This window comes from Lutjanus erythropterus, chromosome 11, assembly GCF_056507025.1.
Source record: "Lutjanus erythropterus isolate fLutEry1 chromosome 11, fLutEry1.hap2, whole genome shotgun sequence".
Classification (NCBI taxonomy): Eukaryota; Metazoa; Chordata; class Actinopteri; order Lutjaniformes; family Lutjanidae; genus Lutjanus; species Lutjanus erythropterus.
This window is the reverse complement of record NC_139327.1, coordinates 40,912,639-41,056,347: the sequence shown is the minus strand read 5'-3', so window position 1 is coordinate 41,056,347 and position 143,709 is coordinate 40,912,639. Positions and strand designations below refer to the sequence as shown.

The following is a 143,709-nucleotide window of genomic DNA, read 5'->3' as shown; positions in this document are numbered from 1 at the left end:
GGATAGAGGTACAGAGGAGAGGATACAAGGGGAACTGCAGTCACTGACCTGTCTTTGTCCTTTTCACTGCTGTATTCACTTCTCTCTGCTTCATCTTTGTCTGTACGTTCTCGTTTTCTCGTTCCAGAGCTGTGGTAGTGAAGGTTAAAAAAATGTGAGAAGGGGAAGAAGCAATGGGGAGCTCAGTCCCCATGAAAGCCTTGCTTTTGAGGTACAGGTTTGCAGCCCCCGATGAGGGGTGGCCGACAATACGGATCCCTAGACGTAACGCGATTGGTCCTTGGAAGATAAATCAATGCAGAAAAATCAATAATCAAAATCTTAAAACCCAATGATTGGCATTATGATCGCCTGGAGCCATTTAGCAAAATATGGAAACAATCGGATGGAGATATGAGACAGATGTAAACGTGTGTGGGCAGAATCTCAGTCTGTTAAAAGTGTATCAATAAAGAAATCTTTCAGATCATAACCCCAATCAAGTCAAAGTGCTTGTTCCCAATTTTCACCCTCAAGGACTGGTATCTGTTATTGTTGGGACAGTCTTTGAACTGAGGAGAAAATCTGAGTTTGGGATCATCAGAGGGAGATAGAAAGGAAGATGATTCAACTGAAGACAAGGTCATTTACCTGTCTGTGTACTCTTCCTTGCGGCGTGTAATTTTTCGTTCCCAGTCTTCCGTTGTTTTACTGTCTTTGTCCTTTTTACTGCGGTCTTTAATTCTTCCTTCCTTTTCTTTGCGCAGATCATCTTCTTCTGTTCTTCTGTATCTGTGGAGAGGAGGTTAGAAAGACTGTGAGATGGGGGAAAAGCTATTAACCCTGAAAGTACTGTTTCCAAACGATGGGTTTACAGCATCTTTTTAGGGGTGAAAGAAAGACCTTGAATGTTAGATGCATGGCGATTCTTTCTTGGAAACTGGGCCTGTTTGATTGAGCAGGTCAGACTTGAAGTGTGTTAATAATATAAAAACTAAAGATATCTCTGAAATTATGACCACACAAACAAATTATTTGCTACTGGTGTTGACTTCCCATGGTTATATGAGGTCTGTCATTCTCCATATATTTTTTAAATCGGAGAGGACCTGAGTTTGGGCACATAGGATAGAGGTACAGAGGAGAGGATACAAGGGGAACTGCAGTCACTGACCTGTCTTTGTCCTTTTCACTGCTGTATTCACTTCTCTCTGCTTCATCTTTGTCTGTACGTTCTCGTTTTCTCGTTCCAGAGCTGTGGTAGTGAAGGTTAAAAAAATGTGAGAAGGGGAAGAAGCAATGGGGAGCTCAGTCCCCATGAAAGCCTTGCTTTTGAGGTACAGGTTTGCAGCCCCCGATGAGGGGTGGCCGACAATACGGATCCCTAGACGTAACGCGATTGGTCCTTGGAAGATAAATCAATGCAGAAAAATCAATAATCAAAATCTTAAAACCCAATGATTGGCATTATGATCGCCTGGAGCCATTTAGCAAAATATGGAAACAATCGGATGGAGATATGAGACAGATGTAAACGTGTGTGGGCAGAATCTCAGTCTGTTAAAAGTGTATCAATAAAGAAATCTTTCAGATCATAACCCCAATCAAGTCAAAGTGCTTGTTCCCAATTTTCACCCCCAAGGACTGGTATCTGTTATTGTTGGGACAGTCTTTGAACTGAGGAGAAAATCTGAGTTTGGGATCATCAGAGGGAGATAGAAAGGAAGATGATTCAACTGAAGACAAGGTCATTTACCTGTCTGTGTACTCTTCCTTGCGGCGTGTAATTTTTCGTTCCCAGTCTTCCGTTGTTTTACTGTCTTTGTCCTTTTTACTGCGGTCTTTAATTCTTCCTTCCTTTTCTTTGCGCAGATCATCTTCTTCTGTTCTTCTGTATCTGTGGAGAGGAGGTTAGAAAGACTGTGAGATGGGGGAAAAGCTATTAACCCTGAAAGTACTGTTTCCAAACGATGGGTTTACAGCATCTTTTTAGGGGTGAAAGAAAGACCTTGAATGTTAGATGCATGGCGATTCTTTCTTGGAAACTGGGCCTGTTTGATTGAGCAGGTCAGACTTGAAGTGTGTTAATAATATAAAAACTAAAGATATCTCTGAAATTATGACCACACAAACAAATTATTTGCTACTGGTGTTGACTTCCCATGGTTATATGAGGTCTGTCATTCTCCATATATTTTTTAAATCGGAGAGGACCTGAGTTTGGGCACATAGGATAGAGGTACAGAGGAGAGGATACAAGGGGAACTGCAGTCACTGACCTGTCTTTGTCCTTTTCACTGCTGTATTCAGTTCTCTCTGCTTCATCTTTGTCTGTACGTTCTCGTTTTCTTGTTCCAGAGCTGTGGAAGTGAAGGTTAAAAAAATGTGAGAAGGGGACGAAGCAATGGGGAGCTCAGCCCCATGAAAGCCTTGCTTTTGAGGTACAGGTTTGCAGCCCCCGATGAGGGGTGGCCGACAATATGGATCCCTAGACGTAACGCGATTGGTCCTTGGAAGATAAATCAATGCAGAAAAATCAATAATCAAAATGTTAAAACCCAATGATTGGCATTATGATCGCCTGGAGCCGTTTAGCAAAATATGGAAACAATCGGATGGAGATATGAGACAGATGTAAACGTGTGTGGGCAGAATCTCAGTCTGGTAAAAGTGTATTCATAAAGAAATCTTTCAGATCATAACCCCAATCAAGTCAAAGTGCTTGTTCCCGATTTTCACCCCTAAGGACTGGTATGATGTCTGTTAATTTTGGGACAGTCTTTGAACTGAGGAGAAAATCTGAGTTTGGGATCATCAGAGGGAGATAGAAAGGAAGATGATTCAACTGAAGACAAGGTCATTTACCTGTCTGTGTACTCTTCCTTGCGGCGTGTAATTTTTCGTTCCCACTCTTCCGTTGTTTTACTGTCTTTGTCCTTTTTACTGCGGTCTTTAATTCTTCCTTCCTTTTCTTTGCGCAGATCATCTTCTTCTGTTCTTCTGTATCTGTGGAGAGGAGGTTAGAAAGACTGTGAGATGGGGGAAAAGCTATTAACCCTGAAAGTACTGTTTCCAAACGATGGGTTTACAGCATCTTTTTAGGGGTGAAAGAAAGACCTTGAATGTTAGATGCATGGCGATTCTTTCTTGGAAACTGGGCCTGTTTGATTGAGCAGGTCAGACTTGAAGTGTGTTAATAATATAAAAACTAAAGATATCTCTGAAATTATGACCACACAAACAAATTATTTGCTACTGGTGTTGACTTCCCATGGTTATATGAGGTCTGTCATTCTCCATATATTTTTTAAATCGGAGAGGACCTGAGTTTGGGCACATAGGATAGAGGTACAGAGGAGAGGATACAAGGGGAACTGCAGTCACTGACCTGTCTTTGTCCTTTTCACTGCTGTATTCAGTTCTCTCTGCTTCATCTTTGTCTGTACGTTCTCGTTTTCTTGTTCCAGAGCTGTGGAAGTGAAGGTTAAAAAAATGTGAGAAGGGGAAGAAGCAATGGGGAGCTCAGCCCCATGAAAGCCTTGCTTTTGAGGTACAGGTTTGCAGCCCCCGATGAGGGGTGGCCGACAATATGGATCCCTAGACGTAACGCGATTGGTACTTGGAAGATAAATCAATGCAGAAAAATCAATAATCAAAATGTTAAAACCCAATGATTGGCATTATGATCGCCTGGAGCCGTTTAGCAAAATATGGAAACAATCGGATGGAGATATGAGACAGATGTAAACGTGTGTGGGCAGAATCTCAGTCTGGTAAAAGTGTATTCATAAAGAAATCTTTCAGATCATAACCCCAATCAAGTCAAAGTGCTTGTTCCCGATTTTCACCCCTAAGGACTGGTATGACGTCTGTTATTGTTGGGACAGTCTTTGAACTGAGGAGAAAATCTGAGTTTGGGATCATCAGAGGGAGATAGAAAGGAAGATGATTCAACTGAAGACAAGGTCATTTACCTGTCTGTGTACTCTTCCTTGCGGCGTGTAATTTTTCGTTCCCACTCTTCCGTTGTTTTACTGTCTTTGTCCTTTTTACTGCGGTCTTTAATTCTTCCTTCCTTTTCTTTGCGCAGATCATCTTCTTCTGTTCTTCTGTATCTGTGGAGAGGAGGTTAGAAAGACTGTGAGATGGGGGAAAAGCTATTAACCCTGAAAGTACTGTTTCCAAACGATGGGTTTACAGCATCTTTTTAGGGGTGAAAGAAAGACCTTGAATGTTAGATGCATGGCGATTCTTTCTTGGAAACTGGGCCTGTTTGATTGAGCAGGTCAGACTTGAAGTGTGTTAATAATATAAAAACTAAAGATATCTCTGAAATTATGACCACACAAACAAATTATTTGCTACTGGTGTTGACTTCCCATGGTTATATGAGGTCTGTCATTCTCTATATTTTTTAAATCGGAGAGGACCTGAGTTCGGGCACATAGGATAGAGGTACAGAGGAGAGGATACAAGGGGAACTGCAGTCACTGACCTGTCTTTGTCCTTTTCACTGCTGTATTCAGTTCTCTTTGCTTCATCTTTGTCTGTACGTTCTCGTTTTCTCGTTCCAGAGCTGTGGAAGTGAAGGTTAAAAAAATGTGAGAAGGGGAAGAAGCAATGGGGAGCTCAGTCCCCATGAAAGCCTTGCTTTTGAGTTACAGGTTTGCAGCCCCCGATGAGGGGTGGCCGACAATACGGATCCCTAGACGTAACGCGGTTGGTACTTGGAAGATAAATCAATGCAGAAAAATCAATAATCAAAATGTTAAAACCCAATGATTGGCATTATGATCGCCTGGAGCCGTTTAGCAAAATATGGAAACAATTGGATGGAGATATGAGACAGATGTAAACGTGTGTGGGCAGAATCTCAGTCTGGTAAAAGTGTATTCATAAAGAAATCTTTCAGATCATAACCCCAATCAAGTCAAAGTGCTTGTTCCCGATTTTCACCCCTAAGGACTGGTATGACGTCTGTTATTGTTGGGACAGTCTTTGAACTGAGGAGAAAATCTGAGTTTGGGATCATCAGAGGGAGATAGAAAGGAAGATGATTCAACTGAAGACAAGGTCATTTACCTGTCTGTGTACTCTTCCTTGCGGCGTGTAATTTTTCGTTCCCACTCTTCCGTTGTTTTACTGTCTTTGTCCTTTTTACTGCGGTCTTTAATTCTTCCTTCCTTTTCTTTGCGCAGATCATCTTCTTCTGTTCTTCTGTATCTGTGGAGAGGAGGTTAGAAAGACTGTGAGATGGGGGAAAAGCTATTAACCCTGAAAGTACTGTTTCCAAACGATGGGTTTACAGCATCTTTTTAGGGGTGAAAGAAAGACCTTGAATGTTAGATGCATGGCGATTCTTTCTTGGAAACTGGGCCTGTTTGATTGAGCAGGTCAGACTTGAAGTGTGTTAATAATATAAAAACTAAAGATATCTCTGAAATTATGACCACACAAACAAATTATTTGCTACTGGTGTTGACTTCCCATGGTTATATGAGGTCTGTCATTCTCTATATTTTTTAAATCGGAGAGGACCTGAGTTCGGGCACATAGGATAGAGGTACAGAGGAGAGGATACAAGGGGAACTGCAGTTACTGACCTGTCTTTGTCCTTTTCACTGCTGTATTCAGTTCTCTTTGCTTCATCTTTGTCTGTACGTTCTCGTTTTCTTGTTCCAGAGCTGTGGAAGTGAAGGTTAAAAAAATGTGAGAAGGGGAAGAAGCAATGGGGAGCTCAGTCCCCATGAAAGCCTTGCTTTTGAGTTACAGGTTTGCAGCCCCCGATGAGGGGTGGCCGACAATACGGATCCCTAGACGTAACGCGGTTGGTACTTGGAAGATAAATCAATGCAGAAAAATCAATAATCAAAATGTTAAAACCCAATGATTGGCATTATGATCGCCTGGAGCCGTTTAGCAAAATATGGAAACAATTGGATGGAGATATGAGACAGATGTAAACGTGTGTGGGCAGAATCTCAGTCTGGTAAAAGTGTATTCATAAAGAAATCTTTCAGATCATAACCCCAATCAAGTCAAAGTGCTTGTTCCCGATTTTCACCCCTAAGTACTGGTATGACGTCTGTTATTGTTGGGACAGTCTTTGAACTGAGGAGAAAATCTGAGTTTGGGATCATCAGAGGGAGATAGAAAGGAAGATGATTCAACTGAAGACAAGGTCATTTACCTGTCTATGTACTCTTCCTTGCGGCGTGTAATTTTTCGTTCCCAGTCTTCCGTTGTTTTACTGTCTTTGTCCTTTTTACTGCGGTCTTTAATTCTTCCTTCCTTTTCTTTGCGCAGATCATCTTCTTCTGTTCTTCTGTATCTGTGGAGAGGAGGTTAGAAAGACTGTGAGATGGGGGAAAAGCTATTAACCCTGAAAGTACTGTTTCCAAACGATGGGTTTACAGCATCTTTTTAGGGGTGAAAGAAAGACCTTGAATGTTAGATGCATGGCGATTCTTTCTTGGAAACTGGGCCTGTTTGATTGAGCAGGTCAGACTTGAAGTGTGTTAATAATATAAAAACTAAAGATATCTCTGAAATTATGACCACACAAACAAATTATTTGCTACTGGTGTTGACTTCCCATGGTTATATGAGGTCTGTCATTCTCCATATATTTTTTAAATCGGAGAGGACCTGAGTTTGGGCACATAGGATAGAGGTACAGAGGAGAGGATACAAGGGGAACTGCAGTCACTGACCTGTCTTTGTCCTTTTCACTGCTGTATTCACTTCTCTCTGCTTCATCTTTGTCTGTACGTTCTCGTTTTCTCGTTCCAGAGCTGTGGTAGTGAAGGTTAAAAAAATGTGAGAAGGGGAAGAAGCAATGGGGAGCTCAGTCCCCATGAAAGCCTTGCTTTTGAGGTACAGGTTTGCAGCCCCCGATGAGGGGTGGCCGACAATACGGATCCCTAGACGTAACGCGATTGGTCCTTGGAAGATAAATCAATGCAGAAAAATCAATAATCAAAATCTTAAAACCCAATGATTGGCATTATGATCGCCTGGAGCCATTTAGCAAAATATGGAAACAATCGGATGGAGATATGAGACAGATGTAAACGTGTGTGGGCAGAATCTCAGTCTGTTAAAAGTGTATCAATAAAGAAATCTTTCAGATCATAACCCCAATCAAGTCAAAGTGCTTGTTCCCAATTTTCACCCCCAAGGACTGGTATCTGTTATTGTTGGGACAGTCTTTGAACTGAGGAGAAAATCTGAGTTTGGGATCATCAGAGGGAGATAGAAAGGAAGATGATTCAACTGAAGACAAGGTCATTTACCTGTCTGTGTACTCTTCCTTGCGGCGTGTAATTTTTCGTTCCCAGTCTTCCGTTGTTTTACTGTCTTTGTCCTTTTTACTGCGGTCTTTAATTCTTCCTTCCTTTTCTTTGCGCAGATCATCTTCTTCTGTTCTTCTGTATCTGTGGAGAGGAGGTTAGAAAGACTGTGAGATGGGGGAAAGGCTATTAACCCTGAAAGTACTGTTTCCAAACGATGGGTTTACAGCATCTTTTTAGGGGTGAAAGAAAGACCTTGAATGTTAGATGCATGGCGATTCTTTCTTGGAAACTGGGCCTGTTTGATTGAGCAGGTCAGACTTGAAGTGTGTTAATAATATAAAAACTAAAGATATCTCTGAAATTATGACCACACAAACAAATTATTTGCTACTGGTGTTGACTTCCCATGGTTATATGAGGTCTGTCATTCTCCATATATTTTTTAAATCGGAGAGGACCTGAGTTTGGGCACATAGGATAGAGGTACAGAGGAGAGGATACAAGGGGAACTGCAGTCACTGACCTGTCTTTGTCCTTTTCACTGCTGTATTCACTTCTCTCTGCTTCATCTTTGTCTGTACGTTCTCGTTTTCTCGTTCCAGAGCTGTGGTAGTGAAGGTTAAAAAAATGTGAGAAGGGGAAGAAGCAATGGGGAGCTCAGTCCCCATGAAAGCCTTGCTTTTGAGGTACAGGTTTGCAGCCCCCGATGAGGGGTGGCCGACAATACGGATCCCTAGACGTAACGCGATTGGTCCTTGGAAGATAAATCAATGCAGAAAAATCAATAATCAAAATCTTAAAACCCAATGATTGGCATTATGATCGCCTGGAGCCATTTAGCAAAATATGGAAACAATCGGATGGAGATATGAGACAGATGTAAACGTGTGTGGGCAGAATCTCAGTCTGTTAAAAGTGTATCAATAAAGAAATCTTTCAGATCATAACCCCAATCAAGTCAAAGTGCTTGTTCCCAATTTTCACCCCCAAGGACTGGTATCTGTTATTGTTGGGACAGTCTTTGAACTGAGGAGAAAATCTGAGTTTGGGATCATCAGAGGGAGATAGAAAGGAAGATGATTCAACTGAAGACAAGGTCATTTACCTGTCTGTGTACTCTTCCTTGCGGCGTGTAATTTTTCGTTCCCAGTCTTCCGTTGTTTTACTGTCTTTGTCCTTTTTACTGCGGTCTTTAATTCTTCCTTCCTTTTCTTTGCGCAGATCATCTTCTTCTGTTCTTCTGTATCTGTGGAGAGGAGGTTAGAAAGACTGTGAGATGGGGGAAAGGCTATTAACCCTGAAAGTACTGTTTCCAAACGATGGGTTTACAGCATCTTTTTAGGGGTGAAAGAAAGACCTTGAATGTTAGATGCATGGCGATTCTTTCTTGGAAACTGGGCCTGTTTGATTGAGCAGGTCAGACTTGAAGTGTGTTAATAATATAAAAACTAAAGATATCTCTGAAATTATGACCACACAAACAAATTATTTGCTACTGGTGTTGACTTCCCATGGTTATATGAGGTCTGTCATTCTCCATATATTTTTTAAATCGGAGAGGACCTGAGTTTGGGCACATAGGATAGAGGTACAGAGGAGAGGATACAAGGGGAACTGCAGTCACTGACCTGTCTTTGTCCTTTTCACTGCTGTATTCACTTCTCTCTGCTTCATCTTTGTCTGTACGTTCTCGTTTTCTCGTTCCAGAGCTGTGGTAGTGAAGGTTAAAAAAATGTGAGAAGGGGAAGAAGCAATGGGGAGCTCAGTCCCCATGAAAGCCTTGCTTTTGAGGTACAGGTTTGCAGCCCCCGATGAGGGGTGGCCGACAATACGGATCCCTAGACGTAACGCGATTGGTCCTTGGAAGATAAATCAATGCAGAAAAATCAATAATCAAAATCTTAAAACCCAATGATTGGCATTATGATCGCCTGGAGCCATTTAGCAAAATATGGAAACAATCGGATGGAGATATGAGACAGATGTAAACGTGTGTGGGCAGAATCTCAGTCTGTTAAAAGTGTATCAATAAAGAAATCTTTCAGATCATAACCCCAATCAAGTCAAAGTGCTTGTTCCCAATTTTCACCCCCAAGGACTGGTATCTGTTATTGTTGGGACAGTCTTTGAACTGAGGAGAAAATCTGAGTTTGGGATCATCAGAGGGAGATAGAAAGGAAGATGATTCAACTGAAGACAAGGTCATTTACCTGTCTGTGTACTCTTCCTTGCGGCGTGTAATTTTTCGTTCCCAGTCTTCCGTTGTTTTACTGTCTTTGTCCTTTTTACTGCGGTCTTTAATTCTTCCTTCCTTTTCTTTGCGCAGATCATCTTCTTCTGTTCTTCTGTATCTGTGGAGAGGAGGTTAGAAAGACTGTGAGATGGGGGAAAAGCTATTAACCCTGAAAGTACTGTTTCCAAACGATGGGTTTACAGCATCTTTTTAGGGGTGAAAGAAAGACCTTGAATGTTAGATGCATGGCGATTCTTTCTTGGAAACTGGGCCTGTTTGATTGAGCAGGTCAGACTTGAAGTGTGTTAATAATATAAAAACTAAAGATATCTCTGAAATTATGACCACACAAACAAATTATTTGCTACTGGTGTTGACTTCCCATGGTTATATGAGGTCTGTCATTCTCCATATATTTTTTAAATCGGAGAGGACCTGAGTTTGGGCACATAGGATAGAGGTACAGAGGAGAGGATACAAGGGGAACTGCAGTCACTGACCTGTCTTTGTCCTTTTCACTGCTGTATTCAGTTCTCTCTGCTTCATCTTTGTCTGTACGTTCTCGTTTTCTTGTTCCAGAGCTGTGGAAGTGAAGGTTAAAAAAATGTGAGAAGGGGACGAAGCAATGGGGAGCTCAGCCCCATGAAAGCCTTGCTTTTGAGGTACAGGTTTGCAGCCCCCGATGAGGGGTGGCCGACAATATGGATCCCTAGACGTAACGCGATTGGTCCTTGGAAGATAAATCAATGCAGAAAAATCAATAATCAAAATGTTAAAACCCAATGATTGGCATTATGATCGCCTGGAGCCGTTTAGCAAAATATGGAAACAATCGGATGGAGATATGAGACAGATGTAAACGTGTGTGGGCAGAATCTCAGTCTGGTAAAAGTGTATTCATAAAGAAATCTTTCAGATCATAACCCCAATCAAGTCAAAGTGCTTGTTCCCGATTTTCACCCCTAAGGACTGGTATGATGTCTGTTAATTTTGGGACAGTCTTTGAACTGAGGAGAAAATCTGAGTTTGGGATCATCAGAGGGAGATAGAAAGGAAGATGATTCAACTGAAGACAAGGTCATTTACCTGTCTGTGTACTCTTCCTTGCGGCGTGTAATTTTTCGTTCCCACTCTTCCGTTGTTTTACTGTCTTTGTCCTTTTTACTGCGGTCTTTAATTCTTCCTTCCTTTTCTTTGCGCAGATCATCTTCTTCTGTTCTTCTGTATCTGTGGAGAGGAGGTTAGAAAGACTGTGAGATGGGGGAAAAGCTATTAACCCTGAAAGTACTGTTTCCAAACGATGGGTTTACAGCATCTTTTTAGGGGTGAAAGAAAGACCTTGAATGTTAGATGCATGGCGATTCTTTCTTGGAAACTGGGCCTGTTTGATTGAGCAGGTCAGACTTGAAGTGTGTTAATAATATAAAAACTAAAGATATCTCTGAAATTATGACCACACAAACAAATTATTTGCTACTGGTGTTGACTTCCCATGGTTATATGAGGTCTGTCATTCTCCATATATTTTTTAAATCGGAGAGGACCTGAGTTTGGGCACATAGGATAGAGGTACAGAGGAGAGGATACAAGGGGAACTGCAGTCACTGACCTGTCTTTGTCCTTTTCACTGCTGTATTCAGTTCTCTCTGCTTCATCTTTGTCTGTACGTTCTCGTTTTCTTGTTCCAGAGCTGTGGAAGTGAAGGTTAAAAAAATGTGAGAAGGGGAAGAAGCAATGGGGAGCTCAGCCCCATGAAAGCCTTGCTTTTGAGGTACAGGTTTGCAGCCCCCGATGAGGGGTGGCCGACAATATGGATCCCTAGACGTAACGCGATTGGTACTTGGAAGATAAATCAATGCAGAAAAATCAATAATCAAAATGTTAAAACCCAATGATTGGCATTATGATCGCCTGGAGCCGTTTAGCAAAATATGGAAACAATCGGATGGAGATATGAGACAGATGTAAACGTGTGTGGGCAGAATCTCAGTCTGGTAAAAGTGTATTCATAAAGAAATCTTTCAGATCATAACCCCAATCAAGTCAAAGTGCTTGTTCCCGATTTTCACCCCTAAGGACTGGTATGATGTCTGTTATTGTTGGGACAGTCTTTGAACTGAGGAGAAAATCTGAGTTTGGGATCATCAGAGGGAGATAGAAAGGAAGATGATTCAACTGAAGACAAGGTCATTTACCTGTCTGTGTACTCTTCCTTGCGGCGTGTAATTTTTCGTTCCCACTCTTCCGTTGTTTTACTGTCTTTGTCCTTTTTACTGCGGTCTTTAATTCTTCCTTCCTTTTCTTTGCGCAGATCATCTTCTTCTGTTCTTCTGTATCTGTGGAGAGGAGGTTAGAAAGACTGTGAGATGGGGGAAAAGCTATTAACCCTGAAAGTACTGTTTCCAAACGATGGGTTTACAGCATCTTTTTAGGGGTGAAAGAAAGACCTTGAATGTTAGATGCATGGCGATTCTTTCTTGGAAACTGGGCCTGTTTGATTGAGCAGGTCAGACTTGAAGTGTGTTAATAATATAAAAACTAAAGATATCTCTGAAATTATGACCACACAAACAAATTATTTGCTACTGGTGTTGACTTCCCATGGTTATATGAGGTCTGTCATTCTCTATATTTTTTAAATCGGAGAGGACCTGAGTTCGGGCACATAGGATAGAGGTACAGAGGAGAGGATACAAGGGGAACTGCAGTCACTGACCTGTCTTTGTCCTTTTCACTGCTGTATTCAGTTCTCTTTGCTTCATCTTTGTCTGTACGTTCTCGTTTTCTCGTTCCAGAGCTGTGGAAGTGAAGGTTAAAAAAATGTGAGAAGGGGAAGAAGCAATGGGGAGCTCAGTCCCCATGAAAGCCTTGCTTTTGAGTTACAGGTTTGCAGCCCCCGATGAGGGGTGGCCGACAATACGGATCCCTAGACGTAACGCGGTTGGTACTTGGAAGATAAATCAATGCAGAAAAATCAATAATCAAAATGTTAAAACCCAATGATTGGCATTATGATCGCCTGGAGCCGTTTAGCAAAATATGGAAACAATTGGATGGAGATATGAGACAGATGTAAACGTGTGTGGGCAGAATCTCAGTCTGGTAAAAGTGTATTCATAAAGAAATCTTTCAGATCATAACCCCAATCAAGTCAAAGTGCTTGTTCCCGATTTTCACCCCTAAGTACTGGTATGACGTCTGTTATTGTTGGGACAGTCTTTGAACTGAGGAGAAAATCTGAGTTTGGGATCATCAGAGGGAGATAGAAAGGAAGATGATTCAACTGAAGACAAGGTCATTTACCTGTCTGTGTACTCTTCCTTGCGGCGTGTAATTTTTCGTTCCCAGTCTTCCGTTGTTTTACTGTCTTTGTCCTTTTTACTGCGGTCTTTAATTCTTCCTTCCTTTTCTTTGCGCAGATCATCTTCTTCTGTTCTTCTGTATCTGTGGAGAGGAGGTTAGAAAGACTGTGAGATGGGGGAAAAGCTATTAACCCTGAAAGTACTGTTTCCAAACGATGGGTTTACAGCATCTTTTTAGGGGTGAAAGAAAGACCTTGAATGTTAGATGCATGGCGATTCTTTCTTGGAAACTGGGCCTGTTTGATTGAGCAGGTCAGACTTGAAGTGTGTTAATAATATAAAAACTAAAGATATCTCTGAAATTATGACCACACAAACAAATTATTTGCTACTGGTGTTGACTTCCCATGGTTATATGAGGTCTGTCATTCTCCATATATTTTTTAAATCGGAGAGGACCTGAGTTTGGGCACATAGGATAGAGGTACAGAGGAGAGGATACAAGGGGAACTGCAGTCACTGACCTGTCTTTGTCCTTTTCACTGCTGTATTCACTTCTCTCTGCTTCATCTTTGTCTGTACGTTCTCGTTTTCTCGTTCCAGAGCTGTGGTAGTGAAGGTTAAAAAAATGTGAGAAGGGGAAGAAGCAATGGGGAGCTCAGTCCCCATGAAAGCCTTGCTTTTGAGGTACAGGTTTGCAGCCCCCGATGAGGGGTGGCCGACAATACGGATCCCTAGACGTAACGCGATTGGTCCTTGGAAGATAAATCAATGCAGAAAAATCAATAATCAAAATCTTAAAACCCAATGATTGGCATTATGATCGCCTGGAGCCATTTAGCAAAATATGGAAACAATCGGATGGAGATATGAGACAGATGTAAACGTGTGTGGGCAGAATCTCAGTCTGTTAAAAGTGTATCAATAAAGAAATCTTTCAGATCATAACCCCAATCAAGTCAAAGTGCTTGTTCCCAATTTTCACCCCCAAGGACTGGTATCTGTTATTGTTGGGACAGTCTTTGAACTGAGGAGAAAATCTGAGTTTGGGATCATCAGAGGGAGATAGAAAGGAAGATGATTCAACTGAAGACAAGGTCATTTACCTGTCTGTGTACTCTTCCTTGCGGCGTGTAATTTTTCGTTCCCACTCTTCCGTTGTTTTACTGTCTTTGTCCTTTTTACTGCGGTCTTTAATTCTTCCTTCCTTTTCTTTGCGCAGATCATCTTCTTCTGTTCTTCTGTATCTGTGGAGAGGAGGTTAGAAAGACTGTGAGATGGGGGAAAAGCTATTAACCCTGAAAGTACTGTTTCCAAACGATGGGTTTACAGCATCTTTTTAGGGGTGAAAGAAAGACCTTGAATGTTAGATGCATGGCGATTCTTTCTTGGAAACTGGGCCTGTTTGATTGAGCAGGTCAGACTTGAAGTGTGTTAATAATATAAAAACTAAAGATATCTCTGAAATTATGACCACACAAACAAATTATTTGCTACTGGTGTTGACTTCCCATGGTTATATGAGGTCTGTCATTCTCCATATATTTTTTAAATCGGAGAGGACCTGAGTTTGGGCACATAGGATAGAGGTACAGAGGAGAGGATACAAGGGGAACTGCAGTCACTGACCTGTCTTTGTCCTTTTCACTGCTGTATTCAGTTCTCTCTGCTTCATCTTTGTCTGTACGTTCTCGTTTTCTTGTTCCAGAGCTGTGGAAGTGAAGGTTAAAAAAATGTGAGAAGGGGAAGAAGCAATGGGGAGCTCAGTCCCCATGAAAGCCTTGCTTTTGAGTTACAGGTTTGCAGCCCCCGATGAGGGGTGGCCGACAATACGGATCCCTAGACGTAACGCGGTTGGTACTTGGAAGATAAATCAATGCAGAAAAATCAATAATCAAAATGTTAAAACCCAATGATTGGCATTATGATCGCCTGGAGCCGTTTAGCAAAATATGGAAACAATTGGATGGAGATATGAGACAGATGTAAACGTGTGTGGGCAGAATCTCAGTCTGGTAAAAGTGTATTCATAAAGAAATCTTTCAGATCATAACCCCAATCAAGTCAAAGTGCTTGTTCCCGATTTTCACCCCTAAGGACTGGTATGACGTCTGTTATTGTTGGGACAGTCTTTGAACTGAGGAGAAAATCTGAGTTTGGGATCATCAGAGGGAGATAGAAAGGAAGATGATTCAACTGAAGACAAGGTCATTTACCTGTCTATGTACTCTTCCTTGCGGCGTGTAATTTTTCGTTCCCAGTCTTCCGTTGTTTTACTGTCTTTGTCCTTTTTACTGCGGTCTTTAATTCTTCCTTCCTTTTCTTTGCGCAGATCATCTTCTTCTGTTCTTCTGTATCTGTGGAGAGGAGGTTAGAAAGACTGTGAGATGGGGGAAAAGCTATTAACCCTGAAAGTACTGTTTCCAAACGATGGGTTTACAGCATCTTTTTAGGGGTGAAAGAAAGACCTTGAATGTTAGATGCATGGCGATTCTTTCTTGGAAACTGGGCCTGTTTGATTGAGCAGGTCAGACTTGAAGTGTGTTAATAATATAAAAACTAAAGATATCTCTGAAATTATGACCACACAAACAAATTATTTGCTACTGGTGTTGACTTCCCATGGTTATATGAGGTCTGTCATTCTCCATATATTTTTTAAATGGGAGAGGACCTGAGTTTGGGCACATAGGATAGAGGTACAGAGGAGAGGATACAAGGGGAACTGCAGTCACTGACCTGTCTTTGTCCTTTTCACTGCTGTATTCAGTTCTCTCTGCTTCATCTTTGTCTGTACGTTCTCGTTTTCTCGTTCCAGAGCTGTGGTAGTGAAGGTTAAAAAAATGTGAGAAGGGGAAGAAGCAATGGGGAGCTCAGTCCCCATGAAAGCCTTGCTTTTGAGGTACAGGTTTGCAGCCCCCGATGAGGGGTGGCCGACAATACGGATCCCTAGACGTAACGCGATTGGTCCTTGGAAGATAAATCAATGCAGAAAAATCAATAATCAAAATCTTAAAACCCAATGATTGGCATTATGATCGCCTGGAGCCATTTAGCAAAATATGGAAACAATCGGATGGAGATATGAGACAGATGTAAACGTGTGTGGGCAGAATCTCAGTCTGTTAAAAGTGTATCAATAAAGAAATCTTTCAGATCATAACCCCAATCAAGTCAAAGTGCTTGTTCCCAATTTTCACCCCCAAGGACTGGTATCTGTTATTGTTGGGACAGTCTTTGAACTGAGGAGAAAATCTGAGTTTGGGATCATCAGAGGGAGATAGAAAGGAAGATGATTCAACTGAAGACAAGGTCATTTACCTGTCTGTGTACTCTTCCTTGCGGCGTGTAATTTTTCGTTCCCACTCTTCCGTTGTTTTACTGTCTTTGTCCTTTTTACTGCGGTCTTTAATTCTTCCTTCCTTTTCTTTGCGCAGATCATCTTCTTCTGTTCTTCTGTATCTGTGGAGAGGAGGTTAGAAAGACTGTGAGATGGGGGAAAAGCTATTAACCCTGAAAGTACTGTTTCCAAACGATGGGTTTACAGCATCTTTTTAGGGGTGAAAGAAAGACCTTGAATGTTAGATGCATGGCGATTCTTTCTTGGAAACTGGGCCTGTTTGATTGAGCAGGTCAGACTTGGAAGTGTGTTAATAATATAAAAACTAAAGATATCTATGAAATTATGACCACACAAACAAATTATTTGCTACTGGTGTTGACTTCCCATGGTTATATGAGGTCTGTCATTCTCTATATTTTTTAAATCGGAGACGACCTGAGTTTGGGCACATAGGATAGAGGTACAGAGGAGAGGATACAAGGGGAACTGCAGTCACTGACCTGTCTTTGTCCTTTTCACTGCTGTATTCAGTTCTCTCTGCTTCATCTTTGTCTGTACGTTCTCGTTTTCTTGTTCCAGAGCTGTGGAAGTGAAGGTTAAAAAAATGTGAGAAGGGGAAGAAGCAATGGGGAGCTCAGCCCCATGAAAGCCTTGCTTTTGAGGTACAGGTTTGCAGCCCCCGATGAGGGGTGGCCGACAATACGGATTCCTAGACGTAACGCGATTGGTCCTTGGAAGATAAATCAATGCAGAAAAATCAATAATCAAAATGTTAAAACCCAATGATTGGCATTATGATCGCCTGGAGCCGTTTAGCAAAATATGGAAACAATCGGATGGAGATATGAGACAGATGTAAACGTGTGTGGGCAGAATCTCAGTCTGGTAAAAGTGTATTCATAAAGAAATCTTTCAGATCATAACCCCAATCAAGTCAAAGTGCTTGTTCCCGATTTTCACCCCTAAGGACTGGTATGATGTCTGTTAATTTTGGGACAGTCTTTGAACTGAGGAGAAAATCTGAGTTTGGGATCATCAGAGGGAGATAGAAAGGAAGATGATTCAACTGAAGACAAGGTCATTTACCTGTCTATGTACTCTTCCTTGCGGCGTGTAATTTTTCGTTCCCAGTCTTCCGTTGTTTTACTGTCTTTGTCCTTTTTACTGCGGTCTTTAATTCTTCCTTCCTTTTCTTTGCGCAGATCATCTTCTTCTGTTCTTCTGTATCTGTGGAGAGGAGGTTAGAAAGACTGTGAGATGGGGGAAAAGCTATTAACCCTGAAAGTACTGTTTCCAAACGATGGGTTTACAGCATCTTTTTAGGGGTGAAAGAAAGACCTTGAATGTTAGATGCATGGCGATTCTTTCTTGGAAACTGGGCCTGTTTGATTGAGCAGGTCAGACTTGAAGTGTGTTAATAATATAAAAACTAAAGATATCTCTGAAATTATGACCACACAAACAAATTATTTGCTACTGGTGTTGACTTCCCATGGTTATATGAGGTCTGTCATTCTCTATATTTTTTAAATCGGAGAGGACCTGAGTTCGGGCACATAGGATAGAGGTACAGAGGAGAGGATACAAGGGGAACTGCAGTTACTGACCTGTCTTTGTCCTTTTCACTGCTGTATTCAGTTCTCTTTGCTTCATCTTTGTCTGTACGTTCTCGTTTTCTTGTTCCAGAGCTGTGGAAGTGAAGGTTAAAAAAATGTGAGAAGGGGAAGAAGCAATGGGGAGCTCAGTCCCCATGAAAGCCTTGCTTTTGAGGTACAGGTTTGCAGCCCCCGATGAGGGGTGGCCGACAATACGGATCCCTAGACGTAACGCGGTTGGTACTTGGAAGATAAATCAATGCAGAAAAATCAATAATCAAAATGTTAAAACCCAATGATTGGCATTATGATCGCCTGGAGCCGTTTAGCAAAATATGGAAACAATTGGATGGAGATATGAGACAGATGTAAACGTGTGTGGGCAGAATCTCAGTCTGGTAAAAGTGTATTCATAAAGAAATCTTTCAGATCATAACCCCAATCAAGTCAAAGTGCTTGTTCCCGATTTTCACCCCTAAGTACTGGTATGACGTCTGTTATTGTTGGGACAGTCTTTGAACTGAGGAGAAAATCTGAGTTTGGGATCATCAGAGGGAGATAGAAAGGAAGATGATTCAACTGAAGACAAGGTCATTTACCTGTCTGTGTACTCTTCCTTGCGGCGTGTAATTTTTCGTTCCCACTCTTCCGTTGTTTTACTGTCTTTGTCCTTTTTACTGCGGTCTTTAATTCTTCCTTCCTTTTCTTTGCGCAGATCATCTTCTTCTGTTCTTCTGTATCTGTGGAGAGGAGGTTAGAAAGACTGTGAGATGGGGGAAAAGCTATTAACCCTGAAAGTACTGTTTCCAAACGATGGGTTTACAGCATCTTTTTAGGGGTGAAAGAAAGACCTTGAATGTTAGATGCATGGCGATTCTTTCTTGGAAACTGGGCCTGTTTGATTGAGCAGGTCAGACTTGAAGTGTGTTAATAATATAAAAACTAAAGATATCTCTGAAATTATGACCACACAAACAAATTATTTGCTACTGGTGTTGACTTCCCATGGTTATATGAGGTCTGTCATTCTCCATATATTTTTTAAATCGGAGAGGACCTGAGTTTGGGCACATAGGATAGAGGTACAGAGGAGAGGATACAAGGGGAACTGCAGTCACTGACCTGTCTTTGTCCTTTTCACTGCTGTATTCAGTTCTCTCTGCTTCATCTTTGTCTGTACGTTCTCGTTTTCTCGTTCCAGAGCTGTGGTAGTGAAGGTTAAAAAAATGTGAGAAGGGGAAGAAGCAATGGGGAGCTCAGTCCCCATGAAAGCCTTGCTTTTGAGGTACAGGTTTGCAGCCCCCGATGAGGGGTGGCCGACAATACGGATCCCTAGACGTAACGCGATTGGTCCTTGGAAGATAAATCAATGCAGAAAAATCAATAATCAAAATCTTAAAACCCAATGATTGGCATTATGATCGCCTGGAGCCATTTAGCAAAATATGGAAACAATCGGATGGAGATATGAGACAGATGTAAACGTGTGTGGGCAGAATCTCAGTCTGTTAAAAGTGTATCAATAAAGAAATCTTTCAGATCATAACCCCAATCAAGTCAAAGTGCTTGTTCCCAATTTTCACCCCCAAGGACTGGTATCTGTTATTGTTGGGACAGTCTTTGAACTGAGGAGAAAATCTGAGTTTGGGATCATCAGAGGGAGATAGAAAGGAAGATGATTCAACTGAAGACAAGGTCATTTACCTGTCTGTGTACTCTTCCTTGCGGCGTGTAATTTTTCGTTCCCACTCTTCCGTTGTTTTACTGTCTTTGTCCTTTTTACTGCGGTCTTTAATTCTTCCTTCCTTTTCTTTGCGCAGATCATCTTCTTCTGTTCTTCTGTATCTGTGGAGAGGAGGTTAGAAAGACTGTGAGATGGGGGAAAAGCTATTAACCCTGAAAGTACTGTTTCCAAACGATGGGTTTACAGCATCTTTTTAGGGGTGAAAGAAAGACCTTGAATGTTAGATGCATGGCGATTCTTTCTTGGAAACTGGGCCTGTTTGATTGAGCAGGTCAGACTTGGAAGTGTGTTAATAATATAAAAACTAAAGATATCTATGAAATTATGACCACACAAACAAATTATTTGCTACTGGTGTTGACTTCCCATGGTTATATGAGGTCTGTCATTCTCTATATTTTTTAAATCGGAGACGACCTGAGTTTGGGCACATAGGATAGAGGTACAGAGGAGAGGATACAAGGGGAACTGCAGTCACTGACCTGTCTTTGTCCTTTTCACTGCTGTATTCAGTTCTCTCTGCTTCATCTTTGTCTGTACGTTCTCGTTTTCTTGTTCCAGAGCTGTGGAAGTGAAGGTTAAAAAAATGTGAGAAGGGGAAGAAGCAATGGGGAGCTCAGCCCCATGAAAGCCTTGCTTTTGAGGTACAGGTTTGCAGCCCCCGATGAGGGGTGGCCGACAATACGGATTCCTAGACGTAACGCGATTGGTCCTTGGAAGATAAATCAATGCAGAAAAATCAATAATCAAAATGTTAAAACCCAATGATTGGCATTATGATCGCCTGGAGCCGTTTAGCAAAATATGGAAACAATCGGATGGAGATATGAGACAGATGTAAACGTGTGTGGGCAGAATCTCAGTCTGGTAAAAGTGTATTCATAAAGAAATCTTTCAGATCATAACCCCAATCAAGTCAAAGTGCTTGTTCCCGATTTTCACCCCTAAGGACTGGTATGATGTCTGTTAATTTTGGGACAGTCTTTGAACTGAGGAGAAAATCTGAGTTTGGGATCATCAGAGGGAGATAGAAAGGAAGATGATTCAACTGAAGACAAGGTCATTTACCTGTCTATGTACTCTTCCTTGCGGCGTGTAATTTTTCGTTCCCAGTCTTCCGTTGTTTTACTGTCTTTGTCCTTTTTACTGCGGTCTTTAATTCTTCCTTCCTTTTCTTTGCGCAGATCATCTTCTTCTGTTCTTCTGTATCTGTGGAGAGGAGGTTAGAAAGACTGTGAGATGGGGGAAAAGCTATTAACCCTGAAAGTACTGTTTCCAAACGATGGGTTTACAGCATCTTTTTAGGGGTGAAAGAAAGACCTTGAATGTTAGATGCATGGCGATTCTTTCTTGGAAACTGGGCCTGTTTGATTGAGCAGGTCAGACTTGAAGTGTGTTAATAATATAAAAACTAAAGATATCTCTGAAATTATGACCACACAAACAAATTATTTGCTACTGGTGTTGACTTCCCATGGTTATATGAGGTCTGTCATTCTCTATATTTTTTAAATCGGAGAGGACCTGAGTTCGGGCACATAGGATAGAGGTACAGAGGAGAGGATACAAGGGGAACTGCAGTTACTGACCTGTCTTTGTCCTTTTCACTGCTGTATTCAGTTCTCTTTGCTTCATCTTTGTCTGTACGTTCTCGTTTTCTTGTTCCAGAGCTGTGGAAGTGAAGGTTAAAAAAATGTGAGAAGGGGAAGAAGCAATGGGGAGCTCAGTCCCCATGAAAGCCTTGCTTTTGAGGTACAGGTTTGCAGCCCCCGATGAGGGGTGGCCGACAATACGGATCCCTAGACGTAACGCGGTTGGTACTTGGAAGATAAATCAATGCAGAAAAATCAATAATCAAAATGTTAAAACCCAATGATTGGCATTATGATCGCCTGGAGCCGTTTAGCAAAATATGGAAACAATTGGATGGAGATATGAGACAGATGTAAACGTGTGTGGGCAGAATCTCAGTCTGGTAAAAGTGTATTCATAAAGAAATCTTTCAGATCATAACCCCAATCAAGTCAAAGTGCTTGTTCCCGATTTTCACCCCTAAGTACTGGTATGACGTCTGTTATTGTTGGGACAGTCTTTGAACTGAGGAGAAAATCTGAGTTTGGGATCATCAGAGGGAGATAGAAAGGAAGATGATTCAACTGAAGACAAGGTCATTTACCTGTCTGTGTACTCTTCCTTGCGGCGTGTAATTTTTCGTTCCCACTCTTCCGTTGTTTTACTGTCTTTGTCCTTTTTACTGCGGTCTTTAATTCTTCCTTCCTTTTCTTTGCGCAGATCATCTTCTTCTGTTCTTCTGTATCTGTGGAGAGGAGGTTAGAAAGACTGTGAGATGGGGGAAAAGCTATTAACCCTGAAAGTACTGTTTCCAAACGATGGGTTTACAGCATCTTTTTAGGGGTGAAAGAAAGACCTTGAATGTTAGATGCATGGCGATTCTTTCTTGGAAACTGGGCCTGTTTGATTGAGCAGGTCAGACTTGAAGTGTGTTAATAATATAAAAACTAAAGATATCTCTGAAATTATGACCACACAAACAAATTATTTGCTACTGGTGTTGACTTCCCATGGTTATATGAGGTCTGTCATTCTCCATATATTTTTTAAATCGGAGAGGACCTGAGTTTGGGCACATAGGATAGAGGTACAGAGGAGAGGATACAAGGGGAACTGCAGTCACTGACCTGTCTTTGTCCTTTTCACTGCTGTATTCAGTTCTCTCTGCTTCATCTTTGTCTGTACGTTCTCGTTTTCTCGTTCCAGAGCTGTGGTAGTGAAGGTTAAAAAAATGTGAGAAGGGGAAGAAGCAATGGGGAGCTCAGTCCCCATGAAAGCCTTGCTTTTGAGGTACAGGTTTGCAGCCCCCGATGAGGGGTGGCCGACAATACGGATCCCTAGACGTAACGCGATTGGTCCTTGGAAGATAAATCAATGCAGAAAAATCAATAATCAAAATCTTAAAACCCAATGATTGGCATTATGATCGCCTGGAGCCATTTAGCAAAATATGGAAACAATCGGATGGAGATATGAGACAGATGTAAACGTGTGTGGGCAGAATCTCAGTCTGTTAAAAGTGTATCAATAAAGAAATCTTTCAGATCATAACCCCAATCAAGTCAAAGTGCTTGTTCCCAATTTTCACCCCCAAGGACTGGTATCTGTTATTGTTGGGACAGTCTTTGAACTGAGGAGAAAATCTGAGTTTGGGATCATCAGAGGGAGATAGAAAGGAAGATGATTCAACTGAAGACAAGGTCATTTACCTGTCTGTGTACTCTTCCTTGCGGCGTGTAATTTTTCGTTCCCACTCTTCCGTTGTTTTACTGTCTTTGTCCTTTTTACTGCGGTCTTTAATTCTTCCTTCCTTTTCTTTGCGCAGATCATCTTCTTCTGTTCTTCTGTATCTGTGGAGAGGAGGTTAGAAAGACTGTGAGATGGGGGAAAAGCTATTAACCCTGAAAGTACTGTTTCCAAACGATGGGTTTACAGCATCTTTTTAGGGGTGAAAGAAAGACCTTGAATGTTAGATGCATGGCGATTCTTTCTTGGAAACTGGGCCTGTTTGATTGAGCAGGTCAGACTTGAAGTGTGTTAATAATATAAAAACTAAAGATATCTCTGAAATTATGACCACACAAACAAATTATTTGCTACTGGTGTTGACTTCCCATGGTTATATGAGGTCTGTCATTCTCTATATTTTTTAAATCGGAGAGGACCTGAGTTCGGGCACATAGGATAGAGGTACAGAGGAGAGGATACAAGGGGAACTGCAGTTACTGACCTGTCTTTGTCCTTTTCACTGCTGTATTCAGTTCTCTTTGCTTCATCTTTGTCTGTACGTTCTCGTTTTCTTGTTCCAGAGCTGTGGAAGTGAAGGTTAAAAAAATGTGAGAAGGGGAAGAAGCAATGGGGAGCTCAGTCCCCATGAAAGCCTTGCTTTTGAGGTACAGGTTTGCAGCCCCCGATGAGGGGTGGCCGACAATACGGATCCCTAGACGTAACGCGGTTGGTACTTGGAAGATAAATCAATGCAGAAAAATCAATAATCAAAATGTTAAAACCCAATGATTGGCATTATGATCGCCTGGAGCCGTTTAGCAAAATATGGAAACAATTGGATGGAGATATGAGACAGATGTAAACGTGTGTGGGCAGAATCTCAGTCTGGTAAAAGTGTATTCATAAAGAAATCTTTCAGATCATAACCCCAATCAAGTCAAAGTGCTTGTTCCCGATTTTCACCCCTAAGGACTGGTATGACGTCTGTTATTGTTGGGACAGTCTTTGAACTGAGGAGAAAATCTGAGTTTGGGATCATCAGAGGGAGATAGAAAGGAAGATGATTCAACTGAAGACAAGGTCATTTACCTGTCTGTGTACTCTTCCTTGCGGCGTGTAATTTTTCGTTCCCACTCTTCCGTTGTTTTACTGTCTTTGTCCTTTTTACTGCGGTCTTTAATTCTTCCTTCCTTTTCTTTGCGCAGATCATCTTCTTCTGTTCTTCTGTATCTGTGGAGAGGAGGTTAGAAAGACTGTGAGATGGGGGAAAAGCTATTAACCCTGAAAGTACTGTTTCCAAACGATGGGTTTACAGCATCTTTTTAGGGGTGAAAGAAAGACCTTGAATGTTAGATGCATGGCGATTCTTTCTTGGAAACTGGGCCTGTTTGATTGAGCAGGTCAGACTTGAAGTGTGTTAATAATATAAAAACTAAAGATATCTCTGAAATTATGACCACACAAACAAATTATTTGCTACTGGTGTTGACTTCCCATGGTTATATGAGGTCTGTCATTCTCCATATATTTTTTAAATCGGAGAGGACCTGAGTTTGGGCACATAGGATAGAGGTACAGAGGAGAGGATACAAGGGGAACTGCAGTCACTGACCTGTCTTTGTCCTTTTCACTGCTGTATTCAGTTCTCTCTGCTTCATCTTTGTCTGTACGTTCTCGTTTTCTCGTTCCAGAGCTGTGGTAGTGAAGGTTAAAAAAATGTGAGAAGGGGAAGAAGCAATGGGGAGCTCAGTCCCCATGAAAGCCTTGCTTTTGAGGTACAGGTTTGCAGCCCCCGATGAGGGGTGGCCGACAATACGGATCCCTAGACGTAACGCGATTGGTCCTTGGAAGATAAATCAATGCAGAAAAATCAATAATCAAAATCTTAAAACCCAATGATTGGCATTATGATCGCCTGGAGCCATTTAGCAAAATATGGAAACAATCGGATGGAGATATGAGACAGATGTAAACGTGTGTGGGCAGAATCTCAGTCTGTTAAAAGTGTATCAATAAAGAAATCTTTCAGATCATAACCCCAATCAAGTCAAAGTGCTTGTTCCCAATTTTCACCCCCAAGGACTGGTATCTGTTATTGTTGGGACAGTCTTTGAACTGAGGAGAAAATCTGAGTTTGGGATCATCAGAGGGAGATAGAAAGGAAGATGATTCAACTGAAGACAAGGTCATTTACCTGTCTGTGTACTCTTCCTTGCGGCGTGTAATTTTTCGTTCCCACTCTTCCGTTGTTTTACTGTCTTTGTCCTTTTTACTGCGGTCTTTAATTCTTCCTTCCTTTTCTTTGCGCAGATCATCTTCTTCTGTTCTTCTGTATCTGTGGAGAGGAGGTTAGAAAGACTGTGAGATGGGGGAAAAGCTATTAACCCTGAAAGTACTGTTTCCAAACGATGGGTTTACAGCATCTTTTTAGGGGTGAAAGAAAGACCTTGAATGTTAGATGCATGGCGATTCTTTCTTGGAAACTGGGCCTGTTTGATTGAGCAGGTCAGACTTGGAAGTGTGTTAATAATATAAAAACTAAAGATATCTATGAAATTATGACCACACAAACAAATTATTTGCTACTGGTGTTGACTTCCCATGGTTATATGAGGTCTGTCATTCTCTATATTTTTTAAATCGGAGACGACCTGAGTTTGGGCACATAGGATAGAGGTACAGAGGAGAGGATACAAGGGGAACTGCAGTCACTGACCTGTCTTTGTCCTTTTCACTGCTGTATTCAGTTCTCTCTGCTTCATCTTTGTCTGTACGTTCTCGTTTTCTTGTTCCAGAGCTGTGGAAGTGAAGGTTAAAAAAATGTGAGAAGGGGAAGAAGCAATGGGGAGCTCAGTCCCCATGAAAGCCTTGCTTTTGAGGTACAGGTTTGCAGCCCCCGATGAGGGGTGGCCGACAATACGGATTCCTAGACGTAACGCGATTGGTCCTTGGAAGATAAATCAATGCAGAAAAATCAATAATCAAAATGTTAAAACCCAATGATTGGCATTATGATCGCCTGGAGCCGTTTAGCAAAATATGGAAACAATCGGATGGAGATATGAGACAGATGTAAACGTGTGTGGGCAGAATCTCAGTCTGGTAAAAGTGTATTCATAAAGAAATCTTTCAGATCATAACCCCAATCAAGTCAAAGTGCTTGTTCCCGATTTTCACCCCTAAGGACTGGTATGATGTCTGTTAATTTTGGGACAGTCTTTGAACTGAGGAGAAAATCTGAGTTTGGGATCATCAGAGGGAGATAGAAAGGAAGATGATTCAACTGAAGACAAGGTCATTTACCTGTCTATGTACTCTTCCTTGCGGCGTGTAATTTTTCGTTCCCAGTCTTCCGTTGTTTTACTGTCTTTGTCCTTTTTACTGCGGTCTTTAATTCTTCCTTCCTTTTCTTTGCGCAGATCATCTTCTTCTGTTCTTCTGTATCTGTGGAGAGGAGGTTAGAAAGACTGTGAGATGGGGGAAAAGCTATTAACCCTGAAAGTACTGTTTCCAAACGATGGGTTTACAGCATCTTTTTAGGGGTGAAAGAAAGACCTTGAATGTTAGATGCATGGCGATTCTTTCTTGGAAACTGGGCCTGTTTGATTGAGCAGGTCAGACTTGAAGTGTGTTAATAATATAAAAACTAAAGATATCTCTGAAATTATGACCACACAAACAAATTATTTGCTACTGGTGTTGACTTCCCATGGTTATATGAGGTCTGTCATTCTCTATATTTTTTAAATCGGAGAGGACCTGAGTTCGGGCACATAGGATAGAGGTACAGAGGAGAGGATACAAGGGGAACTGCAGTTACTGACCTGTCTTTGTCCTTTTCACTGCTGTATTCAGTTCTCTTTGCTTCATCTTTGTCTGTACGTTCTCGTTTTCTTGTTCCAGAGCTGTGGAAGTGAAGGTTAAAAAAATGTGAGAAGGGGAAGAAGCAATGGGGAGCTCAGTCCCCATGAAAGCCTTGCTTTTGAGTTACAGGTTTGCAGCCCCCGATGAGGGGTGGCCGACAATACGGATCCCTAGACGTAACGCGGTTGGTACTTGGAAGATAAATCAATGCAGAAAAATCAATAATCAAAATGTTAAAACCCAATGATTGGCATTATGATCGCCTGGAGCCGTTTAGCAAAATATGGAAACAATCGGATGGAGATATGAGACAGATGTAAACGTGTGTGGGCAGAATCTCAGTCTGGTAAAAGTGTATTCATAAAGAAATCTTTCAGATCATAACCCCAATCAAGTCAAAGTGCTTGTTCCCGATTTTCACCCCTAAGGACTGGTATGATGTCTGTTAATTTTGGGACAGTCTTTGAACTGAGGAGAAAATCTGAGTTTGGGATCATCAGAGGGAGATAGAAAGGAAGATGATTCAACTGAAGACAAGGTCATTTACCTGTCTGTGTACTCTTCCTTGCGGCGTGTAATTTTTCGTTCCCACTCTTCCGTTGTTTTACTGTCTTTGTCCTTTTTACTGCGGTCTTTAATTCTTCCTTCCTTTTCTTTGCGCAGATCATCTTCTTCTGTTCTTCTGTATCTGTGGAGAGGAGGTTAGAAAGACTGTGAGATGGGGGAAAAGCTATTAACCCTGAAAGTACTGTTTCCAAACGATGGGTTTACAGCATCTTTTTAGGGGTGAAAGAAAGACCTTGAATGTTAGATGCATGGCGATTCTTTCTTGGAAACTGGGCCTGTTTGATTGAGCAGGTCAGACTTGAAGTGTGTTAATAATATAAAAACTAAAGATATCTCTGAAATTATGACCACACAAACAAATTATTTGCTACTGGTGTTGACTTCCCATGGTTATATGAGGTCTGTCATTCTCTATATTTTTTAAATCGGAGAGGACCTGAGTTCGGGCACATAGGATAGAGGTACAGAGGAGAGGATACAAGGGGAACTGCAGTTACTGACCTGTCTTTGTCCTTTTCACTGCTGTATTCAGTTCTCTTTGCTTCATCTTTGTCTGTACGTTCTCGTTTTCTTGTTCCAGAGCTGTGGAAGTGAAGGTTAAAAAAATGTGAGAAGGGGAAGAAGCAATGGGGAGCTCAGTCCCCATGAAAGCCTTGCTTTTGAGGTACAGGTTTGCAGCCCCCGATGAGGGGTGGCCGACAATACGGATCCCTAGACGTAACGCGGTTGGTACTTGGAAGATAAATCAATGCAGAAAAATCAATAATCAAAATGTTAAAACCCAATGATTGGCATTATGATCGCCTGGAGCCGTTTAGCAAAATATGGAAACAATTGGATGGAGATATGAGACAGATGTAAACGTGTGTGGGCAGAATCTCAGTCTGGTAAAAGTGTATTCATAAAGAAATCTTTCAGATCATAACCCCAATCAAGTCAAAGTGCTTGTTCCCGATTTTCACCCCTAAGTACTGGTATGACGTCTGTTATTGTTGGGACAGTCTTTGAACTGAGGAGAAAATCTGAGTTTGGGATCATCAGAGGGAGATAGAAAGGAAGATGATTCAACTGAAGACAAGGTCATTTACCTGTCTGTGTACTCTTCCTTGCGGCGTGTAATTTTTCGTTCCCACTCTTCCGTTGTTTTACTGTCTTTGTCCTTTTTACTGCGGTCTTTAATTCTTCCTTCCTTTTCTTTGCGCAGATCATCTTCTTCTGTTCTTCTGTATCTGTGGAGAGGAGGTTAGAAAGACTGTGAGATGGGGGAAAAGCTATTAACCCTGAAAGTACTGTTTCCAAACGATGGGTTTACAGCATCTTTTTAGGGGTGAAAGAAAGACCTTGAATGTTAGATGCATGGCGATTCTTTCTTGGAAACTGGGCCTGTTTGATTGAGCAGGTCAGACTTGAAGTGTGTTAATAATATAAAAACTAAAGATATCTCTGAAATTATGACCACACAAACAAATTATTTGCTACTGGTGTTGACTTCCCATGGTTATATGAGGTCTGTCATTCTCCATATATTTTTTAAATCGGAGAGGACCTGAGTTTGGGCACATAGGATAGAGGTACAGAGGAGAGGATACAAGGGGAACTGCAGTCACTGACCTGTCTTTGTCCTTTTCACTGCTGTATTCAGTTCTCTCTGCTTCATCTTTGTCTGTACGTTCTCGTTTTCTCGTTCCAGAGCTGTGGTAGTGAAGGTTAAAAAAATGTGAGAAGGGGAAGAAGCAATGGGGAGCTCAGTCCCCATGAAAGCCTTGCTTTTGAGGTACAGGTTTGCAGCCCCCGATGAGGGGTGGCCGACAATACGGATCCCTAGACGTAACGCGATTGGTCCTTGGAAGATAAATCAATGCAGAAAAATCAATAATCAAAATCTTAAAACCCAATGATTGGCATTATGATCGCCTGGAGCCATTTAGCAAAATATGGAAACAATCGGATGGAGATATGAGACAGATGTAAACGTGTGTGGGCAGAATCTCAGTCTGTTAAAAGTGTATCAATAAAGAAATCTTTCAGATCATAACCCCACTCAAGTCAAAGTGCTTGTTCCCAATTTTCACCCCCAAGGACTGGTATCTGTTATTGTTGGGACAGTCTTTGAACTGAGGAGAAAATCTGAGTTTGGGATCATCAGAGGGAGATAGAAAGGAAGATGATTCAACTGAAGACAAGGTCATTTACCTGTCTGTGTACTCTTCCTTGCGGCGTGTAATTTTTCGTTCCCACTCTTCCGTTGTTTTACTGTCTTTGTCCTTTTTACTGCGGTCTTTAATTCTTCCTTCCTTTGCTTTGCGCAGATCATCTTCTTCTGTTCTTCTGTATCTGTGGAGAGGAGGTTAGAAAGACTGTGAGATGGGGGAAAAGCTATTAACCCTGAAAGTACTGTTTCCAAACGATGGGTTTACAGCATCTTTTTAGGGGTGAAAGAAAGACCTTGAATGTTAGATGCATGGCGATTCTTTCTTGGAAACTGGGCCTGTTTGATTGAGCAGGTCAGACTTGAAGTGTGTTAATAATATAAAAACTAAAGATATCTCTGAAATTATGACCACACAAACAAATTATTTGCTACTGGTGTTGACTTCCCATGGTTATATGAGGTCTGTCATTCTCTATATTTTTTAAATCGGAGAGGACCTGAGTTTGGGCACATAGGATAGAGGTACAGAGGAGAGGATACAAGGGGAACTGCAGTCACTGACCTGTCTTTGTCCTTTTCACTGCTGTATTCAGTTCTCTCTGCTTCATCTTTGTCTGTACGTTCTCGTTTTCTTGTTCCAGAGCTGTGGAAGTGAAGGTTAAAAAAATGTGAGAAGGGGAAGAAGCAATGGGGAGCTCAGTCCCCATGAAAGCCTTGCTTTTGAGTTACAGGTTTGCATCCCCCGATGAGGGGTGGCCGACAATACGGATCCCTAGACGTAACGCGGTTGGTCCTTGGAAGATAAATCAATGCAGAAAAATCAATAATCAAAATCTTAAAACCCAATGATTGGCATTATGATCGCCTGGAGCCGTTTAGCAAAATATGGAAACAATCGGATGGAGATATGAGACAGATGTAAACGTGTGTGGGCAGAATCTCAGTCTGGTAAAAGTGTATTCATAAAGAAATCTTTCAGATCATAACCCCAATCAAGTCAAAGTGCTTGTTCCCGATTTTCACCCCTAAGGACTGGTATGACGTCTGTTATTGTTGGGACAGTCTTTGAACTGAGGAGAAAATCTGAGTTTGGGATCATCAGAGGGAGATAGAAAGGAAGATGATTCAACTGAAGACAAGGTCATTTACCTGTCTGTGTACTCTTCCTTGCGGCGTGTAATTTTTCGTTCCCACTCTTCCGTTGTTTTACTGTCTTTGTCCTTTTTACTGCGGTCTTTAATTCTTCCTTCCTTTTCTTTGCGCAGATCATCTTCTTCTGTTCTTCTGTATCTGTGGAGAGGAGGTTAGAAAGACTGTGAGATGGGGGAAAAGCTATTAACCCTGAAAGTACTGTTTCCAAACGATGGGTTTACAGCATCTTTTTAGGGGTGAAAGAAAGACCTTGAATGTTAGATGCATGGCGATTCTTTCTTGGAAACTGGGCCTGTTTGATTGAGCAGGTCAGACTTGGAAGTGTGTTAATAATATAAAAACTAAAGATATCTATGAAATTATGACCACACAAACAAATTATTTGCTACTGGTGTTGACTTCCCATGGTTATATGAGGTCTGTCATTCTCTATATTTTTTAAATCGGAGACGACCTGAGTTTGGGCACATAGGATAGAGGTACAGAGGAGAGGATACAAGGGGAACTGCAGTCACTGACCTGTCTTTGTCCTTTTCACTGCTGTATTCACTTCTCTCTGCTTCATCTTTGTCTGTACGTTCTCGTTTTCTTGTTCCAGAGCTGTGGAAGTGAAGGTTAAAAAAATGTGAGAAGGGGAAGAAGCAATGGGGAGCTCAGCCCCATGAAAGCCTTGCTTTTGAGGTACAGGTTTGCAGCCCCCGATGAGGGGTGGCCGACAATACGGATTCCTAGACGTAACGCGATTGGTCCTTGGAAGATAAATCAATGCAGAAAAATCAATAATCAAAATGTTAAAACCCAATGATTGGCATTATGATCGCCTGGAGCCGTTTAGCAAAATATGGAAACAATCGGATGGAGATATGAGACAGATGTAAACGTGTGTGGGCAGAATCTCAGTCTGGTAAAAGTGTATTCATAAAGAAATCTTTCAGATCATAACCCCAATCAAGTCAAAGTGCTTGTTCCCGATTTTCACCCCTAAGGACTGGTATGATGTCTGTTAATTTTGGGACAGTCTTTGAACTGAGGAGAAAATCTGAGTTTGGGATCATCAGAGGGAGATAGAAAGGAAGATGATTCAACTGAAGACAAGGTCATTTACCTGTCTATGTACTCTTCCTTGCGGCGTGTAATTTTTCGTTCCCAGTCTTCCGTTGTTTTACTGTCTTTGTCCTTTTTACTGCGGTCTTTAATTCTTCCTTCCTTTTCTTTGCGCAGATCATCTTCTTCTGTTCTTCTGTATCTGTGGAGAGGAGGTTAGAAAGACTGTGAGATGGGGGAAAAGCTATTAACCCTGAAAGTACTGTTTCCAAACGATGGGTTTACAGCATCTTTTTAGGGGTGAAAGAAAGACCTTGAATGTTAGATGCATGGCGATTCTTTCTTGGAAACTGGGCCTGTTTGATTGAGCAGGTCAGACTTGAAGTGTGTTAATAATATAAAAACTAAAGATATCTCTGAAATTATGACCACACAAACAAATTATTTGCTACTGGTGTTGACTTCCCATGGTTATATGAGGTCTGTCATTCTCCATATATTTTTTAAATCGGAGAGGACCTGAGTTTGGGCACATAGGATAGAGGTACAGAGGAGAGGATACAAGGGGAACTGCAGTCACTGACCTGTCTTTGTCCTTTTCACTGCTGTATTCAGTTCTCTCTGCTTCATCTTTGTCTGTACGTTCTCGTTTTCTCGTTCCAGAGCTGTGGTAGTGAAGGTTAAAAAAATGTGAGAAGGGGAAGAAGCAATGGGGAGCTCAGTCCCCATGAAAGCCTTGCTTTTGAGGTACAGGTTTGCAGCCCCCGATGAGGGGTGGCCGACAATACGGATCCCTAGACGTAACGCGATTGGTCCTTGGAAGATAAATCAATGCAGAAAAATCAATAATCAAAATCTTAAAACCCAATGATTGGCATTATGATCGCCTGGAGCCATTTAGCAAAATATGGAAACAATCGGATGGAGATATGAGACAGATGTAAACGTGTGTGGGCAGAATCTCAGTCTGTTAAAAGTGTATCAATAAAGAAATCTTTCAGATCATAACCCCAATCAAGTCAAAGTGCTTGTTCCCAATTTTCACCCCCAAGGACTGGTATCTGTTATTGTTGGGACAGTCTTTGAACTGAGGAGAAAATCTGAGTTTGGGATCATCAGAGGGAGATAGAAAGGAAGATGATTCAACTGAAGACAAGGTCATTTACCTGTCTGTGTACTCTTCCTTGCGGCGTGTAATTTTTCGTTCCCACTCTTCCGTTGTTTTACTGTCTTTGTCCTTTTTACTGCGGTCTTTAATTCTTCCTTCCTTTTCTTTGCGCAGATCATCTTCTTCTGTTCTTCTGTATCTGTGGAGAGGAGGTTAGAAAGACTGTGAGATGGGGGAAAAGCTATTAACCCTGAAAGTACTGTTTCCAAACGATGGGTTTACAGCATCTTTTTAGGGGTGAAAGAAAGACCTTGAATGTTAGATGCATGGCGATTCTTTCTTGGAAACTGGGCCTGTTTGATTGAGCAGGTCAGACTTGGAAGTGTGTTAATAATATAAAAACTAAAGATATCTATGAAATTATGACCACACAAACAAATTATTTGCTACTGGTGTTGACTTCCCATGGTTATATGAGGTCTGTCATTCTCTATATTTTTTAAATCGGAGACGACCTGAGTTTGGGCACATAGGATAGAGGTACAGAGGAGAGGATACAAGGGGAACTGCAGTCACTGACCTGTCTTTGTCCTTTTCACTGCTGTATTCACTTCTCTCTGCTTCATCTTTGTCTGTACGTTCTCGTTTTCTTGTTCCAGAGCTGTGGAAGTGAAGGTTAAAAAAATGTGAGAAGGGGAAGAAGCAATGGGGAGCTCAGCCCCATGAAAGCCTTGCTTTTGAGGTACAGGTTTGCAGCCCCCGATGAGGGGTGGCCGACAATACGGATTCCTAGACGTAACGCGATTGGTCCTTGGAAGATAAATCAATGCAGAAAAATCAATAATCAAAATGTTAAAACCCAATGATTGGCATTATGATCGCCTGGAGCCGTTTAGCAAAATATGGAAACAATCGGATGGAGATATGAGACAGATGTAAACGTGTGTGGGCAGAATCTCAGTCTGGTAAAAGTGTATTCATAAAGAAATCTTTCAGATCATAACCCCAATCAAGTCAAAGTGCTTGTTCCCGATTTTCACCCCTAAGGACTGGTATGATGTCTGTTAATTTTGGGACAGTCTTTGAACTGAGGAGAAAATCTGAGTTTGGGATCATCAGAGGGAGATAGAAAGGAAGATGATTCAACTGAAGACAAGGTCATTTACCTGTCTATGTACTCTTCCTTGCGGCGTGTAATTTTTCGTTCCCAGTCTTCCGTTGTTTTACTGTCTTTGTCCTTTTTACTGCGGTCTTTAATTCTTCCTTCCTTTTCTTTGCGCAGATCATCTTCTTCTGTTCTTCTGTATCTGTGGAGAGGAGGTTAGAAAGACTGTGAGATGGGGGAAAAGCTATTAACCCTGAAAGTACTGTTTCCAAACGATGGGTTTACAGCATCTTTTTAGGGGTGAAAGAAAGACCTTGAATGTTAGATGCATGGCGATTCTTTCTTGGAAACTGGGCCTGTTTGATTGAGCAGGTCAGACTTGAAGTGTGTTAATAATATAAAAACTAAAGATATCTCTGAAATTATGACCACACAAACAAATTATTTGCTACTGGTGTTGACTTCCCATGGTTATATGAGGTCTGTCATTCTCCATATATTTTTTAAATCGGAGAGGACCTGAGTTTGGGCACATAGGATAGAGGTACAGAGGAGAGGATACAAGGGGAACTGCAGTCACTGACCTGTCTTTGTCCTTTTCACTGCTGTATTCACTTCTCTCTGCTTCATCTTTGTCTGTACGTTCTCGTTTTCTCGTTCCAGAGCTGTGGTAGTGAAGGTTAAAAAAATGTGAGAAGGGGAAGAAGCAATGGGGAGCTCAGTCCCCATGAAAGCCTTGCTTTTGAGGTACAGGTTTGCAGCCCCCGATGAGGGGTGGCCGACAATACGGATCCCTAGACGTAACGCGATTGGTCCTTGGAAGATAAATCAATGCAGAAAAATCAATAATCAAAATCTTAAAACCCAATGATTGGCATTATGATCGCCTGGAGCCATTTAGCAAAATATGGAAACAATCGGATGGAGATATGAGACAGATGTAAACGTGTGTGGGCAGAATCTCAGTCTGTTAAAAGTGTATCAATAAAGAAATCTTTCAGATCATAACCCCAATCAAGTCAAAGTGCTTGTTCCCAATTTTCACCCCCAAGGACTGGTATCTGTTATTGTTGGGACAGTCTTTGAACTGAGGAGAAAATCTGAGTTTGGGATCATCAGAGGGAGATAGAAAGGAAGATGATTCAACTGAAGACAAGGTCATTTACCTGTCTGTGTACTCTTCCTTGCGGCGTGTAATTTTTCGTTCCCACTCTTCCGTTGTTTTACTGTCTTTGTCCTTTTTACTGCGGTCTTTAATTCTTCCTTCCTTTTCTTTGCGCAGATCATCTTCTTCTGTTCTTCTGTATCTGTGGAGAGGAGGTTAGAAAGACTGTGAGATGGGGGAAAAGCTATTAACCCTGAAAGTACTGTTTCCAAACGATGGGTTTACAGCATCTTTTTAGGGGTGAAAGAAAGACCTTGAATGTTAGATGCATGGCGATTCTTTCTTGGAAACTGGGCCTGTTTGATTGAGCAGGTCAGACTTGGAAGTGTGTTAATAATATAAAAACTAAAGATATCTATGAAATTATGACCACACAAACAAATTATTTGCTACTGGTGTTGACTTCCCATGGTTATATGAGGTCTGTCATTCTCTATATTTTTTAAATCGGAGACGACCTGAGTTTGGGCACATAGGATAGAGGTACAGAGGAGAGGATACAAGGGGAACTGCAGTCACTGACCTGTCTTTGTCCTTTTCACTGCTGTATTCAGTTCTCTCTGCTTCATCTTTGTCTGTACGTTCTCGTTTTCTTGTTCCAGAGCTGTGGAAGTGAAGGTTAAAAAAATGTGAGAAGGGGAAGAAGCAATGGGGAGCTCAGCCCCATGAAAGCCTTGCTTTTGAGGTACAGGTTTGCAGCCCCCGATGAGGGGTGGCCGACAATACGGATTCCTAGACGTAACGCGATTCGTCCTTGGAAGATAAATCAATGCAGAAAAATCAATAATCAAAATGTTAAAACCCAATGATTGGCATTATGATCGCCTGGAGCCGTTTAGCAAAATATGGAAACAATCGGATGGAGATATGAGACAGATGTAAACGTGTGTGGGCAGAATCTCAGTCTGGTAAAAGTGTATTCATAAAGAAATCTTTCAGATCATAACCCCAATCAAGTCAAAGTGCTTGTTCCCGATTTTCACCCCTAAGGACTGGTATGATGTCTGTTAATTTTGGGACAGTCTTTGAACTGAGGAGAAAATCTGAGTTTGGGATCATCAGAGGGAGATAGAAAGGAAGATGATTCAACTGAAGACAAGGTCATTTACCTGTCTATGTACTCTTCCTTGCGGCGTGTAATTTTTCGTTCCCAGTCTTCCGTTGTTTTACTGTCTTTGTCCTTTTTACTGCGGTCTTTAATTCTTCCTTCCTTTTCTTTGCGCAGATCATCTTCTTCTGTTCTTCTGTATCTGTGGAGAGGAGGTTAGAAAGACTGTGAGATGGGGGAAAAGCTATTAACCCTGAAAGTACTGTTTCCAAACGATGGGTTTACAGCATCTTTTTAGGGGTGAAAGAAAGACCTTGAATGTTAGATGCATGGCGATTCTTTCTTGGAAACTGGGCCTGTTTGATTGAGCAGGTCAGACTTGAAGTGTGTTAATAATATAAAAACTAAAGATATCTCTGAAATTATGACCACACAAACAAATTATTTGCTACTGGTGTTGACTTCCCATGGTTATATGAGGTCTGTCATTCTCTATATTTTTTAAATCGGAGAGGACCTGAGTTCGGGCACATAGGATAGAGGTACAGAGGAGAGGATACAAGGGGAACTGCAGTTACTGACCTGTCTTTGTCCTTTTCACTGCTGTATTCAGTTCTCTTTGCTTCATCTTTGTCTGTACGTTCTCGTTTTCTTGTTCCAGAGCTGTGGAAGTGAAGGTTAAAAAAATGTGAGAAGGGGAAGAAGCAATGGGGAGCTCAGTCCCCATGAAAGCCTTGCTTTTGAGTTACAGGTTTGCAGCCCCCGATGAGGGGTGGCCGACAATACGGATCCCTAGACGTAACGCGGTTGGTACTTGGAAGATAAATCAATGCAGAAAAATCAATAATCAAAATGTTAAAACCCAATGATTGGCATTATGATCGCCTGGAGCCGTTTAGCAAAATATGGAAACAATCGGATGGAGATATGAGACAGATGTAAACGTGTGTGGGCAGAATCTCAGTCTGGTAAAAGTGTATTCATAAAGAAATCTTTCAGATCATAACCCCAATCAAGTCAAAGTGCTTGTTCCCGATTTTCACCCCTAAGGACTGGTATGACGTCTGTTATTGTTGGGACAGTCTTTGAACTGAGGAGAAAATCTGAGTTTGGGATCATCAGAGGGAGATAGAAAGGAAGATGATTCAACTGAAGACAAGGTCATTTACCTGTCTGTGTACTCTTCCTTGCGGCGTGTAATTTTTCGTTCCCACTCTTCCGTTGTTTTACTGTCTTTGTCCTTTTTACTGCGGTCTTTAATTCTTCCTTCCTTTTCTTTGCGCAGATCATCTTCTTCTGTTCTTCTGTATCTGTGGAGAGGAGGTTAGAAAGACTGTGAGATGGGGGAAAAGCTATTAACCCTGAAAGTACTGTTTCCAAACGATGGGTTTACAGCATCTTTTTAGGGGTGAAAGAAAGACCTTGAATGTTAGATGCATGGCGATTCTTTCTTGGAAACTGGGCCTGTTTGATTGAGCAGGTCAGACTTGAAGTGTGTTAATAATATAAAAACTAAAGATATCTCTGAAATTATGACCACACAAACAAATTATTTGCTACTGGTGTTGACTTCCCATGGTTATATGAGGTCTGTCATTCTCCATATATTTTTTAAATCGGAGAGGACCTGAGTTTGGGCACATAGGATAGAGGTACAGAGGAGAGGATACAAGGGGAACTGCAGTCACTGACCTGTCTTTGTCCTTTTCACTGCTGTATTCAGTTCTCTCTGCTTCATCTTTGTCTGTACGTTCTCGTTTTCTCGTTCCAGAGCTGTGGTAGTGAAGGTTAAAAAAATGTGAGAAGGGGAAGAAGCAATGGGGAGCTCAGTCCCCATGAAAGCCTTGCTTTTGAGGTACAGGTTTGCAGCCCCCGATGAGGGGTGGCCGACAATACGGATCCCTAGACGTAACGCGATTGGTCCTTGGAAGATAAATCAATGCAGAAAAATCAATAATCAAAATCTTAAAACCCAATGATTGGCATTATGATCGCCTGGAGCCATTTAGCAAAATATGGAAACAATCGGATGGAGATATGAGACAGATGTAAACGTGTGTGGGCAGAATCTCAGTCTGTTAAAAGTGTATCAATAAAGAAATCTTTCAGATCATAACCCCAATCAAGTCAAAGTGCTTGTTCCCAATTTTCACCCCCAAGGACTGGTATCTGTTATTGTTGGGACAGTCTTTGAACTGAGGAGAAAATCTGAGTTTGGGATCATCAGAGGGAGATAGAAAGGAAGATGATTCAACTGAAGACAAGGTCATTTACCTGTCTGTGTACTCTTCCTTGCGGCGTGTAATTTTTCGTTCCCACTCTTCCGTTGTTTTACTGTCTTTGTCCTTTTTACTGCGGTCTTTAATTCTTCCTTCCTTTTCTTTGCGCAGATCATCTTCTTCTGTTCTTCTGTATCTGTGGAGAGGAGGTTAGAAAGACTGTGAGATGGGGGAAAAGCTATTAACCCTGAAAGTACTGTTTCCAAACGATGGGTTTACAGCATCTTTTTAGGGGTGAAAGAAAGACCTTGAATGTTAGATGCATGGCGATTCTTTCTTGGAAACTGGGCCTGTTTGATTGAGCAGGTCAGACTTGGAAGTGTGTTAATAATATAAAAACTAAAGATATCTATGAAATTATGACCACACAAACAAATTATTTGCTACTGGTGTTGACTTCCCATGGTTATATGAGGTCTGTCATTCTCTATATTTTTTAAATCGGAGACGACCTGAGTTTGGGCACATAGGATAGAGGTACAGAGGAGAGGATACAAGGGGAACTGCAGTCACTGACCTGTCTTTGTCCTTTTCACTGCTGTATTCAGTTCTCTCTGCTTCATCTTTGTCTGTACGTTCTCGTTTTCTTGTTCCAGAGCTGTGGAAGTGAAGGTTAAAAAAATGTGAGAAGGGGAAGAAGCAATGGGGAGCTCAGCCCCATGAAAGCCTTGCTTTTGAGGTACAGGTTTGCAGCCCCCGATGAGGGGTGGCCGACAATACGGATTCCTAGACGTAACGCGATTGGTCCTTGGAAGATAAATCAATGCAGAAAAATCAATAATCAAAATGTTAAAACCCAATGATTGGCATTATGATCGCCTGGAGCCGTTTAGCAAAATATGGAAACAATCGGATGGAGATATGAGACAGATGTAAACGTGTGTGGGCAGAATCTCAGTCTGGTAAAAGTGTATTCATAAAGAAATCTTTCAGATCATAACCCCAATCAAGTCAAAGTGCTTGTTCCCGATTTTCACCCCTAAGGACTGGTATGATGTCTGTTAATTTTGGGACAGTCTTTGAACTGAGGAGAAAATCTGAGTTTGGGATCATCAGAGGGAGATAGAAAGGAAGATGATTCAACTGAAGACAAGGTCATTTACCTGTCTATGTACTCTTCCTTGCGGCGTGTAATTTTTCGTTCCCAGTCTTCCGTTGTTTTACTGTCTTTGTCCTTTTTACTGCGGTCTTTAATTCTTCCTTCCTTTTCTTTGCGCAGATCATCTTCTTCTGTTCTTCTGTATCTGTGGAGAGGAGGTTAGAAAGACTGTGAGATGGGGGAAAAGCTATTAACCCTGAAAGTACTGTTTCCAAACGATGGGTTTACAGCATCTTTTTAGGGGTGAAAGAAAGACCTTGAATGTTAGATGCATGGCGATTCTTTCTTGGAAACTGGGCCTGTTTGATTGAGCAGGTCAGACTTGAAGTGTGTTAATAATATAAAAACTAAAGATATCTCTGAAATTATGACCACACAAACAAATTATTTGCTACTGGTGTTGACTTCCCATGGTTATATGAGGTCTGTCATTCTCCATATATTTTTTAAATCGGAGAGGACCTGAGTTTGGGCACATAGGATAGAGGTACAGAGGAGAGGATACAAGGGGAACTGCAGTCACTGACCTGTCTTTGTCCTTTTCACTGCTGTATTCAGTTCTCTCTGCTTCATCTTTGTCTGTACGTTCTCGTTTTCTCGTTCCAGAGCTGTGGTAGTGAAGGTTAAAAAAATGTGAGAAGGGGAAGAAGCAATGGGGAGCTCAGTCCCCATGAAAGCCTTGCTTTTGAGGTACAGGTTTGCAGCCCCCGATGAGGGGTGGCCGACAATACGGATCCCTAGACGTAACGCGATTGGTCCTTGGAAGATAAATCAATGCAGAAAAATCAATAATCAAAATCTTAAAACCCAATGATTGGCATTATGATCGCCTGGAGCCATTTAGCAAAATATGGAAACAATCGGATGGAGATATGAGACAGATGTAAACGTGTGTGGGCAGAATCTCAGTCTGTTAAAAGTGTATCAATAAAGAAATCTTTCAGATCATAACCCCAATCAAGTCAAAGTGCTTGTTCCCAATTTTCACCCCCAAGGACTGGTATCTGTTATTGTTGGGACAGTCTTTGAACTGAGGAGAAAATCTGAGTTTGGGATCATCAGAGGGAGATAGAAAGGAAGATGATTCAACTGAAGACAAGGTCATTTACCTGTCTGTGTACTCTTCCTTGCGGCGTGTAATTTTTCGTTCCCACTCTTCCGTTGTTTTACTGTCTTTGTCCTTTTTACTGCGGTCTTTAATTCTTCCTTCCTTTTCTTTGCGCAGATCATCTTCTTCTGTTCTTCTGTATCTGTGGAGAGGAGGTTAGAAAGACTGTGAGATGGGGGAAAAGCTATTAACCCTGAAAGTACTGTTTCCAAACGATGGGTTTACAGCATCTTTTTAGGGGTGAAAGAAAGACCTTGAATGTTAGATGCATGGCGATTCTTTCTTGGAAACTGGGCCTGTTTGATTGAGCAGGTCAGACTTGAAGTGTGTTAATAATATAAAAACTAAAGATATCTCTGAAATTATGACCACACAAACAAATTATTTGCTACTGGTGTTGACTTCCCATGGTTATATGAGGTCTGTCATTCTCCATATATTTTTTAAATCGGAGAGGACCTGAGTTTGGGCACATAGGATAGAGGTACAGAGGAGAGGATACAAGGGGAACTGCAGTCACTGACCTGTCTTTGTCCTTTTCACTGCTGTATTCAGTTCTCTCTGCTTCATCTTTGTCTGTACGTTCTCGTTTTCTCGTTCCAGAGCTGTGGTAGTGAAGGTTAAAAAAATGTGAGAAGGGGAAGAAGCAATGGGGAGCTCAGTCCCCATGAAAGCCTTGCTTTTGAGGTACAGGTTTGCAGCCCCCGATGAGGGGTGGCCGACAATACGGATCCCTAGACGTAACGCGATTGGTCCTTGGAAGATAAATCAATGCAGAAAAATCAATAATCAAAATCTTAAAACCCAATGATTGGCATTATGATCGCCTGGAGCCATTTAGCAAAATATGGAAACAATCGGATGGAGATATGAGACAGATGTAAACGTGTGTGGGCAGAATCTCAGTCTGTTAAAAGTGTATCAATAAAGAAATCTTTCAGATCATAACCCCAATCAAGTCAAAGTGCTTGTTCCCAATTTTCACCCCCAAGGACTGGTATCTGTTATTGTTGGGACAGTCTTTGAACTGAGGAGAAAATCTGAGTTTGGGATCATCAGAGGGAGATAGAAAGGAAGATGATTCAACTGAAGACAAGGTCATTTACCTGTCTGTGTACTCTTCCTTGCGGCGTGTAATTTTTCGTTCCCACTCTTCCGTTGTTTTACTGTCTTTGTCCTTTTTACTGCGGTCTTTAATTCTTCCTTCCTTTTCTTTGCGCAGATCATCTTCTTCTGTTCTTCTGTATCTGTGGAGAGGAGGTTAGAAAGACTGTGAGATGGGGGAAAAGCTATTAACCCTGAAAGTACTGTTTCCAAACGATGGGTTTACAGCATCTTTTTAGGGGTGAAAGAAAGACCTTGAATGTTAGATGCATGGCGATTCTTTCTTGGAAACTGGGCCTGTTTGATTGAGCAGGTCAGACTTGGAAGTGTGTTAATAATATAAAAACTAAAGATATCTATGAAATTATGACCACACAAACAAATTATTTGCTACTGGTGTTGACTTCCCATGGTTATATGAGGTCTGTCATTCTCTATATTTTTTAAATCGGAGACGACCTGAGTTTGGGCACATAGGATAGAGGTACAGAGGAGAGGATACAAGGGGAACTGCAGTCACTGACCTGTCTTTGTCCTTTTCACTGCTGTATTCACTTCTCTCTGCTTCATCTTTGTCTGTACGTTCTCGTTTTCTTGTTCCAGAGCTGTGGAAGTGAAGGTTAAAAAAATGTGAGAAGGGGAAGAAGCAATGGGGAGCTCAGCCCCATGAAAGCCTTGCTTTTGAGGTACAGGTTTGCAGCCCCCGATGAGGGGTGGCCGACAATACGGATTCCTAGACGTAACGCGATTGGTCCTTGGAAGATAAATCAATGCAGAAAAATCAATAATCAAAATGTTAAAACCCAATGATTGGCATTATGATCGCCTGGAGCCGTTTAGCAAAATATGGAAACAATCGGATGGAGATATGAGACAGATGTAAACGTGTGTGGGCAGAATCTCAGTCTGGTAAAAGTGTATTCATAAAGAAATCTTTCAGATCATAACCCCAATCAAGTCAAAGTGCTTGTTCCCGATTTTCACCCCTAAGGACTGGTATGATGTCTGTTAATTTTGGGACAGTCTTTGAACTGAGGAGAAAATCTGAGTTTGGGATCATCAGAGGGAGATAGAAAGGAAGATGATTCAACTGAAGACAAGGTCATTTACCTGTCTATGTACTCTTCCTTGCGGCGTGTAATTTTTCGTTCCCAGTCTTCCGTTGTTTTACTGTCTTTGTCCTTTTTACTGCGGTCTTTAATTCTTCCTTCCTTTTCTTTGCGCAGATCATCTTCTTCTGTTCTTCTGTATCTGTGGAGAGGAGGTTAGAAAGACTGTGAGATGGGGGAAAAGCTATTAACCCTGAAAGTACTGTTTCCAAACGATGGGTTTACAGCATCTTTTTAGGGGTGAAAGAAAGACCTTGAATGTTAGATGCATGGCGATTCTTTCTTGGAAACTGGGCCTGTTTGATTGAGCAGGTCAGACTTGAAGTGTGTTAATAATATAAAAACTAAAGATATCTCTGAAATTATGACCACACAAACAAATTATTTGCTACTGGTGTTGACTTCCCATGGTTATATGAGGTCTGTCATTCTCCATATATTTTTTAAATCGGAGAGGACCTGAGTTTGGGCACATAGGATAGAGGTACAGAGGAGAGGATACAAGGGGAACTGCAGTCACTGACCTGTCTTTGTCCTTTTCACTGCTGTATTCAGTTCTCTCTGCTTCATCTTTGTCTGTACGTTCTCGTTTTCTCGTTCCAGAGCTGTGGTAGTGAAGGTTAAAAAAATGTGAGAAGGGGAAGAAGCAATGGGGAGCTCAGTCCCCATGAAAGCCTTGCTTTTGAGGTACAGGTTTGCAGCCCCCGATGAGGGGTGGCCGACAATACGGATCCCTAGACGTAACGCGATTGGTCCTTGGAAGATAAATCAATGCAGAAAAATCAATAATCAAAATCTTAAAACCCAATGATTGGCATTATGATCGCCTGGAGCCATTTAGCAAAATATGGAAACAATCGGATGGAGATATGAGACAGATGTAAACGTGTGTGGGCAGAATCTCAGTCTGTTAAAAGTGTATCAATAAAGAAATCTTTCAGATCATAACCCCAATCAAGTCAAAGTGCTTGTTCCCAATTTTCACCCCCAAGGACTGGTATCTGTTATTGTTGGGACAGTCTTTGAACTGAGGAGAAAATCTGAGTTTGGGATCATCAGAGGGAGATAGAAAGGAAGATGATTCAACTGAAGACAAGGTCATTTACCTGTCTGTGTACTCTTCCTTGCGGCGTGTAATTTTTCGTTCCCACTCTTCCGTTGTTTTACTGTCTTTGTCCTTTTTACTGCGGTCTTTAATTCTTCCTTCCTTTTCTTTGCGCAGATCATCTTCTTCTGTTCTTCTGTATCTGTGGAGAGGAGGTTAGAAAGACTGTGAGATGGGGGAAAAGCTATTAACCCTGAAAGTACTGTTTCCAAACGATGGGTTTACAGCATCTTTTTAGGGGTGAAAGAAAGACCTTGAATGTTAGATGCATGGCGATTCTTTCTTGGAAACTGGGCCTGTTTGATTGAGCAGGTCAGACTTGGAAGTGTGTTAATAATATAAAAACTAAAGATATCTATGAAATTATGACCACACAAACAAATTATTTGCTACTGGTGTTGACTTCCCATGGTTATATGAGGTCTGTCATTCTCTATATTTTTTAAATCGGAGACGACCTGAGTTTGGGCACATAGGATAGAGGTACAGAGGAGAGGATACAAGGGGAACTGCAGTCACTGACCTGTCTTTGTCCTTTTCACTGCTGTATTCAGTTCTCTCTGCTTCATCTTTGTCTGTACGTTCTCGTTTTCTTGTTCCAGAGCTGTGGAAGTGAAGGTTAAAAAAATGTGAGAAGGGGAAGAAGCAATGGGGAGCTCAGCCCCATGAAAGCCTTGCTTTTGAGGTACAGGTTTGCAGCCCCCGATGAGGGGTGGCCGACAATACGGATTCCTAGACGTAACGCGATTCGTCCTTGGAAGATAAATCAATGCAGAAAAATCAATAATCAAAATGTTAAAACCCAATGATTGGCATTATGATCGCCTGGAGCCGTTTAGCAAAATATGGAAACAATCGGATGGAGATATGAGACAGATGTAAACGTGTGTGGGCAGAATCTCAGTCTGGTAAAAGTGTATTCATAAAGAAATCTTTCAGATCATAACCCCAATCAAGTCAAAGTGCTTGTTCCCGATTTTCACCCCTAAGGACTGGTATGATGTCTGTTAATTTTGGGACAGTCTTTGAACTGAGGAGAAAATCTGAGTTTGGGATCATCAGAGGGAGATAGAAAGGAAGATGATTCAACTGAAGACAAGGTCATTTACCTGTCTATGTACTCTTCCTTGCGGCGTGTAATTTTTCGTTCCCAGTCTTCCGTTGTTTTACTGTCTTTGTCCTTTTTACTGCGGTCTTTAATTCTTCCTTCCTTTTCTTTGCGCAGATCATCTTCTTCTGTTCTTCTGTATCTGTGGAGAGGAGGTTAGAAAGACTGTGAGATGGGGGAAAAGCTATTAACCCTGAAAGTACTGTTTCCAAACGATGGGTTTACAGCATCTTTTTAGGGGTGAAAGAAAGACCTTGAATGTTAGATGCATGGCGATTCTTTCTTGGAAACTGGGCCTGTTTGATTGAGCAGGTCAGACTTGAAGTGTGTTAATAATATAAAAACTAAAGATATCTCTGAAATTATGACCACACAAACAAATTATTTGCTACTGGTGTTGACTTCCCATGGTTATATGAGGTCTGTCATTCTCTATATTTTTTAAATCGGAGAGGACCTGAGTTCGGGCACATAGGATAGAGGTACAGAGGAGAGGATACAAGGGGAACTGCAGTTACTGACCTGTCTTTGTCCTTTTCACTGCTGTATTCAGTTCTCTTTGCTTCATCTTTGTCTGTACGTTCTCGTTTTCTTGTTCCAGAGCTGTGGAAGTGAAGGTTAAAAAAATGTGAGAAGGGGAAGAAGCAATGGGGAGCTCAGTCCCCATGAAAGCCTTGCTTTTGAGTTACAGGTTTGCAGCCCCCGATGAGGGGTGGCCGACAATACGGATCCCTAGACGTAACGCGGTTGGTACTTGGAAGATAAATCAATGCAGAAAAATCAATAATCAAAATGTTAAAACCCAATGATTGGCATTATGATCGCCTGGAGCCGTTTAGCAAAATATGGAAACAATCGGATGGAGATATGAGACAGATGTAAACGTGTGTGGGCAGAATCTCAGTCTGGTAAAAGTGTATTCATAAAGAAATCTTTCAGATCATAACCCCAATCAAGTCAAAGTGCTTGTTCCCGATTTTCACCCCTAAGGACTGGTATGATGTCTGTTAATTTTGGGACAGTCTTTGAACTGAGGAGAAAATCTGAGTTTGGGATCATCAGAGGGAGATAGAAAGGAAGATGATTCAACTGAAGACAAGGTCATTTACCTGTCTGTGTACTCTTCCTTGCGGCGTGTAATTTTTCGTTCCCACTCTTCCGTTGTTTTACTGTCTTTGTCCTTTTTACTGCGGTCTTTAATTCTTCCTTCCTTTTCTTTGCGCAGATCATCTTCTTCTGTTCTTCTGTATCTGTGGAGAGGAGGTTAGAAAGACTGTGAGATGGGGGAAAAGCTATTAACCCTGAAAGTACTGTTTCCAAACGATGGGTTTACAGCATCTTTTTAGGGGTGAAAGAAAGACCTTGAATGTTAGATGCATGGCGATTCTTTCTTGGAAACTGGGCCTGTTTGATTGAGCAGGTCAGACTTGAAGTGTGTTAATAATATAAAAACTAAAGATATCTCTGAAATTATGACCACACAAACAAATTATTTGCTACTGGTGTTGACTTCCCATGGTTATATGAGGTCTGTCATTCTCTATATTTTTTAAATCGGAGAGGACCTGAGTTCGGGCACATAGGATAGAGGTACAGAGGAGAGGATACAAGGGGAACTGCAGTTACTGACCTGTCTTTGTCCTTTTCACTGCTGTATTCAGTTCTCTTTGCTTCATCTTTGTCTGTACGTTCTCGTTTTCTTGTTCCAGAGCTGTGGAAGTGAAGGTTAAAAAAATGTGAGAAGGGGAAGAAGCAATGGGGAGCTCAGTCCCCATGAAAGCCTTGCTTTTGAGTTACAGGTTTGCAGCCCCCGATGAGGGGTGGCCGACAATACGGATCCCTAGACGTAACGCGGTTGGTACTTGGAAGATAAATCAATGCAGAAAAATCAATAATCAAAATGTTAAAACCCAATGATTGGCATTATGATCGCCTGGAGCCGTTTAGCAAAATATGGAAACAATTGGATGGAGATATGAGACAGATGTAAACGTGTGTGGGCAGAATCTCAGTCTGGTAAAAGTGTATTCATAAAGAAATCTTTCAGATCATAACCCCAATCAAGTCAAAGTGCTTGTTCCCGATTTTCACCCCTAAGTACTGGTATGACGTCTGTTATTGTTGGGACAGTCTTTGAACTGAGGAGAAAATCTGAGTTTGGGATCATCAGAGGGAGATAGAAAGGAAGATGATTCAACTGAAGACAAGGTCATTTACCTGTCTGTGTACTCTTCCTTGCGGCGTGTAATTTTTCGTTCCCACTCTTCCGTTGTTTTACTGTCTTTGTCCTTTTTACTGCGGTCTTTAATTCTTCCTTCCTTTTCTTTGCGCAGATCATCTTCTTCTGTTCTTCTGTATCTGTGGAGAGGAGGTTAGAAAGACTGTGAGATGGGGGAAAAGCTATTAACCCTGAAAGTACTGTTTCCAAACGATGGGTTTACAGCATCTTTTTAGGGGTGAAAGAAAGACCTTGAATGTTAGATGCATGGCGATTCTTTCTTGGAAACTGGGCCTGTTTGATTGAGCAGGTCAGACTTGGAAGTGTGTTAATAATATAAAAACTAAAGATATCTATGAAATTATGACCACACAAACAAATTATTTGCTACTGGTGTTGACTTCCCATGGTTATATGAGGTCTGTCATTCTCTATATTTTTTAAATCGGAGACGACCTGAGTTTGGGCACATAGGATAGAGGTACAGAGGAGAGGATACAAGGGGAACTGCAGTCACTGACCTGTCTTTGTCCTTTTCACTGCTGTATTCAGTTCTCTCTGCTTCATCTTTGTCTGTACGTTCTCGTTTTCTTGTTCCAGAGCTGTGGAAGTGAAGGTTAAAAAAATGTGAGAAGGGGAAGAAGCAATGGGGAGCTCAGCCCCATGAAAGCCTTGCTTTTGAGGTACAGGTTTGCAGCCCCCGATGAGGGGTGGCCGACAATACGGATTCCTAGACGTAACGCGATTGGTCCTTGGAAGATAAATCAATGCAGAAAAATCAATAATCAAAATGTTAAAACCCAATGATTGGCATTATGATCGCCTGGAGCCGTTTAGCAAAATATGGAAACAATCGGATGGAGATATGAGACAGATGTAAACGTGTGTGGGCAGAATCTCAGTCTGGTAAAAGTGTATTCATAAAGAAATCTTTCAGATCATAACCCCGATCAAGTCAAAGTGCTTGTTCCCGATTTTCACCCCTAAGGACTGGTATGATGTCTGTTAATTTTGGGACAGTCTTTGAACTGAGGAGAAAATCTGAGTTTGGGATCATCAGAGGGAGATAGAAAGGAAGATGATTCAACTGAAGACAAGGTCATTTACCTGTCTATGTACTCTTCCTTGCGGCGTGTAATTTTTCGTTCCCAGTCTTCCGTTGTTTTACTGTCTTTGTCCTTTTTACTGTGGTCTTTAATTCTTCCTTCCTTTTCTTTGCGCAGATCATCTTCTTCTGTTCTTCTGTATCTGTGGAGAGGAGGTTAGAAAGACTGTGAGATGGGGGAAAAGCTATTAACCCTGAAAGTACTGTTTCCAAACGATGGGTTTACAGCATCTTTTTAGGGGTGAAAGAAAGACCTTGAATGTTAGATGCATGGCGATTCTTTCTTGGAAACTGGGCCTGTTTGATTGAGCAGGTCAGACTTGAAGTGTGTTAATAATATAAAAACTAAAGATATCTCTGAAATTATGACCACACAAACAAATTATTTGCTACTGGTGTTGACTTCCCATGGTTATATGAGGTCTGTCATTCTCCATATATTTTTTAAATCGGAGAGGACCTGAGTTTGGGCACATAGGATAGAGGTACAGAGGAGAGGATACAAGGGGAACTGCAGTCACTGACCTGTCTTTGTCCTTTTCACTGCTGTATTCAGTTCTCTCTGCTTCATCTTTGTCTGTACGTTCTCGTTTTCTCGTTCCAGAGCTGTGGAAGTGAAGGTTAAAAAAATGTGAGAAGGGGAAGAAGCAATGGGGAGCTCAGTCCCCATGAAAGCCTTGCTTTTGAGTTACAGGTTTGCAGCCCCCGATGAGGGGTGGCCGACAATACGGATCCCTAGACGTAACGCGGTTGGTCCTTGGAAGATAAATCAATGCAGAAAAATCAATAATCAAAATGTTAAAACCCAATGATTGGCATTATGATCGCCTGGAGCCGTTTAGCAAAATATGGAAACAATCGGATGGAGATATGAGACAGATGTAAACGTGTGTGGGCAGAATCTCAGTCTGTTAAAAGTGTATTCATAAAGAAATCTTTCAGATCATAACCCCAATCAAGTCAAAGTGCTTGTTCCCAATTTTCACCCCCAAGGACTGGTATCTGTTATTGTTGGGACAGTCTTTGAACTGAGGAGAAAATCTGAGTTTGGGATCATCAGAGGGAGATAGAAAGGAAGATGATTCAACTGAAGACAAGGTCATTTACCTGTCTGTGTACTCTTCCTTGCGGCGTGTAATTTTTCGTTCCCACTCTTCCGTTGTTTTACTGTCTTTGTCCTTTTTACTGCGGTCTTTAATTCTTCCTTCCTTTTCTTTGCGCAGATCATCTTCTTCTGTTCTTCTGTATCTGTGGAGAGGAGGTTAGAAAGACTGTGAGATGGGGGAAAAGCTATTAACCCTGAAAGTACTGTTTCCAAACGATGGGTTTACAGCATCTTTTTAGGGGTGAAAGAAAGACCTTGAATGTTAGATGCATGGCGATTCTTTCTTGGAAACTGGGCCTGTTTGATTGAGCAGGTCAGACTTGAAGTGTGTTAATAATATAAAAACTAAAGATATCTATGAAATTATGACCACACAAACAAATTATTTGCTACTGGTGTTGACTTCCCATGGTTATATGAGGTCTGTCATTCTCCATATATTTTTTAAATCGGAGAGGACCTGAGTTTGGGCACATAGGATAGAGGTACAGAGGAGAGGATACAAGGGGAACTGCAGTCACTGACCTGTCTTTGTCCTTTTCACTGCTGTATTCAGTTCTCTCTGCTTCATCTTTGTCTGTACGTTCTCGTTTTCTTGTTCCAGAGCTGTGGAAGTGAAGGTTAAAAAAATGTGAGAAGGGGAAGAAGCAATGGGGAGCTCAGCCCCATGAAAGCCTTGCTTTTGAGGTACAGGTTTGCAGCCCCCGATGAGGGGTGGCCGACAATACGGATTCCTAGACGTAACGCGATTGGTCCTTGGAAGATAAATCAATGCAGAAAAATCAATAATCAAAATGTTAAAACCCAATGATTGGCATTATGATCGCCTGGAGCCGTTTAGCAAAATATGGAAACAATCGGATGGAGATATGAGACAGATGTAAACGTGTGTGGGCAGAATCTCAGTCTGGTAAAAGTGTATTCATAAAGAAATCTTTCAGATCATAACCCCAATCAAGTCAAAGTGCTTGTTCCCGATTTTCACCCCTAAGGACTGGTATGATGTCTGTTAATTTTGGGACAGTCTTTGAACTGAGGAGAAAATCTGAGTTTGGGATCATCAGAGGGAGATAGAAAGGAAGATGATTCAACTGAAGACAAGGTCATTTACCTGTCTATGTACTCTTCCTTGCGGCGTGTAATTTTTCGTTCCCAGTCTTCCGTTGTTTTACTGTCTTTGTCCTTTTTACTGCGGTCTTTAATTCTTCCTTCCTTTTCTTTGCGCAGATCATCTTCTTCTGTTCTTCTGTATCTGTGGAGAGGAGGTTAGAAAGACTGTGAGATGGGGGAAAAGCTATTAACCCTGAAAGTACTGTTTCCAAACAATGGGTTTACAGCATCTTTTTAGGGGTGAAAGAAAGACCTTGAATGTTAGATGCATGGCGATTCTTTCTTGGAAACTGGGCCTGTTTGATTGAGCAGGTCAGACTTGAAGTGTGTTAATAATATAAAAACTAAAGATATCTCTGAAATTATGACCACACAAACAAATTATTTGCTACTGGTGTTGACTTCCCATGGTTATATGAGGTCTGTCATTCTCCATATATTTTTTAAATGGGAGAGGACCTGAGTTTGGGCACATAGGATAGAGGTACAGAGGAGAGGATACAAGGGGAACTGCAGTCACTGACCTGTCTTTGTCCTTTTCACTGCTGTATTCACTTCTCTCTGCTTCATCTTTGTCTGTACGTTCTCGTTTTCTCGTTCCAGAGCTGTGGAAGTGAAGGTTAAAAAAATGTGAGAAGGGGAAGAAGCAATGGGGAGCTCAGTCCCCATGAAAGCCTTGCTTTTGAGGTACAGGTTTGCAGCCCCCGATGAGGGGTGGCCGACAATACGGATCCCTAGACGTAACGCGATTGGTCCTTGGAAGATAAATCAATGCAGAAAAATCAATAATCAAAATGTTAAAACCCAATGATTGGCATTATGATCGCCTGGAGCCATTTAGCAAAATATGGAAACAATCGGATGGAGATATGAGACAGATGTAAACGTGTGTGGGCAGAATCTCAGTCTGGTAAAAGTGTATTCATAAAGAAATCTTTCAGATCATAACCCCAATCAAGTCAAAGTGCTTGTTCCCGATTTTCACCCCTAAGGACTGGTATGATGTCTGTTAATTTTGGGACAGTCTTTGAACTGAGGAGAAAATCTGAGTTTGGGATCATCAGAGGGAGATAGAAAGGAAGATGATTCAACTGAAGACAAGGTCATTTACCTGTCTATGTACTCTTCCTTGCGGCGTGTAATTTTTCGTTCCCAGTCTTCCGTTGTTTTACTGTCTTTGTCCTTTTTACTGCGGTCTTTAATTCTTCCTTCCTTTTCTTTGCGCAGATCATCTTCTTCTGTTCTTCTGTATCTGTGGAGAGGAGGTTAGAAAGACTGTGAGATGGGGGAAAAGCTATTAACCCTGAAAGTACTGTTTCCAAACAATGGGTTTACAGCATCTTTTTAGGGGTGAAAGAAAGACCTTGAATGTTAGATGCATGGCGATTCTTTCTTGGAAACTGGGCCTGTTTGATTGAGCAGGTCAGACTTGAAGTGTGTTAATAATATAAAAACTAAAGATATCTCTGAAATTATGACCACACAAACAAATTATTTGCTACTGGTGTTGACTTCCCATGGTTATATGAGGTCTGTCATTCTCCATATATTTTTTAAATGGGAGAGGACCTGAGTTTGGGCACATAGGATAGAGGTACAGAGGAGAGGATACAAGGGGAACTGCAGTCACTGACCTGTCTTTGTCCTTTTCACTGCTGTATTCACTTCTCTCTGCTTCATCTTTGTCTGTACGTTCTCGTTTTCTCGTTCCAGAGCTGTGGAAGTGAAGGTTAAAAAAATGTGAGAAGGGGAAGAAGCAATGGGGAGCTCAGTCCCATGAAAGCCTTGCTTTTGAGGTACAGGTTTGCAGCCCCCGATGAGGGGTGGCCGACAATACGGATCCCTAGACGTAACGCGATTGGTCCTTGGAAGATAAATCAATGCAGAAAAATCAATAATCAAAATGTTAAAACCCAATGATTGGCATTATGATCGCCTGGAGCCATTTAGCAAAATATGGAAACAATCGGATGGAGATATGAGACAGATGTAAACGTGTGTGGGCAGAATCTCAGTCTGGTAAAAGTGTATTCATAAAGAAATCTTTCAGATCATAACCCCAATCAAGTCAAAGTGCTTGTTCCCGATTTTCACCCCTAAGGACTGGTATGATGTCTGTTAATTTTGGGACAGTCTTTGAACTGAGGAGAAAATCTGAGTTTGGGATCATCAGAGGGAGATAGAAAGGAAGATGATTCAACTGAAGACAAGGTCATTTACCTGTCTATGTACTCTTCCTTGCGGCGTGTAATTTTTCGTTCCCAGTCTTCCGTTGTTTTACTGTCTTTGTCCTTTTTACTGCGGTCTTTAATTCTTCCTTCCTTTTCTTTGCGCAGATCATCTTCTTCTGTTCTTCTGTATCTGTGGAGAGGAGGTTAGAAAGACTGTGAGATGGGGGAAAAGCTATTAACCCTGAAAGTACTGTTTCCAAACAATGGGTTTACAGCATCTTTTTAGGGGTGAAAGAAAGACCTTGAATGTTAGATGCATGGCGATTCTTTCTTGGAAACTGGGCCTGTTTGATTGAGCAGGTCAGACTTGAAGTGTGTTAATAATATAAAAACTAAAGATATCTCTGAAATTATGACCACACAAACAAATTATTTGCTACTGGTGTTGACTTCCCATGGTTATATGAGGTCTGTCATTCTCCATATATTTTTTAAATCGGAGAGGACCTGAGTTTGGGCACATAGGATAGAGGTACAGAGGAGAGGATACAAGGGGAACTGCAGTCACTGACCTGTCTTTGTCCTTTTCACTGCTGTATTCACTTCTCTCTGCTTCATCTTTGTCTGTACGTTCTCGTTTTCTCGTTCCAGAGCTGTGGAAGTGAAGGTTAAAAAAATGTGAGAAGGGGAAGAAGCAATGGGGAGCTCAGTCCCATGAAAGCCTTGCTTTTGAGGTACAGGTTTGCAGCCCCCGATGAGGGGTGGCCGACAATACGGATCCCTAGACGTAACGCGATTGGTCCTTGGAAGATAAATCAATGCAGAAAAATCAATAATCAAAATCTTAAAACCCAATGATTGGCATTATGATCGCCTGGAGCCGTTTAGCAAAATATGGAAACAATCGGATGGAGATATGAGACAGATGTAAACGTGTGTGGGCAGAATCTCAGTCTGTTAAAAGTGTATTCATAAAGAAATCTTTCAGATCATAACCCCAATCAAGTCAAAGTGCTTGTTCCCAATTTTCACCCCCAAGGACTGGTATCTGTTATTGTTGGGACAGTCTTTGAACTGAGGAGAAAATCTGAGTTTGGGATCATCAGAGGGAGATAGAAAGGAAGATGATTCAACTGAAGACAAGGTCATTTACCTGTCTATGTACTCTTCCTTGCGGCGTGTAATTTTTCGTTCCCACTCTTCCGTTGTTTTACTGTCTTTGTCCTTTTTACTGCGGTCTTTAATTCTTCCTTCCTTTTCTTTGCGCAGATCATCTTCTTCTGTTCTTCTGTATCTGTGGAGAGGAGGTTAGAAAGACTGTGAGATGGGGGAAAAGCTATTAACCCTGAAAGTACTGTTTCCAAACGATGGGTTTACAGCATCTTTTTAGGGGTGAAAGAAAGACCTTGAATGTTAGATGCATGGCGATTCTTTCTTGGAAACTGGGCCTGTTTGATTGAGCAGGTCAGACTTGAAGTGTGTTAATAATATAAAAACTAAAGATATCTATGAAATTATGACCACACAAACAAATTATTTGCTACTGGTGTTGACTTCCCATGGTTATATGAGGTCTGTCATTCTCTATATTTTTTAAATCGGAGACGACCTGAGTTTGGGCACATAGGATAGAGGTACAGAGGAAAGGATACAAGGGGAACTGCAGTCACTGACCTGTCTTTGTCCTTTTCACTGCTGTATTCAGTTCTCTCTGCTTCATCTTTGTCTGTACGTTCTCGTTTTCTTGTTCCAGAGCTGTGGAAGTGAAGGTTAAAAAAATGTGAGAAGGGGAAGAAGCAATGGGGAGCTCAGTCCCCATGAAAGCCTTGCTTTTGAGTTACAGGTTTGCAGCCCCCGATGAGGGGTGGCCGACAATACGGATCCCTAGACGTAACGCGGTTGGTCCTTGGAAGATAAATCAATGCAGAAAAATCAATAATCAAAATGTTAAAAGCCAATGATTGGCATTATGATCGCCTGGAGCCATTTAGCAAAATATGGAAACAATCGGATGGAGATATGAGACAGATGTAAACGTGTGTGGGCAGAATCTCAGTCTGTTAAAAGTGTATCAATAAAGAAATCTTTCAGATCATAACCCCAATCAAGTCAAAGTGCTTGTTCCCAATTTTCACCCCCAAGGACTGGTATGATGTCTGTTATTGTTGGGACAGTCTTTGAACTGAGGAGAAAATCTGAGTTTGGGATCATCAGAGGGAGATAGAAAGGAAGATGATTCAACTGAAGACAAGGTCATTTACCTGTCTGTGTACTCTTCCTTGCGGCGTGTAATTTTTCGTTCCCACTCTTCCGTTGTTTTACTGTCTTTGTCCTTTTTACTGCGGTCTTTAATTCTTCCTTCCTTTTCTTTGCGCAGATCATCTTCTTCTGTTCTTCTGTATCTGTGGAGAGGAGGTTAGAAAGACTGTGAGATGGGGGAAAAGCTATTAACCCTGAAAGTACTGTTTCCAAACGATGGGTTTACAGCATCTTTTTAGGGGTGAAAGAAAGACCTTGAATGTTAGATGCATGGCGATTCTTTCTTGGAAACTGGGCCTGTTTGATTGAGCAGGTCAGACTTGAAGTGTGTTAATAATATAAAAACTAAAGATATCTCTGAAATTATGACCACACAAACAAATTATTTGCTACTGGTGTTGACTTCCCATGGTTATATGAGGTCTGTCATTCTCTATATTTTTTAAATCGGAGAGGACCTGAGTTCGGGCACATAGGATAGAGGTACAGAGGAGAGGATACAAGGGGAACTGCAGTTACTGACCTGTCTTTGTCCTTTTCACTGCTGTATTCAGTTCTCTTTGCTTCATCTTTGTCTGTACGTTCTCGTTTTCTTGTTCCAGAGCTGCGGAAGTGAAGGTTAAAAAAATGTGAGAAGGGGAAGAAGCAATGGGGAGCTCAGTCCCCATGAAAGCCTTGCTTTTGAGTTACAGGTTTGCAGCCCCCGATGAGGGGTGGCCGACAATATGGATTCCTAGACGTAACGCGATTGGTCCTTGGAAGATAAATCAATGCAGAAAAATCAATAATCAAAATGTTAAAACCCAATGATTGGCATTATGATCGCCTGGAGCCGTTTAGCAAAATATGGAAACAATCGGATGGAGATATGAGACAGATGTAAACGTGTGTGGGCAGAATCTCAGTCTGGTAAAAGTGTATTCATAAAGAAATCTTTCAGATCATAACCCCAATCAAGTCAAAGTGCTTGTTCCCGATTTTCACCCCTAAGGACTGGTATGATGTCTGTTAATTTTGGGACAGTCTTTGAACTGAGGAGAAAATCTGAGTTTGGGATCATCAGAGGGAGATAGAAAGGAAGATGATTCAACTGAAGACAAGGTCATTTACCTGTCTGTGTACTCTTCCTTGCGGCGTGTAATTTTTCGTTCCCACTCTTCCGTTGTTTTACTGTCTTTGTCCTTTTTACTGCGGTCTTTAATTCTTCCTTCCTTTTCTTTGCGCAGATCATCTTCTTCTGTTCTTCTGTATCTGTGGAGAGGAGGTTAGAAAGACTGTGAGATGGGGGAAAAGCTATTAACCCTGAAAGTACTGTTTCCAAACGATGGGTTTACAGCATCTTTTTAGGGGTGAAAGAAAGACCTTGAATGTTAGATGCATGGCGATTCTTTCTTGGAAACTGGGCCTGTTTGATTGAGCAGGTCAGACTTGAAGTGTGTTAATAATATAAAAACTAAAGATATCTCTGAAATTATGACCACACAAACAAATTATTTGCTACTGGTGTTGACTTCCCATGGTTATATGAGGTCTGTCATTCTCCATATATTTTTTAAATCGGAGAGGACCTGAGTTTGGGCACATAGGATAGAGGTACAGAGGAGAGGATACAAGGGGAACTGCAGTCACTGACCTGTCTTTGTCCTTTTCACTGCTGTATTCAGTTCTCTCTGCTTCATCTTTGTCTGTACGTTCTCGTTTTCTTGTTCCAGAGCTGTGGAAGTGAAGGTTAAAGAAATGTGAGACAGGATAAAAGTGATTGGCAGCTCAATTCCCTCAATTCCAATGAAAGCCTTGCTCCTGAATTACAGGATTGCAACACTAACAAAAATGATTCTTAGATGCCACACGATTCTCTCTTGAAAGATTATGAATTGATAATTGCATGTAATAGTTTTGTCAGACTGAGTTCTGCTTTCATTATTGTTGAACCAAGCGGATGGTGAAACAGAACAGAAGCAAATGTGTGGTGTTTATGTCCTAAACCTGGCTACTTCTTGAGTTTTGTTGAGGATGATTGAGTGTGAGCAACTGCACATACAGTATGTCACAAAAATGAGTACACTCTTCACGTTTCAGCAACCATTTTATTATATCTTCCCAAGAGACAATACTATAGAAATTAAACTTGAATATAGAGTAGTCACTGTACAGCTTGTATAGCAGTATAGATTTTCTATCCACTGAAAATTACTCAACACACAGCCATTATTGTCTAAATAGCTGGCAACACAATTGAGTCCACCCTTATTGATACCTATTCATCATGTTCATGTTTTTGCCTGCTTGACTGGACCATACAAATTTGTGTGTCATGGATTAGAGCTGTTAAATTTGGTGGTTTGGGTACAATTCTCTCATATTGGCCAGTGGATGTTCAACAAGGCACCTCATGGCAAAGAACTCTCTGAGGATGTGAGAAATTGAATTGTTGCTCTCCACGAAGATGACCTGGGCTATAAGAAGATTGGTAACACCCTGAAACTGAGTGGAAGAGGATTCTAGTAACAACATGTGCAGCTCTGGTGAATTTCATGCCCAAGAGGATTAAGGCAGTGCAAGATAATAATGGTGCTCACACAAATACACAAAGTGTTGACACTTTGGGCACAATTTGGACATGTTCACTGTGAGGTGTACCTACTTGTGTTGCCAGCTATTTAGACAATAATGGTTGTGTGTTGAGTCATTTTCAGAGGACAATAAATCTATACTGCTATACAAGCTGTACACTGACTACTCTAAGTTATATCCAAGCTTCATTTCTATAGTATTGTCCCTTAAGAAGATATAATAATATGGTTGCTGAAACGTGAGGGGTGTACTCACTTTTGTGACATAGTGTGGATACAATGACAAAGTAAGTTTAAAAATAAAGTCTCATGTGTCCAAACTGTCTTGAACCTATTTTATTGAGCGGGTCAGAATCCCTGCATGTTAAAAAAATATAAACACAAAGAAATCAGTGAAATTATGACAAAGAAGTTGGTCAGATTGCTTGTTACAGGTACTTACCCTTCAGTAGTTGTATGAGGTCTGTCATTCTTTGAACACAATAAATGTCTCAGTAGCAGCGTTAGGTAGGTCATACTAGAAACAGTGTGTGAGAGGGAATCTGAGTTTAGGATCATAGGAAAGAGATCAAAAGCTTATTCAGATGTAGGTGAAGTTACTGACCTGTCTTTGTCCTTTTCACTGTGGTCTTTAATTTGTGCTGCTTTTGCTTTGTGTGGATACCCTTTTGTTTTTCTAGACCTGTGATAGGTAGAGGAAAACCTGAGTTTGGGATCATAAGATGGAGATAAAAAGATGATGGTTTCCTGATTCAAATGATCTGGGCCCCATTTCCCAGATCCTTTGTAGCGCTACGTGTGTCGTAAGTTGTATCTTAAGGTTTCCCTTAAGCTTAGTCTCCTTACTTACACTTTCAGCACCGTGGCGAAGGACAGTTCCAACCTACGATGTACCTTTACAGCTCTTTGTAAGAACACCCGCTAAGGGACAGTTTGGGAAACACTTGTAGGAAAGGAAGTTCCTTTGCTAAGGTATATCTTAGAGACCTTCGTAGAGCGCTAAGATACATCGAAACTGGGAAACGCAGCCCAGGTTGTTATTAGGCTTCTGCAGAGGCTTGATGATGAGCTGATCATTTGAATCAGGTGTGTTGGAACAGGGAAACATCTAAAACATGCAGGACAGGGGTCCCTGACGACCAGGGTTGGGCACCACTGAGCTAATGTATGGCAGAATTTTTGCTCCTACAATTTGAAGGGAAAAGGAACTAGGTTACATCGATGATGTTGATGATGAATATATGATGTTGGATGTGTCCACACTGTCCCAGACTTGATTTATTGAGCGGAACAGACTTGACAATAGACAGACGATAAGTTGGTCAGATAGTTCATTTCTAGGATCAACCGTCAGTTGCTGCATTAAGTAGATCATAGTCTGTGAGAGGCAGTCTGTGTTTGGGATAAGAAGATGGAGATAAAGACAAGATGATTCAGGTGAAGTTGAAGTTACTGACCTGCCTTTGTCCTCTTCACTGTTCCCCTGAAAGCCTTGCTTCTGAATCAAGGGTTTACCCATCAGTAGTTGTATGAGGTCTTTTGTGGAAATACTGTTTGGACAAGAGAAAATCTTGAGTTCAGGATCATAAGAAGGAGATCAAGAGATGATCATTCAGGTGAAGGTGCAGTTACTGACCCATTAAGCCATGATGATTTATAGGTAAAGTTATTGACCTGTCTTTGTCCTTTTCACTGCAGTCTTCATTTTTTGCTGCTTTCTCTTTGTGTGGACATCTCACTTTTGTTTTTTCAGATCTGTGGAAGGAGGGTAAGAAAACTGTGAGAGAGAAGGAAAGCTATGCAGACCTCTACTCCCCTGAAAGCCTCACTTCTGAGTTTGGGGTGTAAACTGTCCTACTAGATCAGGGGGAAAAATCTTGGAAGTATTGCTATTCTCTTTTGAGAGATTATGAACTGATGCATAAAAGTCAGTCAGAAGTTTTTATAGTCAAATCTTAACATTATGATTGCTTGTAATACTTTTGTAAGACAAAATTGTACCTCCTGTTTGTCTGAAGTACATTGCTGGTGAAACTTGATATATGTAAACATGTGGTGTTTACTTTCTAAACTAAGATACTTTTGAGTTTTGTTGAGAATGTAAGCTAACCCAGATGGATACAATTTGACCACACAGCATGTGAAAGGCTTGTACGACGGTGAAGGGAAAATGGAGCAATCATATTGTGTTTGCTTTATAAAACAAAGATGACTGATAAATAACTCCTGATGTGCACAATCTGACTCTGACCCACTGTTACAACTCCCAGGTTTGTGCTGTGGGATGAGGGTTGTAACAATAAATAAATGTAACTGGGAGAAAACAAAGAAGGGAAAACTGAGACAAGGGTGTAAACAAAGGTTCTTCTTGTTAACAAATTAAGTTAATATTAAATGAAGTAAAGCAAACATAACAAGCAAGGGTGGCTAACAAAACACAGACACAGAAGACAACAAGTGACTTTGTAAGCCTGCAAAGTTTACAAGTCACATGACGCACCCAATGAGTGTCCCTGCTAACTGTGAAAGCTAGCAAGACACAGAATACACAAACATGAGTGACTATGCTAGCTGGGAGAGCTAGCAAAGCACATTACACACACAACTACTGGCAGTCTAGCCTACCCCTGCAGGACTAGACTGCAGACATGCAGCCCTTCATCTGCCAAATTGCCCACTGGTCCCATACAGCTGCAGTCTCCCTGCTTTTGAGCACCAGGCCCTGATTGCTGATTGACTGCAGCCCTGACATTCACTGCAGCTGCACAATGGGGTTATGGGTGAGGGAGGTGCAGTACTTGAGCTAAGGAGACCTCAGGAACACATACACACACACACACACACACTGTGGCACATAACACCACTTTTTGAGCAAGACAGATTCTCAGCATGTTAAAAATATTATCGAAAACAAATTTAAGAATGACCAAATAAGTTCGTGAAATTGCTTGTTACCGATTTCTAACCCCTGGGGGTGTATGAAGTCTGTCATTCTTCTTTAAAGAGAAGAAAATCAGAGTTTGAGATCATAAAAAGTGTAAATGAAGTTATTGACCTGTCTTTTTCCTCTTCACTGTTGTCCATAATTTTTGCTGCTTTTGCTTGGTGTTTTGTAGAGCTGTGGAAGGTAGATTAGAACACATGAGAAGGAAGAAAAACTACAGAGAGCTCAACTCCCCTCAATGCCTTGCTTCTGAGTGTCTGCTTTAGCCTGTCCTAGTTTTCAGGTGCATTGCAGTTCTCATTTGAAAGATTAAGAATCCATGTAGAAAAGTCTATAATCTGAAAAAGTTGTTGACATTATGATCTCCTATGACAGTTTTGTAAGATTGGGTCGTACATTCTTTACAGATTAATCAATTAGATGGTGAGACAAAACAGATGTAAAGGTGCGTTGTGTTTACATTCTGAACTAGGCCAGTTGTTGAGTTTTGGAGAGAATGGCTGAGCGTGAGCTGAGCTCCTCCTGACAGCTTTCCTTCTGTGTTACGAGTTTACACTGTGTGAGGGGAAAAATCAGTTCTTACATACATAGTGATTCTCTCTTAAAAGATGATCTTGACATTATTGCTTATATCGACTACTTTCGCCTGTAACAATTTTGGAAGATTGGGTGATACTGTTCGTTGAGACTGAACCAGTGAGATGGTGGAAAGAGACAGACATAAACACATGCATCATATTTACATTCTCAACAAAGCCAGTTATTGATTTTTTGGTCAGGATGGCTGAGCCTGAGAAAATGCAGATGGATATAATCTGACCAGCTAGCATATGGAAGCATTTTGGCTTCAATGACAAGTTGAATTTAAACATAACATCTCTCTCTCATGTGTCTGAACTGACTTTTTAAATGAGCTGGACAGACTTTCAGCATGTTTGAGACATGATAATAAACAAATTCCATCCATCCATCCATTTTCTGAAACCGCTTATTCCCGAAGGGTCACGGGGAGCTGAAGCCTATCCCAGCTGACATTGGGCGAGAGGCAGGGTACACCCTGGACAAGTCGCCAGTTCATCACAGGACTATAAACAAATTCGTCAAATTATGTCCCAATAAGTTCTTTGTTACTGGTATTTACTCTCTAGGAGTTGCATGACATCTGCCACTCTGGAAATTGTCTTTGGATGGAAGAAAATCTGAGTTTGGTATCATAAGATGGCAATAAAAACATGTTGAGTCAGGTGAAGGTGCAGTTACTGACCTGTTATTGTCCTCTTCACTGCTGTCTTCAAATTTTGTTGCTTTTATTGTGCGTGGACATCCTGCTTTCATTTTTCCCAAGCTGTGGGTGGAAAGTCAGTAGAACTGTTGGAAAGTCTTGCCTCTGAGTTACATGTTTACGAGGCCCAGTTCTTGTTATCATGATGGCCTCTTAAACCAGTTTAAAACCAGGCAGTACATTCCTTACAACTGAACCAAGTCAATGATGGAATCAAACAGACAGAAACAATTTTGTCATGTTTACATTTTTAGCTGGCCTACTTCACGGTTTTCATGAGGATGGCTGAGCATGAGCAACCACCGATGGACACAACCCGACCAGCTAACATATGGAGAAGTTTTGGCCTCTATGAAGTTGAATGGGAAGAAGACTTTGACAAAAACCAAGTTGTATGCCAGTTGTATCCAAACAAACAAATTATAGAACATTACTACGGAGCCCCTAAAGTGTCATGCAGAAAAAAATATATATATCGTGCGCACGAGTTAGTAAAACGAGCACACGAGATACTTAAACGTGCGCACGAGATAATAAAACGTGCACACGTTTAAGCTAAATCGTGCACACGATACTAAAACGTGCGCTCGAGATACAATTATTTCCCAGCTTTGACTTGTCCATGCATACGGCTCTCAGTAGTGACCACTTCAGATGTTCACAGTAACACACGCGATACAATGGAGAGAAGAACTCAGCTAATTAACTTTTATTTTCACTTCTTGTTGCTCTTGCCAGGAGACATAGGATAATCATCAGCAGGAGTACTTTGCTGCGCATACTGAAGAACAATAGGCTCAGCCGACGGAAGGACTGTGCAGATTTAGGCCGTGTTATTGACTTCATCCAGGAACAATTACAGGGTCCGGGGAAGATGCATGTGTTACGGGTACCGGGCTGCGGCACCCATGAACAGTTATATGTGTGTGTCCTGTACTGCAGGGAACAATGATGAGGCAGGGAGACGCGACTGGACTCAACTGGATCCTCTGTTGCTATGAGAGGAAACCAGCAGAGCAACGGTCCTGACCACAGACCAGTGCAAACAACGGTCTCACACTGCCACCCACTGACACAAAGCTGCCACTGCAGTTATCTACTTTGACCCAAATTCAGGTTACTTTCTCACAACATGAACACAGCATTTACCAAACAAAACAAATAATACACAACAACAAAATGAATAACATTCATTAAGTTGGCATCACGCATGGATATGATGGATGTTTACCAAGTGCCAAGAAAATGGCCTAAAAGTTAAAAAAGAAGACGTAAGAGGCTGAGTTGGATCCAGAGGGATCTGCATTCAGACAGCGACGGAGACTTCACAGAAGACAGTACTTTTCAAAGGGACCTTTATCATCTCGTGCGCATGTTTTATTATCGCGTGCGCACGATCTAGTTTTTTTTTTCTTCATGACACTTTAGGAGCTCCGTACATTACAGATATGCTAAACCAAATATTTTCATGGACTAAGATGGATTGTAATTGTTTTCTCATCTCATCATTAGCCTCTGAAAACTATTTTGTTTGTCCAAACTAAATAAATGCAGAAACATTTTGAATTATTCATTTAATGACTTTGACAGGATCACATTCAGAACCATAAAGACTGAAAGGTTAACTTTTAGCATGACATCTAATGTGTCCAAACACTCTCGGATGTCTTTTACTGAGCAGCATGTTAGAAATATAATCATAAACAAATCAGTCAAATTGATTTGTTTCTGGTATTTACCCCAACACACCTTCAGGCCTGTTTTTTTAGTTTAAGGATTTACAACATCCTATTAGGATTGTGTGGAAAAAATCAATTCTGCCTTGAAAATTTATGAATCAATGCAGAAAAGTCTACAATATAAAAATGTAAAAATTTAAAGTTTAAAATTCAAAAAGTCTAAAAAAAATTTAAAAGCCAATTCTTGGCATTATGATTGCCTGTAAAAAGTTGTAAGATTGGGGGCTGACGCGTTCAGCGCATCGAATAAACAAAATAAACTTACAAAGTGTCAAGAAATTAAGTATTCTCACACATAGTTTCATTTTTAAACAGAAATACAACCGTACACCTTCTGCATTTAAATAAGTTGGTCAAATAGTTTGTTTCCAGTATGCTGGAAATATTCGTTAGAAAGGAAAAAAAAAATCATAGGACAAAATAGTAGAGCGTGGAGATAAAGTGATGATGAGTCAGGTGGAGGTGAAATTACTGACCTGTCTTCATCCTCTTCACTGCTGTCTTCAGTTTCCACTGCCTTTGCTTTGCATGGATGCTCTGCTTCTGTTTTTTCAGAGCTGTGAAAAAGGTCAGAAAAAGGGTGAGAAGAGGAGGAAAGGTACAGGGATCTTGACTCCCCTTAAAGCCTTGTTTGAGGAATTCCTTCATACTGACTCCAAAACAGAACTTTGTTTAAATATTTCAATCAAGTGTTTAACACAGAACAGCAGATTTTCTTACCCTTTTCTCTCCTCGTCCTCCTCTGATGATGATGATTCAGAGTTGACTTGGCCTTAAGTGCACATGAATAAGAGTTTCATCATGAGCTGTAAACCTAATTATATTACTAAACTCCAATAAGACCCAAGTTACACAAGAAGTTAGCCAACAATGTTCCCACCAAAGTTGCATCGAACGGCACCACTCTGCCTTCCCAGGTGCCCTTAACTACCCATATGCCACTTCTCGACTGATCAGCAACTCAAAAGCCAATGAATAGTGACAACGTGGAGGAACATTGGGCCATATTTCAGTTCAGTAAGTAAAATGCCTAATTTGATCACCAGTTAGCTGCTTTGAGACAGCTAACGTTAGCATTCAGCCACGTCCTGGCTAGCCTCACATAGGCAGACGTCTGTCCACAGGACTTGGCACTGGAGAAAAGTTTGAGTCCACACATACACATTCTGCTATAGAGGAAAAAATGCCCTGCCTTGTTTGCATTTCTTTGAACCAATCACAAATGCTAAGCCCAGGATGCAGCGATGGTGCTGCTGCAAAATAGTGTTGAGGGGGAACTTATTTTGGTGGAACATTTGCACATCAGGAGGTGAGCTCTGCTATTAAAACGAGTCCATCACTAGTAACAGCTGTTAGCTTTTTTATATTTGTACCATGAGTGCTCCAGGTGCTAATTTGCAGTTTTCAGTGTCTAGGTTGCAGCTTGAAGGAGATGCATCGATGTAGACGCAAACGCCATGATTCCACTTGGACCAAGCAACCAATGGCAAGACTTACACCAGCAGTGTGTATCTGGTGAGTCAGACATCTTTCTAGCTAGCATCCTTACTGCCACACTGAACCCATGCTGCTACAGTGCCTCTAACTTTTTTTGTTGGATTAATCTGTATGAACAAAAACAGAAATATCCATTTCAGTGAGTTTAATGTCACATAACGTTAATGACTGAGCCAGAACATTTCTGAGGTTGGTGAAGAGACAGCAGTACATCTACTGAACTTCACTTGTGTCCAAATATCTAATGTGCATTGATTTTTCAGAATCAGTTTACACCTTACCTATCATGCCAAGTAAAATGATCAAATGATAACGTTAGCTAGGAAGTGGCTGGATGCTAATGTTAGCTGAGGTAAATAACAGGTTATCAAATATCTTATCTATATTTTGAAATATGGCCTGGTGTCCCCCTGAATTTTCACTATCTGCTGTCTTTTAAGTTGCTGATCAGTTGGGAGGCAGTGAAATGACAATTAGTCAGATTCTCTACATATATATGACGTATGACCTGGAAAACAGTGTACAGTTTGAAATCAGAGGAAAATGAATGTCGTGTGAATATGGGGAATGGTGCATCCTGCACCTGGTTCAGTTTCCATAAAACTAATGTTAATGCAGCGTTTTAACGAGAGAGGAGCTTCAGACAGAAAATAAGCAGGACTGATGTAGTGCTGGTGTTCACATTCATTAATACATTCATACAACCTGTGTTGTAGCCTAGTTAACTTAAGAACTTTACCACATAAGCATGTCAGCAAATATCTGTATAAATAACAAGACAGAAAATGAATATAACACTAATATCAATACTCACTGGTTACTGAAATCAGGATGAGCATAACAGCCAGAACTGAAAGACAGACGGACAGACTGTAACTGGGTGATAAATCTCTCTTATGTTTTTTGCAGCATATCAATAAAACTGAAAATAAATAAACAGAAATAACAATTTCCCCTAATGCCTCAGATAAGAGGAGCTGCAATCGTCAGAGGTTTAGCTCTTCTGTTTGTTTACCAAAGCAATTAATACATTAGTTAAATTCACAGTTTGAATTTCGGGGAAGCTAAGAGGAGCTCGGCTCACCTGAAAGGACATGAGCTCTAAAACATGAGGGTCCTGAAATAAATAAATGAAAATACAATGATGTGTGCTAATTTGCACATTGTATTATAATTTCCGAACATGTATCTTCAGTTATGAACACCTGTGTGCTCTGTTGTGTGTTCCACCCTGACCGCTGTGCTGTGTGAGGTTCTGACACGGAGGTCATTGATACAGACAGAACGTCTTACTCACTTTGGTCCCTGTTTGCTTTTCATTGTTGCAAACTGAAGTGTCGGCTCTAATTCTACTTTCTCTCGATTATAACAGTCCACAGACAGAAGGGGAAGTGAAGGGACAGTCAGTGAGGACACAGTGTGAGAGAGAGATGCACACAACAGAACAGCTGTTTCTATGCAGGTATGTATGAGTTATTTTGTTTAAGAACTCTCCACATTAGTTTACATTCACAAAGATCAGAGTATGACTAACGCGTTCTCAAGTACACCATTGTTCTAAATGGCAGAACGTGCATTGAAAGGATCTTGACGGGCATCAAACTGCCTTGACACTCCCACTCTGAACTTGTTTCCATTGTGGAGCATCAGATGAGGGTCAGAGCTTTTTATTCTGCATTTTTCAGAGTCATGCACATGTCTGGAAATTTTAGAAGCTGTGCTCACCAGAAAATAGGGCTCCCCTGAAAACCACTGTGTAAGTTGAACCCTAGTTAAATTACTATAATGAAGTAGCTCAGTTTATTTGTCCTTCTTAAAACTATCCGGGGATACACAGAAATGACATATCTTTTAAAATGAATTGTAAACGTTAAAAACATTTGTTTTTGGCTATTTGTCGTGTCTCAGAAGAGCAGCATCTCCTGGGATGTAAACCAGCAGTGGAAGGTTGGACAGATGACAACGAAACCAGCTTTGGTTTGTCAGTATTTGATGTAGGAAATGAAAATCAGGTTGTACATAAGTTGTGTCAGAATCAACTCAACGTGTAACAACGTTCAGCACAGGCCTGCAGACATTAACCTGCGAGGAGAGCAGGCTGCTGGTGCTACCAATGCTAACATTAGCTACACTCACACACAGTTTACATTTCATTAACTATTTTAATTTTGTTTAATCCTCAAGGAAATTAGTCGTTAATAACATCCCTACTTATTTTCTATTTTATGTCCTTATAAAATTAACTCTTTGGGTTTTTGGTTGACATTTGAAGAAGTCAGTGGATTTTATGAAATGGTGATTGATATTTCCATATAAGCAAAATGAATTAAAGGAGCAGTGTGTAGGATTTAGTTGCCTCTAGCTGACCTTGGAGGAGGCAAACATCTCATCTCACTACCTCCTTCCAAGCATGTAGGAGAACTTACACTTTGAGTGTACAAAACATTAAAGTCTGTATCTATTTGTTGGTCCAGTCTGAGCTGCTGTAGAAACAAGATGGTTCAACATGGCAGCCTCCATGAAGAGGAGCTGCTCCCTCTGTAGACATAAAGGGCTCCTTCAAAACTAACTTATTTTCTGGTTATTCTAAAGTAATGAAAACATAATCATGAATGTTAAATTCCATTTCTGTCATATCCTGACAATAAATCCCTCTAAATCTGACTCACTGGACCACAAAGTACTGTACTCAAGTACAAATTTGAGTATTTTGTGTTAAAATACGTACTTTACTTTTACTTTGACTCACTTTTAGTTGTCTGATCCACTGTTAATGCAATCAGTTTCTACAATCTGTGTTAAAGATGAAACTACATTATTATTTAACTTAATATTGATACACTATAGTATAAATGATTGTTTTTATACAGGAGACACTTTAAGAAAACAGAAAACTTGCTACCCTGAGCCTCCATCTACCTGACATGAACATACTCACAGGCCAGCAGGGTCGGCCTCACGCAGACCATCTCTGATCCAGGGTTCGCCTCCTTGACAGTTCTTTATCTCTCCTCGCCGGTCTCTGGAGTCACAGTCAGCGTTTCCCCCAACTGCCTTGTCTGTTCCCTACTCTTCAGTTAGTGACGAGTTTGCTTAAGTAACAAACGTTACATGAGGATATTTAACTAAACTAGCAGAACTAAACTACATGACTGGAGGGGAAGTGATGAGGAGCAGGTATTTTCCATAGATATAAAACAAGAAATGTGACGTGTCCTACTGACTACGTACTCTTGGACAGTTTTTATTAAGTGTAGGACAAAGTCTTGTATGAAACTTTGAATTTATTTTGTTTGTTTATTTATGTATGTATCTATCTGTCTATCTATAGTAAACTGTTAGAGATGGGACCAATCCACTCCAGTATTGGTATCGAGGGCCTGTATGACATATCTGTGTTCAGAGACTTTTATTTTGAAATTGTGTTTTGTAGTCACACTGTTTTTGCCTCTTGTTGCTCGGCTACCTTCTGTCCGCTATGTTTCCTGTACAGTGCAGAAGTAACTAATGATGTGCTGTGAGGTTCATGTAGCTCAACAACTCAATTCTCTCTCTGCATTTCATGACGTTGCTCCGTCCTGCTGATGTTAAATGTGTTAACATCAGCAGATATGACATATCTGTGCCGCTGTAATTTTGGTAAATACTTGTTTCAGTAATTAGGGCTGCACCTAACAATTATTTTTTCAAGGATTAATCTAATTTTTTGATTAATTTATTCATTAATCTACTGATTTTTTTTATTATTACCCAATCCAATATTTTATTGAATCATAATTCTGAAAAGTAGACACATGAAACACATTTTGGTATAATAGTGACATATTTTGAAATTAGTCTGATTTCCACCATATTTAGTCTTTCTCGATTGTTTTGGCTCATTTTTCCAGGCAGTCTTAACTTTCTGAAAGCTGCAGCTGTTGCAGCTGTTTCGTGGAACATCACAGTCTTGTCGCATTTTTGCAGACATTTCATTCATGTTTCAAAATTTAAGTTTTACATAAATAAAAATGAAATCCAACTGATGACACTGTTCTCTGGCCAGAGCCACGTTCGCTGAACCACAGTCCTACAGCACCCCACAGTGGTTGGAGGACACTGTTACACAAGCGCCATGCATGAATTTAAACCAGCTCTCTAGATAGTGGAAACTTGGACTGGATATAAAACAACTAATAAGAATTTTATGGAAACTGTAATATGGCCTTCTGCAATTTTCAAATTGGAGGATGTGCAATATTTGATAAAACTTGATTTTTGTTTAAAAATGACTGTGGTGCTGCAGAGACGTGTTGTACACACTGAAGAAAACATCTTTTTAGGGTAGCAACTAATGATTATTTTCATTATCAATTCATCTGTGAATCATTTTTATGACTAATTGATTAGTTGTTTAATATTGATCAGTGTTTCCCGAAGTCCAAGATGACGTCCTCAAATGTCTCATTTTGTCCACAACTCAAACATATTCAGTTTACTGTCAGAGAGGAAAGAAACCAGAAAATATTCACATTTAAGAAACTGAAATCAGAGAATCTGGACAATTTTCTTTTGAAAAAAGATCCAAACTGATGAACTGATTATCAAATTAGTTGTCAGGTAGTTAAATAGTCGACAACTAATTGTTTTATCAATCAATAAATGAATCTTATATCAGATCAGAACTGAAAAAAGTGGATCTGTACATCTCTACAGACTATATTTTGTTGTAATAATATGTGTTTACAGTGTAAATCAACAGTATATATAATATATTATACCATGTATCACATTATGTACTGGATCATATATATCATGGATGGACTTGGATTATAAAGCATTTTAAAGATAAAATATAAGATATTGCTATTTTAGTGCCACAACAGAGAAATTTAAAATTTCCTCATCCATCAACTCCTCAAGGCACTTTGTTCATCTACTAGTCACATTCACCCAGTCACAACACTCACATTCACACGTTAATGCGTCAGCCATCAGGGGCAGTTCGGGGGTTAGGACACTTTGACATGTGGACTGGAGGAGCCAGGGATCGAACTGCCGACCTGCTCACCCTCCTGAGCCACAGTCACCCACTGTTAATACAGACAACTGTAGTATAATTACACCATCAAACAGTATAAAATTCAGATGCATCCTGGTGTTCAGTGTTATACTGGACTGTATCATAGTACCGTTACTTTGCTTTACTGACTTGCTACTATCTCACCACTGTAGGTACGATAGTTGTATTCTGTTGCCTGTCTTCGTGTGTTTTAAGTGTTTGCTCTTGTAGTTACTGATTATAGTACAGTTTTTTTTAATGTTTTATTCTGTTACTTTCTTTATCCCTCTACACCAGTGACAGACAGAGGTGTTCATTCTCGTGGGCACAATCTCTCAGGAATGCCTTTAGGGAATTTCTCCAACAATGAAATCATTAGGATGAAAAGATGAAGTGGTGACATTTTATATCCAAAAGATCAAAACTTCACTGTGACATCATAATGTTCTGCCCTACATTTTTCTGGCCATTATTCAGTGGCGTAATCTTCTGTGCTGCAGCTTTGTTGAAAGTGTGTGAAACATATAATCCAATATCAGCTCATTGCTGTGTCTGATATTGAGCTAGCAGAGACATACTAAACTACGAATGTCTGCTTCTAATACGAGTGATACCATGTGTCTTCATATCATTTAGACCAGAGAGACAGCACAGATTCAACGAGAAGGCTTCTCATTTCTTTATTCTTCATACTTTAACTTTAATTTTGTTTCCTAAAAAATACTGCAAGACAGTGGACACCAGCCAGGTTTCAAATTAACACTCAGTGATCACATAAATGTGGGTACAAATGTTGGCTTTGGTGGGTTTACTCTCCAACTTTTGGGGTGTTCACTGACATCTGAAACATCTCTGCATCCTACCGAACTGAAGCCATGACTGTCCTCTATATTATCTTTATTTTTGAACTGGCCAAAGATAATTAAAAATGGCTGGTCTCAGCTGTCTGCTGATCCAAAAATTCAATTCATGCTTGTACATCAGATTAAAAGAAAAACGGAACAGATAATAAGAGGACAAGGCAATGTCTTAAATCAGGTTAAGTCACAGTATATAACTCAGGTTATTTATGTAAGAATCATAGTAATATTTAGATATAATATTTATACCAGTTATAATTTAAAAAATAATTGATATGACAACAATAACAACAAGAGAAATAATAATGAGAAGCATCTCATGTTTTTAATCACGTTTGTTTTGAGTTTGTCCACGGTTCAGCTGCTTCTCCAGGTTTTAGGATGATGAGGAGACTGAAGGAAAGAAAAGAGATCATCTGCACCATGTTCCACCTCCATACGATGTACGGCTGTGGCAGTGTATTCATTTGGCAATTTAAATATGACTTTAAAAAACGAAAATAATCTAATGCAAGGAACCCAGAATAGAGCCCTGTGGTACCTCATATGGAATGATCATTTTGTCTTTGACCCCTAAGACTGACCTAAGTGATTTCTTTAGTGTTTTTGTGGTGTATGTTCTGTAGCACCAAAGTTCATTTTAATTGTATTTTAGCTCAGAGCAGCTTGCTTGTGTCCAACAACACCACTCTCAAATATTCTTTAATTTTCATCTGTACTGGATTTTTCAAATGTAGATGCACTAAAAAGTTTTTTAATTTTATATTGTGAGAAGTTGGGATGCAGGGAAAGAAAGATAGAATGAGGCCAAATGTTTCTTCATGTTGGAACGACGGCTCTGTAAAACACACACAAACAGACACATTAAGATAAGATTAGATTACACTAGATTATCTTAAATTGGATTAAAGATACCTTACTCAATCCACAATAGGGAAGCTTGTTTGGTTGCACATAAACCAAGATAAAACAAGTCAGACAGTTTACAAGAGACAACATGAAAGCTCCACAACAGCGCTAACTATAAATCATCAAGTCAGACACAGATTCAACTGGCAGGATTTGTGCGGTGATTACCGATGACCGGTTCTGCACAGGCCCGGTTCATCTAGAACGAGCCGAAGGACAAGTCTGAACATCTCAACACAAATTAAAAATGGGATGATGGGAGTTATCTTCACTGTTATACAACCGCCATTACTGATGAAATGATAGATGAGGTGTGTTTACACTCTCTGTTTTGCAGAAGTAATTAGATGGCAGCCAGTGGGAAATCCACCATTACCGTGACAACCTGATTAAACCGTAGCAATAGCGAGTACAGTTACATATTAACATGAGCTACATAACAAAGACATGAGGCAGTGAAATGTACTGATGAAGCTGAAGTTGGATGGGCAGTTTATTTTTGGTGTCACTGGGTAAAAGTGATTACAAACATTCAGCGAGAGATGCACCGATTTCAAGTTTCTTGGGTGATTCCACTTTCTGTTTTTTGGGGTTTTTTTTGTAAGGACCCAATTTTGGCTGATTCAATGAGCTATAATTCACAGAACAGGAGGTGAAATTTTAGCCGTCAGTCTGTGAATCGCGGTCTGCTGCTGGCTAACATTAGCCTGAAGAGCTATCGCCATCAGCTTCTCCATCTTCTTGTAGACTGTCTGTCTTCTATTTATCCTGTTCTTTGAATCCATTACTAATGCCAACCTTGTGCCAGCATGTGTCTGAGAATCAGATATTTAACGCTGACCGGATCCTTAGTTTCAGCATAATGCGATGGTGGTCTGAGAGAAGTGAAAACATTACAGCTACAGGTTCCGCTTTCAATAGATAATTTTACTGCTTTCAATGTGTCTCATTGTCACATTTTAGAGACAGGCCTAAAGGGACACTTTAGCCTAATTCAGAGTTGATCCAATATTCAGATTCAAGACCTTATTGTAATTTCTCTTGTACAAATTTAACAAAAACTTTTTGGGAAGTTCAACGAGAGACCATTGTAAATCATATGATTTATGTTTAAAGTATTACAAGTTCTGGAATTCTCATCTTTCATACAAGTTTGAAGTACAAAGGTTTTACATTGAACATATGAGTGTATTTGTTTCTTACCCCTCAGACACATCTGTAGGTAGCAGACAGGTATTTGTAGGTGCCCCAACAGGGGTCTCCTGCCAGTGCATTTGATGACTTGATTATACATCTGGACTTACTGTTACAGCTAGAAGGAAAAGATGGAACGTAAAAAAAACCTTTTCATCAATCTGCTGGATTTTCTTTCTTCATCGTTTGCCTATCTCTTACCTTTTGGCCAAAATACTGGTGACATTTCTTTTACAGCTCAAGCTTTGGTTTTTACCCTCCCACTTTTTGCTCCAACAAAATGCTTTACTTTGGCGTCCGTAAGTGGCTGACTCTACCTGGATCCTTTTCCCCATATCTGAGGAGAGACAAAACACAATATATGTATGTGAGATGGTAAAAGACAGTAAAAGACAGGTATGCTTTGGCACATGACCAAAAGTGTGTACAGGAAATTAGAACTTACTGCACTGTAGTGTCTTGCTCTGTCCCTCACAGATCACTGTTGAGTGAAGACATTTAGTTTTGCAGGGACATTTTGGTTTGCAGGGACATTTAGCTTTGCAGGGACATTTAGGTTTGCCAGGACATTTTTGTTTGCAGGGACAATTGGGCTGGCCAGGACCTATGGGTTTGCCAGGACCAGTGGGTTTCCCAGGACCTATGGGTTTGCCAGGACCAGTGGGTTTCCCAGGACCTATGGGTTTGCCAGGACCAGTGGGTTTGCCAGGACCAGTGGGTTTTCCAGGACCTATGGGTTTGCCAGGACCAGTGGGTTTGCCAGGACATTTGCGGGGCAGTTTAAATTTGCAAGGAGATTTGGATACACCAGGACGTTTGGGTTTTCCAGGACCCTTGGGTTTTCCAGGACCAGTGGGTTTCCCAGGACCCTTGGGTTTGCCAGGACATTTGCGGGGCAGTTTAAATTTGCAAGGAGATTTGGATACACCAGGACCTTTGGGTTTTTGAGGACGTTTGGGTTTTCCAGGACCCTTGGGTTTTCCAGGACCTTTGGGTTTTCCAGGACCCTTGGGTTTGCCAGGACATTTGCGGGGCAGTTTAAATTTGCAAGGAGGTTTGAGTTTTCCAGGACCCTTGGGTTTGCCAGGACATTTGAGTTTTTGAGGACCTTTTGGTTTGCCAGGACATTTGGGTTTGCCAGGACCTTTGGGTTTTCCAGGACCCTTGGGTTTGCCAGGACATTTGCGGGGCAGTTTAAATTTGCAAGGAGATTTGGGTAGGCCAGGACCTTTAGGTTTTTGAGGACCTTTTGGTTTGCCAGGACCCTTGGGTTTTCCAGGGCCTTTGGGTTTTTGAGGACCCTTGGGTTTTCCAGGGCCTTTGGGTTTTTGAGGACCTTTGGGTTTTCCAGGACCTTTGGGTTTTCCAGGACCCTTGGTTTTTCCAGGACCTTTGGGTTTCTTAGGACCTTTGGGTTTGCCAGTAGGTTTAGATTTTGCGGGTGCTTCAGGTTTTGGGGGAGGTTTAGTTTTTGGGGGAGGTTTAGATTTTGCGGGTGCTTCAGGTTTTGGGGGAGGTTTAGTTTTTGGGGGAGGTTTAGATTTTGCCGGTGCTTCAGGTTTTGGGGGAGGTTTAGTTTTTGGGGGAGGTTTAGATTTTGCCGGTGCTTCAGGTTTTGGGGGAGGTTTAGTTTTTGGGGGAGGTTTAGATTTTGCGGGTGCTTCAGGTTTTGGGGGAGGTTTAGATTTTGCGGGTGCTTCAGGTTTTGGGGGAGGTTTAGTTTTTGGGGGAGGTTTAGATTTTGCGGGTGCTTCAGGTTTTGGGGGAGGTTTAGTTTTTGGGGGAGGTTTAGATTTTGCGGGTGCTTCAGGTTTTCGGGGAGGTTTAGTTTTTAGGGGAGGTTTAGATTTTGCCGGTGCTTCAGGTTTTGGGGGAGGTTTAGTTTTTGGGGGAGGTTTAGATTTTGTGGGTGCTTCGGGTTTTGGGGGAGGTTTAGATTTTGCGGGTGCTTCGGGTTTTGGGGGAGGTTTAGATTTTGCGGGTGCTTCGGGTTTTGGGGGAGGTTTAGATTTTGCGGGTGCTTCGGGTTTTGGGGGAGGTTTAGATTTTGCGGGTGCTTCGGGTTTTGGGGGAGGTTTAGATTTTGCGGGTGCTTCGGGTTTTGGGGGAGGTTTAGATTTTGCCGGTGCTTCGGGTTTTGGGGGAGGTTTAGATTTTGCGGGTGCTTTGGGTTTTGGGGGAGGTTTAGATTTTGCGGGTGCTTCGGGTTTTGGGGGAGGTTTAGATTTTGCGGGTGCTTCGGGTTTTGGGGGAGGTTTAGATTTTGCGGGTGCTTCGGGTTTTGGGGGAGGTTTAGATTTTGCCGGTGCTTCAGGTTTTGGGGGAGGTTTAGATTTTGCCGGTGCTTCAGGTTTTGGGGGAGGTTTAGACTTTCCAGGGACTTTCCAGGGTACTGTTGGTATTCCTGAAGGAAGTGTAACTGGTTTAGTTGTTTGACAGATTACTGGTCTTTCGGGTATATAAATATATGAAGGAAATTTAGGTGGTAGTGTGTAAGTTCCTGGTCTTATTCCCGGAGGAAATCTTGGTGGTAGTGGATAAGTTCCTGGTCTTATTCCTGGAGGAAATCTTGGTGGTAGTGTGTAAGTTCCTGGTCTTATTCCTGGAGGAAATCTTGGTGGTAGTGTGTAAGTTCCTGGTCTTATTCCTGGAGGAAATCTTGGTGGTAGTGTGTAAGTTCCTGGTCTTATTCCCGGAGGAAATCTTGGTGGTAGTGTGTAAGTTCCTGGTCTTATTCCCGGAGGAAATCTTGGTGGTAGTGTGTAAGTTCCTGGTCTTATTCCCGGAGGAAATCTTGGTGGTAGTGTGTAAGTTTCTGGTCTTATTCCCGGAGGAAATCTTGGTGGTAGTGTGTAAGTTTCTGGTCTTATTCCCGGAGGAAATCTTGGTGGTAGTGGATAAGTTCCTGGTCTTATTCCTGGAGGAAATCTTGGTGGTAGTGGATAAGTTCCTGGTCTTATTCCTGGAGGAAATCTTGGTGGTAGTGTGTAAGTTTCTGGTCCTATGTGTATAGCACTTACTAAAGAAATACTATGTGTTTTAGGTGCTAAATGCAGTCCTGTTGGATCAGTTTGTATCATGTGAGGAGGTGGTGCTTTTCTGAAACTGAAAAGGGAAGCAGAGAGAGAGAATTACTGTGTATTCATCTGATCAATTTATTGTTCTTGTCGGTGCAACTATACAGGTGCATCACATTATTTACCCAAAACTGTCTTTGATACACAGTCCAGAGCAATCCAGATGTATGGTAAAGTTATTGCATTATTGATGTCCAGATGTCCATTTGGACTCAGGGATGAACTGATGAGATTTTTGGTGTTTAAAAGTCACTTTGACCTAACATTCATCCCATTCTCCTATGAATGTGATATCTCAGGCACACCTGGACTAAATTTCTTTAAATTTGGGTCAAAGGTCATTATTACCTGACAAAACATTAGTCATACAAGTTGCACAAACATTAGTTGACATTTGACCTGATCAGTTCATCCTTAAGTCCGAGCAGATGTTGTGTCAGATGTAGTAGTCCCTCCAGGCGTTGACAGATATTGCATTCTTGAGCATGGGACAGACATGAGGTCACAGTGACCTTGAACTTTGACCTTTGACCAATAAAATCCAGCCAGTTTGTCCTCGAGTCAATGTGGACATGTGACCCAAGTTTGAAGAAATTCAATTAAAGTGTTCTAAAGATATTGTGTTCAAAAGAATTGGACGCACTGATGTACAAGCAGATGGACAGACAAGACAGAATTAATACAGAAATAGAAAATGTGCAGCTGTGTGTCCTGACAGATGAAAGAATGAAATCAAGAGGCAACAACTAAGTGGAAATACTGAAAATAAATGGATAGAGGAGACAGGAAGCAGCTACAGATGACTTCTGACCTCTCTCCATTGCCTTTTTTGTCATCCTCTTCTATTCCTCCATATTTGTCCTTTTCACATGGTTTATGATCTGAGTCTTCCTCTGATGAAGACGAGTCTGAAGCAACTGCATCGAACAAGTTGACAGTTGACAGAAACATCAGCATCCATCAGCTTTTTTCTTTCTTTTCAAGTTATTTAAGTAAATCATGGAACGCCTCATGGAAATCTAACAGCCCTAAAATTTAAATATTAATGTTAGTATTGAAATCACTGGAAATGAAGCAATTGATGAAGCTGTTACATTTGTTTTTTTTTTGTTTGTTTGTTTGTTTGGGGGTTTTTTTTACAATTGCTTAAAGTAAAATGAATGAAATGAACTTTCCCTCAGTGTCTCCTCCTCCTGTTCTGATGTGAGGATGATGAAGATCTCCAGTTCATAAAACACTGCTGGAGCTTCAGTGGAAAACAGACCTGCAGACAAATCCAGAACAACTGAAGTGAACGGTGACCAGTTTTAAAATGTAAAAAAAACACAAAAAACCCACAAAATGTCTCCGTACTGCTGGTGTGCTGTGATCCAAGTGTCCATAAGCTGCAACATTAAAATTTGACCCAGAAAGACGTCATTTCCACCATGTTTTTAGTCTAAATATCAGCTGTAGCTTTTCAGACCTGATCCTCGTGTGCACACCTGAAGCAGGTCACAGGCTCTCGACCAAACGACGCGACACGAGATATACAAGATCTCGACACCTTCACGTCTGTGTTTACATGCTGCCTGGAAGAGACTCGGACAACAGAGAGAGATCTGCTCAGAAACACTGACTTGTTATGTGTCCAGTCGACTTCACAAACTTTCAACAGAGAAGAAAATGTTCGAGGACTTCGACATAGAAGAGGAACATCATTTCTTTGCTGCAGCTGCGCTGTTTGGTCGAGAGCCTGTGACCCGCTTCAGGCGTGTGGACGAGGATCAGGTCTGAGAGGGTACAGCTGATATTTAGACTAAAAACATGGTGGAAATGACGTCTTTCTGGGTCAAATTTTAATGTTGCAGCTTATGGACACTTGGATCACAGCACACGAGCAGTATGGAGACATTTTGTGGGTTTTTTTTTTTTTTTTTTTTACATTTTAAAACTGGTCACCGTTCACTTCAGGTGTACTGGATTTGTCTGCAGGTCTGTTTTCCACTGAAGCTCCAGCAGTGTTTTATGAACTGGAGATCTTCATCATCCTCACATCAGAACAGGAGGAGACACTGAGGGAAAGTTCAGTCTTGGGTGAACTACTGCTTTAAGCATGATTTTAAAAACAGGGCTCCTTTTCACAAAAAAACACGACACACAATTCACACAACCACACGCATCGGTAGCAGGACACCTCGATGACGCATGAAAAATATGGATGCAGCGTATCATTGGGTGGGTAATGTGTTGGTATTACATCATATTTTGATATGAGATTAGACATCATCTTATTTTGTATTTCGTTATATGAGGATGTGTCATCAGTGTTGTCTTTTCCTGGTCATTACAGTAAACTGGGTCCCAAAATTCACATTGTGTTAATTAGGGATGTTAATGATTGATTATTGTTAAAAATTTCACCAATGAAAAATTAATAAATAGTCAAGAAATGCCAGTAATTGTGCCTAATTTGATATTTTTTTTGTTTGGCCAGGTCAACTTAAATTGAGGAAGAAAAAGAGAAAAATAATGAAAATGAGGGAAAAAGTGCATTATTTATCTTATTAATTATTACTGATTGATTGATTGTTAGCATTTTCAACTATTGGTTGAGAAAACTGCACAAAACCTGCAGCTCTAACGTTATTATTTAGTGAAAGCATCAATAGCCATATCTGCAATGATGATGTAATATTGATACGGAGGTCAATAATAATGTGATATTTCATTTTCTCTATATCACCCAGCAATAATAAAACAAACTTAAATTTAGGCCTGCAGGTATCGATTATTGTCATTGAAAACAAGACCAAACATGTTTTTCAAGTCTTTCCTATAATGAATATTTTCGTTATTGATCATTTTCTTGATAATCGATCAGTTGTTTGATCTTTAAAATATCAGAAACTGGTGAAAATGTTGATCAGTGTTTCTGAAAGCCCTAATATCCTTAGGAACAGAACAAAACCAGAAAATATTCACATTTACTAGAATCTGATCATTTTGACTTTTTTGTCTTAAAAAATTACTCAAACTGATTAATTGATTAAATTGTCAGCAACTAATAATCCATTATTCAATCAATCATTGCAGCTCTACTTAATTTATCACCTTAGCCACTTCCACCCTTTGAAGTACACAACATGTTGTCAGTCACAACCTATACGATCAATAATTATCAATACTGACCAGTATGAAACTTGTGTCTCAGCTGTATCGATACATGAGGGGTTAAGTTGGGACCTTGAGTCTCTGTAGTCTCACTGTACAGATGTAAGTTCCTGCCGTGTCAGTAATGTAGAACCACGTGTGATGCAGCGTGTTCTTACCTGACGCTATGAGTCCGATGGCCAGCACTGAAACACACACACACACACACACACACACACACACACACACACGTTTAATGAATCTAAGACTAATACAGTATTCCTGCAACTGTACACAACACACATCTCAATGGAAAAATAATCAATACTGGATGAGACTGTGGATTAGAACGTTATTGTCTGGAAATTCACATGGTTTGTTCCCGTCGTTGACCCTGACAAAAGATAAGTCCATCCTGGTTTTCCCTGAATTCCTTTAATAGTTTTTAACATTTTCTGGCATATACAGATGTAACAATTAACTGAATAATCAGGAAAATTATTGGTAATTGATAATGATAATAACTGTCAGTTTCAGCCTTGAAAAAATGTATTTTCAGAAAATCAAACAGTTTCTGTAAAGACAACATGTTGAAATGATCAGATTTAAGTGAGCGGTCACGCTCCGAGCAAACGTCATGAAAACAGTTTAGAAAATAATTCTGGTTTGAGATTATTTAGTCTGAAGTCGTCATGTTGTCCAGAATTTAAAGTTTTCAACCTGGTTTAACATTGAATTCTGCCAAACAGAGATATGTTTTCTTATTAATGATCAGATCAGAGTACTCACAGGCCAACAGGCTGAACTTCAGTGAAACCATGTGTGCAGGTCTGCAGTCGGTTCTGCAGTCGGTTCTGCAGGCTGCTCGACGTGACGCTCGGCTCGTCAGACAACTGAAAAACGAAATCTTCAAAGATCTCAAAGAAAGTGACGTCTCCTCAAAATCAGCGAAAACATTTATAGACTTTCAGGTGTCAGTGACTCGGGCTGTTTGGTGAAGAACACACCTCTCTGGATGAAGCCTCAAGCTCCCAACACTCACATCATATTAGACTATATTTACAATATTAAGACTCCCAGAGTGTTGGAGTCAATAATGGTGGATGAATCATTAGTAGAAATGAATTATTCATTCTGCTTCAAGGTGTATATATATACAGTAATCCAAATCCTAACTGCTATAGTTCTATAAAAACACCATTCACATTATGTACAAAGTGGAAAATCTAAATTTGAATTTCAATCTTTATTTTGTTTTGAGCTCATACTGATACTAATATCATGTAAGTAATTCAGCACCTCTTGAACATACTGCATGCTCTTCAGTAATTTCCATTTCTTTTTTTATCAGTTCATCTGGTTGCCTCTTCTCTTTCCATTCACTGCTTTTTGTATTCTTTTGTACAGTTATGGTTACAAATGCTCTTAAAAATAAAATCTCACAGACAGCATATAAAACAATAAGAAACAAAACATGATAAAACACAGGATGAAAGGAAAAAAGAAACAGATGCTATGATGTATAGGTCCAGTAAACAACCCAGCTCAAGAATAAAGTGCAAAAATAACAGTGTAATGAAAGCGCCTACGCATGAACCATTGTTTAAAGTGTCCTGCTTTAAAGTGCATGTGCACAAAGGACAGTTTATGCAAATTAAAGCAGGCAGAACCTGAGTTGAAGTGCATGATATTTAAAGTGCAAGTGCAAAGTTACAGACTCCAAGATAGTCAGTTTGTAGTCTGGTGCCCCTCTTCATCTCCCTACACTCAGAGACAACGCAATACGAACTTTCAGATGGATTTGACTGAGCATCATTGTTTTTTTGTTTTGTTTTTTCAAACTTTCAGTAGATACTGTGAGATTCTGAGTTTTAGGACCACCTGACTCCAACGACGGGAGTGTGCGACTGTTTCCTGCATTTTGGTGAGTTTAAAAGAATAGAAATAATCAAATAATAAGTGAACTACAGAATACAGAAGAAGTCACCCCTCTGGCATGAACTTATGTAAATCTTGGGTACAAACTAATATTGATCATTTTTTCTTCATTCGTTTAGTTTTTGCCCGGCCCCTAAAAGAAAACTGACAGAAGATTTTTCTAAATGCATGACCCTTTCCTTTAAAACCTTTATTAAAAAAGGGAATTAGATGAATTTAGGTCATTCTGCTACAAAGGTGGACGGCATCCACCCTCATCCCCGCTTCCACCTGAACAGGAGTGTCTCTTTGTCAGACGTTAGGTCCTGTTCACACCTGGTATGTGTCCCGGGTGATCCAATCCCAAGTGGACAGTCCTAAGGTGGTCTGCAGGTGTGAATGCACCCAGGACACATTTAAGATCCAGTCACAGTCAGAGGCCAGATGCGACCACAGTCTTTCAGCAGTGTGTCACGGTCAGGTCCTAAACTTTGTCATTTTAGGGGCAAAGCGACTTGTTGTTGTTCTTTGGAAGGACAAATGCCAAGGCCATCAAATAAAGCAATTATTTTAAGTCCAGGGGAATATTTGATTTAACTTAAGGGTTAAGGGTGATTTTGTCTGAATGAATGGATGAAATGAAACAAGTTACTAATATTTAACCAAACTCCTGAGTCATAACTCTGTACATGCTCAGGCCTGGACTACTCAGAGTCACTTTGAGACCAGGTCAGTGGATTTGCCTTCTTGTTTTGATGGGCTGCCTGCATCACTTCCTCTCATGACACTGTCAGCTCATCTGAGGCCCACAGCACCGGGAGTCTGGTTGCTGATCTCCTGTTGGTCTTGGCTACTGGCTCCCCTTTGCCTGAGGAAGTGGACCTGCTGTTTGCTCCCTGATGGACTCTCTTTGCTTTTCTCTTGCCTTCTTTCCTCCATCAATTCTGCCAGTTTCCTGAGCACTAGTTTGTGTCGCCATCTGAACCGACCCGGTGTCAGTGAGGTTTTACATCTGGACAGACTATGCTGGAGGGAGGCGTTGATGGTCCTGCAGAGGTCACAGGGTGGGGTGTCATCGCTCGCCCTGATCATAGAGCTGAGTCAAGCCTGTTTCCAATTATCTGTCCTATTGATCACTTGAATTGTAACACTTTTCCTTGTGCCACCGTCTGCACTCGGTGCTCTTCATGCTGCTTTCATGTGACCTAAGACACAACAAGGTCCTTCCTCTCCTTCTTGTTTGCTGTGGATCAATGGGCAGCTCGTCTCATCCTGTCCACACCCTGCCTGCCACTTCCTGTCGTCGCAGTCTGCTAACTGCTTTCGGTTTTTCGATGTTTATAGATGCACAACACAGTTGCAGCAGTTGAGACTTTATGTAGAGGAAATGTATTTTAAAGTGCTGTAATCATCAGTCGCAACTTTATAACAGCCATCGAAATAATGTTTTAGACATTTTACAAACAAATGAATAACCACTAACAAAGTATTAAAAACATATGTCTGTGTGATGGTTTCATTAACAGTACTTAACTAAACTTTACCATTTCTTAATGATGGTTATTGTAAAGTATTGATTCTGGATCATCTCTGAATCAGCTTCGTGTTTTGTGTCTTCTGTTTGACCTCCGCTCAGAGTTCAACATCAAGATGAAGATCAACATGACACAGTATCTGTGTGTTGGAGTAACTCCCTCCCCTCAGGCGTCTCTCCGTGTGGACGTGAACACACACTCGGGGCTGTGATTGGCTTAGACAAACTAAACAGCTGCTCACAGCCGACAAGTGATTAAGAGCAGCGCGTAGTGCGAGTCAGAGTCAGGGACGATGTGTTTCTGCCCTGCAGACAGTTTGCAGGTGGTGTTTGTGATTGACAGGTTTACAGATGTGTCCACATTTTAAATTTAGAAGACGGGATTTCCATATGAAACTTTACTTTATCCAGCCTGACAGGGATCCTCAGGTTTCTTTATATCAAAGACTCATCAAAGCAGACCGCTCAGTTTTGTTTCGTTGTCGGTTTGATTCAGTGGTGGAAAGTAACCAAGTTAGCAATACTTAATATTTAAATTGAGGCAATCGGGTTCCACAATTTTAAGTTAATAAACTGAGAAGTTGGAGGTTATCAGAGCTTAAATAAAGTTAGTGTTACATGTACTCTTTGATGAAAGATAAGTTCAAATATTTCATTCAGCCAGCTCAAAAATGAAAACATTGAGAAAACAAGTGAATTCAATAGATTTCAGGTTTGAGCCCAAATAAAAAAAAAAATAAAAATGTTTTACCAGCTAAAAATGTTCTGTTGAGATAATTTTTAATTTAATCAGGTTCATAGTTCACTATGACCAGTTTTTAAAACATGATTTTTTTTTTTTTTTTGGGTGGTTTCTAAAACTCACAAGATTCAATTTAATCCCAAGAAGGAAAATACATCAACAAAAGATTATAGGTCGACAAAACTTTGTTTGGTTTATTTCAGGCTTTCAAAGTTTCAAAAATTTCTCAAAATTTTGAGACTTTAAGTTTGATTCAAAACTTGATTAATATGATGATGTGATGAATGTGAGCATTTGGTTTTACAGTGATATTCCTGAAGTACTGTGCTTAAGAATAATTTTGAGGTACTTGTATGTTACTTTACTTTTTTTTTTTTTTAGTTCTGCTCTTTCTAATCCAATACAAAAGTTTTATTTCACTTTCATAAGTTTACTTTGCAGATTCAGATTATTAAAAGAAATATAATAAACTAATAAATTAAGATGAATGAATATAGATTAAATTGGCCAAAGTAATTAAAATGAGCTCCACCTCCAAAATAAAGTGACAAACAAACGTGAAAAAATAGATGTCAAACAAGTTGTGAAGTAAAAGTAACATTCTGCATACAAGTGTGAAAACTGAATATAATTATATATAATGAGTTAAAGAGATGTTTGTCACCGAGACAGAAGTTACAGAAAATATAATTAGTCCAGTTTGAGTCCAGTAAAACTCAGCAGCTGCTGTCTTCAAAACACAAAGAAACTTCATGAATCACTCTCAGAAATAAAGGTGCTTACTAGAACTTTGACTTGTCCTCATAGAAGAACCCTTTTGGTTCCTGTTAAAACCTTTTATAATAGTTCTGCTTTGAGAAGAGCTTTGCCTATAGAACCCAACATCAAGGGGTTTTTTTTCCACAAACCCTTTTATATTCCTTTTATAAAAAGATTTTATCAAGAACCCGAGAAGAGAGTTCTAAAGCAGACCTTTTCATATTTCAATGGTTTCATTTAGAACCAACAAATAGGGTCTAAAATGCCTTTCCCTAAAGGTTCTACCTGTACCCCTCTTGTCTGTTGAGGGTTCTACAAAGAATAGTATTGTATTCTCCAAATGAGAGAACACTAGTAAAATGAACTGAGTAAGAAGGTTCCAGATAAATCTACAGTTTTGAATATTTGAGGGTTAGAATCTTTTAACATCCACGTCTGATAAGAAAGTCTTTCTTCCAGAAATGGTTCTGGGTAGAACCACAGTCCTGTAGGGGGAACCCTGTTTTCTAAGATGGTATATGTGTTGTTCTGGGAGTCAGGATCTACTCTGTGTTAGTTTGAGGACGTGTCTGTTGTCCACAGCGGCTCTAAACTGAGTGATTCATTGATGATGTGTCGTGTCCTGGAGTTTGAAGGACTTGTTGTCCTTGTTGTTGTTTCAAACAGATGTTTTGATTGGTTTTTATTCAGCTTGTTTTGAAAGATTCAGCAGGTTTTAACCACAAAACACAAATAAATCACAAACTACAGCAGCAGCAGCGGCGTCCAGCCCAGGAAGTATGAATGGTAGTCTTTGGTGAGAGACTGTCTTTGTCTGTCAATCTATCCATCCATCCATCCATTTTCTGTAACCACTTATTCCGTAAGGGTCGTGGGGGGTGGAGTCTATCCCAGCTGACACTGGGTGAGAGGCGGGGTTCACCCTGGACAAGTCACCAGTTCATCACAGGACTGACACACAGAGACAGACGACCACTGACACTCACATTCACACCTTCGGGCAATTTAGAGTCACCAGTTAACCTGCATGCATGTCTTTGGAGTGTGGGAGGAAGCCGGAGAACCCGGGGAGAACCCACGCAGACACGGGGAGAACATGCAAACTCCACACAGAAAGGCCCTGATCCAGCTGGAGGATCGAACTCAGGACCTTCTTGCTGTGAGGTGGCAGTGCTGACCACTGCACCACCGTGCCGCCCTCTGTCAATCTAAATTTAATTTAACGTGTCAACTGACCCTTGCTAAGCTCCACCCCCAAACTTTCCATTCTCGCACTGCATTTATGCAGTTTACAGTGATCATGGTGGCAGATTTAACATTGAAATTGTGAGTAATTGTTGAAACATGAGGTCTTTGTTTCCTTAGAGACATAAACAAAAGCAGATTCTCATTTCTAACTGATGATGGTGGATTTTGCTAAAATAATGACTCATAAGCAAATTTCATGAGTGTAGCTGGCTGATGGAAGCTAATGCTAATGCTAATGCTAACTTGACTTGAGTCAGCTGAGTCTCCAGCTGATGTTTTAATGTTTCCATCTGACACATTTTAAAACAAGAACCCTGTAAAAGTGTTTATGTAAAGTTAGCTAACAGCTGCGTACATGATATAACATTAATGCTAACAGACTGAGGCTAAAGCTAGCTTACATCTCAGCTAACATTGGTCAGATGGTGAAATACAGCAGGTATATCTACATGATAGATGACAGAAATACACTCATTAACGTGGGAAAAGGAAGAGCAGGGACTCGATTAGTGCAGCGGACCTTGAGACGGGTCACCCAGCCGGACCAGCTGGACCACAATCACCACAGGAAGAGAGCCGGGATAAGAGCTAAGCTAACCTGACTTAGACCTGAGACAGCGAGCCAGAGAGAGACGCATCATCATCGACCCACTCAGATTCTTCATCAGCCCTCATCCTCCTCCTCAAACCCCCACAGAACAAATGCAGATGCAGTGGATCTAACAAGTTTGACTGGAGGTAAAGTTAAAGCTAACATTAGTTAGCCAGACATGCTAACGTTCAGAGCTTATGTTAGAGCAGATGAAGACAGAGTATCACTCTTCTCAGAGCCTCCTGCTCACCTTCAACATGTATAGAAATGGAAAGCTTGACAGCCCTAGTTACAGTTGCTAACCTATGATTGGACAGTTTAGAGGTGGGGCTTAGCAAAGGCTCAAATTAGTTACAATAAAGACGTGATCACCACAGGAGATTTCCACTGTATTATACCACACACTGAATAAAATGAACTGTAAACCAACCAAACACATGAAGCTTAATGGATAAGGGTGCGTTTGATTTATTTAATCTAATTTAAATGTTCCATCCATCCACCTTCAACCACTTATCCGTTGAAATTTAAATGTTGTGCAGTTTAAATTCTCTCTGTTCATCTGTGGTCCAGGTGTGAGCAAGGTTCTCTAGTCCAGAGTGTAGATGTTCTCCTGTACTGGTCTCCTCATCCGAATCTCATAGATAATGTGAGGAGGTTCTTCAGACGAGAAACTGGAGGAGAAGAATAAAAGATAACAAGAACACATCAAATACAAATACGGATACTCACGGTATGTTTGACAGCAGCCCTGCCAATAATCTCAATAAACTCAACTTTCATGTATTAGTGCCTCAATTATTCATTACATTATAATAAATGTGAATCATCTGTGTATTTGGACTACAGAAATTTGTTTCATCGACTAGATGAAGCCACTTCATCATCTTTCTATACAAGTTTGGCTCCTGGCTGTTTCATACTGACACCAGAGCAGCAGCTAGAACCCAAACTCATCCTCCTAACCCTAACACAAAGTATTACAGCTGGTGTGTGTGGCTCATGTTAGCAGTTGGTAACAATCAGTGAATGAAAATACAACAAATCTCAGAGCTGTGTTGAACTCACCAGCCGGTCTTTAAGGCTCTTCTGTAAATTCCACCTGGAGATGAAAATAAGACGTTAAACTGGACCTACAGGTTCAAACTTCAGTCTTATTTTGTTGATAAATGTAACAATGATCACAAATATTCTGGTTTATATTGTCTCCGTGTGACCAAACTGTGGTGTGAGGAATAAACGGAGAGAACGTACGTTTGAAGGCCAGGAAGAGAAAAACTGCCACCAAGATCACCAACACACTGAGGGAGAGAGAGAGGATGGGAACATTGATCTGAAGGGAGAGCGAGGGTAGAGAGTCCTCCACCTGACAAACACAGAGAAAAAAATCATCCTTAAAAGTTCTTAATTTCAGATTTACTGTGCAATTTAATTTATGGTCCATGTTTAATAAAATTCAAATTTAGAATTTGAATTTATTTTCAGTCCACAAATAAAAATGTGTTTATTATGTATAAATCTTCAAATTCATATACAGAAATACAAAGCCCTTCAGAAGAAATATCAGATATTTAAGTAATTTAACATAATCAGACATGTATGCTGTCTGAAAAAGGTTCAGGCTGAAGCTACAGCTTATAACACATCAAACAACAAAACATATAACATCAAATCAGAATTATGACAAAGACAAAATGATACAACACAAAAAAAAAACAATGTTAAAGCCTGTTTTTTGCTGGCTTCATGGTATAGATACCCACAGGACACGGAAAAGGGAATGAGGCCAAGATGGAGATGGGATTTTAAGACCAGGAGCCTGAGTGAGGACGGCAACAAACAGTTTTTGACCATGATTTATTTATTTATAAGAAAAATCCCTACTGATTCTCACACACATCAGCATCCACTGCAAAGCTCACAGATGTTCTGACGTTTTTTAAGGGTCTGACCCGCTGATTCCAATCTGGGACAATTTAGATTTTCAGTCTTTCTAAGGACAATAATGTCATTCACAAACATTTTTGTAACTTTTCTTGTAAAGTTAAATTGGATGTTCACAATAAAACACTGACTATGAACTAACTTTTACATTTACAACGTGCTGCAGGTTACAGCCAGGCCTGATTATATTATTATTATATTATGTTTCAGAGGGAGCACCATCTCGTGGGATCGGACGCAGATGTTAACAAACCAGAGACGGACGCGGTGCAACAGTTTGCTGCAGTAAAACTTTGCAGTGAGAAAAACAGAAGCAGAAGTTAAACGAGAAAATGTTTGAGGAGATGCATCAACACAGGTTTGTTTTTCTTCAGCCAGAACAGGAGGTGAGATTTTAACTGTCAGTCTGTTGCTGGCTAACATTAGCCTGAAGATCTGTGACGCCGTCAGCTGCTTCGTCTCCTTGTAGACTGTCTGACTTCTGTTCATCCTGTTCTTGGAATCTGTCGCTGGAGCCAACCTTAATTTATAGTGTCAGTCTCTAGGTTAAAGTCTTCTTCAACACAGCAGGATGTTCATTTAGTAAACTATGGTCCTATTTAGGGTTAGATGGGGCAGGGGACGATTGATTGTCTCCTGTCTGATTGACAGGTTATTCTCAGTGAGTCTGTCCAGTGCAACATAGGGCTCATCAAACTCACATCAAACTGATCAGAAGGATCAACATTCTGTTTCTCACTTAAAGTGTTTTCAGAAAAACATTTTAATGACTTTTTAGTTGGAATACAAGAGACTTTGTGACCAGGCATCCACAGTTACTTCCTGCTGAACAGACAAGTCAAAACAAAACTCTGCCCAACTCACAGTACGTCACCCACCACCTCCACGCTCCCATCAGGACTGAGCATGCTCTGGTATAAAAAACAAGATGGCAGCCCCCATACTGCAAAACTCTTGGCTTGAACATGGTAGTGCACAAACCAGTACATGGAGGTTACCCACAGTGACGGTGTCAGAGCGCAGCAGGGTGGAGTTTCTCCTCAGAAGCTCCAGCTGTGATGACAGCAGGGATTTCCAGTTCACTACAGGGAGACAGACAACACAAAACCTCCGTCACACAAACACACTCAGAGTTCAACCAGTAAACTGGACCAGTAATCCCAGAGTTAAAGGTGTGCCATTCTAATCAATACACTTGTGCTGAAAAAACCCCGATGTTTGGAATATAAACAAAGTGGCAACAGCTGATGATGAGGGGAGCGAGACTGACTTGTGTGGTTCAGCTGGAGTGAAAATAAATCCGCTTTTTAATCCCAAAAGTTTAAAAAATAAACTGAGTTCTTCTCTCACTCATAGGTCTGAGACTTCTCCGTGGGTCGCTGCTGCAGACAGTCTGAGAAGCAGGAGTGAAGATAAATCTGTTTTTTAATCCAAAAAGAAACAGAAACTCTGAGCTCCACCTCAGTCCACATCAGGTCTGTCCCTGGCTCTCTCCTCCAAAACTCCCAGCTCTCACCAATTGTCTGTCGGCTCTGTGCCTCAGCTCTGCTCCAGACACTACACGACTGTATTTTCCTAGCAATACAATATCACTTTCCCTCACTGAGGCTACTGGTAACTTCAGGCTGCAGACGCACTTCTGTCATGTTGCTCAGTTGTTACTGTCGTTTCTTTGGCAGTGCACATTCATGGTTTTGAGGGGTGGAGCTTCTGGAAGAGCACTGAAGGGTTTGGGTGGTTTGTTTGGTTGTTATGTTCAAATATCAACTGTCTTTGTCAACCATGGCTCATCCCACCTTTAACAGAACCATCATCATGATAACTGTTAGATAGAGCCAAACTAGTGCAACGTTTCCACCCAAAGCACCTGGAACCTTTAGTAAGAGGAACTACTTTTCAAGGAACTAAAAGGGTCATTCAGCCCATTGTTGTCAGAGTTTCCACCACAGCCTTAAGACCCACAAAGAGAAGCAAATTAGTCAGCTGACGTGTGACTTGTCTGATGAACGAGCAGGTGAATCTGAACATCATCTCACCTGTGGAGGTCGATGGCTCCATGACTCGATTGGTTGTTACTGTCATGGTTGTCGTTGGAGGAGAAATTGTGACTGGAGCTGAAAAGAACAAACCAGATGAAACAAGTCAGATCAACATCATACCTTTCATAAAAGTTCCACAAGGAATCCCTTCAGACAGTTCTACTTAGAACCTAATGTAAAGGGTTATATCTAGAACCATCTTTGATTTTACCCAGAACCCTCAGTGAGAGGTTCACACGTTCACTCCGTCCCTGAATGATGGACTTACTGTTGTCAGTATTTTTCATTGAAGCAAACTGAATGTGTCCTTTGATTTTGTGTGTGGTGGTAAAGTGTCGCTCACCTTTGACCACTCTCAGGTTCATGATCACCTTCTTGTCATTGAAGATCCCGTCGATGTCCACCCTGCAGCAGTACGGCCCGCTGTCCGTCCGCCGCACGCTCAGGATGTCAAGGTCCATCTGTCCATCCAGGACGTCCCCCGTCAGCTGGTACCGGTCTGCCACCTGCAGCGCCACAGTCAGGGTCACGTACTCACTTTTAGTGTTAAATGTATTTTTTACTGCCAAAAAAAAAAAACAGTAACTAATTTGAAATATTCAACAGAGTCTCTTTCTAGAAATCAAGAGACGATTACTGAAGATAATCCACAGTTTGATTTTCTTTCTACCAAACTACATCTGCCAAATGCATCACCGTGCAGAAGGAAGTGTGCACCTACTCATGGAGGAGAGGCTGGAGCTCGTTACAGAACAAGATCAAATATGCTGACCTGAAATCATGATACGCCCTTCTCTCACTGTGATTGGTTAACATGTCCTCATTTGTTTGGTTCTTAGGATTGGTTAGGATTAGGCATGAGGAGTGTGATTGGTCAGGGTTGAGGTAAGGATATCAGGGTAAGCCAATCAGAAGCAGAAAAGAGCAAGTCATGCCTTTGCCATCCTGGGAAAAAATATTGGCATTATCTGCGACACAGCAGAACAGAACAGAATAGAAGGCTACGCTCTTAGAAAATAGGGTTCCAAAAAGGTTCTTACTGAAGTGCTGAGGTTCTAGCCAGAACAATTGGAGTTTGTTGAGGGTTCTTTGTAAGACTGAGTTCCGATAAAAACACTTTTCACCTAAAGAACCCTTTTTGAAAGAAAGAGTTTGTGGGGATTGTTGAAATCCATAAAGAACTCATTTCTGCAAAGGTTAATGAAGTGTTCTTTGTACCATGATACAAAAGGGTTCTCGGCAGAACCCCTGCTTTTGTAATATAAAAGGGTGCTTGATATAGAATTCTCTGGCTGGGTTCTAGATGAAACCCTCAGAATATAAAAAAGTTCATCCTCTTGTGTAACACTGCTTCACTGATCTTCATCAATATGACCAACTTGACATACATGACAGAACCTGACCTTGGAGACGACGCCGTGCTCGTCCGTCTGCACCAGGATGTTGTTGCACCAGAAGGTCCCGCAGCCGCGACCCCAGCAGACCCGACTCAGACCAAAACGCTTCACTGAGTACTGACAGGACAGAGAGGCCACGCCCCCCTCTACCACTTTAAAACAGGAAACAGATGCAAAGTGTCCACCTGCAGCACAGAGACACGTCTGAGACACGTCTGAGACACGTCTGAGACACAGTGGTTTAAGGCTGCAACTAACCATTGATTTCATCATTGATTAATCTGTCCATTGCTTTCTCAATTAATCATTTAGTTTTTGATCCATAAAATGTCAGAAAGTGGTAAAAAATATTTATCAGTGTTTCCTCAAATGTCTTGTTTTTTGTACACAACTCATAAATATTCAGTTTACTGTCAGAGACGAGTAAAGAAACCAGAAAATATTTACATTTAAGAAGCTGAAATCAGAGAATTTTGACTTTTTTAATTAAATATAGACTCAAAATGATCAATCGATTATCAATATAGTTGGCAATTGATTTAAAAGTTGATTAATAGTCAATTAATCGTTGCAGCTGTCCTGTGGTTCACATGTGTCTGTAATATTGTTGAGGTTTGGATGCTTACTCACTGTGACGCAGAGTTTTTACAAACCAAACAATCAATTGATTAGTGGAGAAAATAATCATGAAAATAATCATAAGCTGCAGTTTGATACAAAAGACTTCAAAATGAGCTCCACCTCAACAACAACAACAACAACAACAACAACAACAACAACAACAACAACAACAACAACAATAAAATCCTGCATTTACATGAATGAGTCACAATTAGCTGATGAGATCTGATAGAACAGAATAAAAGTACTTTTACTTTTACAGTAACAGTACTTTTACTGTGAATACTTTAGTACTTTTTCCTGATTATACTGACAAACTTTTACTGAAGGACTTTTAACACACTTTATCAAGGTGCTTATAACAAGTGTTAGTTTGTAGGTAATAAGGCTGTTATAAGATGCTTATAAATATGAATATGTGTTAATAAGACTGTACATGTTAATAATAGTGTAATAATCATATATATTGTGAGATTATAAGACATTACTTTAACAGTTTTACACAGCTTAAAAATGTTAATAAAAGCCTTAAGAGTTTCTTATAATTGTTAATAACAACATTATAAACCCATTCATTGGGTTTAACTAACTGACCCGTTATGTCATTATTAAACCTTTACTAAGCTTTTGTTGCTTTATAAGATTTCTGCATATTTTATCATGCATTTATTAGCAGTTAGTTTGTGCATTTTGGGGGTACGGGATCTTAAGTGTGAACAGTGCTTATTCAGGTTCATTAAACCTGTTATATGTCTTATTAACAGTTAACTATGCAATAAGGGCAACAGCCTCAAAATATTATTGATTATACAAAGTCATGGTTAACTGCAAACAAGTGAATAATAAAGATTAATTAACCTTAATAAGCACTGTTCACTCTTAAGAGCCAGTAGTTAGCTGTTAATAAACGCATAATAAAGTATGTATAAATCTTAATAAAAGCAGCAACAAAACCTTAGCAAAGGTTTGATAATGATATAACAGGGATGTTACACGTTACATACAATAAATGTGTTTGTTAACTATTATAGCTGTTATAAGCAATTATAAGAAACTCATAAGACTTTCATTAACATTAACATTAACACTCTATGTTCTGTTACCATGTTTCTGATGTGCTTATAAATGTCTTATAATCTAACATCTTTAAACTTGTTTATTGTGTTATAATTAACATGTAGTCTATAGACTATAGTTATGTAGTCTGATTAACACTTATTAATGTTAAAAGACATCTTATAAGGGTCTTATTACCCATCAACTGAGATTTATCTCAGGCAGCTTAAGCTAACGTGTCACTGAGTATTTAATTACTGTGGTATTACTGTAGTACTTTTACTATGTTTGTGTTGTGACGTGTGCAGTTTGTGTCTCACCTGACAGGACGATGAGGATGATGATGAAGGTCTGAGTCGTTCGACAGCAGCGAGGCGAGACGGCGGCCATCCTGCAAGTCTCTGTCTGTGTGTGTGTGTGTGTGTGTGTGTGTGTGTGTGTGTGTGTGTGTGTGTGTGTGTGTGTGTGTGTGTGTGTGTGTGTGTGTGTGTTCATTGTCCAGTTGGACGACAAAACAGTGTGACTCTGTGACGGAGCTGCTGTGGGGGGGGGGCACACACAGTCTGTCACTGTGTGTGTGTGTGTGTGTGTGTGTGTGTCTCCATGATGAAGTCTTCATTGATTCTCTGTCTCAAAGCAGTCGTGCAAAGTAACTAAGTACATTTACTCACTGTACTTGAAGGCATAACATGCACTGGTGTATTATTATTATTATTATTATTATTATTATTATTATTATTATTATTAAACATAATCCCTTTAAATGATCACTTCTGACCCTCCGTCAGTGTTTGCTGGTGTCTGAATCTGCACAGATCCTGCAGCCATTTCCTTATTTATGTCTCAATGTTTTTCACCGACGTTTGTTATTTGACGTCCTGGTGTGTTTATGAACAGCTCGGACAAATTTAAGTACTTTGTCTTTCCGTTTCGTACTGAGAGAAATATTGTGTGTTTTACTTTAGAAGGTGTTTATTTGATGTTTGTAAAAACACCTGACAAAATGACAAGAAGCACAAAAACTGCAGTAAACAGCTGTGATGGAGTGAATCTTCATTCAGAGTTTGACAGCAACAGATCATCAAAAAGAGAAGTGTCCCACTCTTTACCCACACAGCTCACTTAGAAGAACAGACATCAGTAACGTGGCAGCAGGTCGTGTTTTTGGCAACTTATACAAGAAAAATCATTGAATTTATATTTAGAAAAGTCTTCACTACTGACTCTTCATCACACTTCAGCCCAGAAAACAGCCTCCATCTCAGGCAGAGAGAGCTGAGTAGGACCCACTGATGGTGGATTTTGTGATCCATTGCACCCCTAGTGGATTCCCTAAACTTCCCTACAAGTAAACTGATTTTTTTTTAATGTGTCTAAAACACATGTTGATGCTGACTCTGTCCACAGCAGGACATTGATTAGCTTCTTACATCAGCAGTCCTGCTGCTTCTCCAAACTGGGGGCGTGTCGACCTCCATCTACTGACTGTGGAAAAGATTCTCAACCAACCACATATCAAATAATTCAGATTATCCCTTTAAATGTTTCTGACTCCTGATTAACGTGAAGAAAAACAGAAATCCAAGTATTTTATGAGCATGAACAGACAAGGATGAACGCAGTGTGTTTACACTGATGGAAGGAAATACTGAGGACAAAAGACCTTTGTCTCTAACACACACACACACACACACACACACACACACACACACACACACACACACACACTGACCCTGGCTGTGTGGAGACATCGCAGAAACACAGAGAACTCTTTATTCACATCAAATATTTCTTTCTTTTCTCTTTCGTGTCAGTTCCTCCCCAAACTGACAAATCTGAGAGGCTTTTAATTTGAAAAAACAAAATAATTTAACCAAAAGATGTTCAGGACAAACTTTAAATTGTATCCCCACATTTCAGTAAAATTAAACCAATTTAAAAAGATTTTATGAAGAAAATGAGCACTAATCCTGATGAAACTGAGTTTGTGGTGAGAAAATAAAATGAAATACAGAAATAAAGAGGAGCTGAATGAAGTTTATTGAGCTGTAACAAATAAAAAGAATGAAAATGATGTGAAAATATCACTGAAGTCATAAAATCAATGAAATGAGTGAAATCAACTCTGTAGCTGAACATGAACATTGATGTGTTAATATGGATGAATTATTCTCATGTTCTCACTATTCACTCACTCATTATTCACACAGATGTTCCTAAAAACTAAAGACAATATTGATCCAGAGGACAAATATTGACGATCAAACAGTTGAGGGAAAGATGACAGAAGCGTGTTTGATCTCGTCAGCGGAGAGACGACTCGCAGCGGTTTCATGTTTGACTGAAGCTCGACGTCTAAAATCAACATTTCAGCTCTGTGATGAAGGTTCAGGAGGGAGAAATCGTACAGGAAGTGGACGCCACGAGTTCAAGGTCAGGGTTTCAGCCATGTTTGTGTGTAAATAAGAACCTTTACCTGGTTAAATAAAAGTCAAATAAATGAAATAAAAATAAAAATCAACCAGTTTGGTCTAAATTAAACAGAGTCTCACAGCATCTATGATTCATGTACATGAACAAGAACCTGCAGTTGTTCACTGTATGATGAAAAATGTCACTTCAGTCATTTTTCTTTCTTAAACCAGAAAAAAACAGCTGCAATCCTTTAGTGATATTTTTCTTTTTAGCTCAACAAATACAAATGAATGTTTGTCTTTCTTAGACCAGTTTCATTATTCATTTATCAGGCTAACTTTAGGATTGTTGCAGCCTAAAATGTCTGATTTCACACCAACTTTTCTAAACACGTTCAACGCATGTTACAATTATTTTAGGGTTTTTTTTCTTTTGCAATTAAATTTCAGGAGCAAGTGAAAATTGCAAAAGAAAGTTGTGATATTTTTGAAGTAACTTTACCAAAAACTCGAACAAAATCTGCTTATTTGCAGATGAAGAAGAGAACCTGGGGCAACAAGCAGAAAATTATCAAATAAAAGTGGACAGAGTTGATAAAAGCCTGTTCAGTACCTGTGAAAAACTACAAAGACATATATGCAAAAAAAAAGTGAATAATAAAACAAAACATTGAGACGTACATGAAGTCTACATGAAGGACTGATGTGATTAGTAGGTTTCGCAGGGAGCAACAGTGATTGGTCCAATTTGCAGAAAAGATGCTACGTTTTGACAAAATTGCGAGGTCGTGCAGAATTCACATGGACTGGTTCAAACTGTGTGATTGTTTGGAATCACCACGTCACAAGTTGATTATTAAACTTATACAACAAAGATTTAAAAAGAAACTAAAACATAAGAAAGAAAATAACTTCATTTCTTACAGATGTAGTTCAGTGGAAGTATAAACTCAGTACAAGTATCTTATTCTGTTGTTAAATTTCTCCAGAAATCAGTCATGACGCTGCTGCCACCTGCTGGTCTCCCTGCAGTATTACATTTATTCTTTGTAATGGTAATTAATAAAGTTTCATTACAGTTTTTCACAGTTGCTCATTCTGTGAACCAGATGCTGAGAAACTGGTCGGAGCTTTTACCAGCAGCAGGTTGGACTACTGTAACGCACCGTTCACTGGCCGACCACAGAGGCCGACTGGGAAACTTGAGCTGGTCTAAAACTCTGCTGCCGGACTTTGAAGAAGGGACAGAGAGCACATGACTCCTGTTTTAGCTGCCCTGCACCGGCTCCTCGTTTCTTTTAGAACCGATTTGAAGGTTCTTAGTCTCACATACAAAGCTCTTAATGTTCCAGCACCTTCATACATTTTTAAATCAACCAATAAGAGCACTGAGATCCTCTGATGCTGCTATTCAACACAAGCGTGGAAACGGCTTTTAGCTGCTCTGCGCCGACCCTCTGAAACTCTGTTCACTTCCATCAGACCTGCAGTTCTGTTGGCACTTTGAAAACTCAACACCGACTTGTTCAGGCGAGTTTTTACTTCATGATACATTTCTACCTCCTTCTGTCAGTTTTTCTACCTGCATTTCTCTGCCTTTTTATCACATCTTATATTAATAAAAATAAATCTCTTTTTTTATTCATTTATTTTTACCTATGTTGTTTTTAATGTCACACTGTAAAACACTTTGAGTTGTATGTTATAGATTGTAGCAGGGGGAATAGAGAGTCAGGTACAATTGGCCAATCAGGAGGAGAGCACTGCAGTTGTTAAAAGGCTCATGAAGCACAGGTGTGTAAGCCTCACTCATGCTCCTGAAATCACTCTGGTGCACATGCTCCTCTGGTAAACCAAACAAATCCTGTTCTGAGATTATTTGTTTTTAAGGGTAATGTAGGGGTGCAAAATGCACCCTGAGGTATTTTATTTGTACATAGCATGTAAATATAGAAACTGTAAACATGTGGGTCTGCCAATAATTTATTCTTTCTTTGTAAAGGGTCCTAACAATCCTACAGTAGTGCCAGGGGCAAGGTATGAGAATGCCTCCTTATATCAAGCATTGTTTGCATGTCTGTAGCCTGAGATTTAACATGTGCTTTGTTAAATTTACAGGGAAAAGTGCTGCTTGCCGTTTACGGCCTACTATTATATTTGGATTTTGTTTTTAGTAGTTGGATTACATGGCTAACTTACAGCTCTGCTTTTCTGTTGCAGTGCTGCAGCTGGTGTTGGCCTTTGGTCACAGGAGCAGCTGGTGCAGTGGAAGTTCACCTGTTGATTTGTGGTGTTATCCTTTAAGGTTTGCTGTGGCACTGGTATTAGTTTGGGTGTGTTTCTGTTGTGGTAAAGAGGGTTTATTTTGTTTTCTAGTTTTGGCATTTAATTATGTCTTTGTTTTGTTCACATGTAGTATTACTCCCAGTGCACCAGCCTGCTGACCGGTGTGCCACCACCACCTGCAGCGAGATATTTGACTTTTTAACTTTTTTTAAATTGATGTTAGCGACCCTCCACCATAATAAAATAGCCTGTTACGGCATTTCGACCCACACTGACTGTTTGCTTCGTCATTGAAGTTTGCCTGTGTGTAATTTTAGGGCATAGCTGAGTGTCACAATATGAATCAACGTTATTATTATTATTATGTCTTCATTCAGCACAGAGACGTTTCACCTGGTTGTCTTTCCGGTTGGACCGTTGGTTGTGATGCAGATGAAGAAGTGAGCTGCGCCGATACAAAGACGAGTCACTGAGGCACGGTGAGTTCCTCATCTGTATTACTTCAAATACTTACAGTACACAATATGTTCTGTACTCAGCTGTCAATATGCATTTGGACAGATAGTTTTGAACATTCAAAATGCATTTAAAGACATGAAAGTGTTTTCCTGCAGCGTCACGCTCTGAACACTGTGTTTTCCATGTTTTAATGTGGTGTGTTATGACTGTTCATAGTGTGTCTATAATGACTGTGATCTGAAAGCTTTGTTTGATTTGACCACAAGAGTCAGAGATTTTCTGAAAGTAATGAGCATTTGTCACATTTGGATTCAAAACATATACATATAAAAAGTGTACATATCCACAGGTCGGTGCAGAAAACCAGTCCGGTGTGCTGGATCCAGTCCAGTGCCTGTAGATTTCCCTGCTGTCGGGGTTTCAGCGTTACAAGTTCAACCATGTTGAGGAAATGAAAGTTTGCTCAAAGATTCATTTCCTGTATGAATCGCTGGTTGGTGTTGAACGACTCACATATCCAGATTCATTCTAGTCGACTGATTGAATCACATCATTAGAAACGAAACTTTGGAGGTGTGTGTGTGTGTGTGTGTGTGTGTGTGTGTGTGTGTGTGTGTGTGTGTGTGTGTGTGTGTGTGTGTGTGTATGTAAACGATGACAGCTGTGTTCACCTTCTGTCATTTAACATTTTGCAACACAAGTGTGTCACAGTGCAAAATGTGTTTGAGAAACAGACTGAATGTTTGATAAATGGCTTTGGGACCGTGAGAATTTTCTTTAATGAGGTTTAGTGTTTTAGAAATTGTGAAAAAGTGTAACGCAGCTCAAAACATCCAGACACACTGTCTCCTCCCTCAGACACAGCCGACACGACCGAGCCCACCAATGCTCAACACCTCGTTAATGTTCTCGTCTTCATTTCATTCATTTGCTTTGGTTCCATGAATGACTTTGGTTGAAGCGGTGAAATGGTGTGTCTCCCAGAGAGCAGCTCGTGACTCTCTAAAGCTGAACACACGAAACTAAAAGTGTCTGCATGCTCAAATATGACTGTCAGGAAGTGACATCATACAACCACGTTCAAGAGATCCTGGCTGAAAAGATTGTGGGTTTCCATTTATCGACCAGTCGACTCATCATGACATCATGACATTTCTTCTCCTCAGTGTTCACTTTTGTTTGCTTGGTAAACTTGTAGTCGTGTGTTTTTTGTTGCTGCTGCCTGAGTTTGGACACAATGAGTGAAAGGAAGCACTAGAGGGAGCTACAGTCCAGATGGACACATCAGTCCATCACATCCACACTCATGTTGTCTTCTGTCTCTGCTGTCCTGCTGCTCATCACTGTTCATGTCTCCACATTTTACATTTTCTAAAGTCTGTGTGCTGTTTAATGCTGTGTGTCGACTCATAAATACACAGATTTGTGTTTCGTGTGAAAAATAAACACACAAGAAAGATAATAGTGAAGTAAAACTAAAAGTGTGAAGAAACATTTTAGTTCACTGAAACAAAAATAAAAAACTAGACTCGACAAAAAAAAGAAGGTGAAATAAAGAAATGAATTTGGTGAAGTGAGTGAAGTCGACAACATGAGGAGACGTTGGTGCGTCTGTTTATTGAAACCTGTTCTGAACTTCTTCAATCTGCCTCTGACAAATACAATCATTTCAAAAACCTCCAGCTAAAACTGAGACTAAACTAAAACTCAACGTGTGAAACAATAAAACATAAAGGAGCAAACCTCCTCTGGAGACAAACTGAAACTAAAGTCAAGTGAAAACAATGGAAATAAAAAGTGATGAAAAATCTGTAAGAAGTATGATATAGAACAAGTGCAGACTGAAATCTTTCTAATATTATTTATAGAGAACCAACAGTTCCCACCAGGAGCAAGAACTAAGGCCACAGCGGTGAGGAAAAAGGTTCTTTTAACAGACAGAACCCTGCAGCAGAACCAGACTGTGGTTGTTCTTGACAGATTGGGGGGTTCTACCATGGAGCTGACCTTCTGTTTTATTCTCTCTTTTTTTAGAGGGGAAACAGAGTGGACTGTCCTTCACAGTGAGTCTGCAGCTCCATCAACAACATGAAGCATCTGAGACGGACTAAAGTTAGCAGACCACTCCTCTCTTAGACTGACACAGGACACCGAATCAAAGACACATGGAGGCACTTCCTGAAAAGACTGGACAGGACGAGACGAGGTGAGGCAGGGTGGGGTGAGACAATCTGAAGTGAGAACAGAGACCAGACAAAATAAGATAAAATGAGACAAGAGGGGAGGAGACAGGATGGTTCAAGAAAAAGTACGATGAGGCAAGACAAGCTAGATGAGACGAGGTGAGACAGAATGTGGTAAGATAAGACAGGACAGGAAAAGATCAATATTTCATCAAACATTCAGATTTAACATTTACATTCAACACCAAAATGTTTCATCTAAATCTAAATGTTACACATTCGATCTGAGGCCAGAGATCTGCTCACAGGAGCATCAGGTGGATGTACTCAGTACAGTACTGGAGTAAATGTACTCGGATACTTTCCACCAGTGGAAATAAAGAAAACAAAGATGGTGCTTTGATGTTTGACTTGAATCCAGCTGCAGAACTTTTTCACCCTTAAAGCTTCTTTAGGGGAAACATGAGGAGAAAAGTGGAAGAAGACGTTGATCAAATGTCAAATCTTCCTGATTCACAGCTCAACTTGATATTTATGTTGATGGATTTTAGTTCATGTCACAAGTTTGAAATCTGCCAAAACAAAGTAGCTCACAATCACAATCACAATCACTTTATTGATCCTCAGGGGGGAAATTGGTCACGTTACAGCTGCTCCCATTCAACAATACAAACATATAGAAGCATAGAAAATGATTATATAAAAATATAAATATTCTTCAACAATATTTAAAGAGATAATATGACAATAACAATTTATATCCAACAGGAAGTATGTCAGGAAATATGGGCCTTATTCTACAACAGATACAGAAATATATTCATATAAAAACAGCAATAAATGGAAAATATAAGAAGAAATAGAAACCTGCTGGTGGTGTAGGGAGTTAATTTTAGAAGGAGCATTACAGCCACACTCCAGGCAGCAGCAGCACTGACTGTTTGTCTGTGCTGTAATTCCTGCTCTGTCCTCCACACTTCTAAATGTATGTTGGGACTGGAAGAACGCACTCTTTCATTTGGTTCTATCATTGTGGAATCCAGGGGTGCAGTAATGAGGGGAACAGTGGAACAAGGGCCGGAGATATACTTGCTGTTTAACCGTGCGTTTGCGTTCGCGTATGTGTGGCGTTAATTTCTGAGGACGCGCACAACCATCGCTCCAAATAGACGCATGATCCACGAGGCAGTCAGGAAGTGTAGGGATGCGTATGCAGCGCGTAGTTAAAAGCAAGTATATTTCTGCCTTAAATACCCAGGAGCCCAACATGTGGAGGAGGATCTCAGAGCAGGTCAGACTGCAGCACTGACAGTCGTCTCCGCTGGTTGTGATTGGTCTGTCAGTCAGTGCTGGATGAAGCTCTCCTCTCCACTCCACCTCCCAGTAACTCGGCCCAGTCAGAGTCTCCACACACAAACTGCTGCTGCTTCAACCTCTGTGGATCATCAGGACACAGCTGATCCTCTCAACACAAACTCCTTCATCATCATCATCATCATCACTCTGACAGAGACCGCCATGACTCCCAGCTGATGAGAGAAGCAGAGAGACAGCAGGAGTCATGAATCAGTGTTTACAGAGACTCTTCTTCATCACCTCCAGTATAAAGAGCAGCAGGACTTCAGCTGTATATTTATCAGCTGTAACCTGACGGGGACAAAATGAGACAGAGTTGACTTATTGACCTGACTGTAAAGTCCCAGTGCCACACAGTAATAACAGATTCTGCAGGCGTCTCCGTTCAAACAGACTGTATGTTTTTAGACATCTATTATTTGTCTGACGTTGATGACAGACGGATGATAAAAGCGTTCGTGTTAAAGACAGTCCTCAGGTAATGAACTGACAGGAAGTGGGCAGCAAAAAGCCGCAGGTGGCAGTGGAACAGCCTCAGTACATGGAACACATGTTCTACCACCTGAGTTCTACCTGCTTCAGTTCCACTGCAGTGTTTCACAAAGGTGTGGATCCAACCTGCTGAAGTCCTCAATCAGGGATGAACTGGCTCGTGTTCCTTTGTTTCGCACCATGTCGATCACAGCTCGAGCCTTGTCAGCCCTGCTTCTCGTTCTGGCTGAATCCATTTCTTCTTGATCTATAACGCCCCGTTCTAGAAGTCGGTCCAGCAGCTGGTTTAGAATCGGGTCAGACACCGAAGAGACAAACTGTGACCGAGCTGATGACAACATGCTCTGTGGTGAGCCAATGGGAGGCCTCGGTAGATGTTCATGATGTAGATCCGGATCTAAAGGACGAGCAGAACAAAGAGTTCAGTAACACAAACCTCTGACTGCTCAGACACAACAACACAACGTCCATTTTACACTCCAGCATCAAAGTTCATGTAAAGTTAAAGGTTCTCCTGGTGTGAACTGATGCAAAGAAAATGTTTCAGCCAGCATTAGCACGCCTGCAGCTGTTTCTAAATATTGTAACTTAACTCTGGATGGAGGAAAAATTTGATGAGGCATCAAACTACTTCATCAACATCTTCAGGTGTTAGCTTAGCATGTTTACTAGCGTTAGCCAACACTCAGCCACCAACATGATATTTAGGATGCTAAATCAGTGTGTGGGATTTATTAATGTATGAACCTCAGTATGAAACAGAGTCATAACTGAGCTGGTTTGCAGGTCGAGGTGTCCTGTCAACAGTTTTATGCATGACTTGTTTTATAATGGCAGCCTGAGGGGGGAAATGCTTTTGGCCCGGTGGGGAAATTTCACTGCAATACTGCCACTGAGAGAAACTGGCAGCAAGACTGAGCAACAATGTCCTGACCAGTTCTATAATGAGCAGACTGTGCCATCCAGTTCACTAAGCATGCATTTTAAGAATTCTAAAGTTATCCTTCTTGGTACAGATGGCCCTGAAAAATAAAGACACCTTTGATCAAAACCTGTTGCTCTATTCTGCTCTTTTCTGTTGTTCTATCACTAGAATGATGCAGAAGGTGGATGAAGATTTTACCCATCAGATCAACGTCATGCTCCCAGACCTCCATCTGTGTTTGGTCGTGGACCGTTAAAGTCGCTTCTCCCGTGTTCGTAGGCAGGCGAATCTCAAACGTTGGTGTGTAATTTTCATCGAACTCCAGAAAAACCTCTGCTCTCTGAAAAGGAAAGTGTTAGTATCTTTTAGTATTCCAAGTAATCACTGCATGGGGCGGTTTGACTTGACCCTACTTCCTGTTTTTTAGTACTCTCTCAACGTAGGCAGAGCTGATCGTCATAGCGATGCTATTTCAGCAGCTGGGAAACAACACACACACAGGAGCTTTACTCTGGTCTTGAGAATCTGCAGCTGTTAATGATAGACAACCTGTAAGCTACACTGTACATTTACTGCCAGAGTTTGCTGGTCACCTTTTCATTCACTGTTACTCTGCCACTGCTGCAGAACACGACTGTCTGCTCTCCATCACTGAGGCTGATGTTTACCAGTCATTCCCGCGTATTAAGTCATGCAAAGCGGCCGGCCCCTACGGCATCCCTGGCTGTGTCCTGAAGGCCTGCGCCCACCAGTCGGTGGGGTTTTTCACAATGATTTTCAACCTGTTGCTCTCCCTCCAGACTGTCCCCACCTGCTTCAAATCCACCACCACCATCCTCATCCTTGAACAGAAAGTGACCAGTCTAAATGACTGGTGCCCCAAAGCCCTCACCCCGACAGCCAACAAGTGTTTTGAGAGGCCGGTTTAATCTCTCATCTGCCCCATGCTTCCTCCCACTCATGACCCCCTACAATTTGCTTATTGTCCAAACAAAGAGGATGCCACCCCCCACATCCTACACACAGCCCTCTCCCACCTGGAAGGAAAGGACACCTACGTGAGGATGTCGTTCGTGGACTACAGCTCAGCGTTCAACGCCATAGTCATAGTCTCCATGCTCAAGGATCTGGGTCTGAACAGAACACTGTGTAACTGGATCCTAGACTTTCTGATGGAACATCCCCAGGTGCACTGATCCTCAGCAGGGGGGCCCACACGGCTGTGTTCTCAGCCCGCTCCTGTACACCCTCTACACCTATGACTGCAGAGCAACAAGGGCTTCAAACAACATTGTCAAGTTCGCTGATGACACAGCAGTTGTGGCATTGATCTTCCATGGGGAAGAGACAGCCTATAGGAGGAGGTGGTGTCAGAGCAACCACCTCTGCCTGAAAGTCTCCAAGACCAAGGAGGTCATTGTGGATTACAGGAGTGGGGGGCACAATCCTCAGGGACTTCTACTGCAGCACCATAGAGAGCCTTCTGACAGGCTGCTTCAACACCTGGTACGGCAACTGCAGCAGCACAGACAGTAAGGTGCTGGAGAGGGTGGTTCACGCAGCACAGCACATCACTGGGTGTGAGTTTCTGAGCCTGCAGAAGCTGGACACCCAGCAACAGTCTGTTCTCCCTCCTGCCCTCTGGGAGGAGATACAGGACTCCCAGAAATGGAGCTTGAAGGTAACCAACAGCAGTTTGATGAATCCTGTCAGCATGTTACAGCACTAACAAAGACTTTTATTTCAAATACTCACCTTAGGCTGTACTTTGATGGCCTGAGGACACTCAAGACTGTAACTCTGATCTTTGATGAGTTTGCATGACGAAGGAACCTCGATGTTCACAGAGTGTTGCCGTTGTTTTCTTATGATCTTAAAAGAGATCAGAACATTTTTACATTAGAGGGTTTGCACTCAGTAGAACCTGACTGGTGAATCAACAGGTGTATCAGTATATTTGTGTTTAGTGTTCAGCTCTTCAGGTCACAGCTCTTTATATTATGCTTTACTGTGGTACAGACTTTTCCTCTGTTAATCAGGGCTGGTCAGAACATCATCTGTTCCTCTGGAGGGATTCCCCCTTGATCAACACCTCTGGACTGCACACCTGTGTTTATGCTTCAGACGTCTTCCTTTCATAACTCAAAGGCTGCTGGGATTTAACCTTCGGTCAACCTCTGGGTCTATCTGTTGTAATGTCGGTGTGTGGAAATGTGTATTGATCTATATGTCACCTATACTCCACAACCTGCCCCAACAATGAGAAAAAAGTTGTTTTGTAGATATTCTCAGCTATTTCTAATATTTCTGATTGTTTCTTTTATTTCCAAATGCAGTGGAATAGTTGTTGACACATCCTGCACTTATAATTTAAGTTTCATTGCATTTGAAGTTAAGACAGCGGAGCGTGGAGGACGAATACGTCAGGAGCGAGCGGACAGCAGTGTTTCACAACGTTTCCCCTCTGATTCCTCCGGCGCCTCAGCTTCAGTGTTCACTGATTTAATTACACAGTTTGCTGATGGGCAGATAGCTTTAGCTTTAGTTTTAGCTTACTTGTTGCTGAAGTGGCGAACCACAACTGTTAGCTGCGATTAGTGGGCAACAGAACTGGTCTCAGCAGTCTAATAGGGGGCAGAGAGGCAAAACACAGCACTACAACCGCTACGTCCTGTCTGCCAGGTATACAACCGGCTGAGCTAACTTTAGCTCTGGAAGTAGCTAAATTCATAAACTATATGATTCACACATCTTATAACCCAGTCTGACTGTTTACATTTTCGCCATGCCATTACTTTTACTGGCGAGATCATAGTCTGTTTTTAATGTTGTGTTACAGAGTTTGGGGAACCCTGAAACACTTTTCTTCAGTCGTGTCTGGAAGGGACCAGGGTTCCCTTCAAGACATCCGTCACTGTCTCCTCTGCTTGTGTCACTTCAACACATCTGCAGTCTCTTCTGCCTGCATCGTCACATTCAGCTGTTATCTCATTAGTTGTGGTTTGACAGGTCAGCGGCAAATGAGGTCAAAGTTCAAATAATTTGAACTTTGAGCACGGCGGTCACTGGTAGATCCGAGCAGTGTGCCACGCCGAGGGTAGCGGCATCGCTCTCTCCATAGGAAAACAATGGGACAGCCAGCGCAAAGCGTTTTTACCGCTGATCATGTGTTGGGGCCTTAACAGTGAACACGAGTGGCCACTGGTCAGGTGGCTGAGCTTTAGCTCAGTTGCCCTGGTGAACTGCTGTTGGCTCAGTTAGCTCTGACGTGGCCTCAGGCTGCTGGAACCTGAGCCCAGCAGGAACACCACATCAGTACTGTTGTCAAAGTGGCCTCGACTTGTCTCCAGCTGGCCCCAGCTGTGCTCATGGGAGCTCTCAGGCTGGGACCACTCTCTGTCTTAGTGTTACAGGCACAGACCACATAGCTGCATGGGGAGTGGATGTAAAATACAGCACTACTGGCTGTTGTAATCAACAGTAAATCTCTGAAACAAGTCCCTCCCTATCTGCCTGTTTTACAGGAAACATGTAACCAAGAACCAAGCTCTCCTGTGGCCGGTTCATGGGAACTTTAACTCACTAAGGAACTAGCTTGGAGGTATTGAGATCTGGGCAGTAGGTTTACTTTGTTATTTTCATACATCCATGATTTGTGCACCACACCGAGGTAATCTGATTGTCTAATTCAGCTTTAGGTTTTATGGGTGGCTGTTTGAGTGTGTTTGATTTTGACAGGTGGGTTCTTATTTCAGTCAGTATGTTGTTTCTGTTATTCTTAGAAAGCTAAAGGTTTATAACACTAAGTAAGAAGAAATATCAGTACAGTGGGGCTGCAACAAACTATTAATTTACATTATTTACTTCACTGACATCATGATCTGCTGGTTACTTTCTCCATTAATTCATTGTTAGAAAAAATTCCTGAGGCCAAACTGGAATTTTTTTGATGTCTTGCTCTGTTTGTCCAACAGTCCACAACACAAACAGGTTCAGATTACTGTCATTGTTAGGATGTGTTTGCATGAACAGTGTGGTAGGTCATAGGATCATATGCTCTGCATACATTGACAGGTAAACGGTTCGGGAAGGGCGCCAGAATGTCTGGTGAAAGAGACGCGTTCTGTAGTTAGGTTGTTTGGATAGCTTACATCATACCAGATGTCTCTAGTCAGACAACTCCTTATAAGCTGGTGATGTTTGAGTGTTCTTTGTTCATTGCTTCTTCCACTGCATGCTGTATGCAGTGGAAGAACCTGAGCTCATATTAAACATTGATTAATTATCATCATTTCAGTCATACAATACAAAAAAACAGCAAATATTTACAATTTGAGACACTAGAAAAGGTTTGTCAGTTTTACTTTTTTAATTTTCTGTCTGTCAATAAATTTCTTTTCACTTCAGATGACCTTTAGAATACATTTTAGCACAGGAGGACGACTGTGGATGTTGTCCTCTACAACTTTTCAAAGGACATTAGGAAGAGATTTTTTGTCCAGTGTGAACAGAATGATTACAGCTCATATGGACAGCTGGCTGGGTTTTAAAGTCACCCTTCAAAAACAATGAACTTGTCCTTTAAGAAAGATCAGAGGCTTGAAGTGACATCACGAACATCAAGTTTTACCTTTTCTGGAGGGATGCTCCTTGGCAGGAGAAACACTTTGAGTTTTTGCCTCTGTGTTTTGGGGTTTGGTTGTCCAAGGAACAGCAGAACTTGTCCCCAAACTGGTTTCGTCCACAACCTTTTAACAATGTCCCAGACCAGGCCTAAGAGAGACAGGTGAGGGACTTTGACAACCACATGAGTGTCTGTGATCTCCAGCGGCTCGAGGACGCTCATTCCATCATCAGTGATGTGGACGCCAGACAGCAGACCATCAGGCAGCGGCTCTGTGAAAACAGAGAGGTTAAACTTTTGTTTTACTGATAACAACCTCAGTACAAAGTTAGTCCTCACTTTAGTAGATTTACAGGACACCAAGTCTAGTTATTGAACAATTAAACTGTTGCCCAAGTTGAGTAATTTATTGAACAGCAGTGAGAGATTGTGCTCTTGACTCTGCCTCGAGGAGATCGACTGCCGGGGGGAACTACGAGTCCAAATGAAAGAAAAGGGGAAAATACAAAAAATAAGTTAAAAATTAATAAATACAAAAATAACTAAAGATAAAAAAACATTTCTGTGACCAACAGATGATATGTACTGACAACTTCAGTGACGTGAACTTTCCTTTTGCACCATTAATTTTTGCCTGAAAAGTAACTTTTTAATTTTAGAGATTTTTATTTGGAATGAGTGTACAACATATTACTGAAGTCATATTTCCCTGAAATGTCCTCTGCAGCCTGTAGGGGGCGCTGACAGGACTTCAGAGCTTTATCACTGTTCAAACAAGACTCTCAAAGACTCACAAAGCACAATAAAGTCCTCACCGTCCATAATTTCACAGTGTGGGAAGTGGAGCTGACAGACAGCAGCTTCCTCTGAACACTTGATATCAAACAGCAGCCCTGCAGGCGTCTTCCCAGCTGATTGGAGGAGACTCTCATCCCATTGGACAGTTCTGTAGAGTAGCTCCACCTCCCGAGCCACAACAAACACCAGTCCAGTCAAAGCACACTGGAACACACCTGGACCAGGACACCTGAACCTGCGGGACACAGACGGGCTGATTACAACAAGCTTTTAGCCTGCTGGTCACATGATCTGTTGAGACGCTCTGAGTTGTTATTCAGCTCGTACGTCGTGTTTTTCATGATTTAATCTTCTTCTCTGCACAGTCACAACCTGAACTCTGAAATCCATCCAATCATCCAACAGATCACTGATCGATCAGGTGATTGATCAGGCATCAAACAACAACTGATCTGACACAAAAACTTCACCACAGTTCATAAATAAGTCGGGGGTGTAGAGAACATGGAGACTTCAGTTTTACAGAGCAGATACTCCTGTGATCACCTGAACCACCAGGTGAAACTTCTAAACTAAGATGAACGACAGGAATTAAGAAGCTTCAGGTCCGTCTGTGAAACCTCCACTGTACTGTGGGTTTAATGCAGTGCTGCCTGAGGGGTCAAAGGTCACAGACAGTCAGTGTTGGTTTTCAGTCTTGCTCCTGACATGCAGAGATTTCTCTGGATTCTCTGAATCTTTTGATGATATTATGGTGGTGAACCTCAATCCATCCATGTTTGTGAACCACTGGGTCTTTCCAGGACGCCCCTTTAATACCCAGTCATGATCCTGTCACCTGTTACCAGCTCACCTGTTTACCTGTGGAACGTTCCACACAGCTGTTTTTGGAGCGTTCAGCAACTTTCACAGTCTTTTGTCGCTCCTGAACCAACTTTACTGAAACATTTTGCTACAGGAGCGATCAACTTGAGGCTAAAATCAGGCTTCATGCAGGAGTATGAAGAGTATGAATGTTAAATATTAAAAGTGTTAAAGTGGAAACACTGAAAGGAAGTGAAAGTTAAACTTAAAAGTTGGCCTGAAACTTAAAAATAACTAGTTTGTACGACGTGTTGTCCGACACCATCAGCAGACGAAGGTGTGTGTGTGTGTGTGTGTGTGTGTGTGTGTGTGTGTGTGTGTGTGTGTGTGTGTGTGTGTGTGTGTGTGTGTGTGTGGGAGGGTGATCATGTGACAAGCTGTTCAGGTGAAGAATACGACACCTTCAGCACTGAAATGAGCTGAACTGAAAAGACTGAACTGTTTAATGAAAGGTTAAAGGGACAGTTCACCCAAAAATGAAAATTCAGTCATTATCAACTCACCCTCATGCTGACTGACACACACACACACACACACACACACACACACACAGTTCAGACAGTGTGCAGGTGAACGTGGCTCCAAGCTGAAGATCTACAGTGAAGATTCAGGATAAAAACATGGTGGAAATAACATTTTAGTCAACTTGGCATGTTGGGGCTTTAGGAGACTTGGATTACAGCAGATGAGCAGCATGGAGGAGTTTTATATTTTTATTCTGTTGTTTTTTTACATTTGAAAACTGGTCACCATTCATTTCCACGGTCTGCTGAAACTCCAGCAGAGTTTTAATGACTGAAAAAATAAACCTGACCTTCAATCAGCATGAGGGTGAGGAGATAATGACTGAATTTTAATTTTTTGGGTGAACTATCCCTTTAAGTGCTGAAAGGAGGTGAAGTGCAGGTTGAAGTGTAACAACTGAAAGGAGTCGACTCGGTTGAAGTATTTTGTTGTTTTATGTTTTGGTTACCTGTATGAAGTCTTTCCAGCTTCAGTCAGCAGTTCAGGTGTGAAACTTAACTTCTCCTAAAATTGAAAAAAAGAATTAAACTGGACTGGAGAGTTAATTAGAACACACTGAGACGGGAGCAGAAACTGACCACTGAACTCTCCCAGTTATGTACAGGTTACAGGATCCTCACTGCTTCACTTTCTACTCTACGTTCACTCTTTACTTTTATTCACTTCATTATCTCTCATCAAAATGACTAAATTATTATTATTATTATTGTTCAGTGAAATGATGCTGAAGCCTGCAGGACTGTGTCGGACAGCAGCTCATAGTTTCATATTCATAGAATTTAGAAGATAAGAAATATGAAGCACTGGAGGAACCAGAGTCTGATCACTGACAGATGAATCAAAAAGTTCAAGTGAAAAACTGACATTTGAGTGGAGAACCTCTGGACACACGAGCTGCTGCTGCTTCAAGCTCTCTGGATCATCAGGACACAGCTGATCCTCTTCATCCTCACACACATCCAGGTTTGGGTTTGATGTGGACACATCTGGTGGGTGATTAGAGGCATCACATGGGGAGAAGAAGACACAGCAGACGTCAAACTCACTTTTGGACATCCTGGTGACACAACATTCATAAACCTGGAACAGCAACGTCCCCAGTTCAAGACTGGTCAGGGCTCTTTGTAACAGGACTTCAAAACCCTCCAATAAAGTCAAAATGTAGAAAACATCATGTGAAACATTCAGACATGTTTAAGTCGAGAGCAGGTCCAAAGAGAGTTGAGACCAAGTTTAGACTGAATAACAAGGACTGAGATTCAAGACGTCCCTGCAGTGAGACAGCACAGCTGTAAGACTTCATCTCTCATCATCAACACTCAGAACAGACGAGAACAAAGCAGAACATCCTCTGTGGTTCCTGGGATGAACCTGTTCCACGAAGCAAACAGCAGACAATCTTCCAGATCTGCTTTAATAACATTTTACGTCTCTTTAAGATTTTCCAGAGGACTTTTACTCACGTCCTTCATGTCTGTCAGGTGTAGCTGTGTTTTCTCTGTCGTCCAGTCTGTAGGAAGAAACACACATCCAGCAGTTATCAAGGATGAACACAGTTAAAATGATCAGACTCAGTTAGCGGCCTTCTCTTCACCAAACCAAACACAACCAGGACCAAACTGTCCTCTGTCCATCAGGATTTTACAATCCAGCTACGAGGACTTTCTCATCAAACAGAGAGAAGTCTGAGGAGGTGGGCTTCAATAATGGACAATCACATCAACTCCTGTCATCCTTTTAACAGCAGCAGAAGACGTCCAAACACCACATATACATTTCTATAACATATACAGCATATATACCATCACAGGCTTTATGAAACAATCCACATTTCCTCCAGCGGACCATCATGACCCCTTTGAAGTGACTTTATGATTCAATTTCCTCTTTTCTATGATTCCTGCTTCTCTGTAAGGTCTCTCTGTGTGTGTGTGTGTGTGTGTGTGTGTGTGTGTGTGTGTGTGTGTGTGTGTGTGTACCCAGTGAGCACCAGCTGGAATTTCAATGTTGATTTTTAGTTGAAAACTGGTTGATATTTGGTTTAAACTTCGACAATGTCTTTTCATCGTCTTTTCAACCGGCTGAAATGTGGCCACAACATCGACGAGCCACCAAAAACAAATTTATTACATCATTTTGATCATTTGTTCAGTTGTGGGTTAAAAGAGAAACATCATTGATCAGTGTGAAGGCATTTCTCCAAAGTCATATTTCACTGGTCGGTGAAATCAAAACATTGAATGTTTGTCATGGGAGAAGTTCTTAATGTAAAATAAAGAAAATGAGCTTATTGCTGCAGTTTAACGTAGATTCATAAGTACTGAGGCGTACAGCTTCAACTGTTCCAAAGGTTTATGCACTGAGACATCGTATAAAGAACAACAAGGACGGTACTTTGGACATGAAGACGTGATGGTTGAGTGAACTGAACACAGGATCTGAGTCCTGTATTTAACAGGTCTCTTCTGGCTTTTAACTGAGAAATTTCACTGTAGTTTTTTTTAGCGAGAAGTGATGATGAACTCTTATTACCACAATGTAGGAGATGAAAAATGTCCTGGTGAAATATGGTCTAATTTTAAACATTCAGTCAACGTCTTCAAACCACAGCTGTTGTTTAAATCAACAGTTCAGATCACCAGTGAACATAAAGTCCAGCTGAGGATGATGGGATGTCATTAGTTCTGCAGGTATTTGGTCATAAACAAAGAACTGGACAGTGTCAGACATTAATGGTAACCATGGTAACAACTAATGAAGCTGAACAAAGAAAGCAGTGTGGATCAAAGTGACGTATAGACGGACTGACAGACAGACGTCGCTACATTAAATCTATGGTCATGTTGCTAACATGGCTACAAACTGATCTGAGAACTGATATTTGTGGCTGGTCAGGCTGAAACACAAGCTGGGTTTCTTTCTTTCTTTTCTTTTTTTCTCTCTCTTCTTTTCTCTTTTTCTTTGCTCATCATGTTTCGGGTAGTTATTGTTTTTATCAAATTATGTGAGAGTTGTTTTGATTAGTATTATGGGAGGTCCCTAGTATAAGCCTGTGGCTTCCTGACCTCTCCTGACACATTTAAATATTAGTTTCTTTTCTTTTCTTCATTAGTGTATTTTATACGAGTGCAAATAAAATAAAATAAAAATAATAATAATAAAAAATCATTTTACTAAATGAAATGAGGTGGTTTAATCATCACAGTACGGTACACTATTGTATTTGTTTGTGTGAACACTTGAGATCAGTTTACAGTAGAAACAGTTTCTTACTTGAAGTCTGAGGGTCCAGGTTCATCACTGAAGTCTGCAGGTTTTTCTTCAGACCAGTTACAGCTGGATCCTGGAGACTCTGATCTGTCCTTCAAACCACTCGTCATCGGGACTCCAGTCAGCGTGACTGGAAAACCTTCATTGTGGAAACTAAACGTATATACAGGAATACATTTCAGTTACTGCAAGATCAATGAATTGATCATTTATAGCCAGTAGTCACACTGTTGAACTGATACACTGGACAAAGTCCAGAAGAGTCCAAAGAACCACCTGAAACCAACAAATAGGTTCATCAGCAGGGACAGACTTCAACTCACTGCTGACCTCAGAGTCTCCAGGCTGCAGTCTGGACTCTGCAGAAGATCAGACAGAAGCTTCACTCCTGAATCCTTCAGGTCTCTGTTGTCTCTCAGGTCCAGTTCTGTCAGATGTGAGGGGTTGGACTTCAGAGCTGAGGCCAGATAAGAACAGCTGATCTCTGACAAACTGCAGTCCATCAATCTGAATAAAGAATAAATGATGAAGATAAAAATCCATTTATAATCCTTCAACATGTCAAACATGTTTCTTTCCTTCATGAGATTATTTGTTAGAAATATTCACACATAAAGTCAAAGTAATTGTACATTTAAAAGACTATACTGCTTTGTAAAATAAAAATAATTCATCAAATTATTTTGGTAATTTAAATCAGTGGACAAAAAAACCAGTGGAATTGAATAAAACACAGTTGATTATTCTGCACAAACGTGAGTGTCAGTGTGATCAAATCCCACATTAGAAAATATCAGAGAACGTCAGAATGTTTGTGAAAACTGTGTAAGTTGGTTTGAAGAAGAAAACTCTTAATAAGAAGAGTTCATGAATGAGGCCCAGTTTGTTTATTCATTGTATTTATGTATTTTATTATAATTATGTTGAATATAAGATGAAACTCAGGTGTTTAACAGGTTCAGAGTGAATTTCTGTATCCTGTGTGGATTTTTCTTCTGATATGAAGGTTTTATGTTTGTACCTAAACAAGGGCTGAAAGTATCCATTATTTTAGTAACTGAGTACTTTATCAAGTATAATATTGATCATTCTGGTGATTCATCGAGCAACTGGATAAGAAATATTATACACCACAATTTTTTCCATTAAATTCCTTTTGCTTTATTTAACTGTTTCCTCTTTGAAAAATCAATATTTTTACTGTTCATTATTTTATTGCTTTCTTTTATTTTACTCTAACAGTATTCTGATCTGTACTTTTTCATTATGAAATATGTTTTAGAATATATTATATATTTCAAAAATAACAGAACTTAATTAAAAATGAACAATAACTGGAGGAGCAACAGTAATTTTCATGGACTCTGTGTGCAATGTTGTGTTAAATAAGTTATCTGTTCAACATTTTGGCCTAATACTGCCACCTAGTGACACAGAGTAACAAGGCAGCCTTAACCTAAGTTTCACTTGTGTTTTAGTAGAGTGCTGCAGGCTGCTCACATGTTCTGTGCTCTGTGGAAGGACGTTTTAATCTGTTCATGGGAGCTACTGAAGGCCATATCTGTAAGTTTTTTGATGGATTATGAGTGTTTATTTTTTATGGCATTTGTATGTATTTTGATGATTATTTTGATTTTAAGATAGTGTAATTTCTCAAAACATATTGCTGAACATTTTCTGTTGTATTTGTGCTTCAGTTTCACAGTCAAGTTCTCAGTAAACTCAAAGTCAACGCAGCTTCCTCGGTCTGAGAGTTTTCTTGAGCACATTTGATTGTTTAGCTAGTTGGATAAACTGCTTCACCCACGAAGAGGGAGGCCAGCATAGTAATGTTTATGATATGAACTCATTAATATCTCACTGGAAAGAAATCTAACATTTTAATGAAGTGAATCATATTCCTGACATCAAAATACTTTTGTTTGACGTTTAGAAACAATGAAGAAGACAGATATCAGTGAGTCTCATTCATCCTGTCCTCTGTCCTTGTCCCTCTGATGCTGATGTGATTCACTTCCTGCAGAGTTTACAACAGTTTGACTCATTTTTCATTTTAAATGTGACAAACTAAGTGAAACACACACGCTGTGCTAACAGCCGAGCTAACAGCCGAGCTAACAGCTGAGCTAACAGCCGAGCTAACAGCTGAGCTAACAGTCGAGCTAACAGCTGTGCTAACAGCCGAGCTAACAGTCGAGCTAACCACTGTGCTAACAGCTGAGTTAACAGTCGAGCTAACAGCTGAGTTAACAGTCGAGCTAACAGCTGTGCTAACAGCCGAGCTAACAGTCGAGCTAACCACTGTGCTAACAGCTGAGTTAACAGTCGAGCTAACAGCTGAGTTAACAGCCGAGCTAACAGCTGTGCTAACAGCCGAGCTAACAGCTGTGTTTGTGTAAAACAGCAGTGATGAGATGAGAGATGGCAGACAGAGCAGATTAAAATATCGCTGTGCGTGTGTGTGTGTGTGTGTGTGTGTGTGTGTGTGTGTGTGTGTGTGTGTGTGTTTGTTTGTTCTGAAAGATCAATATCAATGATAAGACATTATTTGTAAAAAACAGGTTGAAAGTCACAGAAACCAACAAAATATTCCTCCTTCAAGTAAACTTGATGGAATTAAAACAAATATGATTTCAGATGATCTTCTGTATCCAGATGTGACCATTTACCAAAAATTATTAACATTCATTCACTTTAACAACCAACAGTGGACATTTTCTACAGTTTCTTTAAGAAACAAAAGTCTTGTGACTGACAACTAAATTTAGATCAAGAAACATGAAAATATAAACAAAATGAAATGTGTAACTTTATGGATGGAAGATACATTCATTCATTTTCTGTAACCGCTTATTCCGTAAGGGTCGTGGGGGGTGGAGTCTATCCCAGCTGACACTGGGTGAGAGGCGGGGTTCACCCTGGACAAGACGCCAGTTCATAACAGGACTGACACACAGAGACAGACGACCACTGACACTCACATTCACACCTACGGACAATTTAGAGTCAGCAGTTAACCTGCATGCATGTCTCTTTGGACTGTGGGAGGAAGCCGGAGAACCCGGAGAGAACCAACGCAGACACGGGGAGAACATGCAAACTCCACATAGACAGACCCTGATCCAGCTGGAGGATCGAACTCAGGACCTTCTTGCTGTGAGGCGGCAGTGCTGACCACTGCACCACCGTGACGCCTGGAAGAGACGTATGAACATGAATGATCTACGACACTGAACTGACCTCAGAGTCTTCAGTCCACAGTCTGGACTCTCCAGTCCAGCTGACAGAAGCTTCACTCCTGAATCCTTCAGGCTGTTTCCACTCAGGTCCAGTTCTGTCAGATGTGAGGGGTTGGACTTCAGAGCTGAGACCAGAGAAGAACAGCTGATCTCTGACAAACTGCAGTCCCTCAATCTGAATAAAGAATAAATGATGAAGATAAAAATCCATTTATAATCCAATGAGATGTGATTGGGTTTAAAATGTGCAGATCAACATTACTTTGTCCTAATCAATGAACTGTTCTCTAAAATGAGCAGAGTGACTTTGTCACTGTGTTATTGTGGATCATCATAATGTCAGCCTTCTACACACATCATCCAAATGAAGGTGAGAAATATCGAGTCATCAGTGAAAGACAGAAGGTTTGGAGCAGGAGGGCAGATCACAATAACTGAGAGACACGGAGAGAAAGAGAGAGGAGACCAAGACAGGCGGGAGAACCGAGGGCAGCATCCCGGGACTGAGGCTCCGGGTTCCTCAGAAAGACCAAATGACTGTGAGGGGAGAGAAGCTCAGGAGAACCACAACAGGTGGAATGAGAGAACTGTGAGAACACGTGTGTGAGAGTGTGTCATCCCGGGACACGGGATCAGACTGAGGACCAGGTGGACGGATTATATCTCTGTCCTGGTCTGGAAACGCCTCAGGATCCTCCAGTCAGAGCTGGCTAATGTAGCTGGGCGGGACGGATGTCTGGGGTCCCTGCTGGAACTGTTACCCCCACGACCCGATTTTAGATAAACGGTTGAAGATGGATGGATGATGCTGATGTTCTGTGCTGCTTGATGATGATGATGATGATGAAGGACGACATGATGGAATGTTTTATTTGGAGTTAATGTGTCTGAATAATCCCATCTGGAGTCATGAGAATGAGCAGATATGAAAATAAAAGATTCATTCATTCATTCATTCATTCATTCATCACCATCATCATCTTCATCAACACACAGCTGACTGACTGTGAGCTTCATCATCATCATCTTTAGAAGTGAGCAGACTGACATGAATGTTGTCTTCATCTTAAATGGAAGCTGCTACCTTATTATTTCAGCTCCTGTTTACTGGACGACTCACAACACAAAGTGACATCATTTCCTGACAGGAAGCATCATCACATGTTGAAGTGTCGCCTGTCGTTGGTCACACATCAGACAGCGTCTGTTCAGAACCTGCCTGTTCTCAGTGGGATGATTGTTTGGCCTCTGCTGTTACAGACTGCAGCTTTCTGGACAACTGATCATCATTCAATTCATCTATCAGCTGATGTATTGATTATTCCAGAGAGGAGTTTTTATTACTCAGTTAATGTAGACCAACAATGAATTAACCCCAAATAAAAGCTAATCTGTCAATATTTTCTTCAGTCATCTAATCATTATCATTTCCACACCACGTCAAATATTGGACCTCAGTTTCAAAGTGTTGCTGTGACACAGATTTATTTTGATTATTATTTTTTGTGTCTTTATTTGACAGAGCTACAGTCTCTGTCATACATGGACTTTAAATAAAAACTAAACTAACTCATTATTTTGAGAAAGTTTCTCATCAGAACGACTCACAGGATCTTAATTATTTTCATCACATCAGCAGAAATGTGTTGAAGTTTTAAAAACACATGTAAGAAAAAAGATAAATGTTGATTTAATTTGGCAGCACATTGAAGGATAAATCCTACAGTTTCCTTAATAACATGAATCCAGTTTGACTTCAGACTAAATTCACAGATAAACTGTTCAGACTGACAAACTTTAAAAAAGAGCTGTTGTGATTTGTGCTGAAACAAACCCAGAAAACAAGAGAACTGAAGGAAATTTAAAACTTCTCTTGTGGATTTCATTTTGGTAGATATACACTGTACAAGAGCAAAATACATGAACTGACCTCAGAGTCTTCAGTCCACAGTGTGGACTCTCCAGTCCAGCTGACAGAAGCTTCACTCCTGAATCCTGCAGGTCTCTGTTGAAGCTCAGGTCCAGTTCTGTCAGATGTGAGGGGTTGGACTTCAGAGCTGAGGCCAGATAATAACAGCTGATCTCTGACAAACTGCAGCACCACAATCTGAATAAAGAATAAATGATGTAATGTTATAATTAAACAGTTCAGTCGGTATCATCATCATACAGTTTCATCAAAATGATGAAAAAGCAAATAATTAATATTGTTATTGTCTGATAGTTGAGATGTTTTTATTTATTGTGTTTATGTATTTTTATTATCACTTATTAAAAATCTAGATGTAGAATATCAGATGAAAATGTTTCAGAGGTTCAGAGTGAATTATCCAGTGTAGATTTTTCAGTGTAGATTTTTCTTGTTGTATGAAGGTTTTAAATGTGAAGCTCAACATTTATCTGCCACAGTCACTGGATTAAACCACAGAAGAAGAAAATAGACTTTAGCATGAAGATCCTCATTGTGAATCAGTTCAATATCAGACTTCTGTCTGCAGTTTAGTGTCTCCACAACTTTCACATCATATTCATCTCAACTCAGAAGTAAAAATGGTGTCTGACCTCAGAGTCTTCAGTCTGCAGTCTGAACTCTGCAGAAAATCACACAGAAACTTCACTCCTGAATCCTGCAGGTTCCAGTTCTCACTCAGGTCCAGTTCTGTCAGATGTGAGGGGTTGGACTTCAGAGCTGAGACCAGATAAGAACAGCTGATCTCTGACAACCTGCAGCTCATCAATCTGAATAAAGAATAAATGATGTAAGTTTAGAAGACAATGTTCCTGCTTGAAATCATTCAGTGATTAATAATGTGTTCAGATGTGAAGAAGGTTTAGAAAGTAGAAGTTTAGAAAATGTAAAGTCCAAACACCTGAAGCCAACAGGACGCAGGTTCAACACTGTAACATACTTGGATGTTGGAGGGAAGGTGGAGACACCGTGAATACACACTTACACATATTTGGAAATGTCCATTGTTAGATTACAAATATTACTAACAGAAGCAAAGACAACAAATACAATCAGATGGTTTGAAAAGAAGCTCCCACCACCTCTGCTGAGTTCTTATCAATTCTAACAAGTATTTCTACACTGTAAAAAATGACATATATGCTGAGATGACAGAGGGAAATTATTTATAGACAGATGGACAGAACTAATGGAGGTCATGGTGGAACACTGGGATTGATAACTGAAGGATCATATACTCAGTAAGGAAGTGAAGTGCAGCTGAAACCCTGACGTAGTATAATATGACACTGACACAGTCAATGGCAGGACTCAACATTCACTTTTGTCCTCAGTGTCCCACAACTGTCCTGAATTCTACTTTCAACTGTCCTGAATTCTACTTTCAACTGTCCCGAATTCTACTTTCAACTGTCCCGAATTCTACTTTCAACTGTCCCGAATTCTACTTTCAACTGTCCACAATTCTACTTTCAACTGTCCCGAATTCTACTTTCAACTGTCCCGAATTCTACTTTCAACTGTCCCGAACTGTCCCACACTTTACAACCATCGTCCCAAAGTCAGGTTCTGTTTTTCACTGTGAAATTGTTGCTCATTAAACGTTTCCTTCAGACAAATACAACAGGTTGGACACCATGACATCAGTTTTAACAGTGCAGTTATTTAGACTCTTTGATACACCACACATTAGATGACATGTATTGATGATGATCAATATGGTGCAGCTCAGTCAGCACGTGTCACTTTTCTTTACTGCATACTGACATTTTACAGTGTTCAGTTTTCATGACCATTAATACACAGAGACAAATGTTAGAGACCTCGCTCTGCTTACCAAGAGAGCAACATGTGGACAAAATATTCATCTTTATCAACACATATCTGCAAATGAAAGTAAAGTCTGTAGACATATGGGAATGCATGGGATCTAGATGTGTTGTGAGTCGGGCTGTGTATTAATAAGAATCTGCTGATATGATATGTATCATGATACACAGGTTACCATTCAATATATTACTGCACATTATCATCCTGTAAGGAAGGAGATATGTTGTTTTTTTAATCTGATTTTAACCACTATACACATTAAAATGTGAGTTAATAACTCTGTTGTTTAGTGTTCAGGAGTTCAAACACAAAATGATCCACTGTGACGAATCTTTGCACGGATCAGAATATCATGATACAGTGTTTGATACAGAATCACAAAACACGATATCCTGATACTCAATATTTTAGATATTTTCTGACACCACGACTTCTGAGACTGTGTCAACACAGACTCAGCTGTGTGTGTGTGTGTGTGTGTGTGTGTGTGTGTGTGTGTGTGTGTGTGTGTGTGTGTGTCCCCTGACATCAAGTTCCTGTATAAAAAGTCATTCCTGAATATTTCTTGAACTTGTTGAACTTTTAAAAAAAAAATTCACAGATAAACTGTTCAGACTGACAAACTTTAAAAAAGAGCTGTTGTGATTTGTGCTGAAACAAACCCAGAAAACAAGAGAACTGAAGGAAATTTAAAACTTCTCTTGTGGATTTCATTTTGGTAGATATACACTGTACAAGAGCAAAATACATGAACTGACCTCAGAGTCTTCAGTCGACAGTGTGGACTCTCCAGTCCAGCTGACAGAAGCTTCACTCCTGAATCCTGCAGGTCTCTGTTGTAGCTCAGGTCCAGTTCTGTCAGATGTGAGGGGTTGGACTTCAGAGCTGAGGCCACAACTTCACAGTGAGTCTCTGAGAGTCCACAGTTAAAAAATCTGTGATGACGGAGAATATAAAAGTTTAAAAAAATAATAAAATCAGACACTTCCTGATAAAAACAGACTGTTTGCATCACAAAGCACAGGAACCTGAGCGTCTGTAGTTCAGCTGGTCAGTCACTGATCACATGTCAAAGTTTTCCTGAACAACATAATCAAACACAAACTGCTGTTTTTGGACACAAGAGTCCAAATGACTGTGATGGAAACGAGTCAGATTTTGATTAACAGCTGATTTGTGTTTGTTCAACTTTATTTTAACATGATGTTCAACAAACTGTAAAATCAGTGCAGGTTGTAACTGCACTCGTATATATTTACCTCAGTTGTGTGTTTGTGTGTATTTTGTGCATCTTTGATGAATCTTATGTTTCTCCATCTGCTTTTCACCTCCAATTAAATTAATTTAATGACTCCTGTTGCATTAACAGTTTCATTAGTACTAAAGACTGAATGATTATCATTTATGGATGATAGTTTTTGTCAAGTGGAGTTCAGCAGTTTAACAAGATCATTTATATCAAACAGGCCCCGGGGCCAAATTATTAAAGATTGTAGTGTTGACAAGCTCAAACACACACACACACACACACCCCACCACTTACACACTTACCGAGCCTTTCTGCAGTTCCTCACAGCTGGTATCAGTCTCCGTCGTCCCTCCTCTGATGTGTTGTACGTCTTCACGTCCAACTCATCCAGAACCTCCTCTGACATCTGCAGCATGTAGGCCAGAGCTGAGCAGTGGATCTCAGAGAGGTACTCTGATCTGTTCTCTGACTTCAGGAACTCTTGGATCTCCTGATGTACTGAGTGGTCGTTCATCTCCGTCAGACAGTGGAAGATGTTGATGCTTCTGTCAGGAGAGATCTTACCAGTGTTCATCTCCTTCAGGTTGTTGATGACTCTCTGGATGGTTTCTGGACTGTTGTCTGTCCGACCCAGCAGACCTCCTAAGAGTCTCTGGTTGGACTCCAGAGAGAGGCCATGAAGGAAGCGGACAAACAGGTCCAGGTGACCATTTTCACTGTGGAGGGATTTCTTCATGGCTCTGCTCAGGAAGACATCCAGGGTTAAATCAAAATGTTTTTCTCCCAGGAAGTCCTCCAGTACCTGTGTGTTCCTGTTGGTGTAACAGTGGAACATGTAGACTGCAGCCAGAAACTCCTGAACGCTCAGATGAACAAAGCAGTAGACTGTTTTCTGGAAGATCACACTCTCTCTTTTGAAGATCTCTGTACAAACTCCTGAGTACACCGAGGCCTCTGTGACATCCAGACCACATCGCTCCAGGTCTTCTTGGTAGAACATGATGTTTCCTTCCTCCAGATGTTCAAACGCCAGCCTCCCCAGCTTCAGAAGAACTTCCCTGTCAGCCTCCATCAGCTCCTGTGGACTCGTCTCATGTCCCTCATGGTACTTCTTCTTCTTCCTCTTTGTCTGAACCAGCAGGAAGTGTGAGTACAGGTCAGTCAGGGTCTTGGGCAGCTCTCCTCTCTGCTCTGTAGTCAACATGTCCTCCAGAACTGTAGCAGTGATCCAGCAGAAGACTGGGATCAGACACATGATGTGGAGGCTCCTGGATGTCTTGATGTGTGAGATGATTCTGCTGGACAGATCTTCATCACTGGACCTCCTCCTGAAGTACTCCTCCTTCTGGGTGTCAGTGAAGCCTCGTACTTCTGTTACCCTGTCAACACATGAAGGAGGGATCTGATTGGCCGCTGCAGGTCTGGAAGTTATCCAGACCAGAGCCGAGGGAAGCAGATTCCCCTTGATGAGGTTTGTCAGCAGCACGTTGACTGATGACTTCTGTGTGACATCAGACACAACCTTCTTGTTCCTGAAATCCAGTGAAAGTCTGCTTTCATCCAGGCCGTCAAAGATGAACACAAGTTTACAGACAGCCAGCTTCTCTGCTGTGACCTTCTGTAATGTTGGATGGAAAACATGGAGCAGACTGAGAAGACTGTACTGCTCATCTTTGATCAAGTTCAGCTCCCTGAACGAAAGCAGAATCAGCAGACTGACATCTTGGTTTTCCAAACCCTCTGCCCAGTCCAGAGTGAACTTCTGCACTGTGAAGGTTTTTCCAACTCCAGCGACGCCGTTGGTCAGAACGACTCTGATGTGTCTCTGTTGGTCAGGTAAGACTTTAAAGATGTTCTGGCACTTGATTGGAGTCTCATGGAGGGTCTCCTTCTTGGACGTTGTCTCCAGCTGTCTCACCTCATGTTGGGTATTAACCTCTTCACTCTGTCCCTCTGTGATGTAGAGCTCAGTGTAGATCCTGTTGAGGAGGGTTCCACTTCCTGTTTCATCACTTCCTTCAGTCACACGTTCACATCTCCTCCTCAGACTGATCTTATGTTCATCTAAAACCTCCTGCAGATCAAACTCCACTGAAAAAAGGAAAAAGATGTGAGACAAAACAAAGACAATCTGTTGGTATTTTCATTATCAATAAAAAACAATGTAAGAATATATAAAGAAGTGAAGGTTATAAAGTTCAGTTTCAAGGAAATTCTCTCTTTTTCTCTGATTTCCTTTGACTGTGTGTCGTGTTATGGATGAATGATATTGATTTTTTTCAGGTGATAGAAGTTTATAACCTGTAGTTTGTCCACACCTGAAGATAAGAAAGACTCAGATAAATACATCAAAAACTTCACAAATATACTTCAGCTTTTATAAAACATTTTATCAAAGAATTTAAGTTAAATGTTTAAATATCATCTGTCAAATCAGATATTATTATAACTGATATTTTTCAGTTAATATACACCAACACAGATATAGACTGATATAATATCGGCCCTGATATTTCTTGTGCTTCCCCAGTCGGTGTAGGTGTTTGATTGACAGCAGAGGTGACAGGCTGAGCTGCAGCTCTTCATCTAAACCAAAGAGCCCTTATAAGATTTAGCAGGGACCCCCTCATGTTCGTCCCCTGGAATAATTACATACAGACTATTTTTTACTCGTCTATAGTCTTATTTATGTGACAGAACAGCACAAGAACATGTTTTAGAAAGATATTAGACATGGATTGAAAATATTTGCAGGATTTCAACAAAGAACCTGAACCTAAACAAAATATTAAAGTCAAATCCAGAGAAAAGAGATAATCTGAAGTGAATCTGAGAACAAACACAGACACACTTATCAAGACAAAGACTTTCACTCTTTGTGCAAACATGAGCTCAATAAAACACAGTTTGTCTTCATCACATCCCACATTAGAGACACTCATCATCGTGTTTCCTGACTCTTTGTTTTTAGCTGCTGTTCAACAAAATGACTCGACTGTTTTCTGTCCTGGATCCACAGAGGAGGATCGAGTTCCCACTGACGTCAGGACAGCAGAAACTCTACACATCTTCAGCCTGAAACTCTAAAACTAAATGCAGCACTTGAAGACGTTCAGTTTATTTGATGAAGTTGATGAACCTGCATGATTCTTGGTTCACGTGGTTGAACGCTCTTATTGTCAGTCTCTAAATAAATGTCATGAAATGTAGCAGGAGACATTTTGAAGATGGACAGATGTGCAGTCTTACTTTGTTCAGTGCTGCTCTGACTGCTGGTCTGCAGTCCAGGTCTCGTTCTGGATCTTTGTCCACACTGGGGACAGGAGGAGTCTCCTGATGAACCAGACTGGTCCCAGTATGAGGTGATGCACTGTCTGCAGAACCAGTGTCCACAGCTGGTAGAGACTGGATCCTTCAGGACGTCCTGACACAAAACACAGCAGGACGGCTGCTCCTCCACACCAACATGACTCCTCTTCCTCTCTCTGTGAAGACATTTCTTCATCACTAAAATCATTTGTTCATTGTTGATGAAAAATATCAATGTTTGGCCGACACTGTCTAGAACATCAAAGAGAACATTACAGAGAACGTTACAGAGAATGTTACAGAGAACATTACAGAGAACATTACTTTTCTGTTTGAATTCAGTTTTCAGTCTGTAATGAAAGACTCTGGAGGCTCTGCTCTGTCCTCCTCCACACAAACATTCATCTTCTGATCTGAGGTCAGTCTGAGAGAAACAGGAAAACTGACTGTGAGCTCAGAGCACAAGAATCAGGAACAAGTTTGTTCAAAGTCATGTCTGAGACTGAGAAAACACACACACACACACACACACACACACACACACACACACACACACACACACACAGTGTACAGTATAATCAAACAGCTCAGTTTCTCTTTAAATCTGTATGTTTTCTCAGGTTACAGCAGGTTTAATGTGAATTATTCAGCCAAGCAGGACTATGTGTCCACAGCTGAATCAAACTGTTGACTTCATTCTAACATTTCTTTCCTCTACAGTCCACAGGGAGAAAACTGACTCACACACCTTGACAGTAAAATCATTCAGATGTTGTATTTACACTCACCCTGCCTTCAGTTCTCCTCTGTCTGCTCTGATCTGTCAACACAAAATGGAGCCTGAACACTTTAACTTTCAGGTTCCCTTCCTGTTCTCATGTTACTGGATCACATGATCAGTGTTGCTCCTCCCCTCTGCATTTACAGGAATCCGTGTGTGTGAGTTTCTTATAATTGTCTATAACACATTTATTGAGTTATACTTATTATTTCATTGTTAAGCTCTTGACTAAACTTTTGTTGATTCCTACATACTTCATTATGTATTTATTAACAGTTAACTATGCATCTTGTGCTTATTGGATCAAATGTGTGAAGAGTCCTTATTAAGGTTCATTAGTCCTTTATTATGCTTATTAACAGTTACACATGTTCTTTAAAAATTATTACTATTTTCAGGCCCTTTTCTTCTGATAAGAACTGATAATAAATACATAATAAAATATGTAGAAATCTAAAGGTTTAACAACGACATAATAGATAAGTTAGATAAACTCAATCAATGTGTTTGTAAAAGACTTATAAGAGATTCATAAGGTTTTTATTAACATTCTTCAGCAGTCTATAAACTGTTAACAAGTCTTCTCATAAATCTGTTACAGTCTAACAATAAACATGTTTATAATGCTATTATTAACACTTATAATCCTTTATTTAAACTGGAAGATCATTGAGGACTGATGTTGAGTTGAAATAATAAAAGATACAAGGTGACTGAAGCAGTTAAAACAAGATATGAATATTGTTCATAAAAATACATAAAATAAAGTAAAACAGTGTAGTTATTGATCATGGATTTGATCTCATCCAGGGACACCAGAATATTGATTTTAGAGTGTTTGTAGTTGTTCTGGGTGCAGAAAGTAATTCAGTAAAAACTTTAATTCACATTATTCTTTTTATTCTTATTAACACATATGACTGTAAAAGCATCTTATAAGGCCTTATACCTATTAACTATAAGCACCTAAATTTAAAGTGCTACTGATTTGTTTCCAGAGGTTTTAATGAAGCAATAATCTATAAAAACTGAACTCCAGTGAATGAAATCCTAATTCTGTGATCAAGTTCAATTGACCCAACATGTCTGACGTCCTGAAGTGTCTCTGTGTGAAGAAATGTGAGGCCATTGAAATAATTTCTCTTGCCTCTTTCACCACTTAGTAATGAAATATTTTAGATTCTGACATATTCGCCCATTAGTGTATTTGTTCATTTATTCTTCTTTTTTAAAAGAGAGACTTTTATTCTGAAGGTTGATATGACCGGAAGCCTGAGACCGGTAAATGGAGCGTAGTGCGCCTGCGCGGACAGTGAACGGAGGAGAGAATGACTAAATTGAGAGAAAAGAAGTCAAACTTAAGTGTGTCTGTGACCGGTCAGTGAGCCGAGCGGCTGTGAAGACTTTTTACACTTTAATTAAAAACAGTCGAACACATTTAAAGACTCAGTTGACTGACCGTTCACAGCTAACGGGGGCTAACTATGCTACTGAAGCTAACCTGAGCTAACAGGATTAGCTCTCTCTCCAATGTCTGTGGAGCGGAGCACCTGGAGGAATCCGCCCGGAGAGCTGTGAAGGTTAGTGTTTCAAGTTATAACGCGACATAGCGGCTCCTGTATTAAGCTATCTGTTAGCTTTAAACTGTGCTTAGAGATACAACAGGTCCAGGGAGATAATCTGACGTCACCTGACTGCATCACCTGTAAAGGTAAACACACACGTTCAAAAACGCTGTCTGTCTCGACGAAACTCCATTCACAATTTCTGACATTTTAAACTTTACTCGCCGTGTAGCAGAGATGAATGCTGGGTAATACATGACGAGTGAATCTTGTGAACTGGTACAAACTGATCTGCTGTTCGGCCCGTATATAATCCATAAAGTTAATAAATAGGTTACATCACGATTGAAGTCCATTGCATGTTTGTTATTGGATGAGTCTTGTTCACTGTTTATAAGCAGCCTGATCAATGGATAACTGTTCAGTCAGAGCTGCAATGATTAATTGATTATTAATATATTATTTAATTAATCGCCAATTACTCTGTGAAGCAAATAATCGCTTTGAGTCATTTTTTAGTTAAAAACAAGTCAAAATTCTCTGATTTCACCTTCTGAAATGGGGGGGGGGGGGGTTAACTCCAGTCAACTGAATATTTTGGACTTTGATCAACATTTTCTGACATTTTATGGACCAAACAATTGAATGATTAATGGAAAAAAATTATTGTCAGATTGATCACTAGTTGAAAAATATTTTTCAATTGACAGGATTTTAAAATGATTAATTTTCATCCAGGTAATCTGCTGATTATTTTCTTGATTAATCAGTAATTTGTTTTGTCTATAAAACATCAGAAAATGGTGACGGGTGGGAGGCTGTGAAGGACATGTTTGACTATTTTAACGATAAATCCATTAATTCAGAATAAGTTCTGACTGACTGATCCTCTGTTATGTTTTTTTTTTCCCAGGATGCTCCAGGGGCCGTACGGCAGCCTGGACCGGGACCGGCCCCTCATCCGGCTCCCGTTCACCAGCTTCGCCGTGGGGACGGTTCTGCTGCCTCTGAGCGGCTTCATCACCTGCCTCTTCATCTCGCTCATCTACCACTTTGAGGACTCGACATACACACACTGTCATGTGAGTGTCATGGTTACTGTTGCTATGCCTGATAAACTTGTAGAGCTAAACTAACCCGGCTTAGACCTGAGACAGAGAGCGATGCATCATGATCGACCCACTTTGATTCTTCATCAGCCCACATCCTCCTCCTCAAACCCCCACAGAACAAATGCAGATGCAGTGGATCTAACAAGTTTGACTGGAGGTAAAGTTAAAGCTAGCATTAGTTAGCCAGACGTGCTAACGTTGGCCGCTTACATTAGATCAGATGAAGACAGAGTTTAATAACGTGAGCTCCTGTGATGTCACCGTCCTGCCTCCTGCACACCTTCAACATGGAGACAAATGAAAAGATTGACAGACTTAGTTACAGTGCATCGTTAAACAAGACGTTTGAGGACATCATCTTGGACTTTGATCAAAATTTTGTGAACCAAATGACTGATCGATTAGTGGAAAATTATTGCCAGATTGATCACTAGTTGAAAAATAGGTCCAACCATATGAAAACAGGTGGAGGGCACAGACTTACGTCCACATGTTTGGACCCATTTTTCAATTGACAAAATTCTCACAGGATTAATTAATTTCTGACATTTTAATACAATTGATGAATTGAGAAAATAACCAACCGATTAATCAACCGTGGAAATAATCGCCCTGGTTTATTTTTCTTCTTTCCTGAATTAATTACCTTTTTTCTTTTTGTTAAACCAGGTATCAAACTACCTCCCGTCCATCAGCGCCGCCATCAGCCGCGTGCCTGAGCGCTACATCTGGCGCTGCTGCATCGGCTTGCACTCGGCGCCACGCTACCTGGTGTCCGCCGCCTACTTCAGCTTCTACCGCGGCCGCTTCGCCAAGAGGCTGCCGGAGCTGCTGCTGAGCGGGCTGGCTCTCCTCTGCAGCCTCGCCGAGAACACCGGCCTGCTGCTGCTCACATACGTGTCGTCCACAGAGACCTACAGTGAGTACGACGACCCGCCGCAGATCAGCTGAGCCTCCAGTCAGAGACGCCACGATGGTCTGAGCACGCAGATCTCTGCTCAGTCTGACACACAACTACTGATGACTGATAATATTAATCTCACAAATATGTAACATTTTATACTTGATTGATTTTTATGAACTATCAAACATCATCAGACTGAACGTCCTTTATAAGTAACAAGCACTTCAGTCAGTGTTAAAGGAGAAATCTGTAATAAATAGTAAAGGAAGTCCGTAAACTGAATATCTTTGTGTTGAGAACAAAACAAGACGTTTGATAATGTCATCTTGGACTTTGATCAACATTTTCTGACATTTTATGGAGCAAACAACTGACTGATTATTGGAAAAATTATTGGGTCCAAACATGTGAAAACAGGCGGAGCACATGGACGTCCGTCACATAAAGTTCTCTGAGTCAAACTGTTTCTAATCAAATAAAAAGAATTATTGTAAATAAAGTTAATTATTGTTTGTCTCTGCAGGTGTTCATAAAAACGGTTTTGTCGTGTTCATAGCGAGCTCGCTGCTGCACATGCTCATTACGTGCAGACTGTGGCAGGTGATCAGGAGAGACTACGTGAACCCCGAGGTAAACACAGCGTCCGTCTCTCTGTCTGTGCTGGAGTCAGTTATTTGTTTAATTAACCAGTGAGTCGTTTGATTGCAGGGTTTTAAATACTGATTCTGATTGGTCAGTTCGCTCTGGAGGAGCAATAAGATCATTTTAAAATCAATATTTAGTGTCAAATTATTACATTTCTTTAGTAAGTAGCTGTGTGATAAGCAGGATATTTATCTCTTACATAAAATATATCTTTAAAATGTCAAAAATAATACTAATAGTTTCTTGTTGTTGTTGTTAGTTTATTTATTTCTGTTTGATCTCCAGCTCACAAACGTGTCCAGATGTTGTGAGCTGCTGATCAGCCGTCAGTGCTGCATGTTGGCCTGCAGGGGGCGCTGCAGAGCCAGCAACACACGGCAGCAGCAGATTTCTTTTCAGTCAGATGTGACTTCAGGACTTTCCAGGGGTCCCTAATAATGGTTGAAGGGACAGTGGGGTTCTCCAGGAGGTTCTGAGGGTCCTTAATCAGACCCTGGGGGTCCTTGAGGAGATTTTGTGGTGCTTGAAGGGGAACCAGAAGCGTTTGAGGAGGACCACGAGGTCCTTGAGGAGTCTAGAACTGCTTGAGGAAGTTTTTAGTTGGCTTTAAACATTTTTTTTGTGTCTTTGAAGAGATTCAAGGAGTGCTTGAGGGCATTCTAGGGGTTCCTTAAGAGGTTCCAGTGGTGCTCGATGGGGGTTTTCAAGTCCTTATACAAGCTTTAGTGATTCTTGAGGATTCTTTTGCATCTTTTCAGAGTTGGTATGGTGGTCCAAGGAGGGCCTTGAAGAGGTTCAGTGGTGCTTGAGAAGGTTCTGTAGGGTTCTTGAGCAGGTTCTAGTGGACAGAGCAGAGTGTTCACTGTGCCTGAGATGTTTTTATGGGTGTTTGAAGGATTTCTTTCTATCCTTTGTTCGGCCTAAGTGGTTACTAAGGAGGATTTAGGAAACCTTAAGGGTTCTATTGGTTCTTGGGTTGGTTCTAGGAGTGCTCATTGAGGTTTTTTTGGGGTCCATGAGGAGATTTGCTGCTTGATCTGGTGCTGGAAGTGACTGTGGATTTTTTGAGGAGGTGTTGGGCATCCTGGAGAAGGATCTTCATGGTTCTGAAGGAGGTTTAAAGAGGCTGCAGGGGTAATTGAAGAGATTCACTCTGTCCTCAGTGAGGTTCTAATGGTTCTTGAGGAGGTTGACTGGATATTTCAGGGGGTTCTTGAGGTACCTGATGAGGTCTTGAGGGTATGCCAGTGTGTTAAATAAAATTCAGATCAGGTTCTTCATGTAGTTGTTTTAGATCTTTCAGGGTGTTTTCAGATGTTCTGCAGCTGAGGTTCTCCCTGTCGAGCAGGAAATAGATGAATATGTTCTAAATAAACTTGTGTCGGAACTTTATTTTGGTTCTTCCCTGTTTCAGCAGAGCGAATGTGTCACTCAGCAGTTTAACCACAACTCATCATGTGACCACTGAGCTGCCAGGAAACCTTCAGCAGAGAACCGCCTCTTATTATTAATATTTAATGTTCTCAGAGTTCTCACAGACTGCAGCTCGGAACGCTCAGACATCAGGGACTTAAAGGGACAGTTCACACTATTTGAAGAGTGGGTTTTAAGGTTTTATGAGCTGTTATAACCACTGTTATATATAAGACAAATGTCACCCTCTAGAAATCAAACTCCGGTGACAAAATCAGTAATTTTCTCGCATTTCTGTGTTTGATGTCTGTTTAAATTCTGTCTGTCTTCTGTGTGTCTCAGGAAATGACATCATATCGCTGGAAGGTGCGTCTCTTCCTGTTTAACATCAGCTGTTGTGCTGCTGCCGCGTATTTCTTCAGACGCCACAACAAGTTCTGTGAAGCCGGAGGTGAGTCTCAGAGTCCTTATTCAGGTATGAGGAGGACACAAGAGAGGAATTCTGTCCCATCATGTCCCATGAACAAAGAATAATGGATTCTTGAAAGCCTTTAGTTCACGTCTTGTCCTCTCCTGTCCTCTCTTGTCCTCACCTGTCCTCACCTGTCCTGTCCTCTCCTGTCTCTCTTGTCCTCTCCTGTCTCTCTTGTCCTCTCCTGTCTCTCCTGTCCTCTCTTGTCTCTCCTGTCTCTCCTGTCCTCTCTTGTCCTGTCCTCTCTTGTCTCTCTTGTCCTCTCCTGTCTCTCTTGTCCTCTCTTGTCCTCTCTTGTCCTCTCCTGCCCTATCCTGTCCTCTCCTGTCCTCTCTTGTCTCTCGTCTCTCTTGTCCTCTCCTGTCTCTCCTGTCCTGTCCTCTCTTGTCTCTCCTGTCCTCTCTTGTCTCTCGTCTCTCTTGTCCTCTCCTCTCCTGTCTCTCCTGTCCTGTCCTCTCTTGTCTCTCCTGTCTCTCCTGTCCTCTCTTGTCTCTCGTCTCTCTTGTCCTCTCCTGTCTCTCCTGCCCTCTCCTGTCCTCTCTTGTCCTCTCCTGTCCTCTTTTGTTCTCTCTTGTCCTGTCCTGTCCTCTCTTGTCCTCTCCTGTCCTCTCTTGTTCTCTCTTGTCCTGTCCTGTCCTCTCCTGTCCTCTCCTGTCCTCTCCTGTCCTCTCCTGTTCTCTCTTGTCCTGTCCTCTCTTGTTCTCTCTTGTCCTGTCCTGTCCTCTCTTGTCCTCTCCTGCCCTATCCTGTCCTCTCCTGTCCTCTCTTGTCTCTCGTCTCTCTTGTCCTCTCCTGTCTCTCCTGTCCTGTCCTCTCTTGTCTCTCCTGTCCTCTCTTGTCTCTCGTCTCTCTTGTCCTCTCCTCTCCTGTCTCTCCTGTCCTGTCCTCTCTTGTCTCTCCTGTCTCTCCTGTCCTCTCTTGTCTCTCGTCTCTCTTGTCCTCTCCTGTCTCTCCTGCCCTCTCCTGTCCTCTCTTGTCCTCTCCTGTCCTCTTTTGTTCTCTCTTGTCCTGTCCTGTCCTCTCTTGTCCTCTCCTGTCCTCTCTTGTTCTCTCTTGTCCTGTCCTGTCCTCTCCTGTCCTCTCCTGTCCTCTCCTGTCCTCTCCTGTTCTCTCTTGTCCTGTCCTCTCTTGTCCTCTCCTGTCTCTCCTGTCCTCTCCTGTCTCTCCTGTCCTCTCCTGTCCTCTCCTGTCCTCTCCTCTCTTGTCCTCTCCTCTCCTCTCCTCTCCTCTCCTGTCCTGTCCTCTCTTGTCCTCTCCTCTCCTGTCCTCTCCTCTCTTGTCCTCTCCTCTCCTCTCCTCTCCTCTCCTGTCCTCTCTTGTTCTCTCTTGTCCTGTCCTGTCCTCTCTTGTCCTCTCCTGTCCTCTCCTGTCCTCTCCTGTTCTCTCTTGTCCTGTCCTCTCTTGTCCTCTCCTGTCTCTCCTGTCCTCTCCTGTCTCTCCTGTCCTCTCCTGTCCTCTCTTGTCCTCTCCTCTCCTGTCCTCTCCTCTCTTGTCCTCTCCTCTCCTCTCCTCTCCTCTCCTCTCCTCTCCTCTCCTCTCCTGTCCTGTCCTCTCTTGTCCTCTCCTCTCCTGTCCTCTCCTCTCCTCTCCTCTCCTCTCCTCTCCTCTCCTGTCCTCTCTTGTCCTCTCTTGTCCTCTCCTGTCCTCTCTTGTCCTCTCCTCTCTTGTCTCTCTTGTCCTCTCCTGTCTTCTCTTGTCCTCTCCTCTCCTCTCCTGTCCTCTCCTCTCCTCTCCTCTCCTCTCCTCTCCTGTCCTCTCCTGTCCTCTCTTGTCCTCTCTTGTCCTCTCCTGTCCTCTCTTGTCCTCTCCTGTCCTCCAGTCTACACGCTGTTCGCCTTCTTTGAGTACCTGGTCGTCTTCTCCAACATGGCGTTCCACATGACGGCCTTCTGGGACTTTGGGAGTAAAGAGGTGATGGTGGCGACGCCTCCTGAGGACAAACGATACTGAGCAGCTGACTCACCTGGTGACTCTTTTAATCCACCAATGGGAGAGCAGGACACATGAAGGCATCATGAACATCATGTTTGAACTGATCCTGACGCCTTTTTTTATTCCAACAGCAGCTGAACATGAAGCAGCTTCATCATGTCGGACTCAGTTTCATTTGATTCAAAACGTTTTTTAAACTCAGTTTAAGTTTTTATACCGGAAACTTTTAGGAAATGAATCAAATCCATCGTGTTCTGAGTTCAGCAGCTCTCAGAATCAGGTTTGTAAGTTTTCACACACGATGAATCTGCCTTGTTGTTGTTGTTGATGTGAAGATCAATAAACGGTGAGAGAAGAGAAAAGTTAAGAATCTTAAATATAAACTGAAAATTAAAAATAAAAGTGTTCAGAATGTAAAAGTTGTCCAGAGTTTAAACTGCAGAGGACGGATCAGTGCCATCTTTCACTTTATATTTTATTTATTGTTCATTTTACAGCAGAGACAAAGTTCGTTTGTGGTCCTGAGATGAGCTTTAATCAGAGGAGACAGACGTCCTCTCAGTTTTACTGCAGTACAAGTAAAAGTACAAGTACTGATTCAACTTGTTTACTGCAGTAAAAGTGAAAAAGTGAGATGCATTAAAAGTAACTGTCTTGTGAGGAGTCAAACGTAGATTCACATGTAGAGAAGAAAAGTAAAAAGTTGTCAGAATTAAGAAAAAATAAAACATGTTAAAAAAATATATCAGTACAGTAACAAAGTATTTATTTTAGTTACTTCCCACTTCTGCTCATAACTAAATGTAGAACTGTTCCTTTAAACTGAACAGACCTGAAGTCTTCAGATTCTGACTGACAGTTTTTCATTAACTTGAGATGTTTGAGGCTGCAGTGGAAGTTGTTCTTATTTTTCTCTGGATGAAATCTGAAAGTGAGACACCGTCTGTCCTCCTGTTACTCATCAACACTAAACTGGACTCACACGTCTCACTCTTGACGTCCTGACGGGACAGAAAACACACAGACTGTTTCGTCTTCAGGGTTCTTCTCGGAACATTTCACTGATAGGTTTCAATTTTCAAATAAAAGACAACATCCTGACATTTTTTGTCTCACACTTAGAGCTGCAGTTCTGATTCTGTTATTATCCCACCATTTCATTAATCTCGTTTATTTTGATAGTCCTTTAATCAACTTTTACTGATCGTTAATGAACCAAACAACTTATTGATTAGCTCACAGACATTTGTCCGTTTTTATTTTTCAACTGACAAGATTGTGATAGGATTCATTTTTCCACCATTTTATTAGCAGTTAGCATTAGCAGTTGGTCTGCGTAGCTAACGCTAACGTTCAGGGAGTCGCTAATAAAGAGTTTATTTTTAGGATTTTTTTTTCTCAGCTGTTCAACTCATTTTACTGTCAAATCACTTCAGCTGGACACACAAACAGCACACACACCGAGCTGCTGTCCTCTGCATTGCGTGCGTGTGTGTGTGTGTATGATGTCACTTCCTCTCCTGTGTTTCTGCCGACTCGGTGAAACTTGTTTTGAGCCACTGAGTCAGTCTGTGAGTCACGTGAGAACAGCTGCTACCACAGCCTTTATTTTTGGCAAAAATGCTTAAAATAACTCAAAATGAATCAGGAATCCTCAAACATCAGGCCTTTATGCAAACTGCTGCTCACTTTTATTTAAGATTATTATTTATTCAGATGGGACAGCTGAAGATATGACAACAACTGTAACTGCAAATCTGATGAAAAAACTCTAAAATACAACATTTGTGATACAGTTTGTAAAGATATTCTCAGGTTTTGTTTGTTTATGATGGAGTTTGACTTCAAAACACTGTTTATTTCCATATTGCCAAGTTGCAAATAACATAATCCTCTTGAAAACATTGAAACAGGAGCTCCTTGCTGTAAAGGTGAGTGAGTGGAGCCTAAATGGCTGAAAAAAGGGTCCAAAGAAAAGGAGAAATGCTGCTGTTCCACCTGTGTTGTTCCTCCAATCAGCCACCAGATGGAGACAGAGACCACGTCATCACTTCACCTGCTCGTTCACCGAGTTTCATCGCAGAATGTCGAGCGGGTCACAGTTGGAATCTCAGCTTTCACGTGTAACAGGAAGTGGCACCTCGCTGGTGGTGTAACTGGTGAATGAGTTGAACAGGGGGCGCTAGAGAGGTTCTGACATGTGGTCACTCATTTGTTTGGTTTTGAACTTGTGTTTGGTAAAACGGTGGAACGTCGGACTCCGTCCAGGGTTCCTGCGTTAAAGTTTGAGGTTTTATTATAAGTGTTTAAATGAGGACGGGACGAGGACAGAAGGGGACAGGAAGAGGAAGCAGCTCCTGGCTCTGAGGAGACGCTCCGCAGGAAAACACGACCGACTTCACAAACTACAACTTCTTCTTCTGCTGCTGCTCAGTTTTTACTGACATTAATCTGACTGCAGTCTCTTCACGCTGAGCCTCACACACACAGTGTGGAGTTATTATCTGAGTTAACCGATGAATATTTTACCCAAATCAACTGAAATAAAAATTAATGCATTAATATTCACACTAATAATCGGTGTGATGTCATTTCGACAGCTAGTTTCCTGCCTCCACCAGCCAATCGATTAGTCAGTCAACAGAAAAAATAGAAGCGTACCTGCCTGCAGACAGGGTGAGGAGGATTACTGTTAAAAATGTAATCGGATACAGTTACTAATTACCTGTTGAGAGATTTAGTCAGTAACATAATAAAAGTATAATGATATTTAAGTAATGTAACTTGATTACTTTCTGTTACTTTTGGATTACCTCTAACATTAGCAGTTGGTCTGTGTAGCTAATGTTAGCATTGTGACTCTGTGGCTAAAGTTAGCTCTTTAGCTGTGTGGCTAATGTTAGCATTGTGACTCTGTGGCTAAAGTTAGCTCTTTAGCTGTGTGGCTAATGTTAGCATTGTGACTCTGTGGCTAAAGTTAGCTCTTTAGCAGTGTGGCTAATGTTAGCAGTTGTTCTTACCTGTAAATGTTTCTTTAAATGAGATGTTGAGACAAGATGATGATGATGAAAACATTTTTCAGAGAGATAATGAATTGAAAATATCTTTGTTTTCTTTCTGTCTGTAGATGAAACTTGAGGTGAAAGTTTCACTGAAACTTTGAACCTTTCGTGTTGTTTCAGACCGCGAGTCGTGACATGAGACTCTGAGTGACGCCATCAGCTGTTCGTGATTTGATTATTTTGTTATCTGACACCATAAAGAGTCTTTCATAGTTTGGGGAAGTTGTGTGTCTGCAGGTCATTTATTAAACACACTTCCTCCTGCTTCATTTTCCTGAACAACAACAACATACACACCAACACACACACACACACACACACACACACACACACACACCAACGTACACACCAACACACACACCAACACACCAACAGTTCTAACAGGCTGAGAACCCCATTCAGACCAGAACCAGGCAAAGAGATTTTCTCGGTAGAACAGATGAAAACTCACGTCAACAGACACAGAACATCTCATTCAGAACACTGGTAGAAATAACCAGGAACCATAACATGTTCTTCGGCTTGTCCCAGGCCTTTTCCCTCTGATAATAACTGATAATAACTGATAATAACTGATAATAACATATGAAATCTCAATAAAGTGACGACATAATAGAGAAGTTAGATAAACTCAATCAATGTATTTGTAAAAAACTATTATAAGGATTCATAAGGCTTTTATTAACATTTTTAAGTGGTCTATAAACTGTTAACTAGTTTCTTATAAGTCTGCTCATAAATGTCTTTTAATGTTATTTTGCTGTTATTAACACTTATATTGTCTTATTAACACATTAATATTAACAAGCATCTTATAGATTCTTTATTATAATGAACTAATGTTTATTACAAACATCTCAACATAAAGTGTTTCTGATATTATTGTTAAATTACAGCTGGATGTCTTTGACGCTGTTGTGTGTCGTCGTGTTTTTTTACAGGATGGTCAGACTGATTCGTCTCGTCTCGTTGAGTTTCTCAGAGAAGACTTCAGTTCTACAAATCTACAGAGACAAACCAGTTTCCACCCGACAGTGAACAGAGGTGAAGATGAAATTTTAATGTAGGTGTGAACTCTGTGTCTGAGTGTCACTAACATTTATTTTAACTTCCTGTTTTCTGTTCACATCACTTCGACTCCACCAGAGCCACTTCCTGTCTGACCCGCCCGTCTTCACACTGATGCAAATTCATCAGAAAAAAAAAACCTGTTTGCATCTTTTATCCTCACCAGAACATTTCTGTTTCAGTTGTCATGGCAACCGCACCGGTGTAAACTAGTCACTGTTGAAAAAAAGAGTGCAACACAAAAAGTTACTGTCTTTTATCAAACCTTCTGTTGTTGTTTGTCACGCTTCTGCTTGGTGGATAATTCTCTGTGGGTTGGAACTACAGCTCCCACAGTGCTTTGGGGGATCACACAGGAAGGATAGTGAGTTCTTCAAATTAGCAACAACAGCTGGAGATTGTTAACTGTGTATCCCATCAACGCACACTGCTGGGAGATTTGTGTAGGTTTTTATATGGACTCACGTTTTAAAAACGGTTGTTGCTGCGTCGGCTCAGTCGAGTGTAGAAGGGAACCCCAGACCCGGGAAAGATCTCAGAGTGATCATTTTAACACAAACTAAGATCTTTGTCCAACTTTAACCAGATGTTTTTCTGTCTGAGAGCAGATCTCAACCGGCAGTCATTTTATTAAACATCTGTAGTTTGTGGAACGGTGAAGAAACAGCGTGTACAAATCTTGCAAACCCAGGGATCCCTTCTAGACACGATCCCAACAAAAAGGTTCCATCGGTCCGGAAACAAATCCACTCCCAGTTTACCCATCAGGTGCACAGAACAATCCCAATAAATGAACCGTCCTGTACAGGTCAGAGCAGAGCTGCACTCATAAAACCACAGATGACGCTGGACTTTACTTTGATTTTAATTATTATTATTATTATAATTATCTTTAGAAACGCTATAAGATGATGTTTGAACCCCCGATAATCCAAACATTGAGCCCAGAACACAAAACTCTAACAAACATAGAAACACAAACAGTCTCTCAGGCAGTCGGCGGTCCCGGCGTGGCGGTCCCAGCATCGCAGTCCCGGCGTGCCGGTCCCGGCTCGGTCCTACAGCAGGACGCAGGGTCTCTTGCTGACGGTGGGCTGCGGGTTGAGAAAGGCCCTCACGGCCTCGGCGAACACGTCCTTTATGCCGTCCTGGTTGAGCGCCGAACACTCCAGGTAGCGGACGGCGTGGATCTGGCGGGCGAGGGCGTTGCCATGCTGGTTGGTGACGGGCGTCTGGTTCTGCTCCTTCAGCTTCCTCTGAGTCTCGGCGTCGTTCCGGAGGTCGCTCTTCGTGCCGACCAGGAGGATGGGAACGCCGGGACAATGATGAGACACCTGAAGATGACGATCAGAATAATCCAGGTTAAAACACAAGTTTGATATTTTGTGAAAATTTTCATTGAGTTATTTCATTCAATCTGCAAAACTGATCAATGAACCCAAATGAGTTTTATTTTTTGTAAAAATGTTTCCTGTAAGTAATAAACAGAGAAAATAATAATAATAAAAACCAGAATGTGATGATTTACATTCAGTTAAAGACAATATTTAATGTTCAAACTGATCAACTTTATAGTTTTTTGTAAATATTAAGTCTGAATTTGATGTGTGCATCATGTTTCTATAAAGTGCTGACAGGAGCAACAGACAACTGACAGCGTCTGTCTGTGCTGCACGTTTTTCAACCACTAACTAACAAGATGTGACAGGATTAATTAACTGATTCATGGAGAAACTAATCAACAGATTAACTGATAACGAAATTAATTGTTACAGGAAACACTTGAAAAAACATGTAGAGAACACGGACGTTCGCTGCACAAACATCACAGTCCTTCACAAACGTGTTAAAATATTTATATCCTTTAATCTGTCACTGTGAACTGCGGTTGTTGCCGGGTAGATTTTGACCTCTGACCTCAGGGTGCCACTTGTGTTTGACGTTCTCGTAGGAGGCGGGGCTTGAGATGGAGAAGCAGATGATGAAGACGTTGGTCTGCGGGTAGGACAGCGTCCTCAGCCGGTCGTACTCCTCCTGACCCGCCGTGTCCCACAGGTTCAGACTGATGGTCCTGCCGTCCACCGTCACCTGAACGCACCGCAGGTACACACAATATCAAATATTAATATTATCATGAGTATCAGTGTGTTAAATCAATACTGATACTGTATCATGATTGATTGTTAAACTGTGAAATGTGATTTACTGTTATTTACAGTTTTACAGTAAAGTTTTCTGAACTTACAGACTCTTCTATTATTTATATCCACATTACTGATGATTATTGATCAAAAATCTGGTTGTGTTAATTAGGGATGTTAATGATTGATCAACATTAAATATTTCACCAATTAACAATGCATTATTAGATAATTAATCAATCGTGTCAGCAAGAGTTGCTGAATAAGGAAACTCCGACTTTAGAGGAATTTATTAATTATTACTGATTGATCGATTGTTAACAGTTTTAAGTATTGGTTGAGGAAAATGCACAAAATTTGCAGCTGTAATTATTTTGTGAAAGCATCAATAGTCATCTTTACAGTATTGTTGAAATATTGATAGCGAGGTATTTGGACAAAAAAAAAAAGTGATATTTGATTTTGTCCGTGTCGCCCGACACTTTTTGAATTTGAAGCGCCATCCGTGTGTTTGTCAAGTCTTTCCTGTCACAGTTATTCTCATTATAGATCAATCTGTTGATTGATGATGATCAAAGGTTGAAAAATAATTAATTCTGTCACAGTCATGAACGCACGTCTGATTTGTTCTGTGGGGGTTTGAGGAGGAGGATGAGGGCTGATGAAGAATCTGAGTGGGTCGATGATGATGCGTCTCTCTCTGGCTCACTGTCTCAGGTCTAAACCGGGTTAGCTTAGCTCTAATCCCGGCTCTCTTCCTGTGGTGATCGTGGTCCAGCTGGTCTGGCTGGGTGACCCGTCTCAAGGTCCACTGCACTAATCGAGTCCCTGCTCTTCCTTTTCCCACGTTAATGAGTGTATTTCTGTCATCTGTCATGTAGATATACCTGCTGTATTTCACCAGCTGACCAATGTTAGCTGAGATGTAAGCTAGCTTTAGCCTCAGTCTGTTAGCATTAATGTTATATCATGTACGCAGCTGTTAGCTAACTTTACATAAACACTTTCACAGGGTTCTTGTTTTAAAACGTGTCAGATGGAAACATTAAAACATCAGCTGGAGACTCTCAGCTGACTCAAGTCAAGTTAGCATTAGCATTAGCTTCCATCAGCCAGCTACACTCATGAAATCTGTTTGTGACTCATTATTTTAGCGACAAAATCCACCGTCGTCAGCTGGAAATGAGAATCTGCTTTTGTTTACTTTTCTAAATAATCACAGACCTCAAGTTCAATCTGCCGCCGTCAGATAATCAATTTCATTTATCACCTTCACCTCTCCCTTAGAGCACAACACGTCATCAGTCACCTACAGGATCAATAATTATTAATATCGACTGATTTGACACACACACACACACACACACACACCTGGCTGCTGTAGTTGTCGAACACAGTGGGGATGTATTCTTTGGGAAACGCTCCGGTGGTGTAGGAGATGAGGAGGCAGGTTTTCCCCACAGCTCCGTCACCAACAACCACACACTTTATACTCTGCATGATGACCTCTGACCTCTGAGCCTTCAGCAACCTGAACACACAGACACACACACAGACACACACACACACACAGACAGGGACAGAGCAACAGACTTCACAGATCAGTCAGTTTGTCAAAAGGAAAAATATCTTCATCTTTCTGTGAACCATCGTGACGTAAACAGCAGCGTTCAGTGTTACGTGTATTTGATTGGCTGATGCACACTGTTAAAAAAATAAATAAATAAAAAAGGTTGAGACAATTTAAAATTCCATTTTTGATCCCAGCTCAAACTCTTATGTTTTGAAATAAACTTTAAAAAGAACAAAATCAAAAAGTGCCTGAAAAATTAAAAAGTTTTAACTGAAAATATTAAAACTTGAACATTTACTTTCACTTCAATGAATTTACTCTACTTTTTAAAACAACAATGTTTTGAGTTTCTAAAATTCAAAGCTTTAAGTTTATTTGGAGAATAAAAGTAAATTATCTCAACTAAAGATCAGTATTTGGTAAAACTTTTTCAAACCTCAAGAATTAAGAGTTGGGTCCAAAAATCATGACGTCTTGAAATTTTGACTTTTCTCAACCTTTCAGTTTTTACAGTGCAGCGTCTTGTTGCTGCTGCAGTTTGATTTATATTTTGATTTATAGTTAATAAACTTATTGTGTCTAATCAGTCAATTCAAATAAACTTATAGTATATATGAGTTACAGATTCAATTACATTAAATGGATGAAATAAAGTTATTATGAATCACTATAAACTGAACTTTTTAATGAATTATACAAAAAACAAACTTTTGTTTTTACTTCCTCCTGTAATGTTCATTTAAAAAAAAGCCTGAAAAATATTTGATTATTATTTATTGTTATATAATTTAACATTCAATACAAAAAGTAACAATGTTAGTATCATTGATTTATTATGAATATTTATCTGTTTTGCACATCATTATTCATTTATACATTTTTTTTATTGGTACATTTACATTTTGTTTATTTGTTTTTGTTTTGTTTGTTTTTTGTTTGGTTGTTTGTGTTTGTCTGTCCTGGTTTATTTTGTTTCTTTCCTAATTGTTTTGTTTTCCTAATCTGAGTTTTTTTTTTTTTTTGTATTGTTTTGTTTTTGCACCAATAAAATAAATAATAAATAAATAAATATAAAAATTAGAACAATCATCACATATTTTTTTACAAAAGCTGCTGTGAAATCAAACATTTTAGGTCAAAATAATCCTCAAATCACGGCGGTGAAAGACGTGTGTCACCTGTGCGTTCACCTGCAGACACTCTGATTGGTTCACTCGTCCTGCTGCCGCCGTCACACAAACTTCAGCTTCCTTCAGTTAAAACAGTTTGTTCAGAGACACGTGATGTCCCATCGTCTGTCTGCGGGGGAGGCGGGGACAGGGACGGTGGGGACGGGAGGGACGGGAGGGACGGGAGGGACGGGAGGGACGGGGGGGAAAAGTTTGTCCTCTATCAGTATTTGTGTTTATGGAAATGATCTCTGCAGAAGGAAACGGTCTCCAAACAAAACAGAGATGTTATCACACACACACACACACACACGCACACGCACACACACACACACACACACACACGCACGTGCACGCGCACGCACACACACACACACACACACACACACACACACACACACACACACACTCACACACACACACTCACACACACACACACACTCACACACACACACACACACACACACACACACACGCACGTGCACGCGCACGCACACACACACACACACGCACACACACACACACACACACACACTCACGCACATGCACGCACACACACACACACACACACACACACACACACACTCACACACACACACTCACACACACACACACACTCACACACACACACACACACACAGTCAAAACTTTATTTACATTTACGTCACAGAGGAACAAAACACTCAGAGTCTCTTTGTGTCTAACAAGAGTTTAAATATAGTTCATGTTAAAAAGGTTCTCGGTGGAACCCCCGGTTACATTCTTGTACCCTTATAAAGGTAGACCGGTTCTGGATAGAACCTCATCCAGATGATTCTAGATATAACCCATGTTGGGTTCTAAGTAGAACTCTTTGAAAGGGTTCCAAGTGAACTTTTCTAAAAAGTTCTAATAGGAACCAAAATGGTTCTCCTTTGGGGACAAGCTGAAGAACCCTATATGGTTCCAGTTAGCAGCTGTAGTGGTGTATGTAACGCTGTCACAGAACGTGGAACATGTTCCTGTGGAAATAAAACTCTGATTGAGGGTTTGTTTGATAAATGGAAAGTTTTTAAGATAAATTGATGGTTAATTTTACCGATGATCAGTTTCCCGTCTGTAACCCTG

General features: G+C 40.9%; 4 protein-coding genes, 3 long non-coding RNA genes and 2 pseudogenes across 10 annotated transcripts in view; 2 read left to right on the top strand and 7 right to left on the bottom strand.

Annotated features, from left to right (window-relative positions):
* Positions 1-63,889: 63,889 nt before the first annotated feature.
* Positions 63,890-67,972, bottom strand: LOC146319626 (uncharacterized). The gene is made up of 4 exons (XR_014771556.1): positions 67,850-67,972; positions 65,726-65,761; positions 64,135-64,186; positions 63,890-63,971 (listed from the first exon to the last, which is right to left on the bottom strand). It is a non-coding gene; the product is annotated as an uncharacterized LOC146319626 (long non-coding RNA).
* Positions 67,973-72,591: 4,619 nt separating this feature from the next.
* Positions 72,592-76,334, bottom strand: LOC146319625 (uncharacterized). The gene is made up of 6 exons (XM_084730679.1): positions 76,298-76,334; positions 74,101-75,319; positions 73,922-74,010; positions 73,361-73,591; positions 73,117-73,252; positions 72,592-73,033 (listed from the first exon to the last, which is right to left on the bottom strand). Exons 1-6 carry the CDS (start codon positions 76,332-76,334, stop codon positions 72,928-72,930), a joined length of 1,818 nt encoding a protein of 605 aa, XP_084586805.1. The 3' UTR covers positions 72,592-72,927.
* A 377-nt stretch (positions 76,335-76,711) lies between these two features.
* Positions 76,712-80,035, bottom strand: LOC146319624 (uncharacterized). The gene is made up of 3 exons (XR_014771555.1): positions 79,914-80,035; positions 79,304-79,330; positions 76,712-76,909 (listed from the first exon to the last, which is right to left on the bottom strand). It is a non-coding gene; the product is annotated as an uncharacterized LOC146319624 (long non-coding RNA).
* Positions 80,036-86,368: 6,333 nt separating this feature from the next.
* Positions 86,369-93,393, bottom strand: timd4 (T cell immunoglobulin and mucin domain containing 4). The gene is made up of 8 exons (XM_084730173.1): positions 93,294-93,393; positions 91,303-91,481; positions 90,243-90,405; positions 89,897-89,974; positions 88,863-88,942; positions 87,171-87,282; positions 86,985-87,018; positions 86,369-86,590 (listed from the first exon to the last, which is right to left on the bottom strand). The coding sequence occupies exons 1-8, from the start codon at positions 93,361-93,363 to the stop codon at positions 86,506-86,508; spliced, it is 801 nt and encodes a 266-aa protein (XP_084586299.1). The 5' UTR covers positions 93,364-93,393; the 3' UTR covers positions 86,369-86,505.
* A 3,136-nt stretch (positions 93,394-96,529) lies between these two features.
* LOC146319622 (uncharacterized) lies at positions 96,530-98,150 on the top strand. The gene is made up of 3 exons (XR_014771558.1): positions 96,530-97,235; positions 97,390-97,424; positions 98,051-98,150. It is a non-coding gene; the product is annotated as an uncharacterized LOC146319622 (long non-coding RNA).
* A 4,099-nt stretch (positions 98,151-102,249) lies between these two features.
* Positions 102,250-122,291, bottom strand: LOC146319621 (uncharacterized; annotated as a pseudogene). The gene is made up of 15 exons (XR_014771589.1): positions 121,759-122,291; positions 120,956-121,142; positions 118,971-119,147; positions 118,339-118,515; positions 116,410-116,583; positions 113,500-113,676; positions 113,173-113,322; positions 111,363-111,409; positions 110,764-110,885; positions 110,348-110,403; positions 108,528-108,745; positions 107,719-107,984; positions 104,844-104,960; positions 103,287-103,428; positions 102,250-102,560 (listed from the first exon to the last, which is right to left on the bottom strand). The product of XR_014771589.1 is annotated as an uncharacterized LOC146319621 (transcript).
* Positions 122,221-124,961, bottom strand: LOC146319620 (protein NLRC3-like; annotated as a pseudogene). The gene is made up of 2 exons (XR_014771552.1): positions 124,706-124,961; positions 122,221-123,547 (listed from the first exon to the last, which is right to left on the bottom strand). The product of XR_014771552.1 is annotated as a protein NLRC3-like (transcript).
* A 2,111-nt stretch (positions 124,962-127,072) lies between these two features.
* Positions 127,073-133,951, top strand: LOC146319619 (acyltransferase PGAP2-like). Of its 2 annotated transcripts, none has more exons than XM_084730176.1 (6): positions 127,073-127,126; positions 128,025-128,193; positions 128,893-129,142; positions 129,651-129,757; positions 131,528-131,636; positions 133,477-133,951. In XM_084730176.1, the coding sequence occupies exons 2-6, from the start codon at positions 128,026-128,028 to the stop codon at positions 133,605-133,607; spliced, it is 765 nt and encodes a 254-aa protein (XP_084586302.1). In that variant the 5' UTR covers positions 127,073-127,126; position 128,025; the 3' UTR covers positions 133,608-133,951. The 2 variants fall into 2 exon arrangements, with proteins under 2 accessions (XP_084586302.1, XP_084586303.1); XM_084730177.1 differs by lacking the exon at positions 127,073-127,126 and adding an exon at positions 127,132-127,257.
* A 4,609-nt stretch (positions 133,952-138,560) lies between these two features.
* The window catches only part of rhogb (ras homolog family member Gb), a 17,899-nt gene continuing 12,750 nt past the window's right edge, over positions 138,561-143,709 (bottom strand). Inside the window, exons 2-5 of the mRNA XM_084730185.1 lie at positions 142,624-142,732; positions 141,232-141,391; positions 139,637-139,807; positions 138,561-139,053 (exon numbers count right to left, since the gene is read on the bottom strand). Coding sequence (XP_084586311.1) covers positions 138,778-139,053; positions 139,637-139,807; positions 141,232-141,360 — 576 coding nt within the window. The 5' untranslated portion in view covers positions 141,361-141,391; positions 142,624-142,732 and the 3' untranslated portion in view covers positions 138,561-138,777. The remainder of the gene's footprint in view (positions 139,054-139,636; positions 139,808-141,231; positions 141,392-142,623; positions 142,733-143,709) is intronic.

Excerpts from the sequence above, each read along its gene's own strand:
- LOC146319625 (XM_084730679.1), bottom strand. The coding sequence starts at position 76,334 with ATGACCTTTGACCCAAATTTAAAGAAATTTAGTCCAG. Across the intron at positions 75,320-76,297 it reads TTTAAAGAAATTTAGTCCAG|GAATACCAACAGTACCCTGG; the intron begins GTGTGCCTGAGA and ends CACTTCCTTCAG. Across the intron at positions 74,011-74,100 it reads TGCAAATTTAAACTGCCCCG|CAAATGTCCTGGCAAACCCA; the intron begins CAAATGTCCTGG and ends TCCTCAAAAACT.
- timd4 (XM_084730173.1), bottom strand. The coding sequence starts at position 93,363 with ATGGCCGCCGTCTCGCCTCGCTGCTGTCGAACGACTCAGACCTTCATC. Across the intron at positions 90,406-91,302 it reads AGCACGGCGTCGTCTCCAAG|GTGGCAGACCGGTACCAGCT; the intron begins GTCAGGTTCTGT and ends GTGGCGCTGCAG. Across the intron at positions 88,943-89,896 it reads GGAGCCATCGACCTCCACAG|TGAACTGGAAATCCCTGCTG; the intron begins GTGAGATGATGT and ends GTCTCCCTGTAG.
- LOC146319619 (XM_084730176.1), top strand. The coding sequence starts at position 128,026 with ATGCTCCAGGGGCCGTACGGCAGCCTGGACCGGGACCGGCCCCTCATC. Across the intron at positions 129,758-131,527 it reads GAGACTACGTGAACCCCGAG|GAAATGACATCATATCGCTG; the intron begins GTAAACACAGCG and ends TGTGTGTCTCAG. Across the intron at positions 131,637-133,476 it reads CAAGTTCTGTGAAGCCGGAG|TCTACACGCTGTTCGCCTTC; the intron begins GTGAGTCTCAGA and ends CCTGTCCTCCAG.